Source organism: Mesocricetus auratus, unplaced genomic scaffold (assembly GCF_017639785.1).
Source record: "Mesocricetus auratus isolate SY011 unplaced genomic scaffold, BCM_Maur_2.0 Super-Scaffold_100008, whole genome shotgun sequence".
NCBI classification, from domain to species: domain Eukaryota; kingdom Metazoa; phylum Chordata; class Mammalia; order Rodentia; family Cricetidae; genus Mesocricetus; species Mesocricetus auratus.
Genome location: NW_024429192.1, coordinates 69,593,492 through 69,700,647, shown reverse-complemented (window position 1 = coordinate 69,700,647; position 107,156 = coordinate 69,593,492). Strand labels below are relative to the sequence as shown.

The 107,156-nt window shown below is 45.5% G+C and overlaps 1 protein-coding gene and 1 long non-coding RNA gene across 6 annotated transcripts; one reads left to right on the top strand and one right to left on the bottom strand.

Moving 5' to 3' along the window:
- Nucleotides 1–19,151: 19,151 nt before the first annotated feature.
- Abcc5 (ATP binding cassette subfamily C member 5) lies at nucleotides 19,152–100,327 on the bottom strand. Of its 5 annotated transcripts, none has more exons than XM_005071653.4 (30): nucleotides 100,174–100,327; nucleotides 95,863–96,041; nucleotides 81,670–81,827; nucleotides 81,344–81,499; nucleotides 80,471–80,618; nucleotides 75,816–76,049; nucleotides 75,499–75,672; nucleotides 74,772–74,919; nucleotides 73,910–74,058; nucleotides 73,019–73,126; nucleotides 69,169–69,525; nucleotides 65,692–65,763; nucleotides 56,468–56,592; nucleotides 56,283–56,355; nucleotides 54,485–54,688; nucleotides 53,446–53,589; nucleotides 50,856–50,958; nucleotides 48,479–48,663; nucleotides 47,902–48,048; nucleotides 47,526–47,655; nucleotides 45,884–46,037; nucleotides 45,675–45,803; nucleotides 42,880–43,066; nucleotides 40,499–40,588; nucleotides 37,031–37,220; nucleotides 32,141–32,300; nucleotides 26,404–26,482; nucleotides 25,044–25,157; nucleotides 24,354–24,518; nucleotides 19,152–20,526 (listed from the first exon to the last, which is right to left on the bottom strand). In XM_005071653.4, exons 2-30 carry the CDS (start codon nucleotides 95,989–95,991, stop codon nucleotides 20,425–20,427), a joined length of 4,314 nt encoding a protein of 1,437 aa, XP_005071710.1. In that variant the 5' UTR covers nucleotides 95,992–96,041; nucleotides 100,174–100,327; the 3' UTR covers nucleotides 19,152–20,424. The 5 variants fall into 5 exon arrangements, with proteins under 5 accessions (XP_005071710.1, XP_012969924.1, XP_021083794.1 ...); XM_013114470.3 differs by lacking the exon at nucleotides 100,174–100,327 and adding an exon at nucleotides 99,774–99,899; XM_021228135.2 differs by lacking the exons at nucleotides 73,019–73,126; nucleotides 73,910–74,058; nucleotides 74,772–74,919; ... (5 more) ...; nucleotides 95,863–96,041; nucleotides 100,174–100,327 and adding an exon at nucleotides 72,537–72,607.
- Nucleotides 100,328–100,385: 58 nt separating this feature from the next.
- On the top strand, nucleotides 100,386–104,916 carry LOC121142001. The gene is made up of 4 exons (XR_005879011.1): nucleotides 100,386–100,694; nucleotides 100,906–101,047; nucleotides 104,162–104,317; nucleotides 104,428–104,916. It is a non-coding gene; the product is annotated as an uncharacterized LOC121142001 (long non-coding RNA).
- Nucleotides 104,917–107,156: the final 2,240 nt, after the last annotated feature.

Sequence of the window (107,156 nt, the reverse complement as noted above, 5' to 3'; positions counted from 1 at the left end):
CTCTCCCGCCCAAGGGTTCTAACATTCTGGCTGCTGAGGGCAGGACTCTTTCTAAAACAGAGACACACCCAGCACACTGGGCCATCATATTTCAGAAATGGCAGGCAACAAGGACATGGAGGCCCCCAAGAACAAAAACCTTTATTACTCAGCTGAAGTGACTGAGCTGTGGCCACAAGGTTCTTTTAAAGGACTCTCCATGTAGCATGTGGCTGGCATAGGTGTAGCTGCCAGCAAGTTGTACCAGGCCCTTGGCAGGCTCTTAATCAACTATCATTGCTACCCAGGCCATGGGGCTGTTTCCTTTTTAGCATTCTGAACAAGAATGGACAAAACCCAGACTGCCTCCCGTGCCCGTTACTCTAAAAACTTGTAGTAAACCAGGGTGCCCTTTCTGAGGCATCCACGGTATTTCTAAACTACTTCTATCTGAAGTACCGGGAAGGGTGTTTCACTTGCAAGAGGTAGGAAGAATATAACTCAAATCCAGGTCTTCTGTCTCTAATTCAGCATTCTCTCTTCATGGCTGCCTCCAGCTTGGGTGGAGGAGGCCCTGAACAAGACTGGTGAAGGGGACTCCCGACAGTGAAGAGGAGACGTAGAGGAGCACAGAGCCTGCCATGCTCTCGGGACATTAATGCAGTCACACAAGGTCAGACTCTCCCGGACTGCTGCCCTGCCATTAGACAATCCCTCCTGAGAGCTGCTATATCCCAGGGCTAGAAGATGCAGGGTCCTAGGGGTGACCACTCCTTCCTCTCTACCTATAGACTCAGTCAACCAAGAACCCTTTCCATGGCACTAGATAACAGTGGATATGGAGGGTTACAACCTCAAACATGGCAGCAGTCACTCCCCTCTACAGACTGTCTCTCACTGTAGGGGCCCCAACCTGTGTCCCCCACTAAGAGGGAAGAGGATCAAAGAGGTGGCACAAAGACAGAGTGACAGACAAGAGATCCCTAAATTGGCCCTCGCACACACAAAGAGGAGTTATTTCTTGTTTGGGTTTCACTTGTATAACATATGAATTCCAAGAACAAATACGAGGGGTCTGACTCCTCCCTCTGGTTATGATGTGAAGTTTCCAGAGGAGAGAAGCCATTTCTGGAGAAGGTGTGGAGACCTAAGGATTCCTAACTTAATAAAGTCCACAAACCGAAGCCAGTCCGAGCTTGTCCTTCCTGAAGTTAGGAAGCTATAGAAGAGAAGGTACAGATTTGAAGAGCCAGAGGGCTGTGCACTGCTGTCTTCTAGACGTGCATGGCTGTTGCCATCATGAACTCACCACAGCTGTTACCTGTGCACGATGGAGCCATTCCAGCCTAAGTGGGGTGCAGGCTCACAAAGCCTTGCTTCTAGTTGAGGAGTTGGCAGCTGCTGGCTGCTGGGGGAAGGAGAATCATCTCTCTGGGAGTATGACCACTGACAGCCTATGCTCCAGAGCCTGTCCCACATCCACACATATATAAGCACCCGTAGGTTAATCAAAGAATCATTTTAGGGGCTGGGGAGATGGCTCAGAGGTTAAGAGCAATGGCTGCTCTTCCAGAAGTCCTGAGTTCAATTCCCAGCAACCACAGGGTGGCTCACAACCATCTGTAATGAGATCTGGTGCCCTCTTCTGACCTGTGTGGATGCATGCAGACAGAACACTGTATACATAATAAATAAATAAATCTTTTTAAAAAAGGACACACTCACACACACTACAACACTGACGCTGAGTGTCCAGTTGTATGGTTACAGGACATGGCGTGAGGACTGCCAGCCTGCTGCAAATTCCGTGCTGAAAATCTACAGGGTATTCAGTATAATTTCAAACTCACTTTTGGAAAAAGGGAGCCAAACAATTAAAGACTTCTCCTTCGTGCTATGCTCAAAGGTGTATGAGCTCAGGGTTCAGAATAAATGTCACACCTGAAGGTATGGAGATGAGTTACTGGCAACCTCCTCAACCATAGTCAAGCCCTACCCACAGTGCTTTCTGCTGTTGGGGGCTGGAGAGGTGGCTCAGCAGTTACAAGTACTTTTCAGGGACCTGAGTTCAATTCCCAGCACCCATATTGGGCAGCTTATAAGTGCCCCTAACTCTGGATCCAGAGGATCTGATACTGATACCCTCTTCTGGTCTCACTGGGATGCCCACACACATGCAAAAAACAAACAAACAAACAAACAAAAACTCCAGAGCTATAGAAGTGTTTACAATCAGAATGTCTGTACCGTAGGCAGGTCTTAAGATGCTAACTATACCCAAGATAATCAAAAGGAAAGGGGAAACAAGCTGAGATAAACACGTGTTCCAGAGCTTCTGTGCTCTCTGCTTGAGAAGCAGAGTTTTCCTGGGATCAGATTCTGAAATGGATTGGACTACCATGTGCTAGGCGCAGGACCAAGAGAGCTATGACAGGTACAGGGACAAAGCAATGATGACTTCCTGTGAAGATAGCATGGTTCGGGTGGGGTGGTCTCGGGGCCGGATGTGGTCATATAGGAATGGAGGATGGTGTACATCTTCCCAAAATATCGTTTCTTTTTTTTTTCCTTTTTTGGTCTTTCAAGACAGGGTTTCTCTGTGTAGCCCTGGCTGTCCTGGCACTTGCTCTGTAAACCAGGCTGGCCTCAAACTCATATTCACCAGCCTCTGCCTCTCAAGTGCTAGGATTAAAGGTGTGTGCACCACCACCAGGCAAGGGGTCATTTCTTTCAATCCAACATTGCTTTGCCTAGCTAAATACAAATGCCCGTGTAAATGGTACATGTCTGGCCCAGCTCTACATTCTCCGCTCATGTGGGAGGGACAGGCACAGGGATGTTTTTGTTTCCAGTGCCAAACAGTGCATGGCACTTATTGAGTGCTCAACAAATATTTTCAGGGCTGGGAGATGGCTTAGCCATTAAGAACACTGGCTGCTCTTCCAGAGGACCCAGGTTCAATTCCCAGCACCCACACAGCAACTCACAACTGTTTGTAACTCCAGTTCCAGGGGATCTGACACCCTCACACCAATGCACATAAAATTAAATAAATTATTAAAATAAATACATAAATTTCAGTGTGGGGAGGGTGTTTCTGCCCAGTCTTAGATTTTGCCTTCTGGTCTCAACATTCCAAATACTCATCTGCTTTATTTTTCCTTCGTGGGTTCTATTACCTAATATACTAGGCAACTGTCCCTCAAGATTTTAGGAGTGCGGTGGATGGTAGTGGTACACAGCTTTAATCCCAGTACTTGGGAAGTAGAGGCAGGTGCATTCCTGTGAATTCGAGGCCAGCCTGGTCTAGAGTGAGTTCCAGGACAGCCAGAGCTGTAACACAGAGAAACTCTGTCTGAAAAACCCGAAATAAATGAATAGCATTTTTTGTGAGGGTGAAATATTTGATCAGCCAGCATTTTTTTCTTGCGGTTTATCTGATGGTTCAGGACTCTGAGAGAGTTTAGAGGCTGTAGCGGTAACATGACAAAGGAGGACCTCTCGGTTGGGGCAGAGAGAGGAAAAGAGTGACAGTAATAGCATATGGTACCTGGGAGTGACTGGCTCTAGAGCAGAGTGTCGGGGCCTTCGCCATAATTCAGCCATAGCATTATCACGCCCTCCCCATAGAGAAGACGTGACTCCAGGTCACATTGCTGAAATACCTCCTCTCAAGATAGGAAGCGAGTTCCGAGGAAACAGACCTGTGGATTATCTGCCTAGTCACTAGGGCATAGGCTTGTACGATAGAAGGTAGGATGTGAAAGATAAAGTTAGAATCTGCAGTTACCAGAGGACACAGGATGACCGACCCATCCCACTGACCCTTCCTCCGCCAGGCTCATGGCAGCGGCAACACCACCCCTCCATTCCTTCCTCTTCTCCCTTCCCATATATAAATCCCTTTGGGATGAAATAAAGCTGTCGACTTGATCAGACTCCTGTCTTGTCCTTCTTCGTGACTCCAGCCCTCATCTTTCTCCTAGGTGCTCTCTAGCCCCCACATAGAATGTTCCGCGGGTTGGGGCAGCGGAGCATTGTGGGTTAGCTCAGCAGTGCAGCATTTCTGTCATGAGTGACATCCAGAAACACCCTGCCCCCACATACGCTTCCTTCTGAAAGAAGGGTCCAAAGAGTGGGCGGTGAGCTGAGGGCTGCCAGTCAGGAAGACTAGGTCAATGGCGCTACTAAAGCAAAGAATACTGTTTCAGGTGCCTAGCAGCACCCTCGGCAGCTAGTGAGGGGCGGTACTGAGAGAAGCCACACCCACATCTGAAGGTTTGTCCCTGTGCTGGAGAGGAGTGGATACAGATACAGAAGCCAGGAAAGCACTTTTTTGTTTTGTTTTGATTTTGTTTTTGTTTTTGTTTTTTTGTGGAGTGAAGGAGGAAGAGCTGGGTAGGAGGAGAACCAAGAGCGAGAACAAATCAGAAGAAAGCTAGTGTAAAGTTCAGCAGCAAGTGGACCAGGTAGAGCACTGCACAGGCACAGGCATCCTCCGACACTGTTAGAGCACTGCACAGACACAGGCACCTTCTGATACTGTTAGAGCACTGCACAGACACCCTCTGACACTGTTAGAGCACTGCACGGGCATCCTCTGACACTGTTAGAGCACTGCACAGACTCAGGCACCCTCTGACACTGTTAGAGCACTGCACAGGCACAGGCATCCTCTGACACTGTTAGAGCACTGCACAGACTCAGGCACCCTCTGACACTGTTAGAGCACTGCACAGGCACAGGCACCCTCTGACACTGTTAGAGCACTGCACAGGCATCCTCTGACACTGTTAGAGCACTGCACAGGCACAGGCACCTTCTGACACTGTTAGAGCACTGCACAGGCACAGGCACCTTCTGACACTGTTAGAGCACTGCACAGACATCCTCTGACACTGTTAGAGCACTGCACAGACATCCTCCGACACTGTTAGAGCACTGCACAGGCACCTTCTGACACTGTTAGAGCACTGCACAGGCACAGGCACCCTCTGATACTGTTAGAGCACTGCACAAACACCCTCTGACACTGTTAGAGCACTGCACAGACACCCTCTGACACTGTTAGAGCACTGCACGGGCACAGGCATCCTCTGACACTGTTGGAGCACTGCACAGGCACAGACACCCTCTGACACTGTTGGAGCACTGCACAGGCACAGGCATCCTCTGACACTGTTAGAGCACTGCATGGGCACAGGCACCCTCTGATACTGTTAGAGCACTGCACAAACACCCTCTGACACTGTTAGAGCACTGCACAGACACCCTCTGACACTGTTAGAGCACTGCACAGGCACAGGCATCCTCTGACACTGTTGGAGCACTGCACAGGCACAGACACCCTCTGACACTGTTGGAGCACTGCACAGGCACAGGCATCCTCTGACACTGTTAGAGCACTGCATGGGCACAGGCACCCCCTGACAGTGGAGGAGAATTGCACAGACACCCTCAGACGGTGGAAGATGATCAAGATGCCTAACAACCGTGGTTTTGGTCTGGGCCAGTGCTGTCCAGCAGCATTTCTATAGCAACAGAGCCTCCTCAACTGCACCTCGTAACACAGGAGTCACAGGTCATCTGTAAAATGAGCGCTTGAAATATGACAAGTAGCCTGGTGGTGCTGGCACTCAGGAGGCAAAGGCAGAGGCAGGTGGAGCTCTGTGAGTTCAAGGCCAGCCTGATCAACAGAATGACTTTCAGGACAGCCTGGGCTACACAGAGAAACCCTGTCTCGAAAAACTAAAATCTAGGCAAAACAAACAAACAAAACTCCCCCCACCCAAAAAAAAAGGAAAAGGAAAAAAATGTTACAATTTTGATTTTCCTCCCTTGAAATAGGGTCTCCCTAAGTAGCCTGAGCTGGCATGGTACTTGAGATGCACCTGCCTCAGATTCCTAAGTGCTGGGACTGGAGAGGGGTACTGCCATACCTATTGAAACACTGAAATTTTAACCTTTGAGTCACAGAGGCAAGTCCTCAAAATTTCAAGACAGCAATAATTTATTTCATATACTTACTTTAATTTTTATTAAAAATATATTTTTTCATACAGTATTTCCTGATGATAGATTCCGCTCCCCAACTCCTCCCATGCTCCCCACCTCCTCATCCATCCAACTCCACACCTTTTCTTTTTCTCATTTGAAAACAAACAGGCAACAACAAATAACAACAACAACAAACCCAGAATAGGACAAAATAAACAAATGAAAAAAGAGCCAAAAAATCATAAGGAACACATACATAGATACATACACACTCTCACACATAGAAATCCCATAAAAACATAGAATCAGAAATAGTATATAAGCAAAAAATCTCTAAGATTAAAAAAACAGACAGCATTATACACAAAACCCTCCAAAAATAGCACTGCCTTTTGTGTTGGCCATCTACTGCTGGGCATGGAGCCTGCCTTTAAGGGTGGTTTGTACACCTAGTGATACTCTGTTGGAGAAAACTAGTTATTCTTTTGTGAGCAAATGTCCATTGGAGATAGCCTCTGGGTTGGTGGTAGGGGCTTGTGCCCAATTCCTCTCTCCACACTGGGATCCCCCATCTGGGTTACACCTGCACAGGCTCTGTGCACGATACCAAAGTTTCTGTGATTTCATGTGTGCATCTGTCCTGTTCTTTGGTGTCCGCCATCCCCTCTGGCTCTTACAACCTTCCTGCCTCCTTTCACAGAGTTCACTGAGCTCCGCGGAGAGGGATTTGATGGAGACATCCCAGTTAGGACTGAGTGTTCCAAGGTCTCTCACTCTCAGCACACTGTCTAGTTGTGGGTCTCTGTATTTGTTCCCTTCTACTGCGGGGGAAGCTTCTCTGATGATGGCTGAGCAAGGCACTGATCTATTGAGTGCAGCAGAATGGCATCAGGAATCATTTTATTGCTATGTTCCTTTAGCAAAACAGTAATATTTGGCTTCCCCTAGGCCCCTAGGCTCTCTAGTCTCAGGTTCTTGGTCACCCAAACTGTGCCAGGCAGAGGTTCAATCTCATGGACTGAACCTTAAATCCAATCAAATTGTGAATCATTAACACCATAACAATTGTGCCAATATTTCATCAGTTTATCATTCAGGCAGGTTATCAGTGTAGGTCAAAGGGTTGTTAGCTAGTTCAGTGTTTACCTTTGTTCTCTGATAACATACAAAGTGTCTCCAGTACCATGAACACTAGTCAGTAAGGGTCAGCAGTCTAGGAAGGCATCAACTCGACTTCTCTTCTATCAGAGTCTGGGTATCTGAAGTTGAGTGTTGTGCAGGGTATAAATATGGATCTATTTGCCTTTTCCATGTAGTCATTCAGTTTGGCCAGCTCCATTTGTTGAATATGCTTTTTCCTAGTGTGTATTTCTGGCTTCTTTGTCAAAAATCAAGTATCCATAGGTGTGTGGATTTATGTCTGGGGCTTTGATTAAATTCCACTGATCAATGTTTATGTTTTATATGAATACTATGCCATTTTTATTACTACAGAGCTGTAGTACAACTTGAGATTGGGTATAGCAATGCCTCCAGCAATAATTTTATTATTCAAGATAGTTTAGTTATCGTGTGTGTGTGTGTGTGTGTGTGTGCATTTCCATATGAAGGTGGAAATTGTGGAAATTGTCCTTTGAATTTCAGTGAATTGTGTTGGAATTTTGATGGGAACTGTATTGTATCTATAGATTTCTTTTGATAATATGGTCATTTTTACAATTCAATCCATGAGCATGGGAGATCTTTTCATCAATTTCTTTCTTCAATATCTTGAAGATTTGATTATACAAGTCTTTTCCCTTGTTTTGGTTAGAGTTATAAACACACACACACACACACACACACACACACACACACACACACACACACTGAGGCTATTGTAAAAGGTACTATTTCCCAGTCTATTTGTCATTTGTATTTAGGAAGACTACTGATTTTATACGTTAATTTTTTATTCTTGTTGAAAGTGTTTATCAGCTGTAGAGGTTTCCTGGTGGAGTTTTTAGGGTCATTTATGTATAAAATTTCATGTTCTGCAAATAAAGGTATTTTGACTTCTTCCTTTCCAATTCGTACCCCCGTTGACCTCTGTCAGTTGCCTTACTGCTCTAGCTAAAACTTCAAGTATTATATTGAATAGGTATGGAGAGAGAAGACATCCTTAGTGGGAATGTTTTGAGTTTCTCTCCATTTAGGTTAATGTTGCCTGTGGGCTTGCTGTAAATTGCTTTTATTGCACTGAGGAATGCCCCTTGTATCCTCAGACTCTCCAGAACTTTTATCATGAAATGGTATTGGATTTTTGTCAAAGGCCTTTTCTGCATCTCATGAGATGATCATGTGGATTTTGTCTTTCAGTAGATTTCCATGGTGGATTACATTTATCATTCTATGTATGTTGAACCAACCTTTAATGTCTGGAATGAAGCCTATTTGATCACGATAGATGATTTCTTTTCCCCCCCCCAAGACATAGTTTCATTGTGTATCTTGCCTGTCCTGGAACTAGCTCTTAGACCAGGCTAGCCTCAAATTCACAGAGATCTGCTTGTCTCTGCCTCCCAAGTGCTGAGATTAAAAGTGTGTGCCACCTCCATTCAGCATTTGATGTATTCCTGTATTCAGTTTGCAAGTTTTTTATTGAGAAATTTTGCATCTATGTTCACAAAGAAAACTGGACAGTATTTGGCGGGGAGTTGGGGGATGGGGGTGGGGGGTGGGGGGTGGGGGGTGAGGGGTGAGTGTTTGTGTGGTAGGTGTCAGCCTAACAGTGTCCTAGTAAAATGACTTAGCTAATGCTCCTTCTGTTTCTTTTTGTTGTTTTTGTTTTTTTGAGACAGGGCTTCTTGGTTCAGCCCTGGCTGTCCTGAAATTCACTCTGTAGACCATGCTGTTGTGGAGTAATCTTTTTTGTACACTGTGAAGATGTGTTACTCTGATCAATTTCATGAAAAGTTGAATAGCTAATAGCTAGACAGAATTTACAGGCAGAGAGGACAGTGGGAAGGTAGAGAAGCCAGAAGATGCAGAGGAAGCAGCATGGGCAATACAGAGTACAGGTAACCAAGCCACGTAAAAGAACATAGACTAAAAAGACATGGGTTAACTTAACTTAGAAGAGCTGGTTAGAAACAAGCCTAAACTATCTACTGAGCTTTCATAATTAATAAGCCTCAGTGTCATTACTGGGGAGTCAATGGTCCTGACAAAAAAGTACTACACCAAGCTGGCCTTGAACTCAGAGATCTACCTGCCTCTGCCTGGAATTAAAGGAGTATGCTGCCACTACCTGGCTCTAATTTCTTTTATGTAGGAACTTAGTGCTATATGAACTGATTTCATTGTGTCCTCTAGATTTCAGTAGTGAGTTGTCCAGTTTCTGTGAGTTTGTGAGCTTCCTGTTGTTGAGATCCAGCTTTAGTCTCTGGTGGCCAGATAGGGTGCACCTGAATTTTCAGATAGGTGTTATATGAATTTTCTTCTATGTGTTGAGACTTGCTTTGTGTCCAAGTATGTGGCCAATTTTGGAAAAAGTTCCATAAACCACTGAGAAGATATATTTTTTATGTTTGGGTGAAATGTTCTGTAAATATCTGCTAGGTCTATCTGATTTATGTCGTCATTTAACTACAGCATCTCTCTGCTTTTATGGATGACCTACCTATTGTAGAGAATGGGGTATTGAAATTTCCCACTATCGCTATTTGATGGTCAATGTGTTTATTTTATGAACTTGGATACCCTCATGTTTAGTGCATAGATATTTGGAATAATAATATCCTAAAAGTTGTGGGAATTCATTCCGCCAGTAGTTTGGGGTTACTTGACTTAAAGGTGTGGCCTCATCTGCGGACGTTATCTCTTTTAAGGGAGAGGAGTTGCGGTCTCTTATTAGAGACCCTATCCAGGTCCTGGCTTTTAGTCTCCATTGAATAGTCAGGTGCTATTCTAATGGGTCTGCTTTTTCGATGCTGTTAGTTTTTCCATCTTGCAGCTTTAAAGATCTTTGTTTTCTCTGCATGCTTAGTGCTTGACTGTTATGTGACATGGAGAATTCTTGTCTGGCTCTCTCTACTTGGTGTTCTGTGTGCTTCTTGTACATTGATAGGCACTTCCCTTCTTTAGGTTGGGGAAATTCTATTATTTTGTTGAAAGTATTTTCTGTGTCTCTCTTTCTCTTATTGCTATTATTCATAGATTTGGTCTTTCACAGTGTCTCTGATTTCCTGGATTTTTTTTTTTAGATTCAACGCTTCTTTGACTGCCATATCCATTTCTTCTAACTTGTCTTCGATGCCCCAGATTCTCTCTTTCATATCTTATATTCTGTTGGTGAGGCTTGCCGCTGAGGTTTTTGTTTGATATTCCAAAATTTTGTTTGATATTCCAAATTTTTCTAAGTTCATGATAATCGCAGTTCAGTGACTTTATTATTACTTTCATGTCTTGAAGTCTTCATTTCATTCACAGACTTCATTAATGTATTTATTCATATCCTTTTCAGGATCCTTGAGCATATTCATAATAGCTATTTTGAAATCTTTGTCTTGTGCTTCAATTATATTGCATTTCTCAGGGACTACTGTAGCAGGGTTGCTAGGTCTGGTGGAGACACATCATCTTGGGTGGTAATGATTGTGTTTTTCTGCTGGTGTCTGAGCATCTGGGTTTGGGATGATTGCATTTCTAAGAGTTGATATTTGGTCTTGTCTTTATTGGGTGGGTGTTCCATGCCTTGGTTTCTGCTGCCCTCTCTGGCTCTCAGGAAAGTATGACTGTGGGTTACTTCTGAGCTCCTACCATGTCTGGCCATCTGGGGCCCCTGGTAGAATGTGTTTCTTGGTATTGAAGGCTGACACAAAGGAATGGGGATGGGTTAGATGGGGGACTGAGAGGGTGCTCAGGAAGAGGAAAGCTAGATCTACTGCAAGGTTTGGTGGAGTCCTCAGGGAGTGGGGACAGAGAGGGAAGACAGGCCCCTGAGAGTGGTCTGCTACAAGGCTAGCAATCAGACTGGGGAATCGCAGTGGAGGACAGAAGAGAGAATAAAGGTCATCTACCCAATGTTTAGCCTGGGTTCCCAGGCAGACAGTGTTTCTAGTTTTGACAGCTGGCTCAAAGGAGCCAGAGTGGGCTGGAAAGGGCACTGATAGAATCCACACAAAGAAGGAAAGCTGGGAACACTGAGAGATGTGGTGGAGTGCCCAGGGAGTAGGGTCAGAGAGGGAGGACAAACCCCAGCATGTGGTCTGTCACAGGGCTGGAGCTGAGACTGAGAACCAGAAGGAGTGAAGACGGTCCACTTGACTCCCAGGCTGGTATGGCCAGCGTGGTTCCCAGGTAAAGTGAATACACCTACCTCCAGGTACTGGCAGTTGATACAAGAGAATGGGATAATGGTGCTGGGCTGAGAGGTTCAGCAGGGTCCCCATGGAATTTTTATTTATTTACTTATTTATTTATTAAAGACAGGGTCTTGCTGGCTAAGGTGGTCCAGCCTCAGACTATTCTACCCAGGACTTGACCATTATCCTAATTTTCTCAGGATTCTCTAAAGATGCCAGTGCCCCCAGACAACAGAAAGTAGTGTAGAAAATACAACGTCCATATTTTCTTTCCCCCCCCCCTCGCCCTGTTCCCCATCCATTCAGAGGATCTTGTCTCCATCCTCTTCTCTTGGGTATTATGCATATATGCATATCTTTTAGGTTCTTTCCTGTTTCCCAGACTCTCTATCTGTGGAAGTGCAGACTGGCACTATCCTGATCCATATCTAAAATCCATATATGAGTGAGTACATACCATGTTTGTCTTTTTGCGACTGGGTTACCTCACTCAGGATGGTTTCTTCCAGTGCTATCCATTTCCCTGCGAATTTCAAGATTCCATTGTTTTTTTCTGCTGAGTAATACTCCATTGTGTAAATGTACCACATTTTCTCTATCCACTCTTCAGTTGAGGGGCATCTAGGTTGCTTCCAGGTTCTGGCTATTACAAACAATGCTGCTATGAACATAGTGGAGCAGATGCCCTTGTTGTATGAACCTGCCTCATTTGGATAAATGCCTAAGAGTGGAATTGCTGGGTCTAGTGGTAGATTAATTCCCATTTTCCTGAGGAATCTCCATACTGATTTCCAAAGAGGCTGTATGAGTTGGCATTCCCACCAGCAGTGGAGGAGTGTTCCTCTCTCTCCACATCCCCTCCAGCATAAATTGTCTTCGGTGTTTTTGATTCTAGCCATTCTGACAGGAGTAAGATGGTATCTCAGAGTTGTTTTGATTTGCATTTCCCTGATGGCTAAGGATGTTGAGCACTTTCTTAAGTGTCTCTTGGCCATTTTAGCCTCCTCTACTGAGAATTCTCTATTTAGCTCTGTACCCCACCTTTCAAGTGGATCCTTTGGTGTTTTGGAGACTTGTTTCTTGAGTTCTTTGTAAATTTTGGAGATTAGCCCTCTGTCAGATGTAGGGTTAGTGAATATCTTTTCCCATTCTGTGGCCTGCCTTTTTGTCTTTTTGATTGTGTCCTTTGCCTTACAGAAGCTTTTTAGTTTCAGAAGGTCCCATTTGTTAATTGTTGATCTCAGTGCCTGTGCCACTGGTGTTATGTTTAGGAAGTGGTCTCCTGTACCAACTCGTTGAAGAGTATCTCCCACTTTCTCTTCTAAAAGTTTCAGTGTGGCTGGATGTTGAGATCTTTGATCCATTTGGACTTAAGTTTTGTACAAGGTGATAAACATGGATCTATCTGCAGTCTTCTGCATACCAGGACCCAGTTATCCCAGCACCCTTTGTTGAAGATGCTTTCTTTTTTCCACTGTACAGTTTTAGCTTCTTTGTCAAAAATCAGGTGTTCATAGGTGTGTGGGTTAAAATTAGGGCTTTCGATTCGGTTCCATTGGTCTACCTGCCTATTTTTGTGCCAATACCAAGCTGTTTTCAGGACTATAGCTCTATAATAGAGCTTGAAGTCAGGTATGGTGATGCCTCCTGAAGTTCCTTTATTGTATAGGGATGTTTTGGCTATCCTGGGCCTTTTGTTTTTCCATATAAAGTTGCTTAATGTTCTTTCCAGGTCCTTGAAAAATTGTGATGGAATTTTGATAGGGATTGCATTGAATCTATAGACTGCTTTTGGCAAGATTGCCATTTTTATTATGTTGATCCTACCAATCCAAGAGCATGGGAGATCTTTCCATTTTCTGGTATCTTCTTTGATTTCTTTCTTCAAAGACACAAAGTTCTTGATATACAGGTCTTTCCCTTCCTTGGTTAACATTATCCCCAGATATTTGATGCTGTTTTTGGCTATTGTAAAAGGTGATGTTTCTCTGATTTCTTTCTCAGTCACTTCATCATCTGTATATAATAGGGCCACTGATTTTTTTGAGTTTACCTTGTATCCTGCCACATTGCTGAAGGTGTTTATCAGCTCTAGGAGTAACCTTGCGGAGTTTTTGGGTCACTTATGTAAACTATCATATCATCTGCAAATAATGAAAGTTTGACTTCTTCTTTTCCTATTTGTATCCCCTTTATCTCCTTTTGTTGTCTTATTGCTGTAGCTAGAACTTCAAGTACAATATTGAAGAGATATGGAGAGAGTGGACAGCCTTGTCTTGTTCCTGATTTTAGAGGAATTGCTTTGAGTTTCTCTCCATTTAGTTTGATGTTAGCTGTTGGTTTACTGTATATTGCTTTTATTATATTCAGGTACGTTCCTGTTATCCCTGATCTCTCTAGGACCTTTATCATGAAGGGGTGCTGGATTTTGTCAAAGGCTTTTTCAGCATCTAGTGAGATGATCATGTGGTTTTTCTTTCGCAGATTGTTAATATGGTGGATTACATTGATAGATTTTCTAATGTTGAACCATCCCTGCATTCCTGGAATGAAGCCTACTTGATCATGGTGGATGATTTTTCTGATGTGTTCTTGAATCCGGTTTGCAAGTATTTTATTGAGTATTTTTGCATCAATGTTCATGAGGGAAATTGGTCTATAGTTCTCTTTCTTAGTTGTGTCTTTGTGTGGCTTGGGTATCAAGGTAATTGTAGCCTCGTAGAAAGAGTTTGGCAGTGAGCCTCCTGCTTCTATAGTGTGGAATACTTTGAGGAGTATTGGAATTAGCTCTTCTTTGAATTTCTGGTAGAATTCTGCACTGAAGCCATCTGGGCCTGGGCTTTTTTTGTTTGGGAGACTTTTGATGACTGCTTCTATTTCATTAGGGGTTATAGGTCTGTTTAGATTATTTATCTGTTCTTGATTTAGTTTTGGCAAGTGATATCTATCCAGGAAATTGTCCATTTCCTTTAAATTTTCAAATTTTGTGGAGTACAGATTTTCAAAGTATGCCCTGATGATTCTCTTGATTTCCTCAGAGTCCGTTGTTATGTCCCCTTTCTCATCCCTGATTTTGTTAATTAGCATGTTCTCTCTCTGTCTTTTGGTTAGTTTGGACAGAGGTTTGTCTATTTTGTTGATTTTCTCAAAGAACCAACTCTTTGTTTCATTGATTCTTCTCAATGTTTTCCTGGTTTCTACTTGATTGATTTCAGCCCTCAATTTGATTATTTCCTGGCATCTGCTCCTCCTGGGGGAGTTTGCTTCTTTTTGTTCTAGAACATTCAGCTGTGCTATTAATTCTCTAGTATGACTGTTCTCCAGTTTTTTCATGTGGGCACTTAGTGCTATAAACTTTCCTCTCAGCACTGCTTTCAAAGTGTCCCATAAGTTTGTGTATGTTGTGTCTTCATTCTCATATTTTCAAGAGATGGAGTGGGTGGTTTTGGTTATTTGATGGGTTATGGATGTTAATCATTGTTTAGGGGGGATATAGAAATATAATATAGGATTAAAAATACAACTATTTAACCTCAAATATTTTACATTGGTACGGATTTTGGTATATTGATACAAATTTAAAGTTATTTTTCTTATACTGAATGCATGCTTCTACTCTTGTTTGGGAAATTGTTATTCACAGCTCAATCAAAAAAAGTAACATATAATTAAGAAATGCAGGTTAGTAGTTAGCCATCTATAATAATTAAACTGGTCATATTAGGTATGTTTTCAAGGTTAAATAAAGATATTTAGATAGACAGATGATCTTCAAACACTTCAAAGACCTACAGAATATGGCATGTAAATGTTTTGTTAACTTAGGGCTTTTCATGACAAACAGACATGTCTGTTCCTGGCAGCACTAATTTACATCAGAGAAGATGATGGGCAGTGAGGAAACTCCACATGGAGTTTACTTTCATCGTAGCAAGATTAGCCACTGGGCAAAGAAACTGTTCTTGCTTTGACTGCTGACAGTATTCTGTACAAACTGGACAAGTAGGACACAAAGGAAAAAGACTATTGAACTTTACCAAAATTCCTGCTTCATGGAAAAGTCTGTCAGATATTCTACAGGACACACAGAAAAGCAACTGCTGAACTTTGCCAAGACTAGGTAAAACAATCGTTCAAAATTCCTGCTTCCCAGAAAAGTCTGTCAGATACAGACGTGTAGGCCAAAGATGGATGCCACAACATTGCAAAAGAACCTTGGGTAACTGTCTAGGCAGCCAGATGTCTGTTGTTTCTATAGGTTTGGAAGTGGCTTGCACTGCATTTCTTGTTTACTCAGGTAATATTATACACTTCTGGGGTCTTTGATGAAGTTGAAGACTAGATAGTTAATAGTTTTACTTTTCCTTAGTAATGATAGAAAGTAAATTAGGTACAAAACTTTGAACTCATCAAGATAGGATAAAGAATGGAGTATTTCCTTTGAATCTGCCAAATACAAATAGATGGGCTATTGTAAATGTTATCCTTGCTTGGCAATTGTTCTATTGTATAAGTTTAACAATGTTAAAATTAAAATCCTTTCCTTCTTATTTAGCCAAAAAGGTGAAATGTGTGATATTTGATTACAGTGTGTAAAAATATGTCACTCTGGTTGGTTTAATAAAAAGCTGAATGGCCATTAGCCAGGCAGGCACAGAGGATGCTGGGAAGAAGGGCAGAGTCAAGAGAGACATGGAAGAAGCAGAAAAGCAGGATGGACAGTATGAGGCAAACAAGCCTCAGGACACATAAATTAATAGAAATGGGTTAATTTAGGTTATAAGAGCTAGTTAGGAGCTGGAGAGATGGCTCAGAGGTTAAGAGTACTGGCTGCTCTTCTAGAAGTACTGAGTTCAATTCCCAGTGATCACATGGTGGCTCACAACCATCTATAATGGGATCTGGTGCCCTCTTCTGGTGTGCAGACATACATATGGAAAAAACACTATACATAATAAATCTAAAAAGAAAAGAGCTAGTCAGAAACAAGCCTAAGCTATCAGCTGATCTTTCATAAATATTAAGTCTCTGTGTCATTATTTGGGAGCTGTCTGGCTGGACAGAGAAAGACTAGCTACAGGGTCTCACTGTGTAGCCTTGTCTAGCCTGGAATTCACTATATAGACCAGGCTATGTAGATCATGGTGTCAAATTCACAGAGCTCCACCTACCTCTGATCAAAGGTATGTGCCACAACAATTTGTCAGTGTTTATTTATTTTAAAAAGAAATTGGTGCAAGTATTCAGGCATCTGTACTGGTCTACCCTTGGGGTTCTGACAGGATATGTCCTCAGCTGCAGCCGCTAAGAGCACCACCTGTGCACACTCACTACATTCCCTTTTAAAAGGGCCCTGGCCACCTCCCATCTTTCTCTCTCCCTCTCTCTCTGTCTGCCTGTTCCTTTCTCTCTCTCTCTCTGCTTCTCTGCCTATCTCTCTGTCTCCCCCTCCTATGCCTCTCTTTTCTCTTCTACTGCTCCTGCTCCCAGAGGCCAGTTTCCCCTTCCCTTGCCCCTTTCCCCTAGTAAAAAGCCCCTCCATGTGAGCACTGTCGAATGATGCTTTTCTGTGTGTGCACTGCCTTTTAATTTTTTTATTTAATAAATTTTACTTAAATTAGAAACAATCTTATTTTACATATCAAACCCAGTTCCCTCTCCCTCACATCCTCCCATCCACTATCCAGGGAGGGTGAGGCTTTCCATAAGGGATCATCAAAATCTGTCACATCATTCAGGGCAGGGTCTAGGCCCTTCCCCATGTATCTAATCTAAAAAGGCTGTTTCTGCACTAAGGATACATCCTGGTTCCACTGCCAGAGGCCCCATTGAGTGCCCAGTGCTCCTAGCTGACACCCACATTCAGGTGGCCTCATTTGGTCCTATGTTGGTTCCTCAGCTGTCAGATTGAGGTCCATGAGTTCCCACTTACTCAGGTCAAATGTTTCTGTGGGTTTTCCCAGCATGGTCTTGACCTCTCTCTATAACTGGATTCCAGGAGTTCAGCTCAGTATTTAGCAGTGGATCTCTGCTTCTGCTTCCATCAGCTACTGGATGAAGGCTCTGGGATGGGATTTAAGGTAGTCATCATTCTCATTATAGGGAAAGGGCATTTAAGGTAGCTTCTCCACTATTGCTTAGAATCCTAGTTGGGGTCATCCTTGTGGATCTCTGTAAAATTCCCTAGTGCCAGATTTCTCTTTAAACCTATAGTGGCTCCCTCTATTGATGTGTCTCTTTTCTTTCTCTCCTCTATACATCTCCTGATTCAATCTTCCTGGTCCCTCATGTTCTCCTCTCCACTCCTCTTCTCCCCTCCTTTTTCTCCTCCCTCCCTCCCTCCCCACTATCCCCATGCTCCAAATTTGTTCAGGAGCTCTTGTCCCTTTCCCCTTCACCACAGAGCCATGTATGTCTTTCTTACGGTCCTCCATGTTTCCTAGCTTCTCTGGAGGTGTGAATTGTAGGCTGGTAATCCTTTGCTCTATGTCTAAAATCCACATATGAGTGAGTACATACCAAGTTTGTCTTTCTGTGACTGTGTTACCTCATTTAGGATAGTTTCTTCTAGTTCCATCCATTTGCCTGTACATTTCAAGATTTCATTGTTTTTTCCACCAAGTAGCACTCCATTGTATAAATGTACCACATTTTCTCTATCCATTCTTCAGTTGAGGGGCATTTAGGTTGCTTCCAGGTTCTGGCTATTACAAACAATGCTGCTATGAACATAGTTGAATAGATGTCCTTGTTGTATGAAGGTGCATCTTTTGGGTATATGCCTTAGAGAGGAATTGCTGGATCTTGAGGTAGACTGATTCCCATTTTCTGGAGAAACCTCCATACTGATTTCCAAAGTGGCTGTACAAGTTTGCACTCCCACCAGAAGTAAAGGAGTGCTCCCCTTTCTCCACATCCTCTCCAGCATAACATGTCATTAGTGTTTTTATTTTAGCCATTCTGACAGGAGCAAGATGGTATTTCAGAGTTGTTTTGATTTGCATTTCCCTGATGGCTAAGTATGTTGAACACTTTATTAACTGTCTTTCAGCCATTTTAGATTCCTCTATTAAGAATTCTCTATTTAGTTCTGTACCCCACTTTTTAATTGAATTATTTGGTGTTTTGGTAACTAGCTTCTTAAGTTCTTTGTATTTTGGAAATCAGCCCTCTCTCAGGGGTTGGTGAAGATCTTTTCCCAATCTGTGGGCTGTCATTTTGTCTTGCTGACTGTGTTCTTTGCCTTACAGAAGCTACTCAGTTTCAGGAGGTCCCAGTATTAATTGTGGATCTCACTGTCTGTGCCACTGGCATTATGTTCTGGAAGTGGTCACCTGGTGTGCACTGCTTTTTAAATTACAACAATCGGGCTAGGTCAAAGAGAGAATTTCTATTGGTTGGCGGCAGAATGAAAATTAAACTAACAATTTAAACACATTTATTGGTGAGTATTCTCCTGGAAGGACAGCAACGCTCACTGGGTTAGACTGAAAGAAGTGGATGGGAAGGCAGCTCCGTCGCTTTAGTCGCCCTCAACAGTGACTTGATTTTAAACACACGACTCCCGCCCTGAGCACTCCCTCATCCCACTCTGACCTCTTACAGCAGCTTCAGTGCTTCACTTGGTGGCTACACCAAAGAATGCGAGGTGTGGAGACTTAAGGCCCATCACACACAATTGGGGGTCATTTGGGATCCCATGGCCCCTTGCACACAATGCTTTGCAGATGTAATTTCATCATCGGATACCTGGGCCCAGGGCTATAATACTACAAAGCCATTCAGAAATATCTCACTCGTTTCCCAGAGAACTATTTTATGCAACAAGAGTTTTACAAATCCAAAATAATTTTATTTACTTTCTCAGATTTTTGCTTTCATAAGGTGTTTAGCAAGCATGCTAAGACGACAGAATGTCTAGTTGGTCACGACATGCAACGCTGACCACTCGACTGATGACAGTGGCAACCACACCCACCCAGGCACAAAGGGGGTCTGCAGGAACACACCAAACCACACAGCAATCAGCAACCTGAGGTAGGTCTCTTTACAGTACAAGAAACTTCTACACCAGTGAGGACACTGGCTAGCAAGAGCTGCTGAGGGCCGCAAACTTTGCAGAGGAGACTGACGTGAGGAGGGACAGACCCCACAACCCTGAGCCCTGCCACCGAACTCTGGACGTGTGGGATCAGGCAAAAGAAAAAAATGCCACCTACAACAGCAGCAGTGGACCCCAGGGCTGGGAACCAACTGGCCAAAGAGCTGGAGCTCTGTGGTGGCCAGCGTTAGGAAACTGAAGTATGGGACACGGGGAGCAGTCTGGATCTTGCTTAGAAACAACAGCAGAAGGAGGAGGGCAGAACGGAACTCTCCCCTCAGAGGAATGCTGGGGCTCCCATTCCTGAGAGGGAAAGGGGGTGGGCTTTGCCCCACTGCTCTAACAAAAACGGTGAGGGACACCCGGACAAGAAAGCAGGAGCCCTGAGAATTCACGGTGCTCTGCAAGGCCTCCCAAAGCCCAGCTGTACTGGGTTCCCACTGGGGAGCTCAAGGAGCAGGCCTGGAGGGCCCAGCGCCCAGCGCTGTCACGTGTCCTCTGCACAGCTGGAAAGCCCAGCACCGTGAAGCGACCAGCTAGAGGACGGAATCTGCCTTTCCTACGGCTAGGAGCAGGAGAGCTCTAGTGCAGCGAGCTGTACAAAACGACAGAAATGAATGCGCACTGCTGGTAGCACAGTGCTTGCTTTTAATAGAAAATAAACCGCTTACATCTTTACTGTAAACATAGGCTATGTACAGAATTATATATAGACATAGCTACACATATAAAGCTTCAGTATAGGCCACTGATACATTTATAGTAATGGTTCCCTGAACCTCTTAAGAGTGCAAATAAGAACAAAAACTAAATTTCATTTACATGAATAGGAAATAAACACAATAATCAAAATATGATCTTCCCTAAAAGTGAAACGCACGGCTAGTCATGAGCTGTTGTGAGAGAAAAAACTGGGGAAGGCAAGGCTTCAGCAGGACAGAGTGAGGGATCCAAACCAGGAGGATGGCGATGCTGAGGAAGAGACTTCACCCACGGGATGACTTAACCCTTGACAGCCACCTTGTTCTCTGCAGCAGCAAACATAGCATAGAACCTCGAACTTTCGTTGGACAGAAGGCCCGATGGGGTGTCAAACTCCACTACCTGCAAAGGAGGAGACATGTCAGGGCGACTGTGGGATGGCCTCATGACTCAGAGGATCCACTGTTGAGCAATGGTGGCAAGCCTCAAAGCCCAGGGACAGAACAGAGGACACTGAATGGCCTACAGCACCCAGGGAGCAAGGGAAAGGTTGGAGAGAATGGATACATGCTTCCTTCACATACGACATAATTCTCTCGTGTGCGGGAATAAAGACATCCATCAGTATGGTTCAATAATTAAGCTATAGGGGATGGGGGCAAGCTGATCTGACTCCAGTCAGAGAGGAAGAACTCAGGATGCCTACTTGCTAGAGAGGAAAAGGAAGCAAGGGATCAGCACGTCCACTGTCCGTTCCTATGGTGGACTTTCTGCAGCAGAGTTCTGCTTCATGTGAACGAGTTAATCACCAGCAGAGGTCGTCTCTTGTCACAGCAGCTACAAACCTGCGCAAGTTTTGCCTGTCTCCTCTGCCTAGAACAAAGGCAAGGAACCAACTATGGCCAGAGGGTAACAGGGGATCCCTCTCCGAGCTCCTAGCAAAGTGCTGATGGGGAGGAGCATAAGGGGAAAGGGTCTATCATCGAGACCTGTTGCTGAGGGGTGAAGCTGGGTTCCAGAGATTGTACTCTGTACCTGGAGAGGAAAGTCAGCACTGGCTGCAAGGGATTGCAGAGCCTGAGACGGCTGAGCTGCAGGCTGGCTGTCCACACTGCCCCTGAGGCTAATTAGCCCCTCCTCTCGTGGGCGTGTCTATGTCCAGGGCAGACTGATTTGAGAACACTGCTGGGATCCACAAAGTGTTACAGTGCTGTCTCCCCTCAGGGGCGCCCAAGGTGTGTAAATGACCCCGATGTGATTTTGCCTCTGCTTGCATACTCTTACATTTGGCCGCAGTAAGAACCCACATACCATGTTAATGGCACACAGCACCTACTTTTGCTGAATGTCTGTGCTGCATGTGATGCTTAGTGCTCCACATCTCACTGCTCAGACCAGGCTCAATCCCAAGACTAAAAGAATTTCCTGCTTTCAAGCAAGCAAACCAAGGCTCAGGAACTTGACCTCCGGAGGGTCAGAAGAAATGAGTTATCTAACTAACAAGGAAAAACCAACCCAGGGAAGGGAAGCTAGAGTTCCTTTTCATTTTTAAGACAGAGGCTCTTGTAGTCCAGGCTGGCTGTTCAGTCAGACTCAGTGTGTGCCCACTTCTGAAGTACTGGTTCTGTGCCAGCATGCCCACTTTATGCAGCAAATCCAGGGGCTTGTGCATGCTAGGCAAGTACCTACCAACTCCCTGCCTCCCTGGCCTACAGTCCTCTTAAAGAACCAAACACTGGCCTGCGATGGTGGTGCACGCCTTTAATACCAGCACTTGGGAGGCAAAGGCAGGTAGACCTCTGTGAGTTTGAGGCCAGCCTGGTCTACAAATGGAATTCCAGGACAGCCAGGGCTACACAGAGAAACCCTGTCTTGGAAAACAAAAAACAAACAAAAAAGAATCAATCCACTCTAGGACCAGGCTTGGTGGCACTCACCTTAATCCCAGCATTTGAGGCAGAGGCAGGAAATCTCTGTGAGTTTAAAACTAGCCTGGTCTACACAGTGAGTTCCAGGGTCAGCTAAGGCTACATGATAAGACCCTACCTTAAAAACAAAAACAAACAGAAAACCCTCTAAAATAGTAACAAGCTTCCCCCAAGACAACACAGTCTGGATCAGATTCTTGGTTCCTTCTACCTTTTAAAAAAGTTGTGTTCTATTTACTATCTACACGCACAATAGTAGTTCTTCAAAGCAAATCTATGACAGAGTCTCAGTACAAGAATAATTTGAACAAGGATGGTATCCTGGCTACTTTTACCTCAACTTGACACAAGCTAAAGTCATCCAAGAGGAGAGGACCTCAGAAGCGAAAATGCCTCCATAATGTCAGTCTGTAGGCAAGCCTGTAGGACATTTTCTTAATTAGTGGTTGATGGGCCCAGCTACCCACTGGGTGGTGCTGGTAGACCTGGGAAAAGCAGGCTGATTCCAGGGATGGTGGTACATGCCCTTAATCCCAGCACTCTGGAGGCAAAGGCAACACCAAGCCTGGTCTACAAAGCGAGTTCCAAGATACCTAGGGCTGTTACAGAGAGAAACCCTGTCTCAAAAAAACCAAGAAAAAAGAAAAGAAATCAGACTGAGTAAGCCAGGGGGAGCCAGCCAGTAAGCAGCTCCCCTCCATGACCTCTGTATCAGCTCCTGCCTCCAGGTTCCTGGCCTGTTTGAGTTCCTGTCCTGACTTCCTTCAGTGATGAACCGTGACATGGAAGTGTGAGCCAGATAAACCCTTTTCTTCTCAACTTGCTTTTGGTCATGTTTTCTCATCACAGCAAAAGTTACCCTAACCAGACAGACAGTCACAGCATATTAATGTTAAAATGATTTCAATACAAGGAAAAAATAATGTAATTTTAAACTTTCTCGACTCAGCTTTGAAGATGAGGCAGGACCCACCCTAACAACACTTCTCTCAGTATGTCCCACAAACCGAGAGACAGTACAGCATCAGGGGAGTCACTGTCTGAGTTCAGTGCCAACTCTAGTACTTCCTGTGGCCCCGAGCCTTGGACCCCTCACTTCTAACACACAGTTAGAGAACTGTCTCTGAAACTTTCATCATGAGGAATTACTGGCCAGTGAAGATGAGACACGGCTCACTGATCATGCCACAGGCTAAATACTCAACAGGAGCAGATTATTGTGGTGCTACTGTTACATTTTATACTATGTATATAGCATAATACATAATATCACATAAGAAGCCAAGTTAACCACCACACATGGCTCATTTCACACACATAGAAAAGAGGTATTTATCCATATAACTGAAATTAACAACTAGCTATTGCACAAAGAACTACCACAGCGAGCACTAAATGGGACCCGAAGATGAGTAAGGCTGAGTCCCTTCCTCAGAGATATTATAGGGGGCTCTCCAAGGAGGCAGAGTACCTTACAGAAGGGGTGAAAAAGAGCTACAATGGATGGATGGATGGATGGATGGATGGATGGATGGATGGATGGATGGATGGATGGATGGATGGATGGATAAGGTCCCACAGGGTTTTGTGGAAGCTTTGACATTGAAGTCATGTCCTCCTCTAGGGACAGGCAGGTCTAAAGCTGGCAGATGGGACAGTCTGTGTAAAGACAAAGGTAAAAACACAAGAGGATACACAGGAAATGGCATCCGAGTGTGAAGCGAAGAAGGCTGGGTGGGCTACCACCAGACTGTGGGAAAGTTCGGAGAAACTGGATGGGAAGTTTGGCACCATCACATGGCAGAAAAAAGCAACCTCAGGATGGTTGCTGCTTTGGGTGGCTTTGAGAAATTCTTGTGCACTGAAGTGCATGTGCTCTCTGGCCTATGTCACTGCTTACATGCCACAGGACAGTAAGTCATAAAAATGTCACCAGAGGCAAGAGGATCCTATCTGATCAACAAAAACCAAAGTCAAGTTTCTATGGCTGCTATCTGAATGCCCAGAAATATTGAGTGTAGCCTTCCCCATCATCCACCTGGGCCCTGCTACAGTTGCAGTCCCCAAATAACACACAGGACGCTATATTAATTAAAAGCTGTTGGCCATTTGCTTGGTTTCTTACTGGCTAGCTCTGACTTACTGTGGCAGGGCCCAGGCGGATGGTGGGGAGAAAAACCAAAGTGTCAGGCAAGGAAGGCTACACTTTACACAGAAACATGAAGATGACCGGCAGCTCCTCACAACAGTAGCCTCAGACAAAACCCCATGGCATGCTGATGTTCCTGAGGAGCCTGATACCTGTCCCTGGGCCAGCACCATAATCCTGTCAGAGCCCAGAACTGTGTGCAGGCGATGGGCAATGGTCAGCATGGTGCAGTCTGCAAAGGCTTCCCGGATGGTCTCTTGGATCAGTAAATCCGTCTCCGTGTCCATAGCAGCTGTGGCTTCATCTAAAATCAGAATCTGCCAGGGAAGCAGAGAACAAACAGAGATCCAGTTGTTATCTCAATTCCCTAGAATGCATTTCAGTATTTAAACCCTATACTATGTACTAGTACTAATTAGTAGGTTCATACGTGAATGTATATGAAAATGCCCTTTGCTTAGAATTCTACAAACAGAAACAGGGTTCCACCTGATGAAGTCTCCCGCATCCTTCAATCTGCTGGGCCTACAGTTCTACAAGTACTCATTAGCCAGAAACAAAGTTATCCTTGAGTTCCAAAGGCTTGGGGGAAGTAGGAAACTAAAGGGGGCAGGACAGGCAATGTGTATAATACATACACATGCAAAGAAGAAGAAAAACGTTGAAACAAAGATTCCCTCAAACCAGCATGCCAAGTGGTGTTACTTAGAAACGGCTGGTTAGAAAGCACCGCTGTGCTCAGAGGCAAGCAAACTCGGGGTCGAGTGCCTCCGGGCAGGGCTGCACCCTAGGGCGCCAGCTCTTCAGCGCTTTCCACCGCATGCGACCTCTACGCATCGCACCTTACAGTGACGCAGCAGGGCCCTTGCTATGCACAGCAGCTGCCGCTCCCCAACTGAGAAGTTGTCCCCATTCTCCATCACTTCAGATTCGAGCTTTAGAGGTAGCTGGGCAATCTAGACAGAGAATAGAGGTTAGAAGGGTAAGACACAAACCACACCTTTCAGACATCCAGGGTAAAAATAAATTAATCAAGCACTTGGGAGGCTAAGTCAGGAGTGCTGTGAGTTCAAGTCTACACACCGAGACCCTGTCTTAAACTGCCCCACCCTTACAAGAGAAGAAATTATTCTGAGGCAGATGAAAAAGAATTACACTGGTATCGGAAAGACCTACCTGTATTTACCAGGACCTGTATTTTCTAGAACATCTTTGTAATATACGATTCTGTTGGTTTTATAACATGAAAATATCCCAGAAATTCAAGATCCCATTGGATGGTGGGCGCTTATGTTTGGTTCTAAAAACACAATTTTTCAGGAAATGGGGTCTCACTCCCAAAGTCCAAAACCTGAACTACACCAGCCGCTTTTTCTTTGTCTAAGCATCATGGAACCTGTTCATCATATGACATTGAGGCTCAATGGAAGATGGAAGCAAGCTCATCTACCTGACCAGGGTAGTGGGAACTGAACTCAGGCTACAGTGCTCCACCCAAGAGCAAAGCCCATGTGCAGACCGGCTGCTGGCAAGGGTCTGCTGGGTTGTTCCATGACATCCATGTTACAGAACCAGCAACAAATTACAGAAATTTTGTGTATATATGTTATACTATTTTTGTTTGTTTAGGTTCAGTTATTGTTTTCTTAAGACAGGGTCTCTCTATGTAGTGCTGCCATCCTGGAACTCTGTAGACCAGGTTGGCCTCGAACTCACAGAGATCTACCTGCTATAGATCCCAGTGCTGGTATTAAAGGCATGCAACCACCACACACGACGGATGTTATACTGTTATAACTGATAAAATTATTAAGGTCTAACAGCTATCATTAATATATTCTTAGTCGGTGGAGAGTATGGTGTACCAATATGGCCATGAGCAATGTGGGAGATGGGGATAAGAGATCAACTTTAAAACTTTATGTGTGTGTGTGTGTGTGTGTGTGTGTGTAGGTCAGAGACAACCTGTGGGGTTGGTTCTCTCCTTGACCTAGAATTCAGGTGGTTCAGCTTAGTGGCACGCACCTTCACCAGCTGAGTAACTCACTGGCTAAGACACTGGAATGCATAAAAAATGCCTGCAACTCCGCTTGGAGGTATTCTCCAGACACCCTGCGGCGGGAGGGAGCCAAAAAAGAACGAGCAGCGCTCCCCTACCCCAGCCTTGTTATTCCAGCACAGCCCTCCCTCAGTTCCACTTACACATTCCTTCATGTGTGTCCTCTCTAGAGAATCCCAGATCTGATCTTCTGTGTACTGGTTGAAGGGGTCCAGATTTGATCTAAGAAAAAGTATAAGAGAAACTGCTCAGAGACCGGTGCTTAACAAATCACACTCCAGTGGCTGCTGTGGTTACACAAGCATACACAGAAAACTAGATTTCAACGCTACAGGTTGCAGGCTCCCCATGGAGTCACAGGACAACACCTGAGACTGGGCTCCCTGTTCTGTAAAACCTAATTTAAAGTTTATTATTTTTTATTATGCAAAGAACACAAGTTAGCTGTAAAAGAATTTATGACTACAGATACAGAAACACAAGTATGTTTTAATCACCTTCAGTGACACCTAGAAACATAGTATCCTTCAGATATCTCATTATGTACAAATGTAGAAAAATGCCTTCGTTGTTCTTCCCTATTCGTTAGTTCTTGGAGAATTTCACATAATGTAGTGTGTGTATGTGTGTGTGTGTATGTGTGTGTGTATGATGTATTTACCCCAACTCCTTCCAGATCCATCCCCCATTTACAATTTAGCCAATTGTATCAAAAAACAAACAAACAAAAAAAAACATCAAGTACAATTTGTGTTGCTCACATACTCTAGGAACTGTAGCCTCTACTGGAGAGTGGTCTCCCAGCAACTCCTTAGCTAAGAGTAGGACTTTGTGCCCACCTCTGTATCATGAATCTATGAGAGCCTGGTAAAGGTTCTCAAGAATTTATTTTGGTATAAAATAGGGGTAAACACTTACTGATACAGAACAGGTTAGACACCACTGCTGATCCAGCTGTTGTGCCCAGGGGTGAAGAGCACCAGCAGCAATCCAGTGGCTCCACTCTGACCACCCAAGAGAGCAAGAGAGCAGGAGCTCGAGAGACCCTTCCCCTCAGCTTATAAGCTATCACATAGGCAGACAAAGACCATGCCCTAGGGCTTGCTGCCCCCCCCCCAAATCATTGGCTAAATGATGGAAATCCCACAACATACCTCACCTCTCCACACCTCCAACTCCCTGAGGAGCACACAGCTAGGTGTGAAGAACCATCTAGCTCTTTCCTAAGACCATCTTACCTCAAGCCATTCCTCTCTGCTACCCACTGATCTGTAAAATACTCTGCACCAGGCAACCCCAAAGCAATCACATTTTCCTAAGATCCAGAGAGAACAACAGAAACCAAGGAATGGAACACCCACCCAACAAAGACAAGACCAGATGCCAACATCTTTTATTATTATTAGTAGTAGTATGTATGTATGTATGTATGTATGTATGTATGTATGTATGTATGTATAAAGTGTTTTGCATGCACACCAGAAGAAGGCTCCAGATCTCATTATAGATGGTTGTGAGCCACCATGTGATTGCTGGGAATTGAACTCAGGTCCTCTGGAAGAGCAATCAGTGCTTAGCCTCTGAGCCATCTTTCCAGCCCCCAGATAACAACATCCAACTTTACCTCAATCATCTCAACCCCAGATGCCTACACAGCAGCACAAAAACAGGATCATTAACAGCCAGGACAGTATGTCTCCATCAGAATGCAGTGACCACACTATAGTAGGCCCTGAGAAATGCAATACAGCTGAAGCCCAAGACAAAGTCTTCAAAATAGTAACTGTGAGTATGCTTGAGGACCTTAAAGATGATATGAATAAATCCCTCAATGAAGTCTGTGAAAACACAAATGCTTGAATGAAACAATGAAAACAACTCAAGGCATGAAAGTAGAATTTAACAAAGAAATAGATAAAATTGCAAATGAAATATTTAGGAAGTTAAACAAAAACCTCAGAGACCCTCACCACAGAGTACAAGAGGTAAAATAGAGACTCTCAGGCATCAAAGACAAGATAGAAGATAACGTTGAATCAGGTATAAAACACGCAAGAAATTTGGGACACTGAAATGTGGTGATATATTATTTATGATATTGAAGCTTGCCTAAGAGTTCAGAAAGCAAAGCTAGCCATTAGCCACAGAGGTCAGGCAATGGGGATACACACCTTTAATCCCAGCAGCCATTCAAATAAATCATGTAGCCAGGCAGTGGTCAAACACACCTGTGTTCACACACACCTTTAATCCCAGAACTCAAGGAGACAGGCAGATGGATCTGAGTTCAAGGCTACCATGACCTACACAAGAGTGAAGAGTAACAGAGCTCAGGCCTTTGATTCCAGCACTTGGGATCACATGCCTTTAATTCTAGCACCAGGGAAGTGGAGACAGCAGTGATATTGCTGGGCAGAGAAAGGAATATAAGGAGGAAGAGACAGGAACTTGGAGCTTTTGCTTCTGAGGAGTTGTGAAGACAGGATTGCCATTTCAGCTTGGTAGAGGTAAGATCTACTGGCTTGGCTGCTTTGCTTCTCTGGTCTTCAGCCTGAAGCTTGAACCCCAGTATCTGTTTCTGGGTTTTTAATTATCATGATACAGTGAAATGACCAAAACTATGAATAATAGGAATAGAGGCAGGAGAGAAAAACCTAGGTCAGAGGAACAAAAATATTCTCAATAAAATCATAGAAGAAAAGTTCCCTAACCTAAGGAAGGAAGTGCCTATAAAAGTATAAGAAGCATACAGACCACCAGATAGACAGGGCAGACAAGAAAGTCCCCACGACACCATAATAATTAAACATTAAACATAGAGAATAAAGAAAGAATATTAAAAGCTATAAAGGGAATATATATTATGATATAAAACCACCTTTCACTCTGTGTGTGTGTGTGTGTGTGTGTGTGTGTGTGTGCACTAATTAAGAGTAATTCTAACCATGCCAGAGAGAGAGAGAGGAAGATATGAAGTTGGAAAAGTATGGGGGTGGACAGGATTTGGAAGGAGATAAGGGTGGGGAAACTGATCAGAATGTATTGCATTAAAAAAACTTTATATAAAAACACACATATCACAGACATGCTCACAGACTATTTAAAATGACCCCTGAATGATCAGATCGCACAGAGCAGCTTCTTCCCCTGCTACAGGCACCAGCAGCAGCAGAGACCAGTGTTGGGGTCATAATCATTCCCTCTTCTAGCATTCTCAGAAGGATGCACCGTGATGTATGCACAAACTTCAGGGACACCTGAATAACACACTTTTTGCTCCACTCCGACCTCCCTGAGGCCAACACCTCTTAGTCTTCACTCAGACCAGGAGTATCATCTCAATTTTTCCTGCCATTCCCTCTGTACTGACAGTAATGTTCAGACCTCTTTCCTGTGGCAGGAAAGCCACCTCTGGCCTCCCAAAGATACTTTTGATTCTGCTTAGGCTTGGGGCCAGCTTTCTGGTACAAAGTAAGGATGCTTTGCACTAGGGTCAAGAGTCAAGTTGCAATGGTCCTTTACTAACATTTTGGCTGAGAACCCGCTGAATCTTTGGGGGACACTTTCTTCAAGAGTCATCTACAAAGACCCATAGGTGATAGCTGGGTTAAGCATTTGTGATGACTACATGGTGATGGGCAGAAGCCTCAAATACTAGCTCCAAATAAAATGCCTAGTCTTGAAAAAGGTCTAAGCCCCAAACTCCAACAAGTGAAATAAACTAACCTTTACTGTCTTTTGGCGGCACTTACATGAACTTGTTACCTAGTACCCAAGGCTGGTTCAGTATAGTCAAGAGTTCTAATACATGGCATTCAAATTCAGTAGGATAAAATGCTAAAACAAGTACCCTCAGTAGTGGTGACTACATGAGCATGATTGAGAATTCAGCTTATTTACTGCCTACAATAAATATCTGTATGCATTTTGTTTAATCTATCACACCTTCAGTGTGAAGTGAGACCTACAGGAAGTGATTAGGATTTTCAGTAAGTATGAGTCATGGTGGCACACACCTTATCTCTGAGTCTGAGGATAGCCCGGTTTACAAAAACCAGTTCCAGGCCAATCAACACTTCAAAGTGAGATGCTGTCTTTTGAAAAAAGAAAGGACAAAGAAAGGAGAGAAAGATTAGGTCGTGAGGATGGGGCTTTCGTGATAGGATTAGCATCCTTTTAAGAGGGAGACTCACGGCCAGGCGATGGTGGCGCATGCCTTTCATCCCAGCACTCTGGAGGCAGAGGTAAGCAGATCTCTGTGAGTTCGAGGCTAGCCTGGTCTACAGAGCGAGTTCCAGGACAGCCTCCAAAAACAATACAGAGAAACCCTGTCTCGAAAAAACAAAAAAAAAGGAGGGAGACTCACTCTGCTTTCCTTCATATACATATTAAGGTCATGGGAAGACATGGCCAGACAACAAGGAAGATGGCTCTTAGTGCACACCAATCTTGGACTCTAGAACTGTTGAGAAATTTCTGTGATTTTAAGCTTCCTGGACTGCAACCTGGTCAGATGAAGGTACCTACAAAGCCCACCTCGAATGAGGTCAAGTGCTATTCTGAAGAACAAGATGCCAGCCAGTTTCAAAGGCAAGTCTGAAATTAAGTTGGTACATTACTTTTGGATGACTGTAAAATGAGAAGCACCATCTAGCTTTCTATATAGTTTTTACTTCCAAAGGAAGGCAACTTGATTAGAAATGGACATAAATTACGGGAAACCCTAAGTTTTAGGTGGCAGTTTAAGGATAGAGATAGAAGAGATGACTATCCTACGAATTACTATTCAACAGGCAAAAGCGGGTTTTTATCTTTGGTATATTAACAAATTTCAGAAAAAAGCGTAATTTGAGACTAAGCTTCAAAGATGGGAAGCTCTAAGAATATATCACAGTACGTGCTCGCCAAAGGAAGAATCAGACACAGAGCTGCTCACTGGTAAAGGGGTAGCCTTGCAGAACACTGAGTATGAAGAATGAGGTAGACAAGGCCAGTTCCTAGACACCGGCTCATTGTTTAGTCACTTGAAGCACTGCTGGCACTGCCCATTACCAAGCATGACTTGACTAGCTACCTGGAGAAACAATAGGTCACTGCCTTCAACAACCTGACCACAAAAGCTTACTTGCATCTATCAACTATAACATAGCCTTTGAAAACCAACAGCCCCCAAGCTAACCGCCACGGATGCTTCTGTTGCTAGCCTGCGGGCCCCACCTTGAGGTTCTAGAGTATAAAGTGAGTGTGAACTGGACTCAGGACCAAAGCCTTCAGGAGCTGTCCTGGCTTTGGTCCACCAGTGACATCCTCCACCACTCTCACAGGTGTCTGAGTACTTAAAATAGAGATTCCCGCAATAGGTTCGGTTCCCGGGCCCCAGAAGGAAGGAAAGACAGCTAGGTGGAAATGAAGAAGGGATGGCTGATGAGGAGTGCCAGCCGTTCAGGAAGGCACCACTGGGGCAGTAGCTCTCAGCCTGCAGAGGAGAGGTGGCATCGCAGAGTGGAGCACAGAGGATGACGGTGACAGCTACCTTCTGTGCTCTTATCACTGGCTGGACTTGGAACTTACAGCAGGCTTAGAATTTATTCAGTCTACACCACAACAGGCCTTCAAAGCAGCCCCATTTTAGGGGTGAGAAAACATTCTTAAGAGTGGCAACCTGTGAAAAGTTCATGGGACAGAGATCACTCTGGCCTCTGGACCCCCTGTGACAGAGCCTTGTTGTGACAATTAATTTAGCAGCATGCATAGCAGAAGCAGACTGATCACTGCAATAAAATCATAGAAACATGAGAAACACCGGGCCAAGGACGTGGGCCCAACATCCCAGGTGATGGCTCTGGAACTGTCCAGGCCTCTAGGAGGCCAGGCCCTCACCTGACAGTACCACTGAACAGGACTGGCTCCTGAGGGATGATGGAGAGTTTGCTTCGGAGGTCAGCCAGGCCGATGTCACTGATTCTCACGCCATCAATCTTGATGCAGCCTCCAGATAATTCCACCAGACGGAAGAGGGCCATCCCCAGAGACGACTTCCCTGATGGGTCAAACAAGCAGAACAGCAGCTCTGTGAGTAACTTCTGGAAAGATAAAACTAGCTTATTGGGGTGGCTAATGTTAAAAAAAAAAACAACCTAGAATCAACTAAAACCTAAGCAGCTGGGCCCCTAGGTGAAGGGTTTTCCTGATTGGGCCTGTGGGGTAAGACCCACCCTAAATCTGGGCCACACCTTTTGGAGGCAGTCCACATAAAAGGACATAGAACAAGGAAACCTTTGCTTCTTGCCTTCCCCCGATGGCAAGTTCATCTATCCTGCTGCTAAGACATTGCTTTGCCTGTGTTGGAGCCTACTTTTTAGGGACAGCCCTCTGAGCCTTGTGGACAGAAGATCTACCAGATCATGGCGTTCCTGTCATTGCAGCCATTGTCTTAATAAGCCTCACATACAGAGACACCATTCTACCAGCTCTGTTTCCATTACAGAACCCCGACTAATGCATACTGTGATACCAGGAGTGGTTCTAGAGAAATAGAATGATAAGGATGAATTTTTTAAATAATTTATTATTTTCATTTCAGGTGCATTCATGTATTGCATACATGTATGATGGTGTGAAGGTGTCAGAGCCCCGTTACGAGTTGCCATGTGGCTGCTGGGAATTGAACCCCAGTTCTCTGGAAGAGCAACCAGTGCTCTTAACCAGTGAGTCATATCTCCATCCCCAAAGATGGATTTTTTAAAGTATCTTGAATAGGCTATAGAATTTGCTAATGCCTACAGTTACTGAAGGCTCTCCTAGAGTAATGGAGTGCTAAATGTCCATAGTGTGAACGATTTAAATTACTTACTGGGTTTACACCACCTCCACTACCCCATTCTATACACAGACTTCCTACATCCTCTTCCAGGATCTAGCCTGGTGACCTCCCCTGACCACCTCAGTCACATCTTTTCTGCCACACCCAGATCTATCCTGGGTCCCACAACCAGTGCAGCAGCCTAGTCCAGGGTCAGGCTCCTCCTTACCTATCCCCCAAACCACAGGACTCTCCCACATCATAGTCAGCCTTTCCACACAGACCTATTCACCCCACCCTCCCAGCTGGGAGCAGGAAGCAAGTCTTGTGTCAACACCAGTCTCTTCCACCTATCGGATTTTACTCTACCCAAGCCATTTCCAACCACCAGACCCAACCCACCTCAACATCTCTTCTCCCTAGGCCTGCTTCATCTGCAACAAACTCAGAACTAAAAAAACAATAAAAGACATCCACATCTCATCACAGAAACACCAACGATGCGAAAGATCAAGTCAGTGTCTCCTCAAGGCCACAGTCTTGCAGAAATGCTTGCCTAAAGGACACAGACTTAAGACAGTAACCATAATATCATTGAAGAGTGAAATCAAGGGGAGAGAGCTTAATAAACACCCAAGTGAAGCCCAAGGGAACATAAATACGAGTGATGGGAATGATGGAGACAATCTAAAACCTGAGAATGGAGTTCAATTAGGAGACAGAAATACTGAAGAGGATAAAAGCTGAAATAAAGATGGAACTGAAAAACCCAAAAGCCCAACTAGAAAATGCAAAGGAAACCCTTATAAACGAAACAGGCAGAAGGCAGAGTATCAGTTCTCGAAGATAAAACAGAGTGTCTAGACCAACTAATGGATCTGTTCTCCTGCGGGAACAGCCTGTTAGAAACGTATCTTAGCTTTAAAGACAGGCACTGCCTTAGAGTAAAAGGATAAACAAAAGTGCTCCAAGCAAATGAGACCAGGAAGCAAGCAGGCATCCCTATCTTTTTTGTTTGCTTGTACTTGGAGACACGGTTTCTATGTGGAGTCCTGGCTATCCTGGAACTCACTCTGTAGACCAGGCTGTCCTCAAACTGGAGATTCGCCTGTCTCAGCCTCTGGAGTACTGGTATTAAAGGCATGTGCTACCAACACCTGGCTTGCATTGCTCTAGTAATATCTGACAAAAGAGACTTCAAACTAAAGCTAATCAGAAAGCAAAAAGGGACACTTCATTCTAATCAAGGGAAAAATTAACCAAGATGACATCAATATCCTAAACATGCACCAAACACTGAGGCAGCCAATTTCATTAAAACAACAACAAACTACTACTGGATTTAAAGACACAGATAAACAATGACCATTAATAGTAGGTGATTTCAATATTTAAGAGGTCAGAGAAGTCATAGAAGAAATAAACTTCCTGGAACTAAATGAAAATGAAAATACAACACAACAAAACTTCTGGGTCACACTGAATAGGCTTACAAGGGAAATTTATAGATGCAAGTGTCTACATTTAAAAATCAGAAAGTACTCAAAAGGCTTAAGGAAGCAACTCAAAAAGCTGGAAAAACAAGAACAAACTAAATTCAAATCCCCACTCACACAACACAGTCCAAGGATGAATACTGCTCTACCTCTACGCCTGCCCGCCTGCTGCCATGCTGCCTACCATGACGGCCGTGGACTCACCCTCTGAAACTGTGTGAGCCAAATAAACTGCTTCTTCTATAAGCTGCCTTGGCCATGGTATCTCTTCACAGCAACAGGAAAGTAACTAAAACAGGGGCTTAGTTACTTGGATTTGAAGACAGCACATTCCTCATGTGGGTGTGTTACTCTACCCCAAATACCAAGTGACTCAGAAAGCTGTTAGCTTTGAGTGGGACCTGAACAGGAGAAGGCTCTTCAATAGGTCCAGGCTGCTCTTTTCAATGGACCATATGATGCAGCAGACCAGACGGTACTTGAAGTGTAAGTGACTGACAGGGATGCTAATTGGAGCCTTTGGCAGGCTGCCGGAGGTGAATCACAGAGGAGCCCCTTGGTTTTAGAACAAGGCTCTACCATCATCTGTAGGCAACTGTTCCCCCTTGGAGAGACTGTCCTTGGCGTACTGTGAGAACAATGGGCCACCGCATTACCATGCACCTGAGCTAGCTATCCGTCATGAGCAGGGTATTATCTGACCTACAGGAAGCAGCTTGGGACAGACTACAGGACAAGATGTGTTTTCTCTGACCAGATGTGTTTGAGGAAGAACCTAAAGCAAGACCTCTCATGGCAGCAGCATGGAGAAAGGTCTAAGGTAAATGTCAAGGGACAGAGCTGGAGAAGATGAGTGGCTGTGGATGACCCAGCACAGAGACCAAAGCCAAGCTACAGGCTGGCAGAGGGAACGATGGTTCCGTGTTACAGTGACAGGCAGTCTTTTAGTCCCTGAGTTAAGATCATCCCAGACAGGTTTTGAAGCCAAGGGAGCCTGGAGCCTGGAAATAAACAGGCTAGAGAAGACTATTTTTGTGTGTCATTTGGAAGGAAAAGTAAGAGACAATCACTTAAGCCTGTTTGTAGGGTAGAGGGAGAACTGGGTACTGAATTTGTGTTTCTTACTTATAAGACAAGCGCTATGCCACTGACCTGCAGCTCCAGCCCTTTAAGAGTGTTTTACTTTGAGATAGCCCTTATCTGAGCTGACCTTGAATTCAAAAATCCTTCCTCAGCCTCCCCAGTGGCTAGGAACAATACCGTCCTGCACTTAGGCCTGGCTATCACTTAATTCTTTACTAGGAATTAATGCAGCAATCTTCACTGTTATCTACCCGAAACAACTGGGGAACCTGGCCAAGACAGCAAAACAGGTTCCCTGGAACTGAATTGATGGTTACAACTGGAGGGCCTGCTTACCTTCCCCTAGGTATGAAAAGGAAACGCTCCCATAACACACAGTAACACATTCCTAAGAATAAGAGTGATGTAAAAGACAAGAAAGCCAATTTATTTTGTTTCTGTTGAGACAGGGTCTACACAGCCCAAGCCTGCTTTGAACTTGTAGTGATCCTCCTGCCTCAGGTTCCTTAGTGCAGGTATGTGCCGCTAGGCTTGGCTCCAGAGAGAAAACAATTTCTACCTTCAAGGGAACACAAGCCCCTTTCTACAGTTGTCCACGCTTCTGACAAACAGGGGGCTACAGTGACATCTTACAAAGGCCTGAGGATGGGGCTGGAGAGATGGCTCAGTGGTTAAGAGCACTGGCTGCTCTTCCAGAGGACCCAGGTTCAATTCCCAGCACCCACATGGCAGTTCACATCTGTCTATAACTACAGTCCAGGGGATCTGACACCTTCACACAGACATACATGCAGGCAAAACACCAGTGAACATAAAATAAAATTAAATAAAATCTTTAAAAAAAATCAAAAAACAAAAAACAAAAGCCTGAGGACTCTTCACATGTTTTGGCTGCAGTACCATTCAAGTAAAATCAGTAATGGTTCAATTCTCTACAAACTTGGGATGGTTAAATGTAAGTTATGATACATCCATTAAATAGAATGATGTATTATGTTACATAACAATCGTTAAGTAACAAGGTTCTAAAAAAAAAACAAACCAAAACAGCCACGAAACCAGTGTACAAAATGACCGCATTTTATAAACATGGGTAAAAAGGAAATCAAGACAAGACACACACCAAAATGTCATCAGAGCTGCTCTGTGGTAATCGGCGCCAGCCGCTTTCTCCAGCTCTACCTGCCATGTGCTCCAAGCATTCTGTTCTGAGAAGGCTGCAGGCAAACTTAGAAAGCTGGTTTCAGAGGGCTTGAGGCAACAGTGACTTGTGTACCAGGGATTTGGTTTGTAAAGATGAGCGTGATCTCTGACAAGCTGCTATGTGCTGGCCAAAGACGAAATTCTGATCACTTCAAGCACTTCTCTAGAGACCAGTCAAGTCCTTACCTGACCCTGTCCGTCCCACAATGCCAATCTTCTCCTTGGGCTTGATGGTGAAGGACACTTTCTTAAGGACCAGAGGAAGATTTTCCCGGTATCTCATTTCTGCATTCTCAAAGGTTATTTCTCCCTCCTGGGGCCAGTCAGGCGGAGGAGCCTTGTTCTTGATTCTGGCAGGTGCTTCCAAAGACAGAGTCTGCAGAAAGAGAGGGTACTTCAGATTCTTGTAGAGCAGCAAAGCTTACCATAGAGTAAAACCAGGGCAAGCATAGCTGCCAAGGCAGCCGCCACCATGTATGAAAAGACTATGCTGACAGGTAATGCTCACACCCCAACAACCAAGATGGAGACACAGCACATGGCTACTAAGCCATGGTCAGTAAGCATCTGCCTGCCTGTACAAAACTGCTGAGGACTGAGGGAGGACCAAGGGTGCAACGCGAGATCTTCCCACCCCAACACATTTTCATTGGAATTCAGTGAAAATATTCCACTTGAAACAGAATTCCATGAAGTGAATACAACTGGCCTGAATTAAAACTCAAGCAAGGTAAATAACATTTACTGATCATCAAAATATAATGGCCAATCCAAGAAATACAGACTGCAGTTCCAGTTTGCTACCCATGGCAGTATGAGTTACACATGCCACCTGCAACAGCTCGGCCCATAAAAGCCATTTCACCCCTTTGTATCTTAGGTCCTCGTTTGGCCCTGGAAACCCATTCCTGTTTCAAAAGGCTCTGTTGTAACTTCCTGTGTAATTCTGTCATAGCAGTCACCCCACGTGTCTTAAAAATTCTCTGGAAAATACCATTGTTTTCATATCTTTAAGGTAACGAGCAGGAAATTAGTATTTGAGGTGTGTGTGTGTGTGTGTGTGCGCGTGTGTGTGTGTGTGTGCGCGCGCGCACGCGCGCACACGTTGAGGGGGCAGATGACATTCCAAGCTGGAAAGACTGCTGCTGTGTTGGATAGGCATCTGGGTTGTGTTGTGGAGTGACATCAGGAAGGCGATCTTCAAAGCTGTCACTGCTCGAGCAGTATTCACTGGCCCACCACTGTCTATCATCCTGTTCTCTTCAGCAAAGGACTCGCCAAGAGCAATAGTTACTCAGTGCTACATTATCCACATGTGCTTCCCGCAGACCACAACACTGGGCAAAGCACCAGCTCCATAGCATAGCGATCTGATTTTTTATGAGAACAGTCATTTGTCATGTTTGAGAAATATCTGCTAAAGCAGGCATGCACCTTTAATCCCAGCACTTGGAGGCAGAGGCAGGCCTGGTCTAGAGTTCCAGGACAGCCAGGGCAACACAGAGAAAAACTCTTGTCTTCATACACACATACATACATACATACATACATACATACATACATACCTGTCACAATAAGTAAATAAACAGAGAAGAAAAGAAGTATCTGATCATGGCAAGATGGTTTAACAGGTAAAGGTGCTTGTTGCTAAGCTTGACAATTTTAATCGGGTCCCTGGAATCCATACAGTAGAAAGAGAAAACCAATTCCCACAGGTAATCCTCTGACCTCTACATATGCACAGTACATAGACAGACAGACAGACAGACAGACAGATAGACAGACAGACAGACAGATAGATGATAGACATATGGTTGAATGAATAGACAAATAAAATAAGTGTTTAAAAAAAATCTCCTAAGTAAGCCAGGTATTGACGGCAAGCCTGTAAAGCCCACACTTGGGAGGCTAAGGCAGGAACATCATGATTTCCAGGCAGCCCGAGCTACACAAAAAGACACTGTATCAAAAGAAGTAACAATATTTTCTGGTAACTAATGAATTCGTTTTCAAATCAGTGAGGACACACACCTCTGCTGGAACATGAAATTTTCGAGTAGAAGAGTTCTTCAAGACTGCCTGAACACCAGTTATTTAGAGCGTGGAATGTTTTGTTCATTGTGAGCAATGGTGTACGCTGTGCTTCTCAGGGCGGTTTATAAAATAGGTGATCTTGAGAAACGAGCAACCCTGGAAACCCTCACTACCACCTGCAATGCTTCCTCCTACATAAAATCACATTTAGAGTTCCAGGGAGGACCCCAGCAAGACACAACCTCAGGATAAAACTGAGGTCAGGCTCTTGAGGGTAGGAAGAACCAGTGTTCTCAGTGACGGCCAAACCCACTAGTTTCTAAACTGCATACAGATTAGAATTCACCCTGAAGCTTTACAGCTAGAGAGCCTAGCTCCGACCTCAGACAAACAACGTTCAACTCCAGAGATGAGACCCAGGTTAATCTCTGCCAAAGGCTCAGGCAAGGGACCCTGGGGGCCATCCTTGGCCACAGACAACTAGACCAGACTGAGACTTAAAATGATGTATGATCTGCAGTTCTTAAACAGGGCCTCTGAGATGAAACTGACCTGAACGTCCCCTGGGCAGGCCCAATGGGCACATCTACAAAACACTCCCATACCCAAGGGACACTGTGGAAGAGGGGGCAGGAACAGTAAGAGTAAGAGGATCAGGGACTTCGCTATAAAATAGTGTCTCCCAGGAATATCAGAAGCTGTGCTCGTAAAGTCTCACCAATATGACTCCCCAGACATGAGCTGAACAAGGAGGACACCAATGAACATGCCAAACTGCACAGGGAAAAGCCTAGGAAACTTCAGCCTTCCCCAGAGACCTACAGGAAGCCGGGAGTACAAGAGCTGGCCCTCCCCAGGGAAGAGTGCGTCCAATAGGTTTTCCAGTGAGAGTCAGTCTGTCCTAAAAACACACACACAGGTAACATTATACGAACTCAACAGGCTATATTTGGGAATATACATGTATACACAAATACATACATGCATGCAATTAAAATTGATTAAAAATAAAAAGATACCATGAATTTGAGGGAGGGTAGGGAGGGGTATTTGGGGGAGTAGAGAGATGGAGAAAATGGAAGGGAGAAATGTTATAATTAAAATACAATCTCAAAAATAAACAAACAAAAAATAAATGTAAAATGGTGTATTATTTGTTTTAATTTAATTTAATTTTATTTTGGTTTTTGGAGACTGGGTTTCCCTGTGTAGCCCTGCTGTCCTGGAACTCACTCTGTAGACCAGACTGGCCTAGAATGCAGAGATCTGCCTGCCTGTGCCTCCCAAGTGCCGGGATTAAAGGTGTGCACCACCACCACCCATCATCATCACCCATCATCATCATCATGGTTTTAAACAGTGTAAAGAAAATGTTACTTTAGCATAACTGAAAGACAAGATTTCTGAATGTTAACTCTAGAAATCAGCCAGGGAACATGAGTTTTCAACTAAGCAGAATTTATCAGTCTCTTCAGGAACTTTATAGTACTCTCTTTTCTACTCCAAACATACTGTTGAGGCTGCTAATCCTCCTAAGTGTGGATGAGACAGGTAGAGGACATAAGCTCCTCCGTCCATGGCAGAAGAGACAGGCAGAAGAGAGGGCCACATCGTCCTGACCTTTATGTAGTGGTTGATCCTCTCCACTGAAGTGAACCGGGCTTCTGTCTCAGATGCCAGTCTAACTGTAAACTGGAACAGTCCTGTTAGCTGAAAAAGGGAAACAAAACCCAAGAGAATGTGCATCAGTACAGGGCAGGTAACGAGAGGGGCCTTCCTACACCTGCAGGGCCAAGACACACAGGACCCTGAACTCACACATGTGTATCAGTACAGGGCAGGTAACAAGACGGGCCTTCCTACACCTGCAGGGCCAAGACACACAGGACCCTGAGCTCATAGCTGTGTATCAGTACAGGACAGGTAACGAGAGGGGCCTTCCTACACCTGCAGGGCCAAGACACACAGGACCCTGAACTCACACATGTGTATCAGTACAGGGCAGGTAACAAGACGGGCCTTCCTACACCTGCAGGGCCAAGACACACAGGACCCTGAGCTCATAGCTGTGTATCAGTACAGGGCAGGTAACGAGAGGGGCCTTCCTACACCTGCAGGGCCAAGACACACAGGACCCTGAGCTCACACATGCACATGAGGTTTCAGGGCCCAGTGGTTTGCTTGCACTTAACCACACTCACTACCCTCACCAAATACAGGCTTAGCACATACGGGTGCACCATACTCACGGGTCATGACATTCTTGGTGCCGAAGGCCTCCAAGAAACAAATTAGTTTCCAGTAACACAGATCTGAAGCTGTGTAACTTCTGAACCATCTACTTTACCTTAGCCTGTTTGTGGCAACCAGAACAAATGGAGATTGCAATCTGTGAACAACTATTGAAAATGCATCCAGGAAAGGGACATAAGAAACAACACTAACACTGTGGGCTGGAGATAAGGCTCCATGGTTAAGAGCACTGACTGTTCTTCCAAAGGACACAGGTTCAATTCCCAGCACCCACACGGCAGCTTACAACTGTCTGTAACTACACTTCCAGGGGACCCAACACCCATGTCAAAACACCAAGCAGTGCACAGAAAATAAAAGAAAAATTAAGAAAAAAGAGCCAACACTGTGAAGAAAGAATATGCACAGCCCCCTGCACCTTCAACTGCTGCCTACACGACACACAGGCAGCTAACAGGTCAGGACAGACACCAGGACATCCACGAAGACAAAGCTCCTTAGAGCTCATTTGCCTTATTTTTATCTTTACAATATGAAAAAGAAGCCAAAATCACACAAGAGTACAGTAGTATAATAAACACCCATGTACCAAAACTCCACCTTAATAAATAATCCAGTTATAGTCAATATTGCCTCATGTACACTTTGTTACCCTTCTCCGTTCCATCCTATAATATGTGGAAGCAGAACCCCAATATTCTACCATGATATCTTTAAGTGTTTCAGTTTATGTCTAAAATACAGTGACTCTAAAAATGACAACTTTTTTTTATAGTCAGTGGTCAAATTCTCAAATTTATCTTGCTCTATCTGATGGACCTTTAACCACCCCTAGGGATGAGATGGCTTATACACATAATATACACATAATACTGGGGAAACCAAAAGTCTACACAGAAAGTAGATGTAAGCGGCAAATGGGGGATGGTATAACATTCAGAAAACTAGAAGATGCTAGAGATTAGAAAAACATTTGTAAATGTTCCTTTTTTTTTTTTTTTTTTTTTGAGACGGGGTCCTACTTAGCTGTCCTGGAACTTGCTATGTAGACAAGGCTGAACTGAACACAGCAATCCAGTTGTCTCTGCCTACCAACTGCTGGGATTGGAGGCATTTATTTCTGCCAGGAACGGTGGCACACGCCTTTAACCCAGCACTCAAGAAACTGAGGCAGGTGGATCTCTGAGTTTGAGGCCAGCCCAGTCTGCATAGTGAGTTCCAGGTCTACACAGAGAAACCATATCTCAAAACAAACCAATACATGTACGTCTTTAATATACACAGTAGATTAATTCCACGTAGACATCTGAAGGAGTGTGGGGTGGCCCGGCCCTAGGGCCCAGAGACATCACCTGGGCCCTGCTGAAATTGTAACCTGCAGGGGTTATCTCCCCAAGAGGTTGGCTTCCCTAGACTGAGACACAGTGCTCAAGACAAAGGCCTCCGGGAGAAGAGTCTTGGATAAACACCATGGTCTGGTCTATCCAAGTGTGGCCAGGTCACCTGGCTACGAGCTACATCCATTCCCTGACTTCTGGGTGCAAAACGGGCACGCAACTCTTCACTTGAAGACACAACCCTGTATTGCGTGCTTCATGTTTCTCCTTCCCACAGCATACTCCTCGACTCCTAGTCCCACCTATCTTGCTTCCCTATTGGCCAACAGTGCTTTATTGGCATATACACAAGACTTCCCTCATCAGGATTCTACCCCGCCCCTACGACCCCAGCCTGCAGCCCAAGCTGACCTGCACGGCATAGGAGATGGCCAGGCCCGCGTAGGCTGGGGGAATCTGCCCATGCATGAGGACGATCATCAGCCCAGTGGTGGTGATGAGGGCGATGCTGATGAGGTCCAGCCGCACCGCCAGCCACCTCATTGCACAAGTGAACAAGAAGAACGGAGCTTGGTTGTCATCCAGTAGCTCCTGATACCTGTGAGGAAGAGAACGGCAACGGACAAGTAAAATACCACACACCCGACTCATGGGCTGATGCCAAACCCCGAGTGGACCAGAGTGCAAGGCAAAGCCATTCTGGTCTTCAACCAAAAGAATGACCTGGAAACTTCAGAAACACAGGCCTCACATAAGAGGACATGGCAGGAAGTATAGGCAGGGCTACTAGACTAAGGAGAGTTCTGTGACGAGGAAGGCAGAGAGGAGCCACCAGGGAGACGCCATGTAGCTACCGGGCATTCTCCGGTAAGCCAAGACCATGTACAGACACATGGTTTAATAGAAATGGATTAATAATTAAAAGAGAGCTAGCCAATAGAGGCTTGAGTCATCGGCCAAACAGTTTATAATTAATACAAGCCTCTGTGTGTTTATTTGGGACTGAAGCATGGCAGAACCAGATGGGACAGAAACTCCATCTTCAGCTACCCTTTGAGAAACACTAAAACCCACATTAGAAATGTTAGGGAGGGCAGGCATGGGAGAAGCCTTCAATCCCAGCATTTAGAAAGCAGTGGCAAGTGAATCTCTGTGAGTCTGGGGTCAGTCTGGTCTAAACAGGGAGTTCCAGACCAGTGAACATAGTAAGACCATGACTTAAAAAACAGAAAAACTAGGGGCTGGAGAGACGCTCAGCAGACTGTTCCTGTGGAGGAACCGGATTTGGTTCTCAACACCCACAAGGCAGCTCATCACCATATGTAACTACATAGGGTTCCAGAGGACCTGGTGTCCTTTTCTGGACTCCCAGGATCCCTGCACACACATAGGGTACATAAAGTCATTCAAACGCGCGCACACACACACACACATTCATACACACTCACACACACACTCTCACACATGTAAATAACATTAAAAACAGAAAAAGAAACTGAAGACACATGAGAAGCATGGTCAAGGAGGCCGAATCCAAAGCTTATACTGAACGTTAGAGAAATGTTTTAGGTCAGGGGTCATTTCCTCAAAGCTGGAGGTTTCAAAGGCAAGCAGCAGAGGTAGTCCAAGACCAGAAAAAAGAAACTCTCAGAGCGACTGTAAGAGCAGCGCTGCCCATGGGGACACACTACTGCAAAAGAAACTTGTTTCCCAAGGCTACAGAGCCAAGAAGAGTGGGCTAAGCACAGCAGGAAAAAGACAGGCAGCATCTGCCAAGGGCACGTGACACCAGCACATGACACCACAATCACGAGGTGGCTCCGCGGCAGTAGGCAGAGCTCTAGAGGAAGTTCTGCTAGGCACATGTTTTGCTTTAAAAAAAAAAAAGAAACCACTTTTCTCCTTACAGTAAAATATAACATCTTCAGAAAAAAGTGCAGTAAGAAACAGAAGAAGGGGCTGAAGAGATGGCTCAGAGGTTAAGGGCATTGACTGCTCTTCCAGAGGACCCAGGCTCAATTCCCAGCACCCACATGGCAGCTCACAACTGTCTGTAACTCCAAGATCTGACAGCCTCACACACACATACATGTAGGCAAAACATCAATGCACATAAAATGAAAATAAATAAATTAAAAAAAAAAGAAACAGAAGAAGAAGAAAATATAGGATCCCAGACATTAACACTGTACCAACCCTCCCCATGAAAACACTTGTACAGGTCATTATCTTAGGTCATGTAGAGTAATTTTTCCTAATCTAGTGTCTTTTACTACTTTCATGAAAAATAACAATTTTTAGTTAATAGGCAATATATACATGCATGCACGCACATACACAAGAGAGAAAGATTTTTAAGTTTCTTTCCTTGTGTTTGTGTGCAGAGAGGGCATTGTGAGGGCACATGTATGTACATGTGTGCCTGTGGAGACTCGAATCTTCCTTGCTCATTCTTTCCCCTTATTTACTGAGGCAGGGTCTCTCAATCAAACCTAGAGCATGCTGAGATGGCTAGTCTACCTCACCAGTTCACTCTGGGATCTTCTGGTACAGTCTTTTAAGGTTCATACTACAGGTGGCTGCCATGCCATGCCCATCAGGCAATTACAAGAGTTCAGGGGACCTCAACCCGGTCCTCATGCTTATATAGCACATGCTATACAAGCTACACAGCCCCCTGACGTTTTAAAAGGCTCACTACAAGAAACGTCAGTCTTTTTCTTACCAATCTCTGGGTACCCAGTTCCTCTTTCAATAGACAGCTACTGTTTCTTACATATCCTTTCAGAGATATCTAAATGTACACACACATTCTCAAAGGGCAGCATGTCATATACCCACATTGGTCCCGGTCTGCGTTTCTGTAATCTCGTTTCCTCAGATAAGGTCTTACCAGCCGGGCAGTGGTGGCACACGCCTTTAATCCCAGCACTTGGGAGGCAGAGGCAGGCGGATCTCTGTGAGTTCGAGGCCAGCCTGGTCTATAGAGTGAGTTCCAGGACAGGCTCCAAAACAATACAGATAAATCCTGTCTCAAAAACAAAACAAAATAAAAGGTCTTACCAAGAGGCTGCTTAATCAGAGACAGTTGGGTTGCATCAATAATACCTTTTCGGACAAGTTTTCTGATCCCAAGCTCTGGCCTTGAATGGCCTCTTACAGCAACTGTAACAGTTGCGATCCCTTTGGCCCCCACCAGCACTAACCTGTGTAGAAACTCCTGCCCTTTGTTGTAGGCGTGGATGGTGGCAAGGCCCTGGATGCTGGACGTGATGTGCGAGAGGAAAGGAGACTGCGTGATGTTGTCCAGGCGTTTCAGCTCACGAATCAGGACCCTGTGAGAGAATGTGCTCTGTGTCACAGGAGAGAGGAGCAACCCTGGCCTCTCCTCTGGCCCTGCATACGTCCTGTTTACCTGGAGACAATGTGTAGAACTGCGAAGAGGATGAGGAGAGGCCCCACTGCCACAAGGAACCATGGGAAGATCCCTGCGATCATTCCAACACAGAAGAACACCAGGATCACGTTCTGGATGAACATCTCGGCCTGGAACGGCAGGCGCACATCCACTGCGGAGACCAAAGAGAACGAGTGTCAGGCTCTCGGGGCCCACAAGCAAGGAAATGGAGCGAAACAGTTTAAAAAGTTATAGGGCTCCATGAAATTCCCAAGGTCTGTGATAAATCTTGAACAGTTTTCTCAAAGAAACATAAACTCAGTTGCTGTTGTTTTCTTGTGAGTGAGTGGTCATTTCGCCATCATCTGGTTCTGACTCAGCTTTTCCTGCTCCTCCTAAACTCTCCCTCTACATAGTATTAGATGTGTGCATAAAATACTTGGAAAATTAACAAGCCAAAGGGAAAACAACTATCATCTATGTTCTTACAACACAAGGAAAGTTTAAACATGTGTCAGCATGAAAAAAAGTGTACAGAACCTTCAACAGCAACATCTTCAACTCTTTTTGGCTACTTTCCCTACAGCCCTTTCTTTGGGCAGAGGTATTTTCATGAAGACACAGCTATGTCACAAGCACTGCTGGTTTTCTTTCCTTCTTTTTGAGAAAGAGTCTTAGTATAAAGCTCAAGATGGCCTCAAACTCAAAATCCTGTAGCCACAGACTCCGGTGCCAGGACTGAACAAATAGTTCTAGCTCTTTTGTCTTTCTGCATGCGCACGCTGTGTGTGTGTGTACATGTGTGTTTGAGTGTGTGTGTGTGTGCACGCATATATGTGTACATGTACATGTGTGTAGGAGAGCATGTGTCTATGCATCTGTATGTGCATATGTGTACATGTGTGTGTGTGATCACACAGGTGTGCATGCCTGAGTGTACATGTGTCTATGCAAATGTGCACAGTGTGCTTGCACGTGTGCAGAAGTAGAGACATGTTATACAACAGTTCTGGTACTGTATCTGCTCCCTGATCCTTTTCCTTATGGCCGTAGCTTTACACTGGCCTACCGACACCTGAACCAAGTTCTTCCTATGGAACTGACCACCATGCAGTAGATAAAAACGCTAACTTGGAGATAAAAAGATCTGAACCCAATTCCCAAATTGGTCAGTCAATTGTTTTATCTTGGGCAAATTACTTAGCCCCTCTGGGTACTCGATGGCTAAAATAACAGATGCCTTGTAGCTGCTGTGTGGATTGAGACAGGGTACATAAAACCCACTGTTGTTTGCTGTACTACTGTCTCTCAGTAAAGGTCAGGAGGCATTACTATGTTCTGCATGATGGAGAACTTTGTGTTCTGGTGCAGCGCAGCCCATGCTGCATGCAGAAAGAACATTAGAAACTGTAGGTGCACTCTGGGATTGCAGACTGCCCTTCCAAAGTCGACCCACTCTGACTTTACATTCAGGTCAGATAGGTAGAATGAGAACTCAGAATATTCCTGATGTGAATGCCAGGCTCTGTTCTCAGTATCAGGAGAGACAAAGCTGTACATTCTCTTTTTATTTTGGGGGTGGGGTGGCACCCAGGAAGGCTAGAGGTGGTAGGCACTGGTTGGACTCCAGAGCATAAAAGAAAGGACCAGTGAAAGATACCTTCATCCATGTCTTTGGAAAACCTGTTGAGAATCCTTCCTGTTGGGGTAGTGTCAAAAAACTTCATGGGGCTCCTAACAATCCTTCGGAAAAGCTCATCATGGAGCCGGGAGGAGGCTCTCAGTGTGCCCTGGGGAGCAGAGATGAAATGATCAGGGCCCAGAGACCTGGGTACCCAAGGAAGGTCCAATTCCTACTCATGCTGGTGACCACTCGGCAGGATGTCCATTCCCAACACTGGAATAAGTACAACTGGCCAGAAGCCATAGGGAACTAACGGGAAAGCCCAAGACTAACAGGATTCACCCAACTGCACACATGCCATACCACGCCTTTCACACGGTCTGGGGAGAGGGGTGCCCACCCACTGGTATACCTTGACAAAGACAACTCCTCGAATAGCTTTCAAGATCAGCATGACGGCCATGGAGAGAGCGTAGATGCTAGCATAGTACTGCATGTAGGGATTGTCCTTCATGCTGTCACTCACATAGCTTCTGTTCCCTTGAAATACTGTGGTGTTCTGTTTGGAGGTAAAGTACCACGGGGTGAGAGTCCTGAGACATCTAGACACTTTCAGCTCAACAGGAGAGAAACACAGGGAATGGCCTAGGACCCGGTCAATCTTGCTACCCACTTCCCTTTTTATTAGTGGGTGAACACAAAGAACCTACTTGCGGTACAGAAGTGGCCAGGGACTTTTTTCTATTCTGTGAGACTACATTAAGCATCCTTCTCCCCATCTGGGAGCATCCCTGCTCACTACTTCCTCTCCCTTAAATTATCTTTTAACTGATACACAAAGCAAAGTACACGTATTACTGGCTGTCCCAATGATGTTTCTAATGCGCTTGTTAGTGAAAACTACAGGAGTTCCGGAAGAACAGCCAGGGACTAGGGAGACAGGGCCACATTATCAGACAGAACGTCCAGTAAGTAGTGAGTCCTCTCACCCCACTCCCTTGCTTGATCCAGTAGCTCAGCCACCAAGTGCTGAAGGCAGTGCTGCCCACGTTCAGTATGAAGAGGGCCATGATGACCAGGAAAGCCAAAGGACCCCCTGCTGCCTGGATGTAGACACCATAGACCGACCACGGCACCGAGCCCTGCCCTTTCTCCTCCACCTGCACAAGTTGTCCTGGGAAAGAGAGAAAGAAACATGGCCTTAGAAGAGAGTAAAACTGTAGGAAGCTGCAGGTGTGGGGGAGGCACTACACTTGGCCTAAACAACCCATTCATCAGAGTTCAGTCACAGAAACCAGCTTTGGTGGGCAGAGGAAGACCTGATTGGCTAACTACAGCCAAGTAATGAGGTAATTGGGTAAGTTACAGTCAATGGCATTGTTTTCTACTCTAAACTGATTGGCTAACTACAGCCAAGTAATGAGGTAATTGGGTAAGTTACAACCAATGGCATTGTTTTCTACTCTAAACTTCTTTCTATAAATATCAGAGCACACTGATGGCAGGAATTTTCAGAACCTGGAGTTTGGAACTATGCCCAGTTAAACTCTATTCTTTTTACTCATGTGGGGCATTTCCCTTTCAAACAGGCTGTTACCTTCACACTAAGTCATGTATATAGCAGAGTAACAAAACCTATAGCCTCAGAGATTAGAATCTCATCCTGTCTGACTAGACGTGGTGGCGCCCACCTTTAATCCCAGCACCTGGGAGGCAGAGGCAGGTAGATCTGAGTTCGATTCTAGTATGATCCACAAAGTGAGTTCCAGTGCAGACAAGGCTACACAGAGAAACCCTGTTTCAAGAAAAAAAAATTACCTCCTCTCTATGAACATTTCTTTAGCAACATCTACAAGATGAAGCCACATAGGTCCCTGTTTTTCAGAATCTCACTGAGGACAGTGTCACAGTGTAGGAGACAGGCCTATTTCATTCCCCCTCAAGGCTGAAGGCACCAAGATCAGTCTGTTTTCCTAAACCTCCACTGATGACTAATATTATGCTTTAAGTTTAAATTACTGTGCTCAAGAAGTCTATGAAATAAAATTACCTCTAACCTAAAAGCTTCACTGGGCCAAAGACGGATGCTTCCTAGAATGCCAAGGGCCATCCTTGTCTTGTACAATTTTAACAGAACTATTGTTTATGTCAGATAGTTTATGAAAGAGAATGGTCATAATGTTAATCACTGCTTCTGCTTCTGTCAAGAAAGCTGCTTGTTGAAGATAACCAGAATACCTGCGAGTCATGTGCCTGCTAAGGGCTTGTGTCTGCACTTAAACAGAACCCAACCTTCTGATTGCAGGATGTATACCTGCACACAGACAGAATGGAACCCCATGTTTCTTTGCCTTTATAAACCCCTGACTCTTTGTGAGCTGATGCTACATCCCAGGGATCTTGAGTCCCAGGTCCAGTCCTAGATGGCTAGTATCTAAATAAAAAGCCTCTTTGTTAAGATTATTCTTGGTCAGACTGGTGAATTTCTGAATTACCTTTGGATTCCAGGAAGAACAAAACCTCACAAGATAGACAGTTCCCCACCCAGGAGGGTAATTATCCAAATAACAGGGCTATACCATGGAACTAAGTAACCACTGTGTGGAAACCAGACAGGTCCTCTTGAGAACCAGGACAAGGGTGGGCAAGAACCCCTGACTAGGATTGCATACCACTTGTCCCAGTTCTCCTTCTAGTTAATCCAAAAGCTCATGTCAGGCCCCTGGAGGTGGACTTGGCATCCCTCAGTACCTCTTCCCAGGGTAGCCATGCTGAATAAATGTCCTTTCTTTATTTTCATCATTTCTCGGTATACTCGGAACTGGTGGCTGAACTGTCTGTTAGAGCTGCCAGAACTCAGGGTTTTGTCCTAAAAATTCCCACTACTAGGTAAGGAGGTGACCCAACTAAGAGATCATTGCATTTCCTTCTGATTTCAAAGGCGACATGTGCTTCAAATTCACAAACATGAAAATGCCTACATTATGGCAAATAGGTTCCGACGACTCAAGATCCAGACAAGAAGTCCAAGTAGGAAAACTGCCACCTATAACTTCTCGGAGCTCTCTGCAAATAGCACCAGGACCAGGTAATAAGCCTGCCAGTCTGGTAGATTCTGAGGATGAGGGCACTGGACACCCAGCTTTAACTGGGGTTTGAATTCAAGCACAGAGGTGACCGGAAGGGGAGCAAAGGAGGAGGCAGGCTCACTCAGAATGGCTCAGCTGTAATTACCCACAACTGACTCTGCCCTCTGTCTGCAGAAAAGGCAAGGATCAAAGGTTATGTGACTTCCCTTGTTTGGGCACCACCCATCTCCAGGCAGGCTGCTCCTGATAAATGACAGACAACAATAAACGTCCTTACCTTCCTCCGACGCCACTGCCTTCTCCTTCTTCACTGACCCTGGTTTAGGGCCCTTGTCTTGTGATTTCTTCTGTGAACCACAAGCTTCTTTTTTTGAATTAATCTAATAACATTTAAAAAAAAATCTCCAGTCGTAAGATGTTCATTCAGATGAATGTCTACAGGACACACACCAGAGAACCATTCACTGAGCTAGTAATGTAAATAAAAGAAACACCCAAGTTCTTATTTATTTTTGATACCAGCTTTCTGTGCCCAGCCCACACAACCCTGATCTAATCAGCCTTGTGTGTGGTGGGATCACAGCCAGACACCATGTCTGGCACACCTACTTTCTTCAGAAAGCCAACTACAATAATCTACACTAATTTCTTGTACTAACTCAATCCGTTCAATCTTTGGGGATCCAGGTTCCTAGCCTGTTAGTCTGCTGACATTTATTCACCATGAAGCCATTCAAGACCTAACCTCCAAAACCAGATTATTTTAATATTACTATATCAATAATCATTAGTATGATCATTATATAATTATTAATACAGACAGTTAATACTGTTAATATATTTTATAAAATTGACATGTTAATATAAATTGATACTATTCTCCAATTTGTCCCAATGATTAAAGTAGCACTAGAGCTACATCCGATCCTGTCTCTGACCTGTCACATACTCATTCAAATCCAGAGATGCCACCATTTCCCCTGCTAATACAGAAAATCTCCAAACTTCTCTGCTTGCTATGGTAGGATGTCTGCGTTCTGGCCCTGAGGCTGTCAGTTCCTCTCCCATTTCACTATTTCCCATGGCTCCTACTCTCACGCCATTCCTCAACCATAGCTCAAATTCTCACTGCGGTACCTTCGTCCAGGTTAGGTCCGAGCTCAGTCACGGATGCCCCTATTCAGATGGGGTCAGATTACACCTTATGAAGGCGACTTACATTCCTCTGTAATAAAGCTCACGTTCCCTCAGCACATTGCATCATCTAGTCAGAATTACCTGTAAGAGCATGCAAACACTGCTCTGCCTGCAATACCTAACTGATGGCCTTCCAAGGACAAGGGTGAGTCCTCACACAGGGTTATCCACTACTCAGTGCCTACTGCCAGAGCTACCCAGAACAGGGCACAGAGGTAATAGATAAGCATTCAACAAACAAAGCAAAACAAAACAACACCACCAACTAAAACCCTATTTAATAATCTCCAAGCTCCTGCTACATCTTTAGAAATTTTCCTCCATACAGGCCACTGAACTCAATTTTACGTGATATATACCCAGCGGCTTGCCAATTTTTTCTAAACACATGGTGAAAATGCAAAACTATGAAGTCTAGATAGAGCTGTATCTGGGACAGAAAACTCCAAATATATTCACTGCACCGAATGAGTAAATGCACTATTTAAAAAGACATCACCATCTGTGGGTTACTTACTGATGGAAACATATTACATGTTACTTAACACAACTGTAAGTAGCCAATAAGCTGTGTGTGTCAGGGTGCACATATGGAGGTCAGAGGACAACTTGGTGGGAATGGGAATTGAACTCAGGTGGCCAGGCTTACACAGTCAATGTCATTATCCACTGAACCATCCTGCTGGCCTATAAATGACATTTGGAAAGCATGCTTCCCAGCTAAACAGTCTAGCTGTTCAGTATCTACCTTTTGCTCCTTGGACAATTCCATATTTTCTCTCCTTCTGATTTTCCCCTCCAACTCTACAGTGATGAGGCAACAATCTGGGGAGTCCAAAGCTTCACAGAAGGCCTAGCAGATCACAAAACTTAAACCTGGATCAGAGGGTCTATGGAAGTCACTGGTCATCCAAGCAAGGCTGGAAATCTATCAAACGGCCTAAGCAATCTGTTATGGGCAACAGCTGCACTGGACGTAAAATCACGAAAGTGAAATGCTGAGGTCAGACATAAAAGAGGGTCCCAGCAGCAGCCTTTCATTCTGTGTCAGTCTCAAAAGCAACAGGGCAGCTTGAACCCCAGCCTAAGGCCCTCTCGGGACCCCAGGAAACAGCGACGATGTCAGGAAGGAAGCCCAGCTCTGGGACTGCTCTACACACGCCCTGCTCAGTCTCACTTGGAGCCTGTGTGAGGCATGAAAAGCTGGCCTCTGGGAGCTGCACAGAAGGTGGGCGGGCACACAAATACAGAGAAATGTATTTGCTCACTGCTGCTGAGCCTCAGCTTCCTCCTCTCTAAGGGAGAATCATATCTGGCCACATAACTCTAATAAAATATTCAATGGAGTGGTCTCTAAAGGACTTACCCCAGTAACCAGGCACCTAAGTGCCAAATCAATGGTCATTTCCAAAGGTGCACAGCATTTAACTCCCTTCCCGACACCTGGTTGGCTTGTATAAGCAGAGAGAGCCTCACACTGCTTTAGTCGAGGTTTAAGGAGCCTAGCTGAGGCCACACTAGCACACAGTCTCTCCAATGCTCTCCCACAGGAGAACACAGCTCAGAAGTCTGGTCATGAGACCATGGGCCCACAGAGTTCATCTGCGCTCTTCCCGCTTCAGTCAAGTCCCTTGTGTAGAAATGGGGCGCACAAACCCAGCGAAGCTTACCTCAACTGGGGGTGTCTCTCCCAGCAGCAGGTTATTAAAAATAGTAGCGTAGTCTCCATTTAGGTTCATCAGCTCCTCATGGGTGCCTCGTTCTGTGATACTGCCCTCTCTCATGAAGATCACTTCATCACAATCAACCAGGTACTGGAGGCAACCGCAAGGACAACACAGAATTGCTGACATTCAGGCAAATACATTAAAATACCCTATCTTAACTTGGTATGTCTCAACCTGAGATGGATTGGCTGCCCATTTGACATGAGAATATTCTAGACTGTCTGGCATAGAGTGGATCAAGACCTGACTGCACAGAGCAGACTACTCCCCTACCCCCACCACACAAGGAGTGGCCAGTCAGTCCTCAGACCAACAGCATCTGCTTTAGTGCAGTGCACCCTATGACACAGGCCAGGCGGTGTTTCTTATGGATTCTGAGGGTAGAATTTCCCATTACATTTCAAATCCTGGCAGAGTGTGCTACCACAGGCCTTTGATGCCCCATACTGAGGAGGAGGAGGAGAAAGAGGAGGAGGAGGAGGAGGAGGAGGAGGCCAGCCTGGTCTACGAAGCAAAAGCCAGGTCAGGGGTATGCAGTGAGACTCTGTCTCATATAAATTAACTAATTAATTCAAATCTTCTCACTACATGCACAAGTACCCAGAATTGACAGGTTTCCTGTGGTGAAAAGGGAAACTAGGCCCCCGAATTTAACTTAACAACTCAGAGAGCAACGATCTTGAGATCTCTGATGGCTGCCTTCACGGAAGGAAAGTGCAAGCTGTGCCTGTCCTCTTGTCTACAGACACTACCATGATGCTTTCTCCCAGACTGAGTCATCCCCAGATCTACGTCTAGCTGCTCTCCTACATGCAGACCCCGATTCCGATGGCCAACTGAAGAACATTGGTCAGGAGGCTTTTTACTGAGGACATGGAAACAGTTAGCTCTAGGAATCTCTAGCTGTCTCAGAGACACCTGGCCCAAGCCTACCTCTTTATAGCAAGTCTACGTGAGCAGCCTAGGAGAGAATGTACCTTACCTGTAGCTGGTGTGTGACAAACAGAACCGTCTTAGACTTGAGATGCTTCCGGATGGCACTGTTGAAGATGTGGTTGCCTACATGGGCATCTAAGGCACTGAGGGGGTCATCCAGGATATAGATGCTCCTGTCACTATACAAGGCCCGAGCAAGGCTGATTCTCTGGCGCTGCCCACCACTCAGGTTGGCTCCCCGTTCTCCAATCTATGAGCCCAAAAGCAAAGGGAAGCCCCTACCTTAAATCTAGAACAGAGCTGAACAGTCACCCCCGTCATCTTTCCTCTCCCCTACCCAAGCTGACGCTTGGATTCCCTGCCTATATAAAGTGCCAGTGTGTTCCTCCTAGAGACTGGGGAAGCCTCGACCCACAACCATCTCAGTGCCAATCAGACTTATGTGTGGCTTTGGCACTTCCAAGGTCACTCTCTTTCACAGAAAGAGTTTTCTAAAACAAAATGTTGACAATCCTTCATCCCTGCCTAAAACTCTTCAAGAACCCTGAAAGAATCTAAACAGTCACATACAACCTCCCATAGCCTGAGATTTAAAACAATGTGGACATTGTGAACCCATGACATGACATGACATCATGCCCTCCCATAGCCTGAGATTTAAACCATGTGGACACTATGAACCCATGACATGACATGACATCATGCCCTTTTCTGCACTGTGCCGGCTTGACTGTGCTCCCATCTCCTCTGGGAAACTCCTCCAACCTCTTCTTACTCATATCCACAGAAGGGGGCTCTTTTTATTTTGTGCCAATTGATCTGGGTCTCTTACCCATTTAAACTGTAAGCTTCTTCTGCAAACAAACTACTGTCCTATCCCTTTTGGTCCCCATACCAGGCATCTGCTGCACATGTCACTGGCACACACACGACAAATGCCGCTATGTGAACAAATGAATAGGTCAATCATCAAATGATACTCGGTTCTCTGTTTTGTTTTTAAAATGTTATTCTTAGGGGAAAGACAAAACAAAACATGCTATCAATCAGAGGTTCTCAAACTTGGTATGTATCAGAATTATCTGCAGAGCTTATTAAAGCAGACTGCTCAGGACTGTAACCCAACAATGTACATTTCCAACAAGTTCCCAAGTGAGGCTGAAGCCACTGATCTGACAGCTAAGATTTGAGAACTTAGGAACTACTGAACCATTACCAAACCTATCTGGTTTGAGGGTTCAAGTGGGGTCAGCTCAACAAAGAGCCAGACACGGGGCCTGCTCGGGACAGAGGAGAGAGATTGATTCTCAGGCTCTCCTTATCTAGTGAGAGGGAGGTGAAACGTGGAAAAGAAGCTCCACGTGTACTGCCTGACTTGCAGTTTAAAACTACTTACTCGGTTCTTCCCACCACCCCCACACCTCACAGAGGCAGCTCACAATACAGCCTTGGCTTGCTATGCAGACCAGGCTGGCTTCTACCTGCCTCTCCTTCCCGAGTTCTGAGATTAAAGGCATGCACCACCATGCCCTGCTAAAAATTATTTAAACAGTAAAAACAAAACCATTTGGAATCTGAATGGGATGTGCTTATTTGCACGACATGTATTTAAGTATATTCACTAGTATTTAGGTATGTAAATACCTTAAACTGGCAGTGCTGATATTTGTGTGCTGATCAACAAACGCTTTACTAACAAATGGTTCAGGAGAGCAAAACTCCCTGTGTGGCTCTTCCCGGGGAGACACCCTCCTAGGAAGGGATCTGGCATATCCTTGCAAAACTCTCCAAGCCCTCCCTGCTAACGGTGCTACAGTGGCCTGCCAGGGGCAGAAGGCTTGTACCTCAGTCAGGTCGCTGTTGGGGAGAATGGCCAAGTCAGGCCGCAGGCAACAGCTGTTCAGCACTGAGTTGTATCTGAAGAACACAAAGTGACAGAGCATCAGGGACTTGATTACAAGAAGAGATGGGGGCTGCCTTCTCCCACGCGGGGCCAAAGGAAAGGTGGTAGAAACCAAACACGTCTTACCTTTCTTCATCAAACTCCTTTCCAAAGAGAATGTTGTCTCTCAGAGTAGCATTGAGGATCCAGGCCTGCTGGGCCACATAAGCAAAGGTCCCACTGACTGCAATGCTGCCCTCTACAAGTGTCATCTAGGGAGATAGACATCCAACGGTGTGAGTCAAATATCACCCTCAGCCAACAGACAACACTTCACATACCAATGGTGACTACAGGAGTCGAAAAGCTTTAGCCACTTCTAGGATTTTTCCTGCACTAAAGAAAGCTACAGCAACAAAGAAAGCTATCCTTACCTACGTGAGATGGGAGCTAGCTAGCATAAGCCACAACACAACTGCATGTACACCCTGCACTCGGCAATCCATGGCTATGTCGTACTCTCTAACTGTAAATTAACTTCACTATGAAAGTACAGCTGTGGTGTCTGATCTTGGTTGTCAGCCTGACTACATCTGGAATAACAGCTGGGCACACCTGTGAGGAATTTTCTTTCTGGGAGCATTTGCTGTGAGTGGACCCACCCCCACGCTGGCCACACAGGCCGGGCAGCCCACATGAAAGGACACGGAAGAAACAGCTTCTGCTTTTTGCCTGCTTGCCCTCGCTCTTGTTGGGAAGCCCATCTATCCTGTTTCTGAGGCACTCCTTCACTGGTATTAGGACCAATTTCTCTGAGATTCTGAAACAGACAGAAAATGAGCTGGGACATCCAGCCTCCTGAACTGAGTAACTACCAGATTCTTGGTCTTTCTTTTGGGGAGAATCATTGTTGAACTAGTGAGACCTCATCCTGGAAGCTACTCAAATAAACTCGTGTGTGTGTGTGTGTGTCTGTGTGTCTGTGTGTGTGTGTCTGTGTGTGTGTGTGTGTGTCTGTGTGTCTGTGTGTGTGTGTGTCTGTGTGTGTGTGTGTCTGTGTGTGTGTCTGTGTGTGTGTGTCTGTGTGTGTGTCTGTGTGTGTGTGTGTCTGTGTGTGTCTGTGTGTGTCTGTGTGTGTCTGTGTGTGTGTGTGTGTCTGTGTGTGTCTGTGTGTGTGTCTGTGTGTGTGTCTGTGTGTGTGTCTGTGTGTGTGTCTGTGTGTGTGTGTGCATGTGTGTGTGTGTCTGTGTGTGTGTGTCTGTGTGTGTGTGTGTGTCTGTGTGTGTGTCTATGTGTGTGTGTGTCTGTGTGTGTGTCTGTGTGTGTGTCTGTGTGTGTCTGTGTGTGTGTCTGTGTGTGTCTGTGTGTGTGTCTGTGTGTGTGTCTGTGTGTGTGTGTCTGTGTGTGTGTCTGTGTGTGTGTGTGTCTGTGTGTGTGTGTGTCTGTGTGTGTGTCTGTGTGTGTCTGTGTGTGGTGTGTGTGTGTGGTGTGTGTGTGTCTGTGTGTGTGTGTGTGTCTGTGTGTGTGTGTGTCTGTGTGTGTGTGTGTGTGTCTGTGTGTGTGTGTGTGTGTCTCACGCATGTCACTGGCACCCACACCTGACAAATGCCAGTAAGTTAACAAATGAATAGACTGATCATCAAATGGTACCCGGTTTTCTGTTGTATATATACTTGTTTATCATCTGTTGTACATATAGTTATTCTATCTGTTCTGTTCCTCTAGAGAACCAAAATTAATGTAGATTGTGGTACTGTGAATAACCCTAGAAAAACAGAACTATAAGGATGAATCTTGTTTTTTTTTTTTTTTTTTTTTTTTGGTTTTTCAAGGCAGGGTTTTGTTTTGGAGTCTGTCCTGGAACTTGCTCTGTAGACCAGGCTGGTCTCGAACACACAGAGACCCGCTTGCCTCTGCCTCCCAAGTGCTGGGATTAAAGGCGTGAGCCACCAAGGATGAATTCTTAAGTATTGGAATTGGCTTTCCAATTCGCCAGTACCTACAGTTATTGAGGCCTCTCCTAGAAGCATAGAAAGCACTAAAGAACTATTGTGTGAACTACCTGAAGAACATATCAGATAAATACATTTGATTATCCTGATTCACATATTGTAAAAAACAAGGGATTCGGGGCTGGAAAGATGGCTCGGAGGTTAAAAGCACTGACTGCCCTTCCAGAGGTCTTGAGTTCAATTCCCAGCAACCACATGGTGGCTCACAACCATCTACAATTCAATCTGGTGTATATGTAATAAATAAATAAATCTTTAACAAAAAAAAAAAACAAGGGATTCGGTGACTCAATGTATACAACTTTTGATAATTTGTGGAAAAACCTAGGAAAACAATGATGCTGGTTGGTTGCTTCTAGAATCTCTGGGTAAACTGGCAGGAAAAGAAAGACCTCGGTGATAAAATTAACCAACTTCTGGCATCTCAGGATCCAATACAAAGAAAAAGAATGAAAGAACTGACCGGCTCCTGGCGCGAATAAACAGTCTAAAGGTCTAAGTGTGCCCTGGAGGAGGATCAGAAGCCACAGTTGTGGAAAACCAAACCACAACCCGTATCATCAGATTGGCTGAATTACAACAAAAATCCAAGTCTCAGCCTCGAAGGCTATCCATGGTCAAGGGCACTGACTGGTAAGAAACGGGACCCTGTGACTTGGATGGAGACGGGTGGACCCTACGGAGGCTGAGAACTTGAACCCTCAGATTCTGAAGGATTTAACTCAGCAGAGGGAGCTCCCCCCTCTACCCCTACAGTACTGTCCTTTCCTCCTCTGCCTGGGGAACTAATCCTACATTGTCTGCAGGGAAGGTCAGGGGAGGTAGAAAGTGAAGTCCATGAGGAGGTGTTCGACACTACTAAAAGCTTAGTGAGTTTGCTAATTCATTCAAGCAGAAGTCTGGGGTATTCGTGTGGGAATGGGTTTTTAAGGGTGTGGGATAATGGTGGAAGGAACATAGAACTGGATCAGGTTGAGTTTTTCTATATGGAAGGACTGATGGAGACTCTAGGTTTAATAAGAAAGTTTAGAAAAGTGTGCAAAGTTGGGCGTTGGTGGTGCACGACTGTAATCCCAGCACTCGGGAGGCAGAGGCAGGCGGATCTCTGCGAGTTTGAGGTCAGCCTGATCTACAGAGCGAGTTCCAGGATAGTCTCCAAAGTGGCACAGAAAAACCCCGTCTCAGGAAAAAAGAAAGAAAGAAGGAAGGAAGGAAGGAAGGAAGGAAGGAAGGAAGGAAGGAAGGAAGGAAGGAAGGAAAGTTTGTTCAATTGATTGGCTGCTGGAAGGGAGCTAGAGATGCTGGACACCCTTCACTTACTGTTGATAAAGGGACTTGGGAGGATCAGTGAATCGCAGGGTTAGAATGGGTAACCTGTATAAAACCTAATTCTCTATAATGGGAAGGCCCAGAAGACATAGCCAGCACTAATGCTATAAGATTATAAGATACAAAATGTTGAAGGGAGTGTTAGGTCCAGAGTGTCCCCCCGCTCCCCGTGGCAGTGCTGGTGACCCTGTCTCGAAAAAAAAAAATGCAATGGGCTTATGGGGCCTAGGCACAATAAGGCCACATGGCAACACTGAATCACTGGAGCTAAGGTGACTGTGGTTTCCACAATGGCAGCCCAAGTAAAGTGCTGACCTGTAACAGGCAGCACAGGCAAACTGACTTTTATGGTGGCATGGTTCAAATGGATTCTTCAGTCTCCAAGATGGAAATAGAGAAAAAGTCTATTATGTTTCTGTTTGATCTGAATAAGCAGAAAAATTACCAAACAAATGAAGCCCACATTTGATAGCAATAGGGAGTCTCAATCTATAAGCCACTTTCCAATTTGTAAAGTCAGAACCCTGAGAATGAAGATCAGCCAGATCCTTGATTGAACCTCAAGATCCCTTGAAGAAGGACCTTGATAAAATATATAAGAGTTTCACTGTCTAGACTTTCTCCCACCTTTCCCCCAGAGGGACCTATGACCTTTTCATAAAGCAAACCATATGCTAGGGAAAAGAAATGGTCAGACTTTCTAGGTGTATTGGATACAGGTTCTGATTGAAACTGATTTTGGAAGACGGCAAGAAACATTGTGGCCATTCAGTTTAAGTAAGGTCTTTGGAGGTCCAGGACTGATGGAGTCTTGGCTAATATCAGGGTTACAGTAGGACAAGTGGATTACCAAACTCATTCTGTACTTATTTCCCAATCCCAGACTATGTGGTTGGGATAAATACAATTAGCAATTGGCAGAATCCCCACATTTTTTCCATGACCCATGGGGTAGCAGCTATTCTGGTCAGAAATGCCAAATAGAACATATTGGAATTGCCTCTGCCAGGGATAATAGTGAACCGAAATCGATACTGCATCCCTGGAGAAATGACAGAAATGAGTCCCACTGTAAGACCTTGAAAGAGGTAGGGGTGGTGGCTCCCACATCTCCCTTTAGCACTCCTGTCTGGCCAGTACAGATCATAGAGAATGACTGTTGACTTACTGAAAATTTAAGTAGTGACCCCCATTGCTGCTGCTGTTCCCAGATGCAGTGTCCTTACTTGATTAGATTAACACACCTCCTGGATGTATACCTTCACTTTTACCTTAATGGTATATCAACTCTCCAGCCCGGTTTCATAACCTAGTAAGAAGGGATCTTGACTGTCTCTTCCATGAAATATCACACTGGTCCACTATACTGATGACATGATGCTTGGACCAAGTGAGCAGGATGGAGCAAACACTTTGGACTCATTGGTAACACATATGCATATCAGAGGATGAGAAATAAATCCAAGCAAACTCAAGGGCCTTCTACCTCAGTGAAACTTCTAGGAATCCAGTGGTGTGGGACATGCAGAGATAGTCCTCTCTGGATGAAGGATGAGTCTTTGCACCTGTCTCCTCCCACCACAAAGGATCAGCAAAATACTTAGTGGGTGTGGTGTCTTGAATGAGAATGCCCCCACAGGCCCCATGTTTTGAATACTTGGTCCCTGGTTAGTGGAACTGTTTGGGAAGAATTAGGAGGTGAGGACTTGTTGGAGGTGGTGTCACTAGAGGCAGACTTCTTGGAGGTGGTATCACTAGAGGCAGACTTCTTGGAGGTGGTGTCACTGGAGGCAGGTTTCTTGGAGGTGGTGTGTCACTGGAGGCAGGTTTCTTGGAGGTGGTGTGTCACTGGAGCAGGTTTTGGGGTTTCAGAAGCCCACATTCTCCGTTACCTTTCTCTGCCTCGTGTTTGTAGATCAGGACATAAAATCTCAGCTACTGCTCTACCTCTACGCCTGCCCACCTGCTGCCATGCTGCCTACCATGATGGCCATGGACTCACCCTCTGAAACTGTGTGAGCCAAATAAACTGTTTCTTCTATAAGCTGCCTTGGCCATGGTATCTCTTCACAGCAATAGGAAAGTAACTAAGACAGGGGCTTAGTTACTTGGATTTGAAGACAGCACATTCCTCATGTGGGTGTGTTACTCTACCCCAAATACCAAGTGACTCAGAAAGCTGTTAGCTTTGAGTGGGACCTGGAAGAGGAGAAGGCTCTTCAACAGGTCCAGGCTGCTGTACAGGCTGCTCTTTTCCATGGACCATATGATCCAGCAGACCAGACGGTACTTGAGGTGTAAGTGACTGACAGGGGTTCTGTTTGGAGCCTTTGGCAGACCCCTGGAGGTAAGTCATAGAACCCCTTGGTATTTTGGAACAAGGCTCCACCATCATCTGTAAGCAACTGTTCTCCCTTGGAGAGACAGTCCTTGGTGTCCTGTGGGGACAATGGGCCACCACATTACCATGCAACAGAGCTGTCCATCATGAGCAGGGTATCATCTGACCCACCAAGCCATTAAGTAGGACATGCCCAGCAGCAATCTATTCTCAAACAGAAGTGGAATATGCGTGACTGGGCCCAAGCAGGTCCTGAGAGCACAACCAAGTTACAAGAGGAAGTTACTCAATTGCCTCTGTTTCTAACCATTACAATGCTGTCTGCTCCCAAGCATGCCCCTGTAGCCTCATGGGGTGTGTCCTATGAATGGCTGACAGAGGAAGAAAAGATTAGGGCCTGGTTTCCTGATGCTTCTGTACATTATGCAGGCAACACCCAGAAGTGGACAGCTGCAGCGTTAAAACCTTTCTGGGACAACCCTGAAAGATTCTGGTGAAGGGAAACTGTCACTGTGCACAGAACTTCGGGCAGTACACATAGTTACACATTTTGCTTGGAAAGAGAAATTGGCCAGAAGAGTAACTGACTATTCATGAGCTATATCTAGTAGGTTGGCTGGATGGTCAGGGAGTTGGAAAGAACGTAAATGCTAAGGAAAACATTTGGGGGAGAATTATGTGGACAGATCTCTCCAAACGGAACAAGCATGTGGCAATAGTTATGCCTCATGTAAACATTGACCAAAACATGATTTCAGCATAAGAGTTCAGTGATAGGATGGCCTTTCCTGTCAACAGTCAGCCTTTTCCCAGTCATCCCTGTCACTACCTAATGGGTCCATGAACAAAGCAGCCAAAGTAGCAGCAATGGAGACTATATGTGGCAGTCTGAATGAGAATGGCCCCCATGGGCTCGTGTTTGAATACTTGGTCCCTAGTCGGTGGAACTCTTTCAGAAAGATTGGGAGGTGTAGCCATCTTGGAGGAGGTGTCTCTCCTCCAATTAAATGTCTTCTTTTATAAGAGTTGTTATCTTTGATATGGTGTCTCTTCCCAGCAATAGAGCAGTAAGTAAGACAGTATGCATGGGCTGGACATCATGGATTTCCATTTGGCAAGGCTGACTCGCCTACAGCTGCAGTTGAGTACCAGGTATGCCATCAGGAGAAACCAACACTGAGTACCCCCAACATGGCACCATTCCCTGGGGTGACCAGCCAGTGACCTGGCAGCAGTTTGACAATGGACCTCTTCCTTTGAGTAAAGGGCAACACTTTGTCATTAGCAAACAGAACCTTATTCTGGCTCTGGCTCTGCTTTCCTACACTAATGCTGTCAAACACCATCCATGGGTAGCACAATGCCCGTCTACCATCTTAGTATTCCACACAGCACTGCTTCCGCAGAAGAAACTCACTTCACAACTAGAAGTAGGGCAGTGAGCCCAGGTTCATGGAATCCACTGGTTTCAGCATGTTCCCCACAATCTTTTTTTTTTTTTTTTTTTTTTTTTTTTGGTTTTTCGAGACAGGGTTTCTCTGTGGCTTTGGAGGCTGTCCTGGAACTAGCTCTTGTAGCTGGTCTCGAACTCACAGAGATCCGCCTGCCTCTGCCTCCCAAGTGCTGGGATTAAAGGCGTGCGCCACCAACGCCCGGCTTGTTCCCCACAATCTTGAAGCAGCTGGCCTGACAGAACAATCAAATGGCCTTTGAAGACTGTCCGGGAAGAAAGGTAATATTTCAGAAATATGCCTCTGCTCAGCCACAAATTTTAGGAACTCAGAACTTCTATTGTCTTTTAGATGTCTACCTCCAGGTGCCTGGCCTTGGTGGGGAATGGCTCCTATTTTGTATAACAAAAGACCTAGGTATTGGTGAGTCTATACCCACCCTGAAGGCTAGTGAGATGTGCTGATAAGGAGTGTCTGAGGGCTTGAGGACTGTGCTGCTTAGGAGTGTCTCTAGGATTAAAGGAAATATTTCCAATCAGCCCTATATACATAATAAATGTCTTCTGCCATTACACACACACACACACACACACACACACACACACACACACACACACGCACACACGCACATGCACATGCACACGCCACCAGTGAGAGCCCTCCTGTTATGGCCAGATGTCTCTGTCTCGTCCTTAGCGTTGTTGGGTAGCTAGGCCTTCCCTCATCCACACTCACCCACTCAGGGTCGGACCTGGGGCTGTTCGGGTGGTTCCGATCATAGCCACAGAGACATCAGTCCCGAACAGATGGCCCCTGCAGCGTGGGACTGGCTGGACCCCGGCAGAAGGCACAGTGCCAACTAAGTTGCAAGAAGCTGGAGACCTGGTAAGGGTTCTCCAGAAGTGGGTATATGCTTTAAATCAGCATCTAATATATGGTATGGTTTTCCCACAACCAGGATGCACAGGACCAGGAATCAAGGGCTGAAAATGGAATGGTTCCACTCATCACCCCTAGTGAACCCAGTAGTACATTTCTGATTCTGTTTCTGAGACCTTTGATTCTGGTGGCCTGGAAGTTTTGGTTCCAAATGGTGGGGCGCTCCTGCCTGGAGACACAATAAACATTCTACTGGACTGGAAGCTCAGTCCCCCTGCCCCAGGCCACTGTGTACTTCTGGCACCCTTAAACCAACAGACTAAAAAAGGGTTAATAGTGTCAGGAGGGGTGATTGTCCAGATTGTCTGAAGGAAACTGGACTCCACAATGGAGGCAGAGGACTACATCCAGAGTGCAGAAGGTCCTTTAGGGTGTCCCATGTTTAAAATCAGTGGGAAACTGCAGCCCAATCCAGGCAGGATGACAAAGGGCAAAGACCCCTAAGGAATGAAGGTATGTGTGGGTCACTCCTCCAGGGAAAGCCAAGACCTGCTGAGGTGCTGTCTGAGGGTGGAGGAAGGCAGTCATAAATACATCTAAGGCCATGTGATCAGTTGCTAAAAGTTAGACTGTAACTGACATGAGCATTTCTACCTTGTTAAGAATGCATTGGTGCATGTATACATCTACATTAAACGATATTTGTGTATTATTTCTTCATCATGTAATGCAACATTGATTGAGATAGTATCAGCAGTTATCACACTACGTTATGAGACACTAAAAAAAATCAAGCATTCCTTAAAGGATATTGCCGCCACCTAATTTAAAATTATAGTTGGGGGTTGTACGTGGGACAGTTATGTCATCAAAGTTACAACCTAGTTACTGTTTTTCTGTACAAAGTAAGCATGGCATCAGGAGATGTGACCCCATGAAGGAGTGTCAATCACAGAGTTAAGGCTGAGGCTCAAGTGAGGCTGGGCTTCTGAATCCAGTCCTGGTGCCTGACTTAAAGGCTCTGCTGCAGTGGGCAGTGTCTGGTCATCTCTCTCATCTCTGCTACTTCCATTCCTAGCACACCCACAGCATCCATCTGATAGCTACTTCCGATAAGAAAAGGCACAGGGAACAAATGACGCCAGGTGGCCCATCTCTTAGCGACCCACCCGATAGGAGCCGTACCCCTTCCAGACACAAGGCTGAAAAGGTGGACAAGTGAGGCACAGCATAGACACCGTCCCTTTGTCCCCACCTCTACTGACTCTTCAGCAGTGCAGTTTGTTTTTCCTGAGACGTCTGCCAAGCAGAGCCCAAGAAAGAAGTACGAAATACCAAAGAAATAACAAAAAATCTTACCTGGCCTAAGATGGCTGAAATGAGAGAGGTTTTTCCGCTTCCCACACTGCCACAGATTCCAACCAGTTTGCCCTGGACAAAGCACACAGAGAGAAGGACATCAAGAAACCACCAGCCACACATCCTGTGACCTTCCAGTCAGCCCTTTGGAAGATAGCTGCCACATACATCACTGGCACCAGTCACTTTTAGAAAGTGTTAGCCTCTTGCCAACTTTAAGGAGCCAAAGTTCTGGTCTTTTTCTTTAAAATTATTTTCACAAGACAGAACTCTTTAAAATTATTTTATTGTAATTTTCCCTCAGAATTTATTCTATTTTTAGTAAAAACTATATGTATTCTATCCACTAAAATATAATTTTGTTATTTTGTTTGTTTCGCTTTGTTTTTTCAAGGCAGTGTGTCACAGAACTCAATCTATAGACCAGGCTGTCCTCAAACTCAAAGTTCCACCTGCCTCTGCCTTCTGAGTGCTGGGCCGAAAGGTGTGCGCCACCACAACTGGCTCAAAATATAATATTTTTATACATGAAGCTTCTCTGTAAAATACATCTAAAAACATGAGGAATATTTATGCTATCAATCACCAAGAAGAGTAGACAGTGAAGCTTGGGAGTTTCTAAATAGTCATCTTGCAGTGTCCTCAGACAAGCAGGGCCAAGAAGACCCCAGCGATCCCACAATCTGCAGATGCCTAAGGTCTGTCTACACACCCCTTGTGTACCTCTGTGCATAAGGCCTGCACACACCTTCCGAGCAACTTCCAATCACCTCCAGATTACATATAATATATATAATACAGTGGAAACAGTTGCTATATATTGCTTAAGGAATGATGACAAGAAAAAAAGTTGTATGTACTCAGTATATACAACTGTTTCCCAAGTATTTCTAACTGTGGTTGGTTTGAATGTATAGATTTGCAACCAACAGATACAGAGAGCCAACCGTATATGAAGGTAAGATGATAAATCCCCAATCAGTAATATAAGTTTTTAAAGACAGATAGTTGACTTTTAAATGTCTTTTTATCTTGTATGTATGCATGTTTTCCCTTCATGTATATCTATTCCTGGTGTCTGTAGAGACCAGGAAAGGGTGTCAGATCCCCTGGAACTGGAATTAAAGACAGTTGTGAGCCACCTTTGGGTGCTAAACATTGAGTCCAGGTCCTCTGGAAGAGCTGTCAGTGCTCTTAACCACTGAGCCATCTTTATACTCCTGGCTGTCCTGGAACTCGCTCTGTAGACCAGGCAGGCCTCAAACTCACAGAGATCCACCTGCCTCTGCCTCTGGAGTGCTGGGATTAAAGATGTGTGCCACCACCTCCTGGCAACAATTGACTTTCAAAGAGAGCTACTCGTTTGGCAGTCCTGTGTCATAGTGATCAAGGCCCCAAGAGAAAGAGGGAGGGTAGGGCAGTATGTGACTAGAATTCCAACTCTACCCATACCTGCTAATTGCATATCCCAGCGTTTCAAAGCAACACCGTGGCTCTGTGCCCCTCATTGGACTAAACACTGGAGGAAGGTTAGTTACTCACTGAATCAAGTATTACGTCATAAACGGAAGAGTAAATTCCAGTTGAAGATGAAAAGTCATTTTCTAAAAGAGCTGACCAGGGATACAGTGGAACTGCCCCAGCAATCAGCAGCAGTTATCAAATAAGAAGCTGGCTGCTAAGCATGAAATAAAAGCCGACAATGACCTGTAAGTGTTACACTACACTGACAGCTTCAGGTGGCCACCAAGGACTGTCTTGCTCATGCCTGCTAGGAGCAGGAAGCTTTCTGCTGCCACCTTGGTCTACCTCTGGGTCTGCCCGAGGCGCCTCCAGTCTCTCCGATGCTGCTATGCACTGCATCAGAGCCCCCTTCCAGCACTGCAGGTGAGCACTTCCGCCTCCATCACCTTTGGCTACAGGCTCCCACATCCTTCTCCTGCACTAGAGCAGCAGCCCCTCCAGGCTTTCCTGGTTTCCTTGTCTCTCTGCACGCTCTTCTGAGCCCAGCAGGGCATGTGTAAGTCAGGGCTACTTTTGCAAATCCTCCACCACCTTCGTTCCTCTGAGGGTGAAGTCAGGGCAGGGTGGGAGGCTCCATTTTCATGGCCTGCTGTCACCTCCCACACTCATCCTCTCCAGGAACCAGCACACTCCAGATGGAGACGCTTCCGCTATGCCCACTCCCATCGCCTTTTCAGACAGGAGTCGCCATGCACCAGGTTCTCACAGAGATTCTACCTCAGAGTCCCCTGAGCTGGGACTGCTGACATGTACCACCCAGCCCAGCTAAGGCATTCTTCAAACGGAGCCTCTCCTTAGGAAACCTGTTGGAAACGCAAGCACGATAGTTCTTGTCCCAGCGCCTTTACCTATCACAACCTGACACAGAACACTCCCCTTGCTTGTTTGTGTCTGTCCACTGGAGTGTAAGCTCCAGAGAGAGCTGTGACTATGCAGGTCTTGCTGCTGTATTCACAATCCTTCAACAGCATTTGGTGTAAAGTTGGCACTTAAAAAAAAAAGGCTATTGAATGAATGAATGAAAACCCATCTGGTGCCCACTGATGATATGGTCCTCTAAACATGAGGCTAGGTTGCAGTCATAGTCCGAATCATAATTAAGCCCTCAACCTGAAATCTCTGTTCCAGCCACGCTCTGAGAGTTCAGGTCTGTACTAGCTGAGCGAGCTATATCATATACCCAGACCATCATTCACTTATAATAAGAAAAACATCACAATATAGTAATTAGGAGCAACACTGAGGGGACTAGAGATGGGGCTCAGTGGTTCAGAGCACTGCAGCTTTTTTTTTTTTTTTTTTTTTTTTTGGTTTTTTTCAAGACAGGGTTTCTCTGTGGCTTTGGATGCTGTTCTGGAACTCGCTCTTGTAGACCAGGCTGGTTTCAAACTCACAGAGATCCGCCTGACTCTGCCTCCTGAGTGCTGGGATTAAAGACATGTGCCACCTGGCTACTTGCAGCTTTTTAAGAGGACCTCAGTTCAGTCCCCAGCTCCCACATCAAGTGGCTCCCAACCTAACCCCAGCTCCAGGGAACCTGACACCATCTTCTGACCTCCAATGACTCCAGCACTCACGTACACAAACCTACAGATAGACATATAAAATTAAAAAAAACAAAGCCCAATTCTCTGTGATGTACACGCTGGTGGTGACAAGGAGCCCACACAGTTATGGCAGCAGCTGGAATGAGAACGGCTCACATACAGTAGCCAGGAGCCAGCACACAATCTCCCCATTAGTAAAACGAGCATCTCACGAGATGATCAGTTACCAATTCTGCTGCTCACTAAATGCTCTTGATGCAAAACCGCTTACAGCCAGGGAACTCTGCTTAGAGGGAGGAGGCCGCAGGGTGCCGGAGCCCGCAGGGTGCCGGAGCCCGCAGGGTGCCGGAGCTCGAAGGGTGGGGTGATGCCGGAGGCGGTGGGGGTGTACAGGCAGGTAGCTCACCTCTTCGATTTCCAGGTCAATGTTGTACAGTGTCCTCTGCAGGCGCAGGTTCCCTGTATGGATCTGCTTGCCTTCTTCCTCTTCCGGACTGGGTCGCTCGTCACTGTCCAGAAGGAGCTGTCCCTTCTGCTCTGCCAGCACCGCCTGGTGCTCAGTGTGTTGCGGCTGCCTCGACTTCTCTTTCTTGCCCCTGGTAGCCCTCTTGTCTTTTTTCATTTTGGGGGTCAGCTTGGGCGAGTTCTGTACACTGCAGTGGCAGGAGTCCCATGCCAAGGTGGCATTTTTCATCTCTATCTTGATGTGAGGGCTGGCCGGTTTGTTCTTTACCATGTGAACCTCCTCCATTAGAAACAAACTCTGATAGGAGTTGTGAGAGAGGTGCAAAGATGAGACACTGGATCAAGACCAGGGAGACAAGCTTATGGTGTACACTCACGCAGCAAAACACATCAGGCTACACAGTGGAAGGAAGCTGAAGAGCAAAAGGTAGCTCATTAGTGCAGCCTCACCTCAGGACTGACAAGGGGTCTCAGGGCCTCGACCACTGACCCAACCCTCTATGCTAAGTTACACACTGAGGCTCCCCTACTTTTCCTGCCACCCTAATGCGGAGCAAAGGATGTTTAATAACTGATGGGGATATGGGGTCCCCCATGCAATCACTCGTAGGTTCCTGAGTCACGGTGAGGAAGCCCAAGGGGTGTGCTGACCCTGTATGCAGACCGTCACCATGCTTTGTCCTTCCAGACCACTTCTGTAGAGCTAACCCTACATACTGTCCTCACTCATGGCCTGGCACCTACTGAGACTGGCAGCAGCTTGACTGCTAGGCTTAGAAAAGGAGACCTAAGCTAAGGGCCTCCGTGGAAGAGAACCGCTCTGAGGGAGGAGAAGAGACTCTTCTCGCCACTCCTGCTGAGTTATTTCAGAGGGAAGGAAACATCAAACAAGGAGCACGTCCAAAGTTAGAGTTGAGACTCTGATTTTAGTTATACTTGGACCCCTCTTCCACCAGGAATGCTTACAAAGCACCATCACAGAGGGATTTCCAGAATGTCTTTTAAAAGTTCATTTAAAACATTAGAAAATCTCCAGAGAAAAGATGGCTTGCAGGATGAGGACTCTGCTAAATCCCTAAATCCCCCAACTTAAAGTTCGCAAGCACTAGTCAATGGAATGTTTATCCCCTTTCTCCTGGATCCCAGGATCTGCTTTGAAGAAGAAGGGTTAAGCAAGGGTTTCCCTGAACTCAACAAGGACAGCAATAGATGTGCTAGCATGGACGAGGTTCTGGGAGCCCACGAGGCCTCAATCCTACACAAAGAACTACAGGCAACTAAGGAATTCTGAGAGCCAAGAAACAGTCCTCCCCAGGGAAGAGCATACCAACTGGTTATCCAGTACCAAATGGTCAGCTCTGAAAACACACACATAAGTAACGCTGTATAGACTGAACAGATATACATATATGTATATGACAACAATTAATGAAAACAACAGGCCATAAAGTTGAAAGAGAGCAACAAAGGATATATGTGAAGGCTTGGAAGAAGGGGTGGGGGAATCATGTGATTATAATCTCAAAAAATAAGAGAAAGAATTAAAAATAAATCTTAAAAGAAGAAAAGAAAGGGTCTCATGTAGTCCAAGCTGGCCTCAAGCACCCTGAGCCCCTGACCCTCCTGCCACCACCGGCTGGGATCACAGTCTCTTTTCCTGTAAATCTCCCTGTGTCCTAAGCATTCCAATTCACAACTTTCCACATTTCCCAGAGAACGTTCACTGTGGCTAGAGCCTAGGTAGAGCCCGTCTGTGAACAGCTGTGGAATTCGCATTTCCAGAGCCTTCCTAGAAACTGGCTGAGAATGATATCAACTATTCTGACAACTTCACAGAACAAAACCACAAGTGGGTAGAGAGTCCATCGCTTCTTCCTCAAGAGCCATTAAAAGGATGAAGATGAGAAGATACTGGTGTCTGCAGTGTAGACAGATTTCCCTGTACCCCCACCCTGCTTTCCACAGCCCTCATGTGCTGAGTCAGACAAGGGTCTCACAACACCTCAGAGTGTGTCAGCTGAGGTGTACACCTACAGAGCAGCAGTCTCAGAGCACAGAAACTACCAACCTCACTTTCCACGAGGGAGCTGACCACTGACACCGCTTCCTAGCCCCCCAGTGAGGGATACACCAGTCACCTCAGCACCTGGGAGGCTGAGGCAGGAGTACTGTGAATGAGAGGCCAGCCTGACTCAAAACAAAGCTCTTTACAAACCAAGGAGGAAAACGCGCTCATTTTCATTCATCAGGGAGTGCTCACAGAGCTGCCAGACACAACACAACACACTGTTGCTCTATGCCACCTGATAATACATGGTCTCACTTAGAAGGGAAAACTTCAAAATCAAGGGGGTCACGAGACTACTTTTTGTCCTTATTTCTTTATCCAAAACTCAACAAATTCCATTCACTGCCAAGGACACAGAAACCAATGGGGGGGAACCTGGGTCACAATCTTCCCTTTCTTCTAGGACTGGATATTGTGACTTTGGTGAGTCAAAGCTCTGGCTGTCAATAGATCAATCTCCTATGACTCTGGCTCTTGTTTTGAGCGCCAGGAGGGGAGGAGGGATACAAGAGAAAGGGTAAACTCTTGGAGGAAGTTTTCTTGACCCAATGCAAGTCACCTGATTAACTGTAAAAGGAAACAATTGAGATCAATTCCAATAAACTACCCTAACCTCTATGGGGACACCCACTGTTCTCCGGGGACGCCCACTAATAAACTACCCTAACCTCTATGGGGACACCCACTGTTCTCCGGGGACGCCCACTAATAAACTACCCTAACCTCTATGGGGACGCCCACTGTTCTCCGGGGACGCCCACTAATAAACTACCCTAACCTCTATGGGGACGCCCACTGTTCTCCGGGGACGCCCACTAATAAACTACCCTAACCTCGATGGGGACGCCCACTGTTCTCCGGGGACGCCCACTAATAAACTACCCTAACCTCGATGGGGACGCCCACTGTTCTCCGGGGACGCCCACTAATAAACTACCCTAACCTCGATGGGGACGCCCACTGTTCTCCCCGAGCCTCTTAAGGTAGTGACAGTCGCCCATCAAGTCCTGGAGCTTCAACTCCACTATCAGCAGAGGGACGCCTGTCAGTGAACGCGGTGCTGCTTCTCCTTTTGGAAATTAGTCAATACCTGCTTCCCTCCACCCTCCCAGGTAGCTCCCTGGTGTTACGCGGTTGCCTTATTCCCCTGTGTTACACGGTTGGTTGTATTATTCGGAAGGTACAAAGAACACAGAAAGGTCTGATCAACTAACCACGCAAGGAAAAGAACTGGTACTTACTTAACTGTACTTCTCAACATGATCTAGTTTTATGACTATTTCCATGTCACTGCGTTCCCTGCCTCATGTAGTGGCAATCACTGGGTAGGAAAAAGAAATATCAAAAGGACTCAGCATCGCAACCAATCAGAGTGGCAGCAGGAATGAAGTAGGGGTGGGGTGACCGACAGCCACCTGGCTGTGCTGGTCTGCGTGTAAGCCACTTAAAGGCTAAGGAGATGACGGTGTATATCCATGTCGGGCCTGGCAGAAGAGTTCCCTCTGGAAAGGGAACACCACCCAGAACCAGACCAACCAGGAGATAAAAATGCAAATTAATTTTAAATGGCATTACTCTCATCCCTTAATCCAGCTGTCTCTACCAGAACCTAAGGCAAACCAGGGTCAAGCGTAGCTGGCCTGTGTGGACTCTTGGAATACAGGGCACAGTGAGCTGTGCTGAGGAGAGCTGTTGATCTGGGAGAAGGGCAGGAGCCACTCACCTTAAATCTGTCAGCAGCAACTGACGCTTCCGAGAGAGACTTCACAGAAAATGGTGTGACTTTTAAAGCAAAAGTCATGGAATTGAAGACAGTCACCACTGTGAAGGCCTTAAAATACAAAAAGAGGTGAGGGCGAGCCTCGTGAGGTTATACACATGGCAGCACCTGTCAGTCTCCTTTCCGGAGGCAGGAAGGCTGGGATTAGCAAGTGTTAGCGCAATCAGTTACACTAACATAATTGGTTTTGTGTGCATGTGTACTCATGTGGGGAGGTCAGAGAACAACTCACGGGAGTTGGTTCCCTCCTTCCCCCACGTGGGTGCCAGTGACTGGACTCAGGTCGTTAAGCTTGGTGGCAAAAGCCAGCTAGTCAGCCTCTCTTACAGATTTTAAAGTGTTTTTTAATTATGTGTACATGTGTGTGAGTGTGTACACATGAACAGGATGTCCTCGGAGCCTGGAACTGGAGTTACAGATGGTTGTCAGATCTCCTGGAACTGGAGTTACAGATGGTTGTAAGCTGTCCAGTGTGGGTGCTAGGAACTGAACTCCAGTGCTCTCTCTACAAGAGTAGTACATGCTCTTAACCTCTAGGCCATTTCTCCAGCCCACATTTTTATTTTAAAGGTAGTGTTTTTGCTTTGTTTTGAATGAGACTTTCATCTAAAATTCGTAATAAACATGAAACACAGGGTCTTCTGTAGTTCCAAAATTGAACCCAAACCTAGGCTGACTGAAAATAAGCCACATTATTTCTGTATGAGGGGTAGCTCCTTATTCTTCTATTTCTCAATGTAAAGATATGAATGAAAAAAAGATCTAATTCTTGGTAGCAGTCTCAAGTGGAATACCAAGAAGAGCAGAATGGATCCATAAACAGTGTCTCTTCACCTGCGCCGCTGTGAGGTGGAAACCCAGGCTCATGTGAACAGAGAATGTCACCACACTGGCAATCACCACCACAATGGGGGCCACTCCAACAGTGATGCTCTGAAAATACCCGGCTTTTTCCAGGATCCGACGCTCCTCCTCTCGGATTTCTGTGAAAAAGAAATTCACTCTCAAGCAAGTCAAAACACACTTTGGGATACTGTTACTCCACCACCTGTGAGGTGTCTATAAAACTTCTCAAATGCCACTCTGTCTAAGGCCCAACTTCCCACTCATGTTCCAGACCTGTTTGAACGCCAGTGTCATGCTAGCTACCCTGACAGGTTTGTATGGCATATACACTGAATATGCAGTACAAACATATATATGGAGCTGACACCGAGAAACTTGTAACTGTATCAAGCATTTTAAAAGATCACAAAATGAGCCCTAGGAAGCAACAGAGGTAGGCACAGAGTCCAAGCATCTTGAAGCCTAGCTCATCCCTCGGGGCCACACAACCACCTCCGGCATCTGAGCACCACACATACAGAAGGTTTAAGAGCAGGGCTCTTGGCCATGGTCTTGACACCACTTTCTGCAATGGCTTCCTAGCCAGACCACAAATCAAGTACTGGGCGAGAGAAAGATTATTATAGCTACATTTATACTCAGCATTCTAGCTGGCCATAATATCTTGGACAATAATCAATTTCCAGGTTCAAGTCCCTAAGATCTCTTTAAACATAAATGATTCTATATGAAGATAACAGACACCAGCAGTCTAGTTTCTAATGTGCTCAGGAAGCAAAGTACATGAATGAACAGACCCAAAGAATCCAAAACCCTCTACTATATGCACAAGGGAGGTCTTTAAACTCACTTTGAACACTCTGAGAAAACGCTTTGACCCAGGCATACATTTTTATAAATTTAATGTAGGTGAGAACTTCATTCATCTTCTGGACACGGTCATCTGTGGCAGCTATGCCCTTTCTCCTGAAATACGCAGTAAGCCGCGACACGAACATCTGGAAGGAAAAGCATCGCCCTGTAAAACTGGCACCTGCTCCGACTGGAGCGCATCAGGGCCTGTCTCACAGCAGTCTTAAGTTAAACGGGCTTCTAATCCCGCTCCCGAGACAAACCAGATTTCACAGCTGTGCTATTTTTTTTTTTTTAACTAAAGGGACTTCCTGGGCTACAAAATAGTTAAATCTCATCTCCTTGTAGAGCAATGAAGGCCATTAACAATCTGATCTCACAGATAATGACTGCCGCTGTGGAAGCGTGACAGTCACGTCAGCATCAGCTGGACACGCAGTAACTCAATTTGATGGCACTGTGTTACCTAAGGCCAGGCTCACCCGCATGAAATCCTCCGCTTCACCTAGACTCGCTCTGCTTTCACGCCGCTCCCGCCTTTGATGCAAATGACACCTCTTTCCTCTCAATCTCTGTGAGCTGTGAACTGAGCTCGTCTACACTGGACTTCCCCGAGGTGCCTTCCTTGAGAAAAGTCCCAGAGGATATGCTTTCTGTAACTCAGTACCAGTTTTTTGTCCCCCATGAAGAAGTGACCGAGGCACAGCTGAGAGAGGCTCACTCACCATGGCTGGGTAAAAGAGGATAAAAACGGCCGATCCCAGGAAGCCTGTTGGTCCTAGAATGATTACATTATAAATCATGCCCAAGATGGCAACAACAGGTCCTCCAGCCAGCAAGCTGCCCACAGCGGCTGCCTCAAACATCCTCTGCCCATCATTGGAGCAGATGTTGATGAGCTGTAAGATATGACAAACAGTGGGGGGACCTGTAGGACACGGGTCACTGAATTCAGGAAAAGGTCAAGGACAGAGCAGGGACCAAGGCAAAGAACGCAAGCTGGGAGCTTGCTCTGGGCACAAGGCACAGGCTCAGAACTCACCTCTCCCAAAGACTTTTCTTTAATGTTCTTTAACTTCAGGATCTTCTTGAATGCCATGGTCAGGATGGCCCCCCGCAATCGGACGCCAGTTCGATAGTTCAATGCCCAAGTCATCGCAAGTGACCAGGAGCGGACAACTTCTATCAGAAAGAGGCCTAGGACTAACAGCAAGCTGTACTGCAGGTTAGACTCTGCTGCCTGGGTGTACTCCAAGAGTTGTTTCACCATGAAGGCCTACAGGGAGAAACACACACCACTGTCAACATCCCCCACAGCCACCGCACACAATGCCACAGTGTTATGTTAGGTTAGAAAGAGCAGCTCCACAGTACAGTGACCAGCATGTAAATAAAGAAAAAACTGTGTTGTTGGACCAAATATCACCGGCAACCTGTCCACAGGTGCAGGACAGAGGAACCATTTGCTTTTCTCCTCAAGGGCGCCATCATGACCATTACTCTTTCTAATGTAACATAAACCTGTCCATGAGCTGAATTCTTATTCCAGCATCTCCACACATGGCTACATCTCTTTAAATGACATCAAGACCTTTCTCTGAATCCTCTCACACGTGGCTACGTCATCTGATAAGAAAGAACAGTGTACCTACAGTTGTACGGGGAAGAGTGAGAGGTGCAAATCCCTGAAAACAAACACGGGCAGTTTAATAGGACAGGAGAGAGCAAACAAAGCAGACTAGCAAACTCCAGAGACCCTCCCTCCGGCCCTCCCCACGCCCACGCCCTCTCAAAAACAAAAGCATGTTACCTCAGGTAGCATGTGTCTAACACCACCTGCAGGGAGGGAAGACAGCCAGCCCCCAAGAACCACGCGTGCACCTCCAGCTCTGAGGTCCTGCAACGCCGGAGCACACTCACACAGGCACATTCCGCAACAGCATTAAATACCAGGAAGTAGGAAGCAATGTACTTTTATTGAAAATGAAATATATATGTATATATTTATAAAGATACCATCTTTAAAGAGCATCTCACAAACACTGTACAATAGCAAGGGCATTAGGAACATACATGGGAACATACAGAGTCGTACAGGGATAGCCATCACATGGGCCGTCTGGCCTCCAACTTGTAAATACACAGTAGAAAAACACAACAGAGCCGTATCTGCTTCCAGAGTCTGTACATCAGGTTGGCAGCTTTCATCGGGTGGCAATCCTGAAGCTGCAACCAAGTAGATTCTCTAGTAATAAAAACCTTGCTGCTAAGGAAAGAAGATTAAGGAAAAAAAAAAACTAAACTAAAAATTCCCTAATAAGGTACCCGGCATAAAACTGCAGGTGCTGTTGGCGTGCTAAGCTGCAAGGCAACACTTTGCTCCAGACAGAGTACAAAATTCTAGGCAGGCTGGGGCACGGGTGTTGGCATCCTTCCGAGTCTTTCAAGTCCTGCTAGCCAAAACCAATGTTGGCAAAAATCAAACCAAGCTATAACAAAAGACAGCCAAACCAATGCCCACCTTAAAGGAAAAAAGAAATTAAACCCATGCACCCATCTACCCTGTTTCTTACAGCAAGGAGTCCTGGCCGGGGCTGTAAGCTACTAAATGGCACAGGACAGAAGCCAGACAGCTCATCCTGAAGCACCTAACCCTGAATTCCAGAGCCCAGGTTCTGGGGAAATTCATCCTTTCCATTTTCCTGAATGTAACTTAATACCGAATTGTCTACTAGGTCCTAGGAGGTTCCCGCACTTAGGTTCATGTCAAGCCCCGTGAATAGACAACCTGGTCAGATAGGGGATTTCAGATTCTGAGAACTGTTGTAATCCGCCTCTACCCTCCCTCAGAATTGAGATTCAATGTTTGGTCCTCACTGCATAGATTTACTAGCAAGAAGAGTGGCTTCTTTTCCAGTAAGTATCCAAAATGTGGAACTGGGTCCCAAGGCCAAAGCCCTCCTCCTCTGGTGAAGCAACTCAGCAGGGTGGCCTGGTGAAGCACTTCCCACACACAGCGGGGTCTCCAAGGAAGGCCAGCAGGCGGTGTCTGGAAGGACTCCTTCCTTCCTATACCTTTAACACTGGACAAGCAGTCAGCCCTCCCCAAGGGGAGGAGAAGGGAGGTAAAAGACATAGGTATATTCACACTATGCAAAACTTTCAAAGGGGGGGAGAGAGAGAGAGAGGTAAAGAATTGACCAACACAGGGTTGTAAAAAGCAATGACATTCCAAATGAGCTTGTATGGGAGAAAGAAAAGCAGGTTTTCGTGAAAAATCCAAACAAACTCGGTTTTTCTCATTTAAAAAAAAAAAAGTCCTAAGTTTATCATTTAAGTCTAAACTAACTGGAAGGAGACTGGAAATGGTCAGCATAGCTGTCTCGCTGTGGAAAGCATTCCCAGTGAATAAACTTTACCTTACCTGAGCTCTTGGAGAGATCCTGCCCAGCTTGACTTTCATTCTGACCGCAGAGTACAGCCATCCTGAAAATTCTAAAGAACAGCTTCTGTCACTGGTCCCACTACAGAGACACTCCCCCCGAGTCCAGACCCTGACAGCGTGAAGCGAGCTGCGGCTGGAGAGGCTGGGGGGTGGGAACTTACCTCTCCCAGGGGTTCTCACTGTCCTTTCCCCACAAGGCCTGGAGCAGTTAGCACTAAAGAGACTGCGCTGCAGAGGGCAGCCTTCTCTCCGGCAGGTACTAACTCTCTGGACACAAACCCTAGCTGTCAGGCCTGTCTTTTAAACTATCTTCATCTAAGAGGGCCCCAAAATATCTCTGAAAATGTAGGGATTTGGTTCTTTGTTTCAAGTAAGGCCTGTACCCTTACACAGTCTGGTAATGTGCTAGCCTCACACGATCCTGAGGCACCCTCCAGAGAGGACTGGTTGCTGATGTTGTCAGAACCTTGGGCTATTCTGAGGTCAGCATCAACTGACCACATTTAAAAACACACACACACAAACACAACTTGATTGTGTTTCATTTGTTCTGTATATGACTACCAAGGTTCAATGAGACCTAAGGGGATGTTCCATGTTTGGAGCCTATAACTTAGGGTAAGATTTTGGTAAGAAGAGAACAAGCCAATCTGACAACCATGCCCAATCAGAAAATGTGCAAAAATCTAATACTGGATGTTCCTCAAAAGGACCGGCAATGCCCACTTATAGGAGGTTTGCTCACCACTAATGCTAATTTAATTTTATTTTTTTAAACCATTCTGATTCTCCAATTTCCAGTTAAAAAAGAACTAATCAGCATTAGGGATCCAAGTATATTGTTTATACTTTCTCATCATTTTCACAAAGAGAGACAATGGACAAGCCCACAACTTTCTCAGGCCTATAGACCTTCAAAGGCTCTTCCCAAAAGGGCAGACAGAGTGAGGTGTCTATGTGTTCCTGTTATAGAAAGGCACTCGCCTTTCCATGACCATCTAGAAGAACTCTCTAGGTTAGCACCCCAGCGTGCTGCATCAGAGTCAAAGATTAACTTAATCAACCAAAGGGAGCATGCACTTTGTAATTACTTTTTCTGGGGTAAATATTTAATCCCTGAAATCCATGGCATTTTTTCCAAAAAGAATTAAGAAAGTCCATTAGGATTTTATTGAGAAAAGCTGCACACTGTTATGACCTAGATGAAAGAACTGTATGTGACAAGTCAGAGCAGCTACCAGCCCTGTAGTGAACAATGACAGAAGCTCTTCTTGGGGGATGATGGCTCTATGCAACACTTGCCATTTTGGCTAACAACATAACATTTCAGTTACATGGTCCCTTTTGTTTAAAAGTTATATAGAAGTGTTAGGTGGTCAATTAAGAAACCTAATACCAAATCTTTTATTTTCTAAAGGATCATACATTAAAAAGAAGGGAAAAAAAGAAACAAAACACTTGAAAAGTGTAAATTAGTTTTACCTCATCACCATGCATCTTAGACACATACTTACCCCACCATGAACCTCCAGCTTACCCACACACGGAAAATGCACAGTCTAAACAGTACTACTGCTCCGATGCCTCAAGGCAAATATGTAGAGAATGAATTCAATCACAATCTCAAGTGTCAGGCAGCACAGCAGATGCAAGAAACAGTGTCCTGAAAACGCCTCTCCAAAGCCCCCTTAGCCTACACTGCTTCCACATAGGCTGGGGAAACCACGGCTGACACTCAGCACTCACCATAGTTAACAGCCTATACAAAACTAGAACGACTCTGAAAAACTCTGATAGGTTCCTAGTTTCTTCGGTGATCATTTATTTATTAGAGTCATTAAACATGGTAACTGTGCCCCCAGTCATCTGGTATGTCACCAACACAGACTTGCTGGCCCATGCCACACAACACTCAGCTCACTCACTCACAGCACTGCCAAGACATCGCTGTCCTGTCCGCAACTGTTGCTTCAGGTTAGCACGTAACAAACAAGCAGGTCCTGTGCAGGAAGGACCCGTTCAGATTGACCCAGCCCAGGAAAACAAGCCAGTGGCTTCTTCTCCTGCAGGACTGTGTCCTCATCCTTCTAGCTGACAAGCCACCATCCACTCTCCAATCCACTGACCCTCGTCAGTAGCCCTAGAAGCATGCTAACTAGCCCAAAGGCAATCATAACCTCTGCAACAGAGCGGGGTTAGCGCTGGCCGTGGCTGAGCCCCTGGAGATGTTCAGAAAGGACGTTAGAACTTACTGGTCCACTGAAGCCAGCCAGCTGCGTGATCATCAGGCACGCGATGGACAGGATAAGCCTGGTGCGACAAAAGATCCACACAACCCTTCGCAGGGAGGCGGCTTCGGGCCCAACTTCATTCAGCTCCTCTTGCCACAGTCTCTCTAGTCTTAACAAGGGCACAGGTCCTATGTTACACATCTCCTCAGGAAAAGGACACGCCCGAGACCCCCTCCTGCCATCACAGGCTTGGTCATGGCATACACAAATCTCTACGTTACAGTTATGCACATAGCCTCCATCTTGTCGAGAAAAACTCCCTCCTGGCCTGTGTTCACTTACTCCCAAAAGGGAGTGTTTGAAGTATAAAAAACAAGGAGAGCAGGAGCCTTTCCCTCCACTCCTCAAAGGTCTCTCCCTGAATAAAGTATGAAAAAAAAAAACTAAAAACAAAAAAAAAAACTTCCTTTCTCTAGGGCTCCCAATCCTTTCTCAAGAATCCTGTGGTAAAATGCAACGCTCCAAAGTAGGTTTAAATCAGACTTTTAGTCAAAAATGTACTCTGTCACAAGACAGCAACAAAATCTCCCCAGAGGCTCAGGAAGAGAAGTAGGGCTGAGAGAGAGAGACAGAGAGAGAGAGAGAGACGAGAGAGAGAGAGAGAGAGAGAGAGAGAGAGAGAGAGAGAGAGAGAGAGAGAGAGAGAGAGAGCACCAGCCCTTAGTTGAAACACAATTAGAGAGAAATGGAGATATGGCAAAGGTTAGAGTCCACAGGCTATCCACCCTCAGTTGAGTGCCTTAAAGGGCATGGCACTTCAGTCTCCACACTGCTGGCCCGCCCACCTAGCTCAGGCTTAGCATCCAGTACTCAGGGTGGACCAGAGACGCCTACCTTCTGCAGTTCACATCAGAAGACTCATACTTGGACAAAGACCACACATCCTCCATTAACAGCTCCCCCTTCTTGTGAACCACATGGGCCAGAGGAGAAAGCCATGAGAAAGTCAAGTAGGAGAAAAGTCCAGCATTGTCCACTGGGTGCTGGTGCCTAAGGAGAGAAACATCCAACCACGGGGTGTCAGCACACACTGAGAGGACACCCCTCGGTAAATAGCTCCTGACAAATACTAGGCCTCCCCGGCTGTCCTCACTTTAGCCCAAGATTTCAAACCCACTCTCAGTGCTTTGTGGATGAATCATCAGCCAACAGAGCCTTACTTGGAAGTTGTCCGGAAGGGCTTCAGGGCACTCAGGCCATGGTGGTATTTTCCCTTGGTATGCTCCTCATCCAGAATTCGGAGGTGCGAATGCACAGAGACATCCAGGGGAAGGCCCTCAACCCGGGCTGCTGTTTCTAGGGCATCTTGGCATTCCAACTGTTGGTGGGAAGAACAGTCAATGAAAATTAGATATACAGAAATGAGGCAAGTTCAGCTGACTACAACTCAAAACACACCAGCAGCAATCAACACTGGAAACCCCCAGGACACAGGTTAGAAACTAACTCAGCTTGTTAAGAACCCATTGAAGAACATTTGATCTCTCTCACTCACACACACACACACACACACATACAGAGCATACAGAGTTTTTTAGTACTTTTAGGTTTGTAGAACTAAGTGGAAAGTATAGCTTGCATATATCTCCCACATCCTCCATCTCCTCCTCCTATATTACTATCTTCCACTATATGGTACAATCATTACAATGACAAGCAAGTGCTGACACAGTAACTGAAATCCACATGTTATATTTGGTTCAATCCTTGTTTTATACACTCAGGATTCTATATTTTTATCACTCATATCTTTTATCATGGGCTAGGGATGTAGTTCATGGTAGAATGCTTTCCTAGAATACATGAGAGCCTGGGTGGTGGGGCGGACTAGAGTACAAAAGGCCCCCCAAAATTCCCTAGTACCACACACAAAATAAATGATTTTTAAAAATCAAATCTTTGATCTTCTGTTTCCCAACATACACTGAGAGTCAATCCTTTCACCGGTAACTACAAATGGTACTGCAAATTTTCTACTACAAAATTTCAAAGTCAGTTCCAATTAAGCCTAAGAGCCAGGATGTCCTGTCTCCCTCTCTCAACAGCAACAGGAGAGCACAGCACAGGTGTGCAGCTGATTGCCCAGCCAAGAAACTCCAAATTCTCAGTCCTAAATATATAGTCAATGTGATAGCAATCTAGATAAAGAAGACGCGCAGAAAGGAAAGGTGGAACTAGAATTTGAGCCCTCTTGGTTCTAGGACAAGGGAACAGATATGTTTCTTGACAAAAAACAAGGTCAGCTAGTTGCTACTCGGCCTCTCTGAGCTAGCAGGTTCTCACCCCAGCCTTTGACTTCTGAGTCTTATTGATAACAGACAGACTTAATTTAAACCAACATAATGATGGCCATGGCAGAGGTGGGGCCATGGACAAGACAGACACCCTGCCAGGCCGTGGCCTGAGTGGCTCTGGGGCAGCAGACAATAATTAAAATATCAGTAGATTTATGCACTAAAGTGACCAGCATCACCTGACACATCTGTTCTCATTTATTCCTTGTAGAAGCTCCAATTTCCTAGATTCCTTTTTCTGAGCAGTGAAAACTCACTGTCACATGTATTCCCCAGCAATCATAAGACAATGACAAATAGCAGATCCCCCAATCAAGACCAAGTGGTATAGAACCTAGCACACCATGCCTCACAAAAAGCAGTCTCTAATTATATGTGCCACCACTTTGCCAAAAGATACAGAGGCAACTCAAATATTAGAATTGAAAATGTTCTGTGCATAGGAATAACTTGGAAGCCTGTGCAGATCAAACCTAACAGCTTTAATTCATAGACTAATTATCTATCCTCAGACATCAGAAAATTACACAGTTCTGGGAAACACACTTCCTCTTGTCAACGACAAGGTAGACTGGATGTCGAGAAAATAATAGCGCAAAATGGCAAATGAGTCAACAGTTCACTGGCATGAAGTCTTCATAACAATTTAGCAGTTAGAGTTTAAAAATCGAGGAACAATGGAAAGAGGAGTGCTGACACACGTGTGCCTCTTCTTTCAAGCTACATACAACCACAGGGAAGAAAAAACACAAAGAAAGATATTCCTAGACTCCCCGTACGCCCGGGACTCTGCACAGGAGGTATTCGAAGTCACAGGCAGCAGCCTTACTCACACAGACATGGCTGCAGGAGACAAAGGACATTAGAATAGCACTTCACAGGTACACTGAATATCTGTCACATGGACTGCATGTTGCCATAAAGCAAACCTAAACATTATTAAAGACTGGCATCATACAGCATGTGCAGTCTTTCTTATTGACCAATTACTAATTAATTCTGTCTGCCAAATCAGTTTCCCCCACCTCCCCATCCATTCCTCTTCCCTTCTCTTCAGGAAAGAGGCCTCCCAGGTATATCAGCTTGCTCAACCTGCTTTCTTTTTCTTTTTTTTTTTATTTGACTTTTTTTAAGGAATTGATTTTTTTTATTTAAATTAGAAACAAGGTTGTTTCACATGTCAATCCCAGGTCCCTCTCCCTCTCCCTCCCCTCCTCCCATACCATTCCACCAACCCCTCCTCCCCCAATCCCCAGGGAGGGTGAGGCCCTCCATGGGGGGTGTCCATAGTCTGTCATTTCATCCAGGGCAGGACCTAGGCCCTCCCCCAAGAGTCCAGGCTGAGAGAGCATCCCTCATTGTGGGATAAGCACCCAAAGTCCATTTGTGTGCCAGGGATAAATACTGATCTACTACCCAAGGCTCCATAGATTGCCTAGCTTCCTCACTGACACCCACATTTGGGGGTCTGGATCAGTCCCATGCTAGATTCCCAGCCATCAGTCTAGGGTTCAAGAGCTCCCTCTTGTTCAGGTCAGCTGTTTCTGTGGGTTAAACAAGCCCAGTCTTAATCCCTATGCTCATCAACCCTCTTATAGCATCCAGGACCACTGCCCAGGCATGACACTGCCCACAATGATATGAACCTTTCCACATCAACCATTAATCAAGAAAATGTCCCTCAGAGTGGCCCACAGACCTGCCCACAAGGAAATTTACTCAGCTGAGGTTCCCACTTCCCAAATGATGCTAGTTTATGTCAAGTTCACATAAAACTGGCCAGCAAGACTAACCCCCATCAACTTGGCATGCACATCACTGTCAAACCACAACTGCCAAGAACTATTAAAAAAAAGAAAAGAAAAACCCATAACTGCTTTTTCCTTGCTGTCCCTAAGATGTCGTATTAATGTCAATATCATAATATAAAACATATTCCAGCCAGGCGTTGGTGGCGCACGCCTTTAATCCCAGCACTCGGGAGGCAGAGGCAGGTGGATCTCTGTGAGTTCAAGACCAGCCTGGTCTACCGAGCGAGTTCCAGGACAGGCTCCAAAACAATACAGAGAAACCCTGTCTCGAAAAAAAAAAAAAAAAAACATATTCCAAACTTTAAAGGTCCCACAATCTTTACAAATTCAAGCACTCCAGAAGTTCAAGGTGTCATAACTGAGCTCCAGTAAAGTCAAAAGTAAGTTACATACTTTCTTATTTCAAAAGGGAAGAACCAGGCACAGTCAGTCACAGCACATCAAAGCAGAACCCGGTCCAGCAGTGTGATGCTCAGGCCAGACTTCTGGGACTGGTGATCTTCCGGGCTCCACTCCACAGCTGCTGCTGTGCGTGGTGGTCATCCCACAGTACCTTCACCAATGACCTCTCTGGCAGAAAATTAAGTAGCAACTTAAACTGGACGGAAGATAGCTTCCCCTTACCGCTAAAAGTCAAAAACTTACCAAAGGTAAGACAGATGGGTTTACATATAAAAGGAAAAGTTTAATAAATTAAAATTAGCACTAAAGGAAGGAAGGACTAACTAAAGAGGGAAGTAGATAACTAGTATAATATCTAAATTATTAGACTTTTTCTGAAAAGTACTTTCTAATCTACTCATTCAGTAGTGTTCTTAAGTTAGGGCCTATGATGTACAAATAGCATTCTAGAGATAGGGATATAAGGGAGTAGAAACAGACACGCTGTCATCATCAAGGAACATAAACTGAATTGCAAGTCACAACTACCTGCCTTAATAAAAACAGAGAGAAATCCAATACAGGAACAGGGGAGATACAAACAAGAGTACACTGTGAGAACACGTAACTACTCTCTGCCATTGGAAGAACACTGAAAAGAGTTAACATCTTCTGGATGCCATGTCTCCAGTTTCACTGTGTAGAGGAACATTTCCAAACATATTCTCTCCCAAAACCAGGTTTCTCTGCGTAATAGCTGTAGTGCTGGCCTTGAACCCACAGATCCACCTGCCTCTGCCTCCAGAGTGCTGAATTAAAGGTACAGCCACCACACCTAGCCAGGAAAAAAAAAACATTTAAACCCAGCAGCCTAAAGGACTGGATGCAAGAATAATGGCTAAGCAGCAACATTGTCACAGCAGCTCAGAGCTGTCAGAGGCAACCCCAGCCTCAATGAACAAATGCTCATGCAATTTAAAGTTCTTGCCATCTTTAAAACAAAGGTAACACTTTAATATATTTTACTTAGCACAACATAAAAGGTATGACATTTTTTAAGATACAATCACTACAAACATTCTTGAGATTTTTTTAAATGAAGTATTTGGCTTTGGTGGTTAAAATTTCTATGTTAATCATGGGCCATAGCTCAGTTTAGACTGGAAATGTTTCAAATGTTCAAGAGCACAAGTGGCCATTGGTTATTATACTGGACAATGCAAACAGTTTCCACCGAGGGTGTTCTGGTGGTGGTGGTTTGGGCTCTTTCCTTCTTTCTTTCTTCCTTCCCTTTCTCCCTTTCTTCCTTCCTTCCTTTCTTTCGGCTAGAAGATATTTGAAGAACTATGTAGCTGTCACCAGTACAAGCTGCTGCTAGCTGTACTGGGCAGAGGCCAGGGACTGGATGGACATCTTACACTGCACAGGGCAGTCCCACAATAAAACTCCTCATGCCACAATGTTGATGGCACTGAGGTAACCACGGACTGTTAAACAGCTAGCAAAGTACACCGTACACACTAATCTACGGGAAAGTGTTTCACGAGGTCATAGGTTTTTTTATGTTATGATGCTTTAAATCCTTTTCCGAAGTAATTTTTTATTTTGTTTTGTTTTTGTTTGTTTCTTGGCTTTTCAAGACAGGGTTTCTTTTTGTAGCCCTAGCTGTCCTGGAACTTTCTGTGTAGACCAGACTGGCCTTGACTATACTATGTAGCCAGGTATTGACCTTGAACTTCTGATCCTCCCGTGTCCACCTGCAGTGCTGGGGTTGCACGCATGAGCACCACACCTGGGTTTACGCAGTGCTGAGAGTGGAACCCGGGCCTCACACATACATAAGCAGTCTAGCAACTGGACACATCTTCAGCTGCCAGAAGTAAGTTTTTAAAGCTTTTCCTGGGTGAGATGAGGAATACAAAGGTGCCAAAGGGTCTCAGTGGCCAGATGCCTAACCACATGGACAGGCACTGAAGCAGGGACTTTCTCAAGTGGGAGGTGCCAAAGGTGGGCAAGGAGACGCTGCTGCTGGTTGTCTCTGCTTTGCAACCCTGTGACTTGAGAGTACTCCTCACCGTATGAGGTGATGATGAAGAGGAATAGAGACACTGTAGAGATAAAAATAAGAGTTAAAGTCTGGACCCTGACAAAATGCAGCCAAAAGTCAGAGAGCTGCACTCATGTGCGTGGCTGGAAAAGAACAAGAAGCGGGCAACCCACCCACCGCAGACAGAGCGGCTGACACAAAAGACTTCTCCCCCCGGTGGGCATTGATGCCATCCTAGATTTGTAATAATTCACGAACCTATCCCATGCACAACACAGCTTATCTGGGCTGCCCATTTGCCAACAGAGCAGCAATGCGCTCGCCCTGCAATGATCAGGGACCAGAAATCGGTCCCCCTTAGAACAAAACAACACTTTCCTGACAAGCATGCCCAGCTGGGAAAATGAAACCATGTCAGCTCACATTCCCATGCCCACCTATCGGTGCAAGTCATAAGTAAGGGCAAATACATAAAGCCAAAGGATGAACATGGTATTGGCATGGGAAACTACGTATCTTTCTGCAGGCTATAATCTAGTATTACCCCAGGATGAGGAAGAATTTAAGTTGTTGTATAAGCTTGAGTGGAAGCAATTCAAAGTTTCTATCACACTGGGAGGTCTGAGTTTAAATTTATTAATACTATGATTAAGTTTCAAGTGATTCAACTGGCAATGAGTCACAGAATGAGGAACTACTTGGAGCTCAATGCTTAAGGCAGTGGTTCTCAACCCCTTACCACAGTTCCTCATGTTGTCCTGACCCCCAACCAAATAATTTTTTTGCTACTTCATAACTAATTTTGCTACTGTTACAAGTTGTAATATAAATATCATATATGCAAGATATCTGGTACCGCTACCCACAGGTTGATAACTACTGACATAAGAGCTGAGAGCTGCCTTTATTCCAAGAGATCTGGAGTTCCCAGGGCAGCTCCCCCAGGAGGCTTTAGAACCCCACCAATGCCTGCATTCCACTTGCAGACACTGGTTGGTACACTGACATTACTACTTACTTTACCACTCTCCTCTCCTTCCTTTTCTAGCCGGGCGCTGGTGGCACATGCCTTTAATCCTAGCACTTGGGAGGCAGAGGCAGGTGGATCTCTGTGAGTTTGAGGCCAGCCTGGTCTACAAAGCGAGTTCCAGGACAGCCTCCAAAGTCACAGAGAAACCCTGTCTCAAAAAATAAACAACAACAAAAAGCCCAGAAACCTACAGTAAGCTCCTTCTACCAGTTTTCCTTTCCTGTGAGAATCAGTGAGCTGTGGTTGTGGACAGCCAACCCCCAAGCAGCTCCCTTACCACCAGCAGCACTGTGGCCACCTGCACTGGGGAGCCTGAGGCCAGCACTGAGACGGATATCTGATGCAAGGCCAGCTACTGTGTCATTGATTCCCAGCAAGCCTGGGAGACCCATGACCCTTACTGACCTTACAGAAGGAGAGGAGGTGGAGGCAGAAAGTGTACTTATGGGGACCAACCAGAGACAAACAATATACTAATATTTATCCTGCTGTCCTTCCTCAACTGAGCTGACTCGCAGGCAGTGTTCTCCACTCTGAGTGTCCCGACATTCAACATGGGGACTGGAGAGAACCTAGGAGAAAGATGGGGGGCAGGAGATACGAGAAAGGACGCCAAGACAGAATTCTGATCAAGGCTACAGAACTTTATTCTTTCCAAGGTATATTTAAGGGGCTTGGAGGAGAAAGTGAGGAGGGGCAGCTTCAAAGAAGCTGTCAGGGCAAAAGCTCAGTGGGAGAGGCAGCCCTCTGTGTTGCCTAATCCGTAGGGCATAAGGTCAGGGGTAGAACCTCCTGTGTTGCTAGGTAACCTGACCGTAGGTCTTTACTTTATCTTTCAATCTTTCCCTATTGTCCAAGCCAATCTCCTGGCAGACTTGGGGGCTTTCTGTTGAGCTAATCTTTAACAGATAATTAAGCTGCAGGCTGTTTCTGGACTTTAGCAGAGGTAGCAGGGTAGTCCAAAGTCATGTACTCTCTATGAGGATTGAGTCACATCTTTTCTATGAGTACCTGAGGCAACCATAGCTGGCTGATGGCCAGAGGCCCCTCACATCTCCTCTCTCCCTTTCTGGTTAAACAGAAATTAGGTGCAGCCAGAGTGTAAGTTACCCGAAAACCACGAGGATGATGGAGCCTGTTTTGGGAATCGATCCGACAGGCTTTTACCTTACCCATTTTTGGATCACTTTGCCAGCGGTCAAAGCTCCTGACCTAGGGGGTGAAAGCCTCAGAAAGTAGCCCGTCATCGGTCAGCCATCAATAGGGGTGGTTATTTATTTTGTGGGTAAAAGGGCCTTCCAAGGTCCCTGGCTGGGGCTGCATGGAGCCCATGAGCAGATTATGTGCCCTGGGGGAGTTTGTCATCTGAGAACTCAAAAGCAGGAACAAAATCACATGCACATGTCTTGCAGAGACTGCTCTGTGTTTCCAATGATGTGGGCAGACCAGCACCCAAGGGTTCTCACCACTAAGACCTGATGCACACCAAGTTGTGGCAGGGAACTGCACTCTGCTCCACCAGCTATTCAGGGTTTTGTTTTTGGTTTTGTTTTTTTTCTATTTAAAATGTAGTCTCTTCCCTAAAAACTGAAATTATCAACATTAGTATCATTTAAAGCCTGAAAACCTCTGTCATTAGGCTGACTAACCCGTGTGCAAGCTTATATCACCAACAAGGTACATGTAGTTGGGAAATCATAGTTTTGACTGGAGGTAATCAAGAAGGCTCTAGATGATAAGTGTACTTCTAAAGACACTGACTAGTTATACAGTCATTATAATGTACATACAAAAGTAAGCTGAATAAACCTACAGTTTTACTGCTTAAGTTAAGGCTAAGTAGAATTTTAAAAAGTATTTCTTAAATATTTTATGCCAAAAATGTTAAGAAACTTAGGAAAATGGCAAACTTAAAGGTTCCTGAAGTTTGACAGATCTACTAAAGGAAAGGCTTTACTAAGTCAGCCATTTGCAGCTCCTCTCCTCGACAGAGGAGAAGCCCAGCAGAGGCACTGCACACCCTGTCCGTCAACTGGACAGGACCAAACGTTAGCATCATGGGTTCCAACGTTTCCTGTAAAAACCACGTATTTTTCATACTGGATGTTAGCCAAGAGGCCCCAAAGTGATCAAAATCACTCCCTCTCTTCTTCCAAATTTCCTTTCTTCCATTTTAAACTTTGCCAATCTCAGGCAGTTCCCAGCCCTCGCTTCCAGAGTACCCTCAACCCCTCCTATGTCCTTCTTCCTCACCTGTGTCTGGAAGCAGGTCCCAGCTCCTCCCACATGATCTCCCTATATTCATTCCCTCTCTGCCTAGGGTTTTTCTACATTATTTCAAGATTGATCCAAAATGAAAATATAGTTTTGAAAATCTCTTCTCAGCTGGGCATGAGGCAGATCTCAGGAGGCAACAATCAGTGAGTTCCAGGACAGCCAGGGATACATACAGGGACCCTGTCTCAAAATAAAACAAACAAAAACAAAATCTCTTCTCAACTGGGTGTGTTGGCCACATATCTGAAATCCTAGCAATAAGGAGGCAGGAGGATCGGGAGTTTAAGACCACCTCAGCTATATAGCGAGTTCAAGGCTGACCTTGGCTACATGAGACGCTCTCTCTCAAAAAAAAAAAAGAAAGAAAAAAGAAAACAAAAGTGAATACTCAGAGGCAAGGAAGTATCACACACTTCTAATTCCATTATTTAGGAGGCTCAGACAGGAAGATCAAAAGTTGGATGCCAGTTGGGGCAATATGATACTGTCACTCCTAGATGGACAGATAAGATATCAAGGCCTGGTAGTATTATACCCAAATTCTGAACCCCAAAATCACCAAGAGACCCATCCCAATGCAATAGCAAAGAGTCTTTTATTGTTGTTTAATAAGCTAACTGCATTAACTCACCCTTTGTTTATCGACGTGGCTGGCGTAAGAAGGACCTGGAGAAACTGCAAGGTGTGGAACTTACTGGGCAGTGTAAGGGGAGTGTCTAGGGTCTGCAATAGTCTCAGGATTGGTGTGCTTCCGGAGTCAACTGGTTGTTATGGCCTGTAGGCCCTCCCAGGGCGGTTGCTATGCTCTGCACATCATTGTAGGGCCACTTTTTCCGTAAAGCACATGCAGAGTCCCGCCAGCTAGCTTCCGATTGGTTCCTTGCTACAAGGAGGGTGTCTGACCTTCTAGTGACTAGGGCAGGCCCAGCAAGGTCAGACATGTGCTGAGTCAGAGGCCTACAGGTCTTTTCTGCAACCTTCATGGCTGCTAAAACAGGGGGCTGGGTGAGGGTCTGGCCCCTTCATTACCTGGGAGGTAAATTCTAGGTCTGCCTGAACCACAGAGCAAGCAGAGGCTGAAGAAACAGCTCATTGGTAGTACTTACCTAGCATGCAAGAAACTTTAGTGTCAAGCCTCAATACTAGGGTCAAAACAAAATAAAACCTTAAAATCTCTTTTTTAGTTTAACGTCAATAGCCATTACAAAAATGCAAATGAAAACCACAATGAGGTATCAGAAGTATCTATCAGATTGACTAAAATGTAAATGACAACAACCTCCAATATAGGTAAGAACAAACAGAAAAAATTGGATGACTGCTTGTAGGTAGTGACATAGCCACTCTGGGAAAGAACAAAGCAACTTGTGTGAATGCCCACAGATGAAATCACCTATGCCTGAGGGTGTGAAAGCCAGGGGTCAACTTTAGGTCTTGCTGTAAGGACTCAGGCATTATGCTGGCCTGCCCCTGTCACCAGGCAGAATGCACTCAAGCAGCACTCTGGTCAGCCCAGGTTCCATGAGTGCATAGTCTGCACACAGGTGCAAAGGACCCTTTAAAAGACAGAACCGCCAGGCCCCCCACCCTCCCTCCCGCCCTCCCGCCCTCCCTCCCTCCCTCCCTCCCTCCCTCCCTCCCTCCCTCCCTCCCTCCCTCCCTCCCTCCCTCTCTCCCTCCCTCCCTCCCTCCCTCTCTCTCTCTCTCTCTCTCTCTCTCTCTCTCTCTCTCTCTCTCTCTCTCTCTCGTGTTCCAGCACCAGGTAACTTAAGCAAAAGAACAACACTTGCCCTCTAATCTGTCTATTTTATTCATTTTTTACATGCAATTACAGAAAAATAACACCAAAACAAAAAATCCCTTACATGCTTTTCTTGGTTCCCCCAGGATCAACATCTTGCATAACTTTAGTCCAACATCACAGCAGGATTGACATTTCATCTCCCCAACTCAAACTGCTAAACTTTTCATAAAACCAGTGGACTGGATCTTTGTCAATCCTGTAGTGGTCATTATTATTATTATTATTTTTTGCACATAAATTCAGTTATCCTCAAAATTGGTGATTTTTAAAATTTCTTTAATTTCCAATGGTTTTCTTATGCAGAAATGTCCCCATCTTACCCCTCCATATACCCCACTCTACAGATAACTAACCTAAGGGCAAATTATTTATTGAGCTCTGACCATACCAGGAACCGCACTCATCTTACTTAATCCTACCATACAAAGGTACAATGACACAGGCAGATTACTCAAAATCCAATGTACCCAGCCCTTTTTCTAGACCTCCAGACCTGTGTCTCTGCTGCCTAACCACCCCCATCATCTTTCAAGGCTCTGCTCCAATGTACCCTTAAAATTATTATAGATTTAACTACTAGACTATTAATGTCCTGACAAGTACTAGACATACATTCAATAAATGTTTCATTAACACAGATCTAGATCAACAGTGTTCAATGTGTGGGTCATGAACCCTTGGGCAAACTCTGTCTCCAAACATATTTGTATTATGGTTCATAACAGTAGCAAAATTACAGGTATGAGGTAGCAACAAAAACAATTTTATAGTTGGGGCCACCACAACATGAGGAACAGTATTAAGGGGTGGCAGCATTAAGAAGTTGGAAAGTCACTGTGCTAGATAATAAAAACACACAGTTTATAAAACTGGTATCGAGAAAGACTGAATACTGAATGATAAGGCATTCAATACCACAGTAGAGTCAAAGGAGACCCATTAGCAAGAAAAAAACTGAAGAGTAAGCAACAACTTTCATTCACTGAACAACCAAGGCCACTCCAGACTAATGAGACACCAGTGTCAGCTGCAAAGCCCACAGGAGCAAGTACTCACATGCAAGGACCTGACAATGTTCACACTACAAAGACCTACCCAATGCTCACACAGCAAACACCTGACAATGTTCACACTACAAAGACCTACCCAATGCTCACACAGCAAACACCTGACAATGTTCACACTACAAAGACCTACCCAATGTTCCCACAGCAAACACCTGACAATGTTCACACTACAAAGACCTACCCAATGCTCCCACAGCAAACACCTGACAATGTTCACACTACAAAGACCTACCCAATGTTCCCACAGCAAACACCTGACAATGTTCACACTACAAAGACCTACCCAATGCTCCCACAGCAAACACCTGACAATGTTCACACTACAAAGACCTAACCAATGCTCACACAGCAAACACCTGACAATGTTCACCTGACAGTACGCACATGACCAAGACCTGACAGTGCTCACATGACCAAGACCTGACAGTGCTCACATGACCAAGACCTGACAGTGCTCACATGACCAAGACCTGACAGTGCTCACATGACCAAGACCTGACAGTGCTCACATGCAAAGGCCTGACAAGTGTGCACATGGCAGACCTCATAAGTGTGTATATAATAAAGACCTCATAAGTGTGCATATAATAAAGACCTCATAAGTGTGCACATGGCAGACCTCACAAGTGCTCACATGGCAGACCTCATAAGTGTGCACATGGCAGACCTCATAAGTGTGCACATAATAAAGACCTCATAAGTGTGCACATGCAGACCTCATAAGTGTGCACATGCAGACCTCATAAGTTTGCATAAGGCAAAGGCATAACAAGCATTTAGATGACAAAGACCTGAATAGAAACTAACCTTTCTAAATCTAGACACTCTTCCATACTTCTAGCTTCTTCTGCAAGTCCAAAAAAGATATAATGCTTTTTTTACTGGGACACACACACACACACACACACACACACACACACAACTAGCTGATTATCCTACAGCTATCTAGAATAACTATTCCAACCACTCTGAAATCTAATCAAATATCTCCAAGTGATTCTTTTTTTTTTTTTTTTTTTTTTTTGGTTTTTCGAGACAGGGTTTCTCTGTGGCTTTGGAGGCTGTCCTGGAACTAGCTCTTGTAGACCAGGCTGGCCTCGAACTCACAGAGATCCACCTGCCTCTGCCTCCCAAGTGCTGGGATTAAAGGCATGCGCCACCAACGCCCAGCTCTCCAAGTGATTCTTTTGTCTGCTTTGTTGAGACAAGGTGCACCTGATAGTTTTATGTCAACTTACAAGCTAAAGTCATCTGAGAAGAGGGAACTTCAATTGAGAAAATGCCACCATAAGAGTCAGCTGCAGCCGGGCGGTGGTGGCGCACGCCCTTAATCCCAGCACTCGGGAGGCAGAGGCAGGCGGATCTCTGTGAGTTCGAGGCCAGGCTGGACTGACAGCCTCCAAAACAACACAGAGAAACCCTGTCTCGTAAAAACCAAAAAAAAAAAAAAAAAAAAAAAAAAAAAAGCCAGATGCAGGGCATTGTTTAATTAGTGATCAATGGGGAAGGGCCGAGCCTATTGTGGGTGGTGCCATCCCTGGGCTGGTGGTCCTGGGTTCTATAAGAAAGCGGGCTGAGCAAGCCATGTGGAGCCAGACGGTAAGCAGCTCCCATCCATGGCCTCTGCAGCAGCTCTTCCCTCCAGGTTCCTGTCCTCTTTGATGATGAACAGTCACAACAGAGCAGAAAGCCTGTCCTCTCCACCTTGCCTTGGTCATGGTGTTTCATCACAGCAACCCTAACCCTAACTAGAACACAGGATCTCTCCATGTATCCCTGGCTAGCCTGACACTTGCTACGTAGACCAGGGTAGTCTCAGACTTATGAGATCCACCTGCTTCTACCTCTGCGTCCTGGGAATAAAGGCATTCAACACCATGCCTAGCAAAATAATCCCTCTGTTAAGCACAAAAAACAAAGAGAGGAGAAAAAATGAAGCACATGAAAGAAGCCGAATGGTTCGTGTTCCCACTGTCCTCTGGCTTTCCCCCATTCCCCACCCTACCTTTTTGTCTTTTTTCTTTTTTCAGTAATGGGTGCTGAACCCAGCCAGGGTTTTATTCGTGCCAGGCAAGCACTCCACCATTTAGCTACATTGGCACTCCTCTTTTTAATCAAGGGATTTTCAACAGGCAATGAGAAGGAAGGAAGACAGGCATGGAGGCACTTCCTTTAACCTCAGCAACTTGCGAGACAAAGCAGGAGGCTCTCTGCAGATGTTCTATACAGAGAATTTCAGGCTAACCAGGCTACACAGTGTGACCCTGTCCATCTGTCTCACACACCTGCACACACACATATGCACACATGCACATATTTGCACGCGAGCGCGCGCGCGCACACACACACACACACACAGTAATGCTAAGAAAGAAACAAACAGATGAGCGGCACAAGACAACTTCTCATTCCATTAACTGAACCAGCTCTTTCTTGTGGTGCTGGGACTGAAGCCAGGCCCTAGTGCTAACTACCCTCTACCACTGAGCCAAACTCCAGGGCTAAGGAACCATAAATCCTCAATATTGACTTAAAACCCATGCAGAAAAATAAAATTATAAAATACGTATCGCATGAAACAAGGAGACATGGTGTAGCCCAATAAGCAGTGAGGAAGGGAGTCAGGGGCAGGAGGCACTAACCGGCCGTGATCTCTGGAACTGGGCTTCCTCACGGTCTCTGTGTGGTCCAGGAGCACTGCTTCTCTCCCTGACACTCCTGAACCCAGGACTCGGGATGATGTACTCCTTTCCCATGTCAATGTCCTTCATCTTCACCAAGTGGGGACCAGAGCTCAGACTCTTCTTTCACTTCACAGTTTCTGAAATTAAAAGCAGACACGTCCCAACAATGCTGAGGCATATGCCAAGGTGCGTCACCACAGGAAGAAGGGGCAAAAGCATTGGCACTTTCTTACCACTATACCCATACAAATATTTCAAATAATACCTTGCTTTTTAAAGGGAAAGGGTTAGTACTCTAGTGTCAAGAAAAATTACCTAGCCAAGCATAGTAGTGCACACCTTTAGGCACTCAGGAGGAAAAGGTAAGAGGATCTCTGTGAATTCAAGGCCAGCCAGGACTACAGAGAGTTCCAGGACAGCCAGGGCAACACAGAGAAACCCTGTCTTAAAACAACAAAAAAAAAAAAAAGGAGAAAAATAATAAGGTGAAAATATACCTTCTCCCAACTCCTAGGAAAAAAAATAAACTAAAAAAACACCAAGCCTACCAGTAAATGAGAATCTGAGAAATGGGGCATTGAGATGACATGGAAAGTGTTTTGAAAGCCTTCAGACTTCCTGCATGCATTATAAACTCCAGGACCTCTCTCCTACCAAATGTGACTAGATGCAATTTACAAACCTTACCCTACCAATGGTAAATCCCATTTCTGCATTTTTATATTTACCTAATCGATTGACAGATGTTATTTTAAAGCTCCAAGAAGTTACACAGCTAAAATAAAACAACACAATAACAACTTTAAACACAAATTCCCAGGTCTCTGGGAGTTTGAGGTCAGCCTGGCACAGAGTGAGTTCTAGGACAGCTAGGCTACACAGAGCTCCTGACTCGAAAAACCAAACTGTAACCAATAAAAAACAATAACAATAAATTAAATTTAAATGTGCATGGTGGTGCACACTTTGAATCCCAGCATTCAGGAAACAGAGGCAGGTAGATCTCTGAGTTCCAGGATAGCCTGGTCTGCAAAGTAAATTCCAGGATAGCTGGGACTACATGGTAAAATCCTGTCTCCAAAAACAAAATACATATATATACATATACACTTGCAAACATACATACACACACACACACACACACACACACGATTTAACTTTTTTTTCTTTTTGTTTTCGTTTTGGTTTTTCAAGACAGGGTTTCTCTTTTTGAGACAGGTCAGCTTAGGCTATCCTGGAACTTGCTTTGTAGACCAGGCTGGCCTCAAACTCACAGCGATCTGTCTGCCTCCTCTGCCTCTGCCTCTGCCTCCCTGAGTGCTGGGATTAAAGGTGTACACCACCACCACTACCACTACCACCACCACCACCACTACCACCACCACCACCACTACCCGGTTTACATTTTACCTTTTCTCTTCCTAAAACCCAGCTCTACAGCTCTATAGCACTGCCTGCCTGGCTAACTCTAGTCAACACTCTGTATCAACTCCGGTCACTTAAGAAAAGAGTTTGAATTTATTTTATTTACTATGTGTATGTGTGGGAGAGGGAGAACCTGGCCACTTTTTAAAAACTAAACACAGACATGTCCCTCTAAAAGGGTCCTGTGTCGTCGTTCTCAGAAGGTCACAGATTCCTGGACACAAGATATGAAAACACCACAGATAACTGAAGTATGACTGTGCTACACTGCAGTCCATAAACCAACTATGATGGTCACTAAGGCCTGTGTTCTTTGCAGCACAAAACTTTGACAACTGTAATTCATTTGTTTTTGACACAGGGCCTCAAGTAGCCCAGGCTGGCCTCAAACTCTGTTTTTGAAGGATGACCTTGTACGTCTGGTCTTCCTGCCTCTACATCCTGAGGGCTGGGATTATAAAATTGTACTCCTGTGCCAGGCTTTATGATGCTGGGACCACACACAGACCCTGCACTCTGCCTGCAAAGCTACATCCCAAGCCCCTGTTACTCGTTTTTAAATCATCAGAAGAAAAATATTTATTAATTCTTGAAATAGCAAAATTAAAACCCCTTAAATCTCCAGAGAGGGCTGGACTTTTTGCTTTAGAATTCTGGTTCAAGTGCCCCAAATTGATACAGAAAAGGTGTTTATTTAAAAATAGCATCTATAACGAGCAGTGGTGATTCACACCTTTAATTCTAGCACTTGGGAGGCAGAGGCAGGCAGATCTCTGTGAGTTCAAGGCCAGCCTGGTCTACAGACTGAGTTCAGAACAGTCAGGGCTACACAGAGAAACCCTGTCTTGGAGTAGAGGGGGACAGCACCTAGTCAAATGATTACATACACTATAAACAAAACCAGCTTACTAAGCAAAAACAGTGCCTGTGTCACAGAGGCCTCAGCAAGGCTAAACTAAAAACAGACCTGGCATCTGCCACTGGCCCCACTGTCATCTGGAAGAGGAAGATTAGTGACACTTTAAAAACAGGTAAGAGGTTAGGGGAGCTTGAGGAGGAGCCCAAGGGATCACAATACCAAACACACCAAGAACAGGAAAGGTGTCTCCGGTATGTAAAACCTACAGGAGGCAGATTTTTTTCAATCATGGATTATGAAGCAGAACCTGTAGAATGTACACAAAGACTGTGGTAGCAATGACCCTGTTATGCCAGAGACAACTGCTTTCTGAGTGGTTGGTGAGATGAGATAGAGGCGGTGGTGACCTATCCTGACTCCCTATCCTTCCGGATAAAGCTAGTTTCTATAATGAAGGATATGGGGGAACAGTACCCCACTACCTTGAACACTCCCATTGTTTTACTTTAAACAAAACAAACAAGCAAACAAAAAAGCAATGCTCTGAGCATATGCAAACACCTGAGTAGCCATAAAGTTGGTTTCCTCACAGTGAACATACAGAACCATAGTCTGTGTGTCTGACAAGCACCAGGCAGGTGGAGGGGGGGGCTGGTGGAAGGTGATTGGTAGGTTTGGAAAAGAAACAAGGCCTGGATAGGGAGCAAGCAAATACGGACGGATTACTACACTAGATGGGTCTCTCCTGACCAACACACTTTCACTTCCTTATTTTCTGAACTTTTCCCTTGCAGTTGACCGGAAGTCTTTAAAAAAAGTAATGCTAACTTGGGCTCAGTGATAAAAGGAATGTACGCCGGAGGTTCTATTCAGTCTCCAGCAATGCCAAAAGCAAAACCACGTATCAGAGGACTAGGAAAACCGGTATGTTTAGGTCTAAGCCAGCAAAGGGATAAAAGAGAATACAGGAAGTAAGGACTCAGTGCCCACCCCACCCCGACTCAAAACTGACAGGGACGGGGGCCACCTGATCAGCCTTTGCTTAAAAACTCTTTCCAGGGATAAAGGGGTAGCCATTGGCCCTGCGTAAGGATGCGACGATGCTGCAGGGGGGGAGGGGCGTTGCGTAGGACTAGAGAACTGGAACTAGCCAGGCTGGTGTTTCCAAGTGGTGTTATCACAACATCGGTCAGTAGGTTTCCAGTAGCTGCAGAAGCAGGGAAGCTGAAGGGGGCCCACTTACCACGCCCCCCTGAACCCACCTGTGCCTCCAAGCTCCCTCACCTTTCACTTACTCCGAAGACCCCAGAAAAACCTATCCATTTCTCCCTTCAGAACTCAAACTTCCCCAATCATCCCTGGCCCATCTGCATCGAGACTTCCACATCTGTGCGAAAACACATGACCCAGGTGTGATAAACACAGACGCACTGGCAGCTCTGCGTGCCAGCAGCCAAAAGGGCACCGATGACAGGGAACCTGGGCTCCCATCCCGGCTCTGCCGCGGATTCGCTGTGCGTGCTGATGTCACGTACATCCATACACCAGTTCGGGAGGGGGAAAAAAAGCGAAGATAATGACTTACGTAGTAGGTTCTTGCCGTCGGGCCTCCAGTCCCGGGGATGTTGGGGCTTCTCTCGGGCAGCCCCGCCACCCCGGCCCTAGGGCGTTCCCACCCCAGCCCGGGCCCAGTGAGCACACGACCCACCCAGAGCGGGCGCAGCTCCCCCTGGTGGCCGTGCTGAGAGTAGAGCCGACCGCGACCGCTCATCAAACCTCCCCTCCTGCCTTCTAACTCCGGGGTCCCGGCACAGACCGCGAGGACACCACCCAAGCCGGGGACCACAAGATACCAGCGCTACACTGGCCCCGCTTCTCCCGCTCAAGGCTTCCCACCGCCCACCACGCTCCGCGCGGGAAGCCCACGGGAGTGAGCCCGTGACAGCCGAGGTCACTGCGTAGGAAAGGCAAGAGGCATCACCTACCTGCATCCCAGCCTCCCCCAAGGCAGAGCGGACTGCACGGGTTTGCTCGCGAACATCGGACCCGGAGCCAAACAAGCCTTTAAAGCAACATCGTCCCCCCGGCACACACACACAGACACCGCGCAAGCGCGCTGCACAAAGCTTGCGCAAAACAGAAGGGAATCGTAGTCCCTCCTTCGGCAGCCCAGGGCGCAGCACACCGCAAAGGACTACGTTTCCCAGAAGTAACACCGGTGCCCGGGATGGGGTGCAGGCTGTTCACCGTCCCCGCGCGCATCCCGTGCTGCCCTCATCCCTCCCCAGCCTCTGAAACCCGGTCTGGAATCTTCTCTGAAGTCTTGAGTACCGGGGGGTGCTGGGCAGGCAGGTCGAGATGGCTGGGGGCATTGTATCCCTGGGCAGCCCGAGATTCAAAAATGCAGCCAAATAGAGGCGGTCGTTCCACGTGCCGGAAAACATCGTGAAGGTCATTGTAGCCCCAACTATTAGTCGTGGTGTCACTCATCATTTCACATTTGCTGGTGCGTGAGTCCACTACATTCTGCATGGATAGTATCTTTCGATCTTTTCTCTTACCGTTCCATCACAGCTGCCTGGCTTCTAAGTAATAAAATACCAGGATCACAATTTCCAAAGTGACAAGGGATATGCTAACTAATCGATTTGTTTTATACATGAAACTGAGGCCCCGGACGCATTCGTCATTTTATTTTTCTTTTTTGTCTATTTCAGTGTCGTATCTAAGGATTACTGTGTTGAGTGCTTCCCTACCATTAAAGTACCTGCGACTTGTTTATGGTTATCTATTTAAGAGACTCCAAAAGTCCGGGAGGTGATGGCTCATGCCTTTAATCCCAGCACTCGGGAGGCAGAGGTAGGTGGATCTCTGTGAGTTCAAGGCTAGCCTGGTCTACAAGAGTGAGTTACAGGACAGCCAAGGCTACACAAAGAAACCTATTCTTGAAAAACCAAAAATAGGCTAATGAGATTGTCCATCTTCACACAACTCCCTACTTAACTTGTGTGAACACTAACATCATAAAGCTGGAGTAATTGACAGAGTGTATACATGGCACACAGAATTACTAGCCCAGAAGCTGGGGAGATGGCTCCGTGGTAAGAGTATTTGCAGGTGAAGCCTGTGGATGTCAGTTCAAATCCTCCGTACCTATGGAAAAAGCCGCATGTGGCTGAGCATTCACTAAAACGCCGGGACTATGTGGAGCAGAGACAAGATGGCTTGGACTTGCTGGCTGCAGGCCAGCTACACACTCAGTGAGAGAGCCTGGTTTAAGAGAACAAGACAGAGTACCCAAGCTGCCCTCCAATTTCCAGGTGTGGATGGGTGCTCACATTTGCACATACACACCACCACTCAAATATACACAAATAGAATTATAGCCCAGAAAGGACAGGATATAGTGGCGAAGTCTGTCATTCTACCACTAAGGGGGTGAAGGCAAGAGAACTGTGATTTTGAACCAACCTGGACCACACAAAAGTAAAAAGGCAGGAGGGGCATTGTAGGGCAGGCCTTTAATCCCAGCACTGAGACGGCAGAGGCAAGTGGATCTCTGTGAATCTCGGGGTTGCCAGAATTATATGATGAGACACAGGAAAAGAAGGGGGTGGGACCTCTAGGTAATAGACTTCTACTTAAATACAAATTTGATGTGTGATAAAATTCAATAAGTTAGCAAGGAAATGAAACAGGTAAATAATACTGGGGCAATTGATTATTCATTTTTAAAGAAAACTAAGCAATGCCAGGTTTCAGACAGATCAAATATCTAAATGTGAAGACAACTTTAAATTAGTTGTAAATTTTAAAACTTTTTGGAGAAAACATGAAATGCCTTATGAACTTGAGAATAGGGGAGAACCTCTTAAACAAAGGGGGAGATAGAGATGGGCATTGCATGTGGATACTAAGTATCCCCTAAGGCTGGTGATGCTAGACAGTGTTCAAAGATCATGACTCCATGACTCACCAATGGTTTAATATCAAGTGTACCATTATAACTCATTTTACACAGTGCTGAGGCCTGAACCTAGATCCAGTACCTTCACAGAAAATGCAAAGCTCCTAAAATGTCCCTGAACTACTTCAAATATACTAGTTATCCTTACTCTTAAAAACCATGGATGAAGAAGCAGGCATGGTGATGAACACCTTTAATCTGAGCACATGGGAGGCAGAGGTAGGTGAATCTCTATGAATTCAAGTTCAGCGTCATCTACATAGTGAGTAGCAAGTTCCAGGCCATCCAGGGTTACCTACTGAAAATAAAATGAAATAAAAACTTAAAAAAACATGGGGACTATGGAGATTGTCCAGTCCATAAAACACTTGAGAACCTGAGTTCAGATCCCCAGTACTATCAAAATCTGGGCCTGTTTGAGCTGGAGAGACGGCTCAGCTGTTAGAGCACTGGCTGCTCTTCCAGAGGAAAAGGCACCCACATGGCAGCTCCGTTTTCCAGGGATCTGATGCTTCTGACATTCGCGATCACTGCCTTCATGTGTGGTGCACAGACATGCACACAGGCAAAACATCCAAACACATCACATAAAAATAAATAACTTCAAAAAAGAAAGACAGTATCTGCTCCCTCCAAGACAGAGTGAGAACTAGCCAAGCAGGACTTGGAAGACAGGCAGATGAGGAGAAATCACAAAGCCTAATTGATGTATTAAACCACTCTACAACTCTGCGGTGAACAAAAGACGACCATTGAAAAGGTGGCCCCAGGGGCAGGCAAGATGGCTCAGGGGGTAAGGCACCTGCCAAATAAGCGGAGGATCTGAATTAACTATCTCTGCTCTATGTACAAGTGAGAGCCAACTCCATAAAGCTGACTTCCACTGGCCTGGTATGCACACCCATACACACGTAGACATAAAGTGATAATGAAGTATGGTCTGGGGAGATGCTCTGCCTTCTCTTCCAAAGGAACTAAGTTCGATTCCCAGAACCAACAGGGCCCCTCAGAGTTGTCTTTAACTGCAGTCCTGGGGGTCTGGCAGCCTCTTCCGGCCAGTGTAGTATTGAGTCTTTCTCAGGGTGAGCCTTTAAACATAGAAACCATGTTTGACATATTTCAGGTGACAAAAACAGTTAGTCAGAAGCAGAACCAACAGGGTTAAAAAGCAAGGTTAACACATTTGAATACTTGCCCAGGACTATAGACATTGATGGATTAGGTCTTGGTTTTAAAGTTACCTATGTAGCCTTCTGATTACTAACCCTGTATTGAAGTTTTGAGTTAACCTTTTTGTTGCAAATATTACAGATTTTTTAACCATGTCTAATAAATTTACAAACCAATAATTTTTTTGGTTGCTCTGCTCTGACCCCAGACATAGAGACTTTAGAAGTAAGTTTGGGTCTGGAAAATTGTGGATCATAACTCAGTTTCAGAGCCAGTTTTTTAATAAAACAGAACAGTACAAAACAATATTATCCATGCTTTCCAGATTGATCTGGCTGTTAGTTTTGGAGGTGCCATTGCCACCCAGTAAGATCAGAGTGCAAGTCAATACACTGGGACCATCTCCAGCTGCCAAGCATGCTTGTCAGGAAGTTAGCTATTGCCACATGTCACTGGTATTCCTCAAAACTAGGGCTCAGGGTGTTGCTTGCTGCTCAAGGTTAATGTGTGAGTTAGTTCTGTCAGCTTGGCACAATTTAGAGTCCCCTGGGAAGGAAGTGCCACTTGAGGAACAGTCCTTTAGAAAGGACTGTGTTGGCCTGAGGGCAGGCCTGTGGAGGATCATCTTCATTGCTGATTAATACAGAAAGACACACCGTGAACGTGGACAGAACCAAACCAGAGGCTGGGCCCTGAGCTGAATACAGGTAAAGAAAGCTAGTTGAGAAGGCAGGCAGCGACTGATACTTTAGGTTTCCGCGCCCTGCCTCAACTTGCCAGAAATAGTGGACTGTGCCCTGGAACTGTGAGCCACTTAAGCCCTTTTGTTTCCTAAGTTGCTTCCAGGAAGGGTGTTTTATCACAGCAACAAAAATGAAAGTGTACTGGCGTCCTCAAGAGTCCCCAGAGGAGGAGCGCTAAAGGGAGGAAGTGGAAAGAGGCTGATTCCACGGAGGCTGCTCCTCTACGTAACCTGCACCCGCTGCTTCAAGGTGGGGACCCTCTTCCTAGGACCCCAACATTACTGAGGGCTTCTTTTAGCAACGTCTCCAATCCCCGTGACTCTGACTTCCTCTCCTTCCCCACGCTCTTTCCTTTGCAGATTATAATCCACCCTGAGCATAAACTAGTGTTAAGGAAAAGGAAATTCTTCATCATGTGCTCTCAGGACGCATTGAGAGTTCAGACGCCAGCAGGCAAGACTAACGCCATTTTAGACGGGACACCATCTTGAGAAGCTGCTGACTGGACCCTGAACCCAGTTCCCGGGGACAAAAAAAAAAAAAAAACAGCTCAAGGTCGCTCCAGGACCCCCACATCCTGCTGAATCAGCCTGACACTGAGGAAACAGACATCTTATCATGGTCATCAGATATCCCAATAGATTACCAGACGCTCTAACAGAAATTACTTAACCCCAGGGCTAATCGACCCAGGAAGCATCCCTACCCTGAATGCCAAGGCTTGCAGTTTTCCCTTTATAAGCTCACTCCCCTGAAGGCTACTCGCACCTGCTGAGCATTGGAGTGCTGCTGGGCACCCAAACTCAAGTTCATTTTTAAAAATAAACTCCTGTGTGTTTGCATCGGTACTCAGCTCTGTGGTGGTCATGTTCCGGGGTCCCCCATCCTAGGCATCAGTGCTCCCCAAGATGCTAAGGTAGAAGAGCCGGGGTGGGGGTAGGGTTCCTGCCACAGAAGATGGAACCTTCCCAGATAGTCCAGAGTATTTTTCTCTTACATCATAGAAAAGGCAACAAAGGATACTACAAGACACATAAAAGTAGACTCTGCCAGGACAAGTGCCTGTGTGTGAGCACCAGGTGTGCATATACCAAATATGCCCTAAATTTGAAAAATTGAGTTGCTCCCCTAAGGTCCCGTATATCCCTACCCAGTTACTTCCCTTCTCAGTAATTCATTACTACCTGTATCTTATTAATACTCTAAAGAGAAGAAACATGGTTTGGTTGCAAAAGTTGTCACTGACATCACCAAGACAGTTCAGGGACATTCTGTGCAGCTGGAGAGGACCTTCCAGCACCCACTTGAAAGCTCACAATCATCTATATATCCAGTCTCAGGGGGGTCAGACATCCTCTTTTAACTGTTGTGCCCAAATTCTGAACCCCAAAATCACCCAGAGGCCAGATCCGATGCAAAAGCAGAGTCCTTTATTAACGAGTTAACTGTATTAACTCAAGTCCTCTATCCATTCAACTCAGCAGGTGGAACCAGGAGGACCACGGGGCAGGGAATTTATTGGGGTAGAGCAAGGGGACTGTCTAGGGTCCACAACAGTCTCAGGACTGGTGCATTTCCAGGCTTGGGAGATGTGTCCTGTGTTGATTGGTCAACTGGTTGCTATGTCCTATAGGCCCTTCCTGGGCCTTTGCTGTGCTTTGTAAGCCACATCCAGAGCTCGCCAGCTAACTTCTGATTGGTTCCTTGCCACATGGAGGGTATCTGGCTTCCTGGTGACTGGGGCAAGGTCTGGAAAGGTTGGTGTTCAGCACATGTTGCTGAGTCAGAGGCCTACATCTTGCTGGGTCTTTTCTGTAGCCTGACATGACTGCCAAAGCAGGGGGCTGGGGAGGGCCTGGTCCCTTCACTAACTTCCGGGACACTGCATACATGTTGAAAGGTTTAGGCATTACACGGGCCTGCCCTGTTACCTGGCAGAATGCACTCTGGCCGGCCCACAGTTCCCTGAGAACCAGTCTGCACGTTTATGTTTTTTATTCTTTTATTTTTTTGGTTTTTTCGAGACAGGGTTTTTCTGTATTGTTACGGAGCCTGTCCTGGAACTCCGGTAGACCAGGCTTGGTCTTGAACTCACAGAGATCCCTGCCTCTGCCTCCCGAGTGCTGGAATTAAAGGCGTGCGCCACCAACACCCGGCATTGCACGTGTATTTTTGCCTCTCCTGTTCATTCAACTTGGAATGGCAAGTTCCTCTTTTCTATCCAGCTATGTTTCTTCTCCGTGCGGCTGCCAGCAGCTCCCAATGGCCTGGCGTGGGTTCCCGTCTGCTAGGGAGGCAGCTTCTACCTCTCTGTTGCTCTTCTACCGTATTTCTTCTCCACACAGATGCCAGCAGCTCACAATGGTCCGGCCTAGGTTAGCAGCTCGAAATGGCCTGGTCTGGTTCAGTGTCTGCTCAGGACACACTAAAATTTTTTTCATTTTTTTCCCCACAAGTGAGGTTCAAGTTTTTCAGGTTTTGTACTGACTGGTGATTTTCAGACCCCTGAGGGGTCTCTCAGGTTTTCGTTTTTCAGACCTATGGTGGTCACACATCTTTCTGCCTCACTTGTGGAGAAAAATGGTTACTTCTGCTGGCAGACAAAAATACGCTTATGAAAATGCGCTTATGAAGGCTGCCATCTTGACTGTCTCAGTCATGTGGCCTAACCTGGTGGCCGCCATGTTTACCGTGTGACCTAGCTATAGGCATGCTCATTCAGTCTAGCCAGCATTTGCCGACAAAGCCTGCTAACAGATACAATTCATTTGTGCTTTTATGTTTGCCTCTAATTTCTTCCTTCACTAGCCCTGTCGCGCATGGCTCGTTTATGGAATACTGCACCTTTCCAGGGTCCCCGTTCTATCTACAGCGTATACGCCTTCTTGTCACTGACTCTGTCTCTTTAAATATGTATGTGTATATGTAGCCACTGCTTAAGAAATATAAGGTAACTTTATATAAAATTTAAATTCAACTATACTAAATATCAAATGTTTCTAAATTGTTATAGCTTTAAGTGATGGTAAACATTTAAAGTTATAAGGTTCTATTTCAAATTAACAAAATATTTATAGCACCCAGTGCT

Bases quoted from the DNA above. Each gene is read 5' to 3' on its own strand.
- Abcc5 (XM_005071653.4), bottom strand. From the start codon at position 95,991: ATGAAGGACATTGACATGGGAAAGGAGTACATCATCCCGAGTCCTGGG. The intron at 74,920-75,498 runs GTGAGTGAGCCT...TTTTCCTTCCAG, and splicing joins TCCTCTTTTACCCAGCCATG to ATGTTCGTGTCGCGGCTTAC. The intron at 74,059-74,771 runs GTGAGTTTAAAG...TCTTTTTCACAG, and splicing joins GTTTTCTCAGAGTGTTCAAA to AAATCCGAGAGGAGGAGCGT.